Here is a 104,091-nt window from a genome sequence, read left to right as displayed (position 1 = left end):
ATGAGCTTTTAAGCTGCATTAAGGGGTAGATAGGTGGCATAGTGGATAGAGTACCAGGCCTGGTACTCTATCCAGGCCTGGAGTCAGAAAACATTCCTCTTCCTGAGTTCAAATCTGGCCTTTTCCTTCCTATCCCTGTAACCCTGAGCAAATCACTTAACCCTGTTTGCCTCAGTCTCCTCATCTGTAAAATGATCTGGAGAAGGAAATAGCAAATCACCCCAGTATCTTTGCCAAGAAAAGCCCAAATGGGATCATGAAGATCATGACTAAATAATATGAACAAAAGCTTCATTAATGGAGGCAGAGTGCCCAAAAGAGGAGAAGCGATGAGTCTCCTGTCCTCTGCCCTGGTCAGACCACATCTACAATATTGTATTCTGCTCCAGATGCTACACTTTAGGAAGAAAATTAGTGAACTGAAATGTGTCTATTTAATAGGTAACCAGGAAGGATGATGAAGGGACTAGAAACCATGGATATTAGATTCAGACTAACTTGAAAAAACTAGTGATATTTATTCTGTAGAATAGGAAACATGATCCATATCTAGCAAGAGAAGCAGCTCAATAAATGTTTGTTAAGTTAAATAAATTGACATCATGCTGTCTTTAAGTTTTTGAAAAGCTGTTATATGGAAGAAGGATTAGATTTGTTTTATTTGGCAGTAAAGATGAACTAGGGCAGAATTTGAATAATGAGGGGATGTTCCCAAAGCATATATTAAATGTGATGTAAAGGAAAATTTCCTTAATATAGTAACAATCTGAAAGTGAAATGGGCTGCCTTGAGAGACAATATGGTCCTCCTATTCCTTAAAAACCTTCCAGTAAAAAACAAGGACTATCAGTTGGGAGTGATATTGAGGGGGTTCTTATTTAGGTACAGTAGGGTTTGATTACACTAGAATCTAGCATTCTAGATTTTAGATAGGAAATGGTTTGTTTGAATTTTTGATCATGTTACTTAGAACATTTCTAAATGAATAATGTTGATCTGCATCTTTAAGGACTTAGAAATCTCAGAATTATAGAAAATTAGAGGTGTAAGTTTTCTTAGTCCAGAACTTGTTTTACAGATGAAATAGAGCCCAAGAGTGTTCAAGTCCCTTGCTCAAGTTAGTAAGTGGCCTACTCAGAACTCTGAGTTCAAATTCAAAATTTGTAATCTTTTGTTAGTATTTAATTCATATAAAATGAAAAAGAAATGCCTGAAAATTAAAGAAAGAGTTGAAACTCTAGAAGAGTTTCTTGAAGCATAAAATGTCAATCTTAAAACTCAGCAGCATAATTTTGTGTAGTTTAAAGGATTAATAGAAACTAAGTGATGGTCCCTTTGGAACTGAAAAATCCTGTGCATTTAAAAGAAAAAGAAAGAGAAAATTTTCTCTCTCACACACAAACAACACTTCTGTAATTATAATATGTTTTGAAGACAAAATAATTTACTAGAAGTTAGTTATTAAAGGTCTAGATCAAATTGTTCTTAAAATGTTGACCCTTGGGATTTAGGAGGTCAAACAATTTTCATAATTATAGTAAGATGTATTAACCTAATAAAATACTCCCCTCTTTCTAATTACATATCTGTGTAAGAATATACTCTTCTTATTTTTTAATTATCTGCATAATGATCTGTGAGGATTCAGTTATCTTCTATTAATGCAGATATTAAAGAGATTTGCAAAAATACATAAAAACATTGTCACTCTTTTTTTATTTTGGAAAATAATTATTCTTCCTTAAATATGTTATTTATATTAATGAATGTTATTGTTTTTTAATTAATTAATATTTTAGAATTTCATCAGTTTTAATTTTTAATGACAATTATTGATAGATATAAATCTACCTTAACAAAGGCCATAAAGATATTAAGGGGTCTTGAGACCAAAAAGTATGAAAACTTCTGGCCTAGATGGCTAAAGTACAAATTCCTTTTAGATAAGAATAATTTCCTTTTTTCTTTGTGTGCTCAATGCTCCTAGTTCAGAATTTTGGATGTAGTGCTATTGAATAAATGTTTGCTGAATTGTAGAGTCATTATTAATTGCTAAGGAGAAGAAGACTGATAGAGTTGGGTAGCTGAGAGACTGTAGAAAGATCTGACAGTTTGAAGCAGCACATGGTTTGGGAGAAGAAATAACAATGTTGTGGTATAGCAACAATAGTTAGCATTTGTATCAATTATGTGACAGAGAAGATCCAGGCACAGGACCACCTAATATCATATGCCCACATCAAATAGGCATTGTGCTCTATGAGCAAAGCACAATCATAGCAGCTCAAAAAAAAATGTGAGGCACAAATTTAAAGACAATTCCTTCATAAAGGTTCATACAATTTGTGCCTAACCTGAGTTTTTACTGGTTTGATCAGTCATGATCAGATTTATAGTACATTGATCTTGATACCATTATGTCATTTTAGTCTTCTTTAGTTATGATGGCCAACATCAAATAAATAGCTAGTGTTTATATATTTCCTATTATATGCCAGGAACTCTTCTAAGCATTTTATTTTTCATTTGATCCTCACAAAATCTCTGGGATGTAGGTATTATTATTATTATTATTATTATTATTATTATTATTATTATTATCCCCATTTTATAGTTGAAGAAACTGAGGAAAACATAAATTTGGCTACTTGTCCAAAGTCACACAACTACTAAGTGTCTAGGGCTAATTTTGAACTCAGGTCTTCTTGCTTTCCAGTCCAATTGCATCACCTAACTGCCTCAAGGGGTAAAAGCACACTTATCCAGAAAAGCATGTAAGTGGGTCCACTCAGTTTAGGTCTTGAAGGATCTGTCAACAATGCTCTAACCTCCATTAATACAGATAGAGGAAGATGTTGATCTGTATCTATAAAAGATTTGAATATTAAGAAAAAAGCACAGTACCGGGTCAAAAGGAATACTAGTAAGCTGTTTTTAAATTGATTTTCTGTGGAGTGTAGCAGAGAAAAAAGCAGTAAGGAAAGGTAGAATTATAGTGGGTAGAAATGAGAATCTGAAAGTATATATGGATCTATAATGTCAATTTTTTGTTACTTCCTTTGCCCAAGCAGATTTCAGACTTTCCATGCTATATAAGTATGTATGTGTTTGTATTTGTATAATACACACACGCACACATATATATGCATACATATATACATAGGTATGTATTACATCAGACTTTTAAATACATTGCTTAGTTTTGCTGAACCATTTTTTCTTTCTCTTTTTAAATTCTTTACCATAAAAATGGGAAGTAGAGAAGCAAATATGTAAGAACAAAAGATAGTAATGTGCATATGTTATATAGACCAAACTAAAACAGCAATAGATGTGAGTACACACACACAGATATATTGCTGTCTTTTGTTTTTACACCATATCTATTTCTCTACTTCTTCAAATGAGGAGAGATAACTTCTCATATCTCTTCTTTGGGATAACCTTGGTCATTCTAATTTTATGTCATTGAATTTTGATTATCTATTGCTGTTGCTCTACACTTACATTGTTCCAGTAACTGGTTGTACTGTTTTCCTGATTCTATTTATTTTGCTTTGCATCAATGCTATGAAATTTGTGTTTGTCCTTTGGTATAAATCCTTCATATAGAATCCATCCTCACACAATAGAGACCTGTCTCCTTTTCTTTTAATATTTCAGAAATTACAATGTATTTTTCATGTTATGGAATAGGCCACCTCATTTCCCTGTCATCCTTGAAATAACATGGAATAGATAAAGAAGGCTCCATGAAACTGGTATGATAAGAAAGGGTGGGTTGGAAAAGAACAAGTAAGTATATGATGTGTTCTATTGGTGATATCAGAGAGGCATGGCATCTTGCAACAATTACATTCAAGGTGTGTCTCATTTGATAAGTAAATGATGTAGGCTGGATTAAAAATGCATCAGAGTCCAGGAATGAGAGGAATTCTGTGGCCCTATAAATATTAATATTGGAAGTTCTGAATAAGGTAGCTAGAAGACTTGATAGATAAGGAAAAAAATGAATGAAATTCCCAAGTAATTAGGAAAGCAGACTTAGTAGACAATAGCAAGATTATGTTAACTATTTGAGAATGTGTAAATGACATAGTTTTGAAAGTAGACTTTTGTAATCAAGGAATAGAATTCCAGTATAAAAGTCTGTTGAATCTAGTTTCCATAGAGATTCACTCCCATACTGCCAGAATACACTTCCTAGATAGATGGATAACCTGATCTACATATATTGACCTCTCTATTCTACCCACTCCCCCGCCCCTTTTCCCAGCATCATTAGAGACATGGATTCTTTGATCCAGATTTTCAATCCTGATAGGAGTTGAAGGGTCTGACACACATGTACCTGCCCTATCATCCCTAAATTATTTGCAATAGCAGTAAACTTCTAGGTGCCCTGTGAAGTATATAAAAGGACCAATTCACTGATATTATGTTGTTACTAAATGAAATCCAAATTTTTTATGAGGAATACGATGATAGTAATTTTGCCCAAAGTCCATGAGACTAAGGAGAAGGAAGGAGAAAGAATAAAGGAGAGGATAGATAGGAACAGAAGGCTATATGGGTAGGTTTCTCAGTTGAGGCAGGAAGCTAGGATGAGTTGGATTGAGTGCTACAGAAAACATGAAGTTGGCATAAGTGTGTTGAGTTCAGGATGATAGAAGGAAAGTTAGGGCAGAAATGAATAATGAGACAGATAGGTTGTTAGGTTTCTGCAAGAAGTATATTGAAGGGAAAATACAGTAAACTGGACTAGAAGTCAGATGATTTGGGCTTTGCCACCAGCTAGCTATGTGAGCTTGGATGAATCATTTTATTCTCCAGGCTCCAGTTTGCTGATCTGTAAAATGAGAGAATTGGATTAGATAGCTGCAAGACTCCCTTCTACTGTAACATTCTTATATATATATAGCTGGATAAAAGAATCAATCTATAAAAGCTAGTGGTTAGCATTTCAGCACCAAAATTATGTGTTTGTGTGTGAGGAGGTAGGGAGTATTAAATATGTCCCATAAAGAACATTGTTGAGGCCACAGAAATACTTTTTGTGGATGAATTTTGGTTTTGTGTTATAGTCATTTCTGGAAATAAATTCCATTCTCTCTCATTCTAAATGGAAACAGCTAAGCAATAATGATGAATTCAATGACCATGTCTACAATGTATACAATATTCCACTCCAGTAGTCACAGTCTTCATTATGAAATGAGGAAGATATGTTTCATTGTCTGTTCTCTAGGACTATTACTGGTATTTCAGTTACTCAGAGTTCAACTTCCTTGTAGCTATTTTTTTATTTACTGTCCTACATTGTATAAACGAGTCTTCTACTAACAGAGTACTGTTATGTAGTTAAAATCTTTCAGTCTTTGCACAGTGAATAAATAGTCAAAGAAACCATAGTCCAAAGAAACTCTGGAGCCATTCACAAACTTTTTTTCCTTTGTCCTCACATCATCATACTCCATTGACCAAATGGATAAGGCAAAGGAAGAAGAGAGTAAGGCCCTCCCATACATGTCTTTCATCCGTAGGTTCTCATTTTACCTCCTTGATCTATTGGGATCCTACATTGTACTGTTACTAGGCAACCTGTATTTGTGCTTTAGATGGAAGCAATTTCTCTTCTCAACCTCCAGCCAAAGTTGGTGATGTGGGTGGAGAGGAGGATCCATATTACTTCAATTGTAAGAAGGTTCATTCTGGGACCAGTGTTACTGTTCTAATTAATTACTTGGGTAAAGTAGATCATTCAGATTAATCTAGGGGAATGACAAAATTGTAAGGGGTGCTTGTTGCCATCATAAAATAATACAAAGAGAATTATTCCTAGTGTATTTTTGCGAAATTTGATTTATTAAAGAAGAAACAAAATTCAAGTGAAGAGACAAAGAAAAACAACACATCACATGGGTTTCAGCAAACACCACAATGCAAAAAAAGACTTGAGGGTCAGTGTGATAAATAAATTAAATAAACGAACAAGGTAACTCTTTTTTTGTGGGGTTTTTTTGTTTTTTTTTGGTTTTTTTTACAAATTTAGAATGATCCTGGGACATATTGAAGTGATATTGTAGCACTCAAAGCTTGGTCAGACATTGAAGATGCCAAGGTTATCCACTGAATCCTGGACCATCACCAGTCATCCTGACTTTTGTCTTGCCACTGGACTTCTATGACCCTGGAAGAGAGAATGAGGCTGATGACTATTCAACCGTATCTCACTTCAATCTAATTCTCATGCACATCAAGACATCACCCTATCATATCATTGCTCCTCTTCAAAACAAAGAACAAATTACAATATGATTCGTTATTTAAACATATCTTATTTCATGGTTTTAAACGTCCAGTTGTTTTCAATCACAAGAACAAAGATATTTAACTAATGATAAGATACTTTTAAGAAAGATTTCAGAGCTGATATAGAGACACAGAAATAATCCAAGCTCATATTTTTATTTTGTGGATGAAGAAACAGAGACCTAGAGGATAAATGACTTGCCTGAAGTTATGGGTATTTAGAAAATCTTATCTGTCAATGTGAATAAGGTGATAAAGGCAAGCCAGGGGAATTTTTATTGATGAAAGCTTCTTGGCCAGAATGATAGGATCTCATCTTAGAATAATAGAACAGGAGCTTAAAGGTATCCTTGAAAACCATCAAATCCACTTCTTCATCATACAGTTGAGGAAAATATTGTTGAAGGAAGTTAAAATTCTAAGGTCTCCATGTGAGAGGTGAGATTTGAACCCAAATCTATCTATAGTCCAAATCTTCATATGATAAGTGAGGAAACAGTGAGATTAAATCACTTTTGTTAGTTTCAGGGCATATATACCATACAAAAGGTACCCAGGTAGTCTGCTTTGAGAAGTTCAGAAAGACTGAACGTTTCCCTCCCAGTCCTTCCCAATATCATTCCCACTGATCTTCTACTAATGATGAAATCTCTCGGAGTTATTTTGGAGGTTAAGAAATTAGTTCCTAGGCCAATGTACAATATACTAACCCTTTTCTCTACTTACTCATTAAGGGAAAGAAGACCTTCAAGTAATATGACAAGGGCATATAGGTTGTCATGCTCTTGTTCAGTCATGTTCAACTCATCCTGACCCCATTTGGAGTTTTCTTTTCAAAGATACTGGAGTGGTTTGCAATTTCCTTCTCCAGCTCATTTTACAGATGAAGCAACTGAGGCAGAGTTAAGTGATTTGCCCAGGAAGTGTCAAAGACCAGATTTGAGCTCAGGAAGTTGAGTCTTCCCTATTCCAACCCCAGTCTTCTCTCATCCATTGCGCCACCTATCTGTCCCAAGTTTTCATAAGAGATCAGAACAATTCTGAGCAAAGGTTACTGCCAAGAAAGGCATGCCCAGGTAAGGTGTTCCAATAATTTTTCCCCTTCTGTCCAAGGAACTAGAGGAATGGTAGCAAAAGAGAAGTAGGCAGTAGGGGTGGTCTAGAGTTTTTGCTCAGAGTAGTTTTGATGATTCCAAGGTAATTTGCCAAAAGACATTCCAATGGTCTCACTAAGTGATGGCCCCAAAGTCAGACCCACCTACCATAACACAGTCCATTTCTTTGGGGTGGAGGTAATACAAAAAAGAGACACAAATCAAGATTGGCCTGAGCAGTAGTATTTTCTTCCTATTATCTTGACCTTTTTGCCGGTTAATATCTCTGAGGTCCCCTTTACACTGCCTATCTCACTTCCTATTTGGAGCATCTTGCACCCTCATTGACTCTACCCTACACAGACTGGGCATGCTCAGTAGCTGGGTAGGCTTTGGTCGCCCAGTGGGAAGCCTTTGCACTCGCCGTGCCTGTGTCGGCTCCCTCCCCGCCAGGAGCCACCCAGGTTGCAGCCCTGCTCTGCTCTCCTCAGACTGACCCAGATTCTCGCCCCCGCCCAGCCTGCCTAGATCCAGTGCGGCATCTGAAGCGGCAGCTCTTCCCGTGCCTCGGGCACCCGGTGACAGAGTTGTTCTCTGCCGCTGCCGCCGCGCAAAGCGAGCCAGCTGCTTAGAGAAGGCAGCGGGAGAGTGTGCAGTCTGGGGAGGCTCGGGAAGGAGGGATGGAGACAGGGCGGCCGCCCTATGGGACCAGTTTAACCTGCAGCAGCCTCCAGAACACAGGTGAGTGCCGGACCTCTGGGGCCCAGAGCTGGGGAGAAGGGAAGAAGGAAGGGCAAGGAGGCAAATGCCCGAGAAAGAGAGGAGACGAGGAGGGGGGCGGGGAGAAGAAAGGAGCTGCAGTAGAACTGGGACGCAGCACAAATCGCAAACTGAGTGCTGGAGAAAACATAATAGGGTGAGAACCGGGTTTCTGAATGGGATGGGTGAGGTAATAATGCATTGGGTTTATCCGCTCCGCAGACTGCCCTAGCAGGCAATGGCTAGCACCCTGACACTTCCAAAGAGCACGCACTCGGTTCCCCCAAATGTCTGCAGGTTGCGGTGCCAGGTTGTTTCCAGTTCAGCCAGAGTGCAAGTCGCCTAGCGACAGGACACTAAAGGATCCTGAAGGGGAAGGCGGGGTGTGGAGACAAGAAGAGATAACAGGGTGAAAGGAGGGCAAGGGGGCGTGGCCGGACCCAGGGTCCCTCAGCACCCCCTCTTCCCTAATCAGAGGTTTGTCAGGCTGCTGAGTTCACCGGCAGTTGGTGAAGGAAATCGGGAAGCTAGTTGGCTTCTAACCCTCAAGACTGTGGTTTCTGAGGTTACCTGCTTAAAGAGTTTCAAGGCTAAAACTACCTGCTGGAAATGACATCTCTTCTTTCCTAGGGCAGATAGAATTGGAAGAAGCTTGTGAGTAGGGCTGGATGACTGGTCCTTGAAGCAGGGGTGTGTGTTTGGGAGGGATTGTGTTTTATTATTGGGTGTACGTGTTTTTAAAGTATAGGTGTCGGCTTTGCTTTACTCACAGAGGAATTGCTAATCCTCTCTGTGTTGCACCCTGAAAGACACCTTATAAATATTGCAGGAATGCCCTCTCTACCTTTCTGGAAGAGTTTAGTCAATAGATTTATGCCCATTTTTCTGCACTGAATAGTCAGGGTCAACTTCTCCCCAGAGCTTTCAGCTCTCTGAATTCGGAGAAACTCCTAGGTTAAGAAGAGGGGGCTACTACTTACCAGTAACCCTCTCCTCTGAATCCCAGCCTAATAGGCAAATTAAAAGGAGGCAAGTCCTGGGCTGATCTCCAGGCTCTGCTCCGCAGCTCCGCAGTGTGTGCGTGTTTGTTTTACTAGCTTGACAACCGTCCTTAACAGGACCAACATGGTGGAAAGCAGGTAGTGTGTGGTTGATGTTGCTGACTAGACGAACATCTTTCTTATACATGTTTCTCTTTTGATATCATATGGTTACAATGTGTCTAAGTCATATTAAGCTCAGAAGTTGCTCCACAGTCAACCAGACAGGAACCTTCTTCAGTACAATCTTTTTTTACTTTGGTTACAAAGTCTAAATATATTGGACAGGAATGAGAAATGCCATCCTTCTCAGTAATTGCATGGATTGTTCTGTCTAAATAGTGCAGGAAAGGCCAATTAATGCCAAGCACTTTCATGTTAGAAACAAAGGGCTGTAAGGCATATTTTCTTCTATTTGCCTTAATTTCCGTTGCACCATTGCTATGAATTAATTAGCAAACAGACAAATGCGGATGCTCTTTTTTTCTTAATGGTGGCCCTACCGTGGAAGAATTTGGTTTTTCCTTTCAAAAAGGCAGGTACACAACCCCCCAGAAGACTTGTGCAGAATTTTTCTGTTGTGTTTGATGTTCAGTCTCTGATTAAATATGATAATAAAGCAATAGCTGCTCCGTCTTGACTATCAGCCCATGAATAGTTCAACTGAAATGCTTCAGTTTACAGATGCCCTTGTTAAAAGACCCATCTCCCAACAAAGATCATTGTAAATAAATGATGTGATGTTTCCTTGGCAGTTTTTTTCCCTGCCAATATGTGTATATGTATAACATAGAGCTTCAGTCTTGATAAATGAAGATATCCTGCACACCTCTTATTAGAAAGACAATTATTGAAATAATTTTCTGAGGAAAATACTTGAGGTAGTCTTAGAATTATTTTTAAAACAAGAATCTTCCAAGTTATTAATAAATGTTGAATAATGTAACCTTGATGAATAGCTGCTATCTAAATGTAGAATTAACAGAAAAGAGACTATACATTTTAATCATTTCATAAAATATTTGGTTTTCAAAATAAGGTTTATAAAAAAACAAAAAACGTAATCCTGTTTCTGCTTCTGAAGCCAGGAGAGTATTATTAAATAGGAACTCTGTGGAATTAGAAGTGCATGTATAAAGAGGCCACATTCTAAACAGTGTTAACCAAAGACCTTTTTCTTAATGTATTTTCCACACAACTTTGTACAGCAAGCATTATTATCCCGTTTTATAGAAGAGGAAACAGATTCACAAAGGATAAAAGAATCACACAACTAGAGCTGGTCATTGAACCTAGGCCACCTAGTTCAGAGTCTAATATTTTCGTCACCAAGCCACACTCTCCAAAAATACATTAAAAAATAAAATAGTTCAATTCAATAATTCAACTCAAGAACCAACTTACTTGGAGTCCTTGTGATTAGAGCCTCATATGGTCAATAACCCATAGTTAGTCTTTTTCTCCAAGTTTTGAACTTACAAGAATTGGTTTAAATGTCAGGGCCTCCTTCCTATCACATTTCTTTCTATGGCTTGTACAGCCTCATTTGAAGTTGCCTATGGAAAATCTCAGAATGTATCTGGGAGCATAGTTTGTGCCTATGGGTTTACAGATGTAGGTAAAAGAATCTCCAGTCCCTATACAAGCATTCAAGGTAACAATTCATATATTGGACACAGGATAGAGTTTTTTCCACTCCATAGAAAATGTAGAAAACACATAGAGGACTCTCAAAAACCCACAAACTATGGAGGAAAGATAGGTGAATCCTATTTTTCCTCAAATTCTTAAAGTCTTTATATCCAGAATATAAAATCCTCTTAGAAAACAAATTACCCCACGGTAACATTCCATTTTATTCTGTGGTCTAAACTCGTTCCAGAAAGAAAATGATTTGTTGTTGCCAATCTTTTCCTCATTGCACCTGTGTAACAGGATAATGTAGTCTGGACCAAGGGCAAAATCCAGAACTTCTCTTCATATAGTAACTTTTCTAGCCACAAAGATCTTGTGTGATCCTTTTTTTTTTTTTCTTTCTGGTGATTCTTAGGAACTCTCCAGAAAACTAAAATTCTGAACTGCACACCTTGGGATTATTAAGAAACAACCTGTTGGTTGATACTGTCTGGGAATTCTCTCTCTCTCTCTCTCTCTCTCTCTCTCTCTCTCTCTCTCTCTCTCTCTCTCTCTCTCCCCCAAGATTATACTTCTCAGGAATTGTTTCTTCTTCTCTTAAAAGTCTGGAGTTTAGGAACTCTTGCCATTTGACCATGGAATTCTCCTCTCTTTGACTGCCACTTCTTGGGCTGAAGGATTATACTACTTCCTTTCCAAGTCTAGAGCTAAGAATTTGAGATCAAGAACTCCTTTTGAACCTGTGCCCATGCAGCTTTCATGTGCCTATGTTTCAAAGGAGCCATCAATGGCTCTTAGATAGAAAACAACTAATGCCAATCATCACCATTCTAAGAATATTGACCTAAGATCTAAGATTAAGCTAAGAAGGCTCATTCTTTTGTGTTCCAGTCCTGCTTTAAAAAAGGAGAAAAGTCCCTAAGTTTATGACTGAAATCTTCCATTTTACAGACCAGAACAAAGGAGATAGCTTCTCCTATAAATGTCTTTCCCATAATGGTTTGAGTCACAAAATTCATCTGTAATCTCTTAGTTCCATTATTAACAATACCCAACAGAAGTCATTGATATAAGATCAGATTGATCAGGGAACTACTTGAGTTACCCCCAAGATTTATCCATATCCTTTTCAAAAAATGTAACCATGAGAATGTACACACCTCTCAAAATCCCCAAGATCCCCTCAGTTATATCTTGTCAAGGTAACAAGGATCTCCCCAATCAACCTTCTACCTATTACTAGCAATCATTCATTTGAAGGCACTGCCATATAAGCAACCAGCTATCTCAACATTCCTCTATCACATTCCATTTAAATCTTTACCAGCTCACCAGAAATATTTCCTTCCTCCTTTGAAGGTCATGGTTAGGTATAGAGACTTGGCTAGAGCATAAATCTTTGCTAATCTGGAATTAATTTGGGCAGTTCAAACCATTACAATTGTGTTTGAATTGATTAATTTCATTACTTAAAAATAGGCAAATTAAATATTGATCTATGTTAGCTGCTCTCTATTTCTTTAAGGAAAATAGTTTCTATATTGTGAGTAAGTTTAATAAGTACATATGAAACATCACACACAATATGTATATAAAGCATTTTGATCTTCAATTTTGGGAGCACAAGTCAATCAAATATAATATTATAGCTATTTATTTGAAAAAGTGATCAGAATATATTAAGTCCAGAGATAATATGGACTGGCATGTTTAATGCTCAAATGATGATAGCAATGATGATGATGATAGCAAACATTTATATATTATCCACTGTGTGCCAGACACTGTGTTAAATATTTTTCAAATATTATCTCATTTGATCTTCACCACAATCCTGAGAGGTAAGTGCTAATATTACACCATTTTAGAGAGAGGAAATTGAAACAAATGGAGTTAAATGACTTGCCCAGAATCACACATCTAGTAAGTGCTTGGATCAGCATTCCAACTCAGATTTTTCTGATGCTAGTTCAGATCTCTATCCAGTAAACCACCTGAATGCCCCCAAATCAATACAAATCTATTAATATGTTCAAGACACTGGGTCAAATTCTGGGTTGGGGGATTGGAGGAATGACAATTCCTACCTTCAAGGATTCTAAAGTTTAATTATGGGTTAGAGAATAGCACAAAGGAGAAGTCCAAAAAAGCAATTAAGAAGTTTTCAGGAGGGTCATTTTTAGCTGTTGTGTATTAAAGAAGTCTTCTTGGACGAAAGGAAATTTGAACTGTGCCTTGAAGGTAGAAAGGGATTTCAACGGGTAAAAAAAATGTGGTGATTATTTCCAGACATGGAGATGGTATGTTTAATTTTGGGAATATCTGGCAGTCCTTTGGCAAGTATGCAGAATGTGTGTAGGGAAGTAATATGAAATTTTAAGTTAGCTATTTAAAATTGCTTACCATCTCATGGGAGAGAAGGAGGAAAAGGAGAAAGAGAGAAAATTTGGAACTCAAAAGAATTTTTAAAATGAATGATAAAAAGTGTCTTTACATGTAATTGAGAAAGATAAAATTTTTTTTTTTTAAAGAAAGGGAAAATTGGGGTTAGAATTTTCAGGGCCTTAAATACCGATTTAGGAGATGATATTTTTTCTTATATGCAGTGATTAGCAATTGAAGGATTTTGAGCAGGAAAGTGTCAAGGTCAGCCCTGTACTTTAGAAAGATTATTTTGCATCTGTCGAAAAGGCTGAAGAGGGGAGATACAGTAAGCAGTAAAAAAAAAAAAAAAAAAAAAAAGAGTAAAGCAGTAAAGTAGGCAGGAGGCTATTAGAGTAGACCAGATGGGTGGTAACGAAGGCCCAAAGTTAAGTAGTGACAATATAAGTGGAAGGAGATGATAGATATACAAGAGACTGCAGATATATATATATATATATATATATATATATATATATATATATATATTTAATGGATGAGACTTGGCAACTGATTAGATATGGGGAATGCGGGGGAGAAGAGTGAAAAAGAGAGTTGGAGATTGAGAGCCTGTGTGACTGAGATGGTGGTACCATCAACAGAGATAGTGGGTGTGTTTTTTTTTCAGTAGCAAATGAGGCACTGGTTTAGTCCAAATTTCCAGTTTGGTCCTGCTCCCTATAAAGAAGATACTGATGATAAGAAAGGGGATGCAACGTAGGATTTGCAGAAATAGTGATTTGTGGAAAATGAGCAGATGCTTATAGTACCAGAGAGTACCCATTCAGAATGAGTAAACACAGTTAGTTCTAAACATATATATATATATATATGAAGATATAAATGTATGTATGTATGTCACATGCTATACTTCAGAACTACAGCACTATGTTAATAAGAGAAGGAAAATTCCTTTTTTTAAAATTTTATTTATAATTTTTTGACAATATATATGCATGAGTAATTTTTTATAACATTATCCCTTATATTCATTTTTCCAGATTATCCCCTCCCTCCCTCTACTCCCTCCCCTTGATGACAGGCAATCCCATATATTTTACATGTGTTACAATATAACCTAGATACAATATATGTGTGTAAATACCATTTTCTTGTTGCACATTAAGTATTAGATTCCGAAGGCATAAGTAACCTGGGTAGATAGACAGTAGTGCTAACAATTTACATTCACTTCCCAGTGTTCCTAGAGAAGGAAAATTTCAAAAAAAAAAAAAAAAAAAAAAGCTGAATTTTAGTGGCTGTCCAGACAGGAATGAACAATTAGCAAATTCATCAGCCATCCACTTTCATTTCTGGCTTCAACTCTGATAAGCTATATGGATCTCAATTCTTCTAACTCTCAGCAATTTTGATTTTATTAGTGTCCATCAGTAAATTATAATGTATTTGATTTTCAACAAATTGTTTTTTTCACTGTAAGGACTTAGGCTCATTCAGTATTTTAAGTATCACATGTTGAAATTCTAAGGAATATTAAGCTAAGATTTATCTTAAGTATATTAAGTTAAAAGCAAAGCCTTGAGTTAATTAATAACTTTCCCTAAAAATAGAAATAGAATCTTAATTCATGATTATATTAGTTGTCTTTCCTACATGACAATTTATTTTTTATCACTGGGATTAGACAATTTAAATAATTTTTTCATTCCTTATCACTTGATTATTAAAAACAATTTAGTTATACCTAGATGAAAAAAAGAAGCAACCAAGACTTAATTTACTACTTTGTTCAATTTATTGATTGTATTAAAAAACATTGAAGAAATTTTTTCAAAATAAATTCATGTTCTAGATTTTACAAAAACAAAATTTAACATGGTAATATCTCTAAGGTTAACTTAAGTAGACAAATACACTCTAATGAAGCTTATATCCGTTTTTAAGGAATAGTAAAATAGGTCCAAAAAAAGAAACTTTAGAATTAAGGATAAATAAATATTTGTTGAGCTGAATTAAATAATATTTTAAAATGTTCTGTTCCTCCCTCCCCCCTCTCCAACTCAGAAAGCTAATGGGAATCAGAAAGCTAATAAGGTCTATATTTTTTGTGTCACTTTGGGTGAGCCATTTATTTCTAGATCCTTTTTTTTTAATTCAGAAAATGGAAGGTAAATATTTTTCCTTAAAACACTATTTTACATGCACATCTGTCTCTATGAAATAAACTGTAAATCCTGATGTTTTGTGATACAACCAACATCATTCTTAATAGGATTGGAGTAAGTTTGAATGACATCTTCTCCAGAGTCTTTAGACAAAATTTTTTTTCATATAATTTCATGGTGTTTTGTCACATTTCCCTTTTTAATTCTCTCAGTGCTGAAGAAGGTAAATGCTTAAGGATTCTTATTTCTTTATTAAAAAAAAAAGTTTCAACAGGCCTATATGCCAAAATTTCAAGGTCATTTGATTGTAATTTTCAATATAATTTGAAAATAATTTCTATTAGTACCAATTCTCAGAGTGGGTGCTTGGTTAGACTGTTTGATATAGGAATTTATACAAATTGGGTAACCCTTAAGAGATATTCTTTTGTATAAATAATGAAAAAAATGTTGTGATTTCGTCCCTGTTGATACATTTTCTTTTTCTCCCCATAGATGTTGTTTAATTTTTATAAATATTTCCAATGATGCTGCCCTCTGCTCCAAAATTTACCTTATTTCACTACCCAATTAACATAAACATTAGACTATATCTTCAGAATTAATTAAAATGTAGGCTTATTATCTTTTCAAGTGAAAAAGAATAATTCAAAAATTCTTTTCAGAATTTAGGAGCCAAATTTATAGGATTTTATTTTTCAAGATAGATTTTAATCTCAAACCTTTTTCATCCAGAATATAAGGTGGCAGAATATATCAGATACTTTTTTCTGAAACAAATTTTTAAAATACTTTTAAGAAGTTATATCAAAGTAATTTGAAAAGAAATACATGTTATCTATAATCATTATTCAGAATTGGAAAATAATCATCAGCAATTTCACCTAGTAATCATTTTTTATATAAGATCAAAATTTTAACTCTGATTCTATATGCTTCAATTTACTACTTCATGTATTTATAATCAATTCAGAATACTGTAGAACTTCATAAATGGGATATATAATCATTCAGAAAAGACCTAACTAATCACACAGGAAAAGCCAAGTGGATAAATAATGCCTAAGTGAAGTTATGATATGTATTTATATGGGCAATCTATAGAGCTCATATGTACAAGTAGCTTGAACATCTATCCTGGATGGAAAATGAACTGTTCTCTAAAACAAAAGCCTATCTTTTTGGGTATATATATATATGCATACTTCTTTTTGTAGCTTTCAGTGTTTAGCACAGTACTTAACACAGATTAAAGACTTAATAGTATTTGTTGACTGACTGGATGAGGTAGTTTACAGACTCTTTTGTTGTTATTATGGCAATTGCTCTGTATCAATTAAACTTTTTTAGGAAATTATTATAATTTATGTCTATGTTTATTTCTCCATGTATTACCCCCATATTTTCCTCTCCTTTTTTTGAATTCTCAGTTTGAATACCTTAAGCTGGATCTATCATTATTCACTGTCTTTTTTCTCATTTTGATATTCTAGTTTTGTGATCTTTGCTCTTAATATGTTGGTGGTCTGACTACATAGATAGCTAATTTAAACATATTCCCTATCAGTAAGGGCAGGCAGGCATGTTTTGAAGTCAGGAAGACTCATTTAAAGTTCAAATCTGGCCTCAAACACTGATTAGCTGTGTGATCTTGGGCAAGTCACTTAATCTTTTCTGTCTCAATTCTCATGTGTAAAATGAGCTGGGAAAGGACATGGCAAATCATTCTAGTATCTTTGCCAAGAAAATCCCAATTGGAGTCACAAATGGTCAGACACAACTGAAATGACTCAACAACAACCTATATCAGTAATGAGTATTTTTCTCTCCATTAAAATGTAATCTGTTTCACTTTTTGTTATTTTGTGCTCACTTTGTCCAGTACCTCCCAATTTGTTTCTTGAAGAAAGTATTCATCATGTATTGTTATTAAATTTCTACTTTAAAATAGTCTTTTGATTTCCTTCATTTCTTACTTCTGAACCAAATTTTCTCTTTCCTTTATTATGCCCACCTTCACATTCAAATCACAAGTTCCAAAGAATATATTTATTTTATCTGGAGGATGTTTATCAAATTCTTCATATAACTTCACTGTCTTATCTTTTTTAAGAGAAATTGATATTTAAGGAACAATTATCTTCATGGTAATATGTTTGGAGATGTTTATCAAGAACTCTGAACTAAGCTGGGGATGTTTTAGTGTTTTTTCTTTATTTCATGGATTATAGTGGCATGAATTCCAATAGTCTTTGGGAATCTAGAACCAGAATAATACTATGAAGAGGAATCAGAGGTAGACTTTTATGTTCCATGTATTGCCTATACTTAAGAATCAAGGAAATGTGTCTAGTACATTTTAGAAGTAATTCCATTTAAAAAAAGAAAATAGAAATAAAATCATTCTAGTTCATATAGAGTGTAAGGAAGTCATTTCTATATTATATTTGTTGATAATTATGTGCTAATATAATGTTTATGCAAAATATTTTTGATATTGCAAAGCAATAGAAATGTGATTCTGGAAAACTTTCTTCCTGCGGTTTGTATAGAGAAGAGTTATCATATAGATAAGTGGATAAGGCTGTTCAGCTGAGCCAGAAAAGACTTGTTCACTCATTTATGGATCCTCAGAATTTCTCAATCATCAGTGCTCTTCAAATTAACTGAGAGTTGGGGATCCACAAAGTTTCATTTTATTTTAATATACAATATATGCATTGAAAAAGAAGAGATGATTTTATGCTAGCAATTGGAGGAAATACCTAGGATTTCACAACTTTTACTGAACATATCAGTCACAATTGATGTTTATACATATATATATATATATATATTGTGTCACTGTTTGAAATTCACTTCCTTTTCTGCATTATAATATAGTGGGAAGAGCACTGAGTCAAAAGAAAGGGGTTAAAATGTGGGCTCGGACATTACCTTTGTGACTTGTGCAAGTCACTTAACTGTTCTAGATTCCCATTTCCTCAATTGTAAAATGAAGTGATTGGTCTAGATAATAGCAAAGTTCCCTTCCCTCTTTAAGTTTCTGATTCTTTAATTTTAAAACTAGAGTCATATGGATTCAAGGAAAGTTTCAGTGAAATGTTGGGTGATCCATTCTTCATGACTGCATATATTCATAATTTCATTAATATGAGTACTAATGAGTACACATGTATACTGACACAGATAGGAACTCCTCTCTGTCCCTCAACAACTTACATCTTAAGTGTAGATTATATAGTCCAGCTCCTTTATGTTATAGGCTCAGAAAATTGAAGCTTTATCGGAGGCGATTACTGTTAGAGCTAGGTTTTGAATTCTAGTCCTCTGACTCCATATTTATTGCTTCTCCATTCTCCCATTGTTTCATTTTAATATGTTAGACTAAGAAATGTTAGAAGCAATATAACCTACAACCCAGGGGTTACTAGAAATGAGAGCCATTGTAACCTGAGTCAATATGACCTAAATGAGATAACCTTTACCTATTGAAGTAGAACACAGTGAGTAATCCTGTACAATTCTGGTTGTCCAGGAACCAGCAGGCTTTTTCAGTGTCATCAAGGTAGTTTCTACCTCTCTCAAAAAGGAGAAATTTTCTTTTAAAATATTTTAAATTTTTTCATTCATCCCTACAATAAGAAAATGAGTTACTTATTATTTGTATTTCCCATTAATTGTATTTATTAAGAATATCTTGGCTTTGTGGCTTTCTTTCTTATCTGCTTCCTGAATTCTCATGATTCCTTCAAGACTCCATTTAAATCCTACATTTGCTAGTACCTTTGCTCTGATATTATCTCCAATTATATATCTTGTACCTTTGCATGTCATGTCCTCCTTTAGAATGTGATCTCAACAACAGTTATTACATTTTTACCTATTTATGTACCCTGAGGACAGTATAATGCTTGGCATGCAGTAATCACTTAGTAGATGCTTGTTGATTAGTTGAGTGTCATGATAGACAAAATAAAAGTCAGAAAAACCTGGTTTCAAATACCATATCTGACATCCATTATGTGACCTTAGCATGTCATTTAAACACTCTAAATCTATTACCTCATCTATAAAATAAAGATAATAATACCCGACTAGCAAAATTCTTGAGGGTTTTTAATGAACTAATGTATAGAAACACTTCACAAATTTAAAAACCTTTGTAAATGTCAACTATTATGGGGTTTTATTCCTCTTTTTAACCTTGAAGCAAGGAATACTTTGTGTCCCAAAGCAAGGAATCACTGTCTTACTTTGGGATATCTAAAGGGGAAATAGACTTTTTTTTTTTCCTAGTTTCCCTCCAGATTTTCCTCCCATGTTCTTCTCAAGTCTGTACCTTCATAGCCAGCTCAAGGGTATAAGGACATTTTCCCAAGCCCCACATTTTGGGGTTTCCTCACAGTGAGAAGAAAAGCCTGGAAGTGTTCAGGCAGGTAATCAGTGGGTGAAAATGAGGTGGCTTCCTAAGAGCCAAGAAAGACCTCAAGCTCACAGGACATGAATAAATGCATAATGGCTTTGTTCTATCCTGATTTCACCCATATAAAGAATTAAGGATCTACTAGGTAGTTTACCCTGGACTAAAATAACACTCTTTTAACAAATATTTATTGAGAACAGTGTGCACAGTGCTTGCCCTAATGTGAGCTTTTTTGTTACTTTTTTTTTTTTTTTTACTATTCTCTATAGCATAGGCCTAAAGAAAATAATGACATCTGAAAGATGCTTTGAAATTTGTAAATATTTTATGTGTTATTCCATTTGAACCTCATAGCAACCCTGTCAGATACATATTTATATGTATTATTACCTACGTTTTACAAATGTCAGATGACTTTTAGGGACACAAGTGATAAATGTCAAAGGCAGGATTTGAACCTTGGTCTTCTTGATGTCAAATCCATTATCCTAATGTCTACCCATTATATTCACAACTGCCTAATTCTTAATGGCTTGAAACTCTTCATTATCAAACCGGTCATATACTCCCTAATCATTGATGGACAATCAGAATTAGCACCTATTTTTGGAATAATATTCTCTTTTCACACTCAGTTCTTGTTCCTGAACATTATAATAATTTTCTTAGATTTTTCCTGTCAGAGTTTTTCTGATAGAGATCATAGTCATAAATGATATGAAGTTCTGTCAAAATAAAACCACCTCTGAATGATTTAACTTTTGCCCCCAAAGAAATAGGCTATTGCAATTTTTATGTTAAAAAATCCTCAAGATTAAGTTCAAAACATTAAAGCATAACTGAATTCACTTCAAACACACAGCAATGTGTTTTAGTGCCAATAAAGACAATCTTTTCTTAATTCTCTTTTTGCTAGGTGAGCTATTTTTAGCATTGCTTCGGAGAGATAATTTACTCTTCTCTTCTTTCTCCCATGAGAGTAAGGTACAGGATGGAGGGGGAAAGCCTCCAGAAAACCCAGAAAGCCAATATACTTTTACCGTAGAGCTGAACTAAGCTTCCAACTTATTTCTTGACCTCTGTTGACACCAACCTAAATTCTCAAGACTGCTAATGCTATACATTTCAAAGAGGATCGTATTGTCTACAATTGGGAGAAGCTTTTTATTTGTGCTTTCAGTGTCTATATAATGTCTTTCTTAATTAATAATTAATAAATAAATAATAATTAAACTCTTAATTAGCAAAACCAGCTATATTCTCCCTAATCATTGATGGACAATCAAGATTAGCATCTATTTTTGGAGCAATATTCCCTTTTCATCCTCACTTCTTGTTCCTGGCCATTATGACAATTTTCTTAGACTTTTTCTGCTACATATTTTTATGATAGAAATCATAGACATAAACAAGATGAAGTCCTATCAAAAATAAAGCAACATAAAAAAAAACCCTGGTTAATTTAATCTTCCTTCCCCCCCTTCAAAAAAAAAAAGGCTATTGCCTGGAAGGTAAGAAAGAGAGAGTATCAAAATTTAGCCCTGGGGACTTCTTTATGAATGAATGTGTATGTTATTGAGTGGGCTGGATAACAGGTGCAAAATTTGCATAGGTTATTAGTGTATTCATTATTGAAGATTTTTACAATATTGCTTGCTTTCCCTCTTTGCAAGTAAGATGACTGTAGTTAGATAAATCCAATACTTTTACATATGGTTGTTTCTAAGAAAGCTAGGTGGCACAGTGAATATAGGATTGGACCTGGATTCAGGTCAAATCCTGCCTTACTCATATCTTGAGTAAGACTTAACTTTGGTTTACCTTAATATCCTCATCTGTAAAATGGGATAATAGTAACACTTTCCTATGAGAGTTCTTATAGAGAGAAAATGAGGTAATATTTGCACAGCACTTTGCAAACTTTAAAGTGCTATATAAATGATGTTGTTACTCTTATGGTCAAATACTGGTAATTCACCCAAGTTCTCCTGTTCATTCAAAATAGCTCAATGAATAGGATCTACCTTTTTTGAAATGGATACTGTGCTGCCCTGAGTTTTGCAGTCATTGCCCCCATTTTATTACCGTCCAGATCTCCTGTATTTGAGCAGGCTTACTTATTTCTTCTTTAGTCCTGCTTCCTGCTTAATTAAAAAGAAAAAAAAAAAATCTCTGCATGGGAGCAGTGGTTCACAGCAGGGGAAGGGGATGATTCTTATTAAAAAAACAAAACAAAACAAACAAAAAAAAAAAAACCCAACAGTTTCTTGCTAGAGCCATCCTCTATTTAACCACCAAAGGGATTTTCCTCAAGCATAGGTCCAGCCAGATCACCTCTCCTGCTCAATAAACTCCATAACTCCCTCCCTATTTCCAGCTATTAAGAACAACTCCTCTGCTTGACATTCAACCTCTCTGCAACCTCATTCTTCCTACTTTTCCAGTCTACTTATACCTTATTCCTTGACATACTCTTCTATTCAGTGACATTGGTCTCCTTACTCCTCCAAGAACAAAACAACTCATCAGCCTATCTCAGGCCTGAAATGCTCTCCTTCTTAGTTGTTACTTCCTGGCTTCCCTGACTTCAAGTATTCTCTTTTACAGGAAGCTTTTCCCAATCTCTCTTAATTTTAGTGTCTTCCTTCTAGTTTATTTTCTTTTTGTTTTGTATACAGTTTTTTGTATATATTTATTTCTTTGTTTTCTTTCCTTCCATTAGATTATGATATCCTTCCTTCCATTAGATTAGAGGGCAGGGTTTGTCTTTTGCTTCTTTTTGAACCTTAGCACTTAATCCAATACCTGGAACATAATAGGCACTTAATACCTGTTTACAGACCAACTAGAGTGATATATTTTTTGTTGAAACTGTCAGCAACTAGTACCTTGAAAATCCCTGTAAACTTCCACTATTATTATTATTATAGTTATTATTATTTTTATTTATTATTATTATTATAGTTATATCCTCTGGGGCTAATCAATATAAATCTAATCCTTTTTTCCATATGACATTTTAGCTACTTGAAGGATCTTTTGAGGTCATTATTTTCCAAGATAATTTGTCTTTTTTTCAACTCTCTGCTATAAAAGAATAGGACTATATCAAAAACAAAGTGATCCTTATCACTCTTTTGCACTCCTACATTTCTGCTTTACAGAAATATATATATATATATATGCATATATATCTACCTATTAATATATAGATATATTTCAATTTTTTCAGATCCTAAAAGAGAAAGATTGCATATTGTAGATTGGAATGCTAATAACACTGTAATATACAATATATGTGATCTAATGATATTACTAGAAAGTTATCACTTGGTATCATGACAAAATATTAAAATTGTGTCTCATAAACTAAAGATCACATAGACACCAAAAACTGTATTCCCAATGTCTGTGAAACTATAAATTACAAATATAGATTGTGAGCTAATATTTTATGCCTAAAGTGGGGAAAGGCTTTTCATTTGTTTTTTGTCAGCAAAGTAAATATATATGCCAGTTAGTATGTCTTATATGGAATAGATTAACATTAATTGATAGTAGTAATAGCTAGCATTAATATAGTACTTTCTAGTTGACTAAGTATTTTTCATAGGATATCTCATTTGAGTCTTACAATAGCCCTGTGAAGTAAGTACTATATTACAATCACTTTCCAATAACTTCAAACTTGTATTTTAGGAGGCTTCCTTTCTAAAATTTATTACTGACACAAGGATGCTTCAGTATTGTACTTACAAGGATTCACAACATTCTGAACACATGTTCACTATGACCACAGTAAAGGAAAACATAAAACTCATAGCCTTTGTTTTCATCATGCCTAGGAATTTCCCAAGATGCTGTGCACCAAATGTTAGCCTATTTATTCTAGTGAAAGGTAGAAATGTATTCCACTGACATATCAGCTCTTAATCTGTGGGTCCTGCAACAAATTCACAGGTATAAATTAGACATATGTGCAGTTCCACATTTAAGATTTGCTTCCAACAATCTCTGCTCTTTTAAAATTCATTGAATATATCTTTTGCAAGTTTTTCCTGGATTGTTCTAATTGTTTGTCTGCCAATTCAAAACTTCTTTTTAATAGTTCCCACTCCTGTTTTCTGATATCTAAGTGTGGGTCTATATCTAGGATAAGAGGAAATGTCTCAAATTATTAAAAAAATTAATTTTAAAATCAAAACATATTAACAGTAGTTTAAAAACCAACACATGCTACATAGCAGGACTTCCTAAACTTTTCTACTTGTGATCCCTTTTCAACCAAGTAATTTTTACATGACCCCAACTCAAATCTGAGCCAAAGTGTTTCTGGCTTTCACACTTGCTGTATGTTCAGAATCAAGGCTGCAATGAGGTCACATGATGCAAGAGAGGCAAGTGCTGCCAGAAGTACCTTGGATTCATTACTCATTTGATTTTGAATTAATTTTTGGTTGTTGTGTTCAGAAACCTTTCACCATTGCCAAATTTTTTGACACCCACATTTAGTTACATGACTTCATATATGAGCTTGCAACCTGCAGTTTAAGAAGTTTTGCTATTTAGTACTTGTTTAAAAGATTGAAGTATTATAACATAAAAGAAACAAAAGTTCAAATCAGAATTACTCACTGGGGATATTTAGTTTATAATCAATTTTATCTTTGTGTGCAGATATTAGTCATGATTAGATTGTGCCATGTCAAAAAAAACTAGGAGCATAAATCAATGACAAAATCATGTAGGAGCCCCAAATCTCAGTATTAGGAAAATGCAAGCCTGTACCTCAGAATGAATAATGTCTATATCATATCTGACAAGTTATTATCCAGTCCTTGATTATAAATGAAGTTCCCTCCAAAATGGGGAAAACCATTACCATCCAGGGAAGCCCGATCTAACATCCAGAGAGCTGTTAAGACATTTTCCTGTACATCAAACCCTAAACTGTCTTTTTATCAGCTTCCTAAATCTGTCATCTGCCAATTTCATAAATATGTTGTCTAGACTTTTCTCAAGGCATTAATAAAAAAATGTTCAGCAGCACTGAACTAAACACAGATCCCAGAGATACTCTACTGGAGAATACTTTAAAGCTGACATTGAATTATTAACAACTACTCTTTGGACCTAGCTGCTCACCTGATTCCATATCCACCTAATGGCCTTATCAAATCCAGTAATTTCAAACTCAAATAAAAATAGGATTCAGAAATCAAACATAAGAAACCTTGTAGGCCACTTATTGACTTAAAAATCAGCACATTTTTTATGTTTATAAAGCCATATATTAAAACAAAATAGGAGATACATTTTCATCTGGTTTGGGCTGCACTTAGGAATGTTGTGAGCAACATGTGACTTGTGGGTTAATATGTTTAATTTCTTTGATCTAGGTCATACCAATCCAGCTTTCACATCCATCAATCCAGAATCACATCAACAGATGTACTAGGCATTATGGACACAAGTACAATAAATAAAGCAATCCCTTCTCAGAAGGAGCTTACATTCTAAAGAGGGAGACCACAAAATCATATAAAATATAAATACAAACAAAATAAGTATTTGTTGTTGTTCAATGATTTCAATTCTGTCTGACTCTTCCTGACCCCATTTGGGGGCTTTCAAGGCAAAGACACAGATTGGTATGCCATTTCCTTCTCCAGCTCATTTTTTAGATGAGGAAACAGGGTTGAATGACTTGCCCAGGGTCATACAGCTAGGATGTGTCTGAGTCCGGATTTAAACTTATATCTTCCTAACTTCAGCCTGGTGCTCTGTCCACCGTACCATCTATCTGTATAAAAACAAATAAAAAGTAATTCAATACAAGATAAAAGATATTTTGTCAAAGCCTTTGTTAAACTCTAAACAATAACAGTATAATGATAATGATAACTATCATTTATATAGTGCTTTAAGTTTTTGCAGAATACTTTTCAAAAATTCACTCATTTTATCCTCATAACAACTCTGGGAGATAGGTGCTAATATTTTACAATTGATAGAGGTTAAATGACTACATAAAGTCACACAGCTAAATGAGAGTCTGAGGTCACAATTTGAACTCAGGATTTCCTGACTCTTGTCCCAGCATTCTAAACTGTATTGACAGTATAGAAGTCTTCTGATGTACCTTTCTATTAATGTTGACCAAATAAATAAATAAAAGTAATGATCTGACTTATTCTGGACAAAGGCTTTCTAACTCTCCTGTGATCAATACTTCTTTTACCTGACAGGAATTCTAAATAAAGCACAATAATTAAAAAAAATATTTTAGTATAGGAATTTAAACTAGAAAGGTATTTATTCTTGATCTAGCTTTCATTCTGTGATGTATAAAATAACCAAGAGGTTCTTTAATTCTATCAAGACACTGAATTTCAATGCTATATTATCAAGGATTGAAGGAATTACAACCTCCATCATACCACAAGGATAAATTCCCATGTTGCCTTATATTCCCATCCCAATTAAAATGTGGCTCCAAGATGTAAGTATCACCTTATCAGTCTTACTAACCCATGACACTGTATGAATCTTATAAAAATAACCTTATTGTTCTCTATGCCTTTTTAATATGGTTAAGCTTTACTGATTTTTTATCTGAGCTCAAAGCACTTTTTCACAGTCTCCTATCATCTTTATGAAGTATTCATCAGGAAGAAAATCAGGGTTTTACAGAGTGAAATGTAATAAACAAATTACACAAAGTCACCAAGTTCATAGGATCTGCATGTTTCAAGTGACCTTAAGAACAGAGCAATAGGGGCTGCTAGATGATGCAGTGAATTTAGAGCACTGGTCCTAAAATCAGGAGGACCTGAGTTCAAATCAGACCTCAGATACTTAACTCTTACTAGCTGTGTGACCCTGGGCAAGTGGCTTATCCCCAATTGCCTTGCACCCCCCCCCCAAATGCATACCAATGTTTGAGGCAGTTAGCCCTTTTGTTCAGACCAATAAGCCAATGAGACTAATGTCATGGATTTGATTCCCTTATGGGACAATTAGGTCATCTGTTATGTGACCTCAGATTGTACCCCTGAGCAGATCTAGACATTTTGCTGTCAATCATAACAAGTTCAATAAAAGATTATACTAGGATTATTGGAAAAAAACAACTCAATGTTTATATTCTATCAAACTTGAATCAGAAACACAAGTTGTCCTGGAATTTTTTCAAAGATTCTATAGTTTATGGAAATTGTCAGGAAATAGCAAATAGTTATTTTCCATATAAAATATTCTGAGAGAGAATCTGGCATAATGGAGATGAGGTCTGACCTTAGAATACAGAAAGTTTTGGTTCAAGACATTTTCTGCAACAAATATGAGCTTCGTGAACATGGACAAGGGGGTTGGTTAAATTCTCAGTGTTCAAGGCTACTCTTGAAGACTACAAATTATGGAAGAAGTTGCTTGCAAGTTCCCCATACCTGATGTTACTCTTACATTAGCCCCAAAAAGCCCTTCCCATTCTTCATCCAGTCTATTTTTTGAAAACAGAATTCAAGTTACTCTCCTTTACAGAATCTCTCTTCTAGCCAAACAAGTCAATTTGCTGTTTTCCAGTACCTATTTCATTTCTTTCCTACATGCCTTTCCAGAGGCTATTCTGACACCTAGAAAGTTTTCCTTCATTTCCACTTCTTAGACCACTTTGCTCCACTCAAACCTCTGCTCTACCCAACTCCTTTCTAGATTCCCCAGCTGTTAGCACTCTTCCCTGTAGCCAGTTATTTTTTATTTACTTTGCAAATGATATACTTTGAATATTATCTGTTTATACCCTTCACCCACCCACTTAAGAGAATGTGACTTCCTTAAAGACAAGAAGTATTTTGCTTTTTTTTGTTTGTTTTCCTAGGAGTAACAGTAACTAGAATATAGTATGCACTTATATTAAATTGGCTTGAAATAGAGGAATTGGGGAGGGAGGTGAAGCACTCATTTTAAAAGAATCTCAAGAATTCTTCATTTTATAAAAGTAATCTTTACTTCATTGAAGAATTCATTAAATATTCCTTTAAAATTATGAGCATTCCTGGTCCATTTAAAATATGGCATATTGCTTAGAGAATGCTGTGAATTATGACATTCAATACTTATTTTTATTGGTTGTTGATTGGCAAAAGTTCTGTTTCCCAGAAAATAAAAACATGTTAGAACAGAAAGAATTCTGGATTGGAAATTAGGAGACTTGGTTTAAATCCCAGTTCTAGTAATTGTTTCTGCCAATGTCAATCTTCCTCCTATAAAATGAGAGCCTTATACTCTAAGGGTTTCTAAAGCCTATGAATCCTGTGATTACTGAAGAAATGTAAATGAACTTTGAATAGCATAGAGAGAGTAAACATACAGCTTTCTGTAGCCTATAACTCTCCTAAGTGCAGCCTGAAACCGGATTGAAATGTAATTGGAGAATCTTTAACAAAATAAATAAAAATAAAATAAAGTATAGATAATATTAGCACGTGGTTTTGTGAGTCAATATGAGACTTGCAGAGATACTTATGTATGCCCTTTTTCTATTTGTTTGGCAGGGCTGGACTAGCAAAACTGGAAACTCACTATTCTGCAGGGATCTATAGTATGGTTGAAGAGGTTCTGGGGCTAGAAGTCAGGAAACTAGTGTTATAGTCAGGATTTCATAACTAATTCACTCAAACAATGCCGCAATTTCATTAAATGCCTACTATATGCCAAGTGTTAACTAGTTATGTGATTTGGGGGCAAGTCTTTTAACTTCCTTGAGACTTTTGTTTGTTTACTCATAAGAAGAGTAGAATGAAATAGTGATGCTCTATAAGGTCCCTTTCAGAGTTTAAAGAAATAAAAAATCCAAGATAATTTCCAGGATAGAATTAGGAATAGATATCAGACCTGTGGTTTAACTGGAAATTACATTTTAAAAGTTTATTTTAATCATTCCAAAAGAAAAAAATTAAAATAATTCCTTTTATCCACTCTAATAAATGGAGAATTTTGAATGTCATTTATCCTTTAATGAATCTGAATATTGTAAATATCAGTTATTGTTCTATATAGTGATTTCTCAAAGACTAGTGAAATATATAAAGCATAATATTGGTCCTTTACTTAAATTCTTGGCATCACTGAAATAACTATATTTTTTTTAATTTTACCTCTTCTTAGCAATTTTCCTTCAGAGGTAGGCACTTTTTGTCATTTTATTAATGACCCCAGATTTCTTTACTGACCCCTGTATTTTATCCAGCATTAGCATTTTGGCCTTCATTACCATATCATTCCATGAGGAATGAGTTCTTTTCTGCCCATTTCATCGGAAACTCTAACTTTTTTACTTCGGCTGTTCACTTTTTTCATCTTTGATGGTAAGAGCCTTAGACTTCCCCCTGACCAGTAATAAAATATCTGTTTAAAATTAAATCAGATATCTTCTTAAGAAGATATGCTTGACAAATCTCTCTATACTTTCTACATTGACTAAATTGCTGATCTTTATAAGAGTTACTTTTGTTGCTTTTAGATGCTTTATTGCTTGCTTTTAGACTGCTTTTCATCTCATTTGCAAGATTGGTGTTACCTGGATGCTTATGGCTAAATAATAATAACAGCTCACACTTACGTAGTGATTTGCAGTTATAATAGTACATTCTAGTGTTATGATGGGGCTTCTGAGCCTCAGTAAGTGATTAGTCTAGGGCCATACAACTAGTAAGTGCCAAAATAGTAGCTTGAACACAGATCCTCTGATTTCTATTCCAGTGCCTCAGTTCCATTGCTTCATGTATAGAATCATTGAATCTTAGAATTAGGAAACATTAGAAATTACTTTGTTCAATTCTTCTTTTCACAAAGGAACTGTATTCTAGGGTTTAATAGATTTTTATTTTGGCGTTTTATTTGTCTTACCTTTCTTGTTCTTCAGGTTGTAGTGAAGACACTCCAAATATAATAATGTTACAGTCTATAGAGGATAGCAGTCATTCCCTAAACATGTGCCACAAAGTCACTTAGTGTAAACGAAGAAACAAGAAGCTTCAATATTTTCATATAGATGAAAGTACATTGAGTTGTATTAGCATCATGAGTATATCATATAATCTACTCTGTATATGTGTGGAAGTGAACACATAGGTGCATCCATGCACACATGTATTCAGAGCTCCTACAGTTGGGTTTTTCCCCTTTTGCTAAACTTATCTCATTTATTTCTACAGCCTAAATAAACTTCTGCCCAAATAATTGGCAAGTGATTATTTGAAGAAGATTCTGTATAGCATTTGGGAAATCATTAACGACACAATGAAGCACTTCCTGAGGTAAGATTTTTTTAGATTAATGGCACATACTGGTATGCACTAGTTACTATTATCATCTTTCCAGATCACTCAATATTTAAGTTAATGAGATTGTGGTTTTGGAGAAACAGTATTTTTATCACAGTTGTATAGTACTGCAGCTTAATTCTACTTTAACTCTCATGGGGAGTCTTTTAAAATGAAAAGAGAAGCAGAAGGACCAGCAACCACAAACATGAAGGAATAAGAAAATAAAACTTCAGCCTTGTACATGTCTTCAATTTTATGGAAGAGGACACTCTGCAAATTAGTTGTGGAAAGATTTTGTTTTGTTAAAAGCAGTGAAGTTTTATGTTGAATGCCTTTCCTGAATTAAACAATTTAAAATATCACAAATTTTAGGACTTGTGCTTGCTTGATAAATAAACCATTTGAGGCTTCTCTTGTTTTTTGGTTACAAGATTTTCTTGGTGTCTTCTTATTCTGTCACTATTTCTGCTCAATTCTGCAAATATTCCCTAATCAACCAACATTTATAGAAAACTACCTCATTCAGAGCAAAAAGTTGTGCAGTGGAGGCAATGATTGATGGATCCCTGCCCAATGGAGCTTATACAAATATTTATAATATACAATATTATGTACAATGTCCCAAAAGTCTTCGTGAAATTTTAAGTTTTAATAGCTAAAAACTACATTTTATTAAGCTTAATATTATATCAAAATTGCATTGAAACTGTGGGGACATCTTGTATAATAGATACAGCAGAAATGCAACAAAGTGCTATGTTAGGTTTAAAGAGGTAGGTTGTTATCTACAGAGAGGCTTAGGGAAGGTTTTCTATAGTAGCTTGGGAAATATTCAGGAGATAATTATATATTTGATTTGGGAACACAATGCTTTTACTCTATTGAAAGGAATACTATGAAATAGGGCTGGAAAGATATTTTGGTTCCAAATTGTGGAAGCCTTTGAATTCCAGGCAACCTGGAGATCAGTAGCAGCCCCCTGAAAGTTTTTGAGAAGAGGAATAACATTCTAGCAGTGATTTGTATTGGAAAGGGAAGACAAAGGAAACATGAAGATCTAAGAGGACACTATCACATTATTATTCCAGGAAGAAAATAATGAGGTATATTAGATTGTTGACTTTGGGAAATGAAAAGAGGGGATGGATGAGAGAAGTATGAAAGCAGAATTGACAAGATGCATTGAACTGATTGGATATGAAGGATAAGAAGAAAGATTCAAAGATAAATTAGGACTATAGAATAATAAGTAAATGGTAGTGACACAGTAGTAAAATCAGAAGAAAAAAATTAGTTTAGGGGGAAAGAAAAGAAGTTTGATTTGTTAAGTTCAGTACTTTTAAAATTCTGTTAAGTTTATATTATTAAAATTCTGAACTTAAGCAACAGTAATGATCATTTTCATGCATGTAACAAAATACAAAAAGAGGATGTTCTATGAAACCATGTTACTTTTTTAAAAGTATATCATAAATTCTACATACAATGTTATTTTCAAAACATTTGTTTGCTTTTTAAAATTTTCTGTTCTGTTCTTTTTTGTGCATTTTAGAAAATATTTCAGTGTCCCTTTTTCTTTTTGGTATTACTATTACCAAACTCTGTCTCTGCTCCCAATTAAAAACTTAGAAAAAAATTTAAGTCCTTATAAAAAAAAAAATAAACAGGGGAAATAATAGCCACACAAAGGCACTGTCCAAAACTATGTCACTTTTTGCACCTTATTTCTATCTTTTCTCTGTGAGAAAGTAGATAATAGGCTTCATCAGAAGTCTTCTGAAGACATAATTGGTCATTGCTTTGATCAGAGCTCTTAAGTCTTTCAAAGTTGCTTTTCTTTACAGCATTGTTGTCTTTTTCTGATCCTTTCATTTTGTATCCATTTTTAATATCCAAAATTCTCTGAAATGCTTCTGTTATATCTTATGATACAATAATAACCTCTTACATTCATATACCACAATTTTTATAGCCAACTCACAAATGTCTAAGAGTCAATCTGAGATAGCTCCTTAGATTCTATTTCTTTTCTTTTATCTTATTCAATATTCATTCAACAGAATGGTTGATGTTTCTATACCAAATTGTGAATAGATACACATGTTTATTCAATATTCCTTTGTCTTTTTCGGATAAGAATAAAGTTTAATCTGTTGCCCATATCTTATTTCTCCATTTTTGTATACATTTCTTCTCATGTACCACACTAATAGAAAATATCAAATTCCATTCACTTCTTGCTCTTTTCTATGCTTGTGCATTTCCTTTACCATTCATTTTTTTAATCTCTTCAAACCCTCAAAATAGAACCAATCTATTCTTCAGGACCTCTGTTTTTACATTTACTATGCATTAAAGTTATTTAAGTTCTGAAGAGCCATTTGGTTCCTTTCCCTCGTTGGAATGTTAGCATACCTCATCATATAGTGCCTTCCTATTGCTCAAACAACTTTACCTTTCTAGGTTCTCTAGATGTTTGCGTGTGTATTTAAAAGTTTTTATTCAGGGCTGACCTTTTCAACAGAAATTCTTAGAGGGAACTTTAAAGGTCCATTTTTCTCCTGTAGGATTATATTTAGCTTTTTGTAAATCTATTTTTTTTTTTGCTTTTTAGAATATTGTATTCCAAGATCTCTTGATCTTTAATAAAAGTTGATGTTTTACATGACACTGAATCCTTGGTACATGAACTTATTTCTGGCTTCCAATATGTTTTCTTTGATATATGCTATGAATTTTTATGACATTTTTGGGATTTTTATCATTTAACGTTCCTTTCAGAAAGTGATGGGTGATTTTGTCTTCATTTTGTCTTCTAGTTATATTAGATCTGTTCAGTTTTTAGTCATGATTTCTTGAAATATAATGTCAAAGTCTTTTTAAAAACATTGTGATTTCCAGGGAGTCCAGTGATTTTTAAACTATTCCTCCTTGACCTGCTTTCCAGTTTGGTTGTTTTTTTATATCAGATATCTTACTTTTTCTTTTACTGTTTTCCATTTTTTGGCTTTGTTCTAATATGTTTTGTTATCTCACGATGTCATTGAATTCTGATTGGTTTCTTCAAGTTTTCGAGGACTCCCTTTTCAAGTGAGATTTGACATTTTTTCCTTTCAATTCTTTTCTCTAGTGCTTTTATTTCATCTTTTACATTTTGCTTCATTTCTTCTAGGAATTTATATAGTACTTGTGTAAAGTCCATCTTCCCCTGCGTTTCTGTACTAATCCTATACCTCCTAAGATAAGGCCTCCATGTATCCTTAAGGCCCAGAGTGTTCAATCTTCAAGGCTCTCTTTGGAGTTTCAGGGTAGAGTCTTAGGGACCCAAAAACCAGTTTTACTTAGTGTGAGTGCTGCATAATATAGTAGCCACTAGCATATCCCAAATTTTCTAAGGTCCCCACCCTGGGACTTTCTTAGGGGAGCTCTCTGATCTTTCTGCTCTAGACTCAGGGTCTTTATAAGTTACATGTGCCCCTAGATTGTCTCTGATTATGGTGAAAGGTTATCCTGTCCTGATGGGAATACCTTTGCTACACTTTTGCTGGTGGGAATTACCATCAAGTTTCTGGATGGTTTTTTGCACTATTCTGGATGGGTTTTTTGCACCATTCTGGAACAAAAAAAAATTACTATAATGGATACCTTATTATTTTTTAGTCTATTGCAAACTGGAGTTTTGCTAGAATAGATGTATGAGAGATGAGTGATCTGGCTTGTCTTCCACTAAACTGTACTGTGTCTAATATTATACTATCATCAGTGCTTATGTAGATTGCCCCTACTTTGCTTTCTTTGCAAATTTAATCAAATTTGAGCTGAACATGGTAGCACACTCCCATAACCTCTGCTACTGGGAGAGGATGAGGTTGGGGAATCATTTTAAGCATGGGGATTCTGAGCTACAGTACTAAGACTCACACCAATAGGGGAGCCCCATCTTCCAGAGCAAGAAAATGGTGGGCACCTAAAAAGTGGCAAACCCACCCAGATTGGAGCAGGTCAAAGCTGATTAATAGTGGGATTAGAACATAAATAGACTTACATTTTCAGCCTGGGTAAGATAGGCAGACCCACATTCAAATATAAATAATTAAATCATCATTTAATATACCTCATATTTTCATATCACAAACCCTAAAAGAAACTTAATTTCATTCATGGAGTAGAAAGGATTATGTTCTAGTAGAGGAGTGGGTGGAACCAATTGACCTCTGAATGAGGACCTTCCAACTTTTAGTTTTTATTGCTGAAATGAAAAAATTCACCACTATTCCTTAGCAGGAGTATATTTGAATCAATTAGAATGCAATGATTTAGTCTTGGCACAGTGAATGGAAATCCATCATTGTGATACTCTATGTTCCAGTGAAAAGAATGATGAGCTCATTTCATCCTAAATCATTTATTTTCCTTTTATCTCAAAAGTGTTTATTTGTTTAAAAATACAGAACAAGAAAAACAGGTTAGCACAATAAGCAAGATATTTTGGCATTTGCAAAAAGGACCTAAATGTATTGTTCAGTACCAAACTAAAAGCACATTCAGTATATTCAATATCAGAACTTTGATGCTCACAGAGAAGCAATACTGCATACTGGAAAATATGCTGAACTTCAGGTCCAGGGACAATTGGTTTCAACTCCTACTTTTCACATTAACTAGGTAAATGACCATTCCCCCCATCCCAAGTCTGTTTCCTAACCTGTAAAATGTCAATGATGTCTAAATGTACTCCAGACTAAAATATCTACCTCATTGTGGGGGGGGTTTGACCCTCAAATGAAGTTATATAAAACCCTTTGCAAACCTCAAAGTGACACATAAATGATATTTATTATTATAGATAGTGACTAGTATTGCTGATTAGTATGAAGCTTGTAGTTAATCATTCAACAATCAACAAGAATTTATTAAGCACTTACTATGCCAGGAACTATGAAAAGAACTAGAAACAAAAAGAAAAAGCAAAAATATTCCCTTATATTCTAATGAGAGAGATTATATAAAGTAAAATATATAAGAAAAACACAGGATAGATGGGAGGTCACCTTAAATGGGATATCACCAGCAGATGGAGGAAGTAGCATTTGAGATCCCTAAAAGAAACAGGGATTCTAAAAGCCAGAAACTGGAAGAGAGAGCAGGCATGAACAATTAAAACTTCCGGTCTTTCCTTTGGATTCCTTACTCTTTCATCTTTTCCTTGTGCATTTGATTCTTTTTAAACTAAATGCAGGATTCTCTGTTTCATCCTGATTATATTTCATCATGTTAGATTAGATCCCTGTGGCATGTTCCCTAGAAACATGCCATGATGCTGAATTCAATTCATTAATGAACATTTTTGGGGGCCAATCATCCAACTGTTTTTTAATTCATCTCACTCTTCTATAATTTAGCTCACATTTGCCCATAAGGGTGTTCTAAAACTTTGTCACAAGCTTTGCTGAAATCCCAATATAGTATGGCTGTAATATTCCCCAATTTTCTGATAATCCTGCCAAAAAAAAAAAAAAAAAAAGAAATAAGGTTCATCTGGCCTGTTCTTAGAAAAACCATTCTTACTCCTAATGATCATTCCTTTCTAAGCATTTAAAAGTGCTTCATTAAACAATCCATTGTAGAATTGTTCTATATAGAAATATCAAGCTTACTAATCTGTGATTTATGGAATCCCTTTTATTACCCCACTCAACCACAACAATCAGTAAGATAAGAAAGATTAGTAAATTTTTATTTTTATGACCTATATCTGGATACTTTGAAAAATATATTAACTATAAAGATCATGATTGAAGTGGCCATTACATAGACTTCTTTGCCTTATCTAATACAAAATTAGTTTTCATTAACCCTTCCTATATTTCCCAGCATCATAGTAATAAAACTTCTGAGGGAAGATGATGGCTCTCATAAACTATAGACCAGTGACTTCCAGAAATCCTGAAATTTATATCAAGCAAAATGTCTCCCATGGTACCAATTATATTGACTGACTGAAAAGGTATTCCCTTTTTTTAAAAAAGTACCCTATGTCTCCGTAAGGAAAAGGAAGAAATGCCCATATTTAATAAAAAATATGTTGAATGCATTTATTGGAATTGAAGTCAAGGTTTCTTTAATATATTCTGATTTAATACAAATAGAAAAATGTTAATTATTAAAATTATAATTTGGGAAGCACATTTGGTAAGTATACTCTGATCACACAAGTTAACATTTGTCATGGTGCCATACTTTGGCAATCAATGATGGAAAAGGGAATAAATGGAATGGAAAAGAGAAAATGCATTTAGAAAAAAAAAGCATGTTTTTAATCTTCACAAAAGTATGGGTCTTTCATCTTTGTGTTTTGAAAAAAGTCATAGAATGAGTTTATAAGAGCTCCATTCATGTGTGATATATCTCTTTGCTACAGTTTCGGGATTTTAAAAGTATTAGACAAAAATTCCATAAAAGATTATTACATCCTCAAATAGCAATAGTAACAAAATCAATTTCGCACTGTCCTCAGATAAACAGTTCTGGAATACATAACCTGATTTTCCCCAGGCCCAAATCTAAATTATTCCTTTTGTCTTCGGAGCTTATTGCTGATATTCCTTCTCCATAGTAAGTAACTTGTTCATGTTTACACAAATCACTAATGTCTGAGTTGGAACCTGAACTTCTGACTTTTCCATGCTAATTCTCTGATTCCTAAATTTTATTAGATGTTTTTCACACTTAAAGTTTGATGAAACAGGTTCTTCTTTCTTGTCCTTGTGAGAAGATACAAGCCTTTGCCATGAAACACTGCCAGGGGCTCTGTGTAGAGACTCCTGCACAGTCTTCTCCCAGCGCCTTTCTTCACAAGGAAACCTCAGGCAATGAACTAGAGTCACATTGGAGAAGGATTCCATGCTGAGTTGCCAGTATCACCTAACAAAGAGCTTAAATGGACAGCAGCTTCCCTGTAACTAAAATAATGTGGTGGTTTCAGAACACTGTATGAAACAATGAAGGCCCTGAGGAGTATGATATTTCCTCTTACTTCCTATACACAGAGTGGTTTTGTTGTGTAACTCTCATGGTTATGGAAACAAAATAAAAATTTCTCATTGTCATCTGTGTCTTACCATATTGTTTGTTGTTTCTATAGCATTAACCCTTCTCTTCACTGGTTTACTTTTTTTATTGCAGGATTTCTTCAAGCAAGAGTTAATTTCCATTAGTTCATTTATTGAAACTGTTCAAAATAAGCCATTTTTCTTTCTATGTCGCTAAAGGCAATGTCACTCACCCACACATAAGGTGGAGGCGTAGTATAACATTACAAGGTACCAGCCCCTCTCTTTCATCTCCTGACTTCCCCCTCCACTTCTCTACCCCCCCCCCATCCCCGCACTTGCTATTAGCTCTGGCTTTTGCTCTCTTTTCCTTTTCAACAGACTCATTCCTGCACAAACTGCTATCTTAGCAAGTGCTTCATAGAAAATTAGCCTCTCTCTTATTTGTAGCAGCCATGTGATCCATTTTGAATAATTTGCTTTGGGTAGCTATTCTAGGTACAAGCAAGAGGATGAATGTTAAATAATAAAAAATGAACATAATGACGGCCAAAGAACCCTGCTGGGAGCTCCTGATAGAGCCATAAGTCATCTTCTTAACTGAGCTATACCTTCTGAGAATATATAGCAGGAACAAAGCATGCCAGTAGAGTTTGTCCTGGATTTATGGGAAAAAATACATCAAATCAAATTCTGCTAATGCAAAATTAAGGTCAACCCTTTTGGGATAGACAGTTTTTTTTTTTTGAAATAACATCATCATCATAGCATTTGGAGCAGTAGTTTTCAAAATTATTTTGTTTCTATGTAAGCCATACGGAAAGGGGACCAGTTTAGAATCAGGGAGAGCTGGATTCAAATCTGTCTCTGATACTGCCTGTATGATTTTGGGAAAAGTCACTTAACTGCTCATTGCCTCAGGTACCTCTCAAGCCTTTTAAGGTAAAACAGTTGCTGATCTCTGTTGCTAACAGGAGTTTCTTCACTAACAGTGAAATTACAAGTCTAGACTTACATATGTATAACATGGCTTGTAACTGAGAATGCTGGGCTTGCAGTCAAGAGGATCTGAGTTCAAATCAACCAAGACACTTAATCTCTACCTCAGGCAAATTGCTGGAACTCATATACTAAATCACAGATTGCATGAGCAGTCTCAAAATATCAAAACTTTCTTATATTTTGACATATATTTAGCCTGACATATATAACCGGATGCAATGTTTTTCGTTTACAATGCACTTTGTATTCACTACCTTGTGAATGTAACCCTAAATATAAGTTGTTTTATTCCCATTTTACAGATGAGGAAGCTGAACTTTAAAAAGCATAAATGACTTACCCAAAGTCACACAGCTAGCAAAGAGGAGGGTTAGTTCAATCTCAGGCTTTCACATTCAAAAAAATCATTGTCCTTTCTACTCTAACATAGCAGTCTTCCCATATGCATTTTTATATGGAGATAGAAGATAACTAAGCATATTTTTTTTCTTCCTTGGACATTGAACACTTATTTATAATCCTGGGATCACACAGAATATTTTAGTGAGTTAAGTGAGAATTTTCCCATAGAACTAAGAAGCTTAAACCTAGAATTGAGAAATGGAAAACAACTAAACCCCAAAATTATACATATATACTTGTTTATATAACATATACACATATACATGTCTATATATAAGCATAATCATGTACACACATGTGCATATACACATGTACATACATGATATTATGCATGCATATGCATGCATGTGGGTTCACATTTGTGTACACACACACACATTTATACAGTGTCTATTTTGTGCAAGGCACTTTTACAGTGCCTCATCTGATCCTCACAATAACTCTGGGAAGTAGGTGTTGTTACTATACTTTTATAGTTGGGGAAACTGAGGCAAACAAATGTTAGTTGACTTGCCCAGGATTACATCACTCATAAGTATCTGAGATCAAATTTGAACTTAAGTCATTCTGACCCAAGGCTTAGAACTCTGTCCACTGAATTACCAGCAAAAGACAGCCAGTTATCTCATGTTTATGCTTAGAAAGTATAATCAGTATGAAGAGTTAGAGGGAGAAGAAGGGTGGGAAGGTGAATGAATAAAATTAACATTTATTGAGGATCTCTTACTAGAAGTACAAGGCACATAGTTTATGGCTATATATGTGATCTAAAGGATATATGACCACAATTTAAAATAATTTTTTTCTTTCTAATAGTGCTAGATAAGTCAGCTGATTTGCTTTGCACAAAGTGGGTATCTTTATCAAGATTAATTCATCAATCCAAATGAAAAGAACATAATTAAGCATCTACTATTAAGCCAAGAAATGTTCTAGATTCTAGGAGAAAGGAAGCAGAAATGAAATAGTACTTGTCCTCAGGAAGCCCACCCTGTGCTAGTTGAATATAAGACACTTACAGAACAATAATATTCCATTACATTCATATAACATAATTATCCTTTTTTTTGATAACTTTTTTTTGACAGTGCATATGCATGGGTAATTTTTTTTTACAACATTATCCCTTGCACTCACTTCTGTTATGACTTTTCTTTTCCCTCCCTCCACCCTGTCTCCTAGATGGCAGGCAGTTTTATATATGTTAAATATACCATAACTATTCTTTTCCTAAACTGAGGGACATCCAATCAATTTCCAGTTCCTTGTCATTGCAGAAAGGGATGTTATAAACATTTTTGCACATGTGGATCCTTTTCCCTTTTTAATTATTTTTGGGGGATATAGATTCAGTAGAGACCTTGCTGGACTGTTAATCATTTCTTATAGCACAATTCCACTATAATCACACATTTGTCATTCCCCAATTGATGGGTATTCCCTCAATTTCCAATTCTTTGCTATCAGGGGAAAAAAGCTGCTATAAACATTTTTATATATAGGTACTTTTTCTTTCTGTTGTCTTTTTAAAAATTCTTTTTTGGAATACAGACTTAAAAATGGTTACTTCTAATCATAGGGTATGCACAGCTTTAGAAGCCTTTGGACATAGCTCCAAACTGTTCCATAGAATGACTGAATTAGTTCACAACCCCACCAGCAATGTATAAGAGACCTTAGAGTATCAAGTCACTAGGAAGAGAACCAAGTAAGAGAAAATCTCAGAAGCTAAGGAAGAAGGTAATATCTCAAAAGAGACAAAGACTAATAGTGCTAAAATCTGTTAAAAAAAATCAAGTTGAGGCAGCTAGATGGTGCAGTGAAAAGAACACCAGCTATGAAGTCAGGAGGACCTGAGTTCAAATGTGATCTCAGGTACTTAACACTTCCTGGCTGTGTAACCCTGGGCAGGTCACTTAACCCCAATTGCCTCAGGGAAAAAAAATCAAGTAGAATAAAGACTAAGAAAATTCCATTTGATTTTGTAATTATAGGATCATTAATGATCTTGGGGAGAGATGTTTTATTGAAGTATTGAGGTCAGAATCCAATTGAAGTCAATGGGAGGCATGGGAATAGAGCTAATGAATACAGATGTCTTTTTCTCAGAGTTTGACTATGACAAAAAGGAAAATTGAGAAGAAGAAAAAAATTAAGTGAAGGAGTTTTTTATTGGTTTGCTTTTTAAAGATGATAGAGAACAGAATATATTGTAGCAAAAGGGAAGAAGACAATAGATAAAGACAGATTGAAAATGAAAGGGAAGGAATTAAGAGTAGGGAAAGTTTTCAGGAAAGATAGGATTAAGAATATAAGTAGAAGTTGGTTTGGGCAAGGATAAAGACCATTTTTGGAGACTGGAGGAAAGGAGAAGAGAATGGGGAATAATGCGTGGCATTTTAAAATCTGGATTAAGGAAGGAGTTAATGACAAATAATATCGATATACTCAATATTCTAGGAGGAAAGGTCCAATTCTGACCTTTATTGAGTTATTGATGGGGTAGATGATGTAAGGAGAAAAGAAAAGGTTTGGAATAGCTGGTGTGGACAGTATGATGGTCATCATCAAAGAATATAAGTGCAGATTTTCTATTAAATACCTTCCTTATTCCCAGAGAATGGTCTCCCAGAATCCTATTTTTGAAATTTTGCCATTTCTTAGATAGTGATAATATAGATATTAATAGTAAGGAGGTCATTTTGTCACAATCCCAAAAGGGACCCATGATCAACCTTAGTGGGGTATAGAGCATTAATAAATCATACTAAGCTTATTCTGTAACAAAAAAGTGAAATTAGGTTAAGTGAATCACAAAGGCAGCTTGAGAGATCTGTAGAAGTAGGAAAGGACAGTCATTTCCTTTTATATGTAGAATGTGAACTCTTTGAGGGCAAAGAGTAGTGCATCTTTCAATCCCTACTTCCCTAGCAAAAACCCTTGCACAAAGTTAGTGCTTCATCAGCATTTATTGAAATGCTTTAGTGATAGGAGGTTTTTATGGGCAGTACAATAAATATGGATAGGTAAGACTAGGCATTTTTGTTGTTGTTTGGCATTGGTTTTGTTTTGTTTAAACAATAGCAACTTATAAAATCATTATTTCCTTCTTCCTCACAAGTTTCCTTCTTGAGAAATTGCTCTGGCCCTAGCAACATAAAAGACCTCCCAAAGAACAAGAGTCTAGTGTAGTTTATCCTAATTTGCCATTCCCTAACGTCATTAACCTATTCAAAAGATATATTACCTAATTTAAACCACTAGATTTAAGCATTCTTCTCTTGGATGTTGAAAATTATCTGTGCATATGTTTTGAAAAAAAGAAGCTTCAATAAAAAACAACAACAAAGAAATGTCATCTTTTGGGCAGCTATGTGGCACAATGGACAGAATATTGACCTTGGGATCAGGAGGGCCTAAGTTCAAATCCAACCTCAGAGTAGCTGTGTGACCTTGGGCGATTGCCTCCAAAAAAAAAAAAATGTCATCTTTCATAGCCTTCTTTATTTGTAAAATTGGAGGTTGGATTAATCAGACACTTCTAAATCTAAATCTGATCCTGTGTAAGAAAAGGGAAGAAGAAAAGTCTGGAATAATTTATTCTCAAGGAACTCAAACTTTACTAAAGAGCAAATGTTTGCTTTTCTAAATGTTGCCAAACCATCCTTTTAGAATTTTTCAGAAATAAGGGTTCAAACTTATAAAGCATTTTAAAGTTTGCAAAATATTTTACATCCGTTGTGTCATTTGATTCTCATAAAAATTCTGTTGCATAGAAGGTACAATTGAATTTATTTTGTGGACAAGAAAACTGAGGTTCTAAGGTATTAAATGATTTGCCTGTGTTTATATAATTAATAAAATTTCAGAGGCAAGATTTGAACCCATATTATTTTGACCCCAATACCATACATTGTGTTCATTATATTAAGCTACATTAGTATTTTGTTTGAAGAAAACATTTTCTTCTTTTTTGAAAATTGGTTTCATTTACTTTTCTTACAATTCATTGGGACCTCTTTTAGTAGCTCAGTTTTAAAAGATTACACTTGACAACCAAAAAATAGTAGCTATTAAATTCTTTTGAGTCCTTTGGTCTGATGATTTAAACTTTTATAGAAGTCAGGCTAGGTATATTTTCTTATCATCTCTTCACTTATCTCGAGTCAATTTCCTGTGAACTATTTTTTTCTACTTTTTCCAGTCTGAAGATCGTTATTTTTGTTAAGTAAAATAGATCTAAAAATGGGAGTTGAGTAGCTCTTTCCCTCCATTGCACATTTTCATTGTCCTATTCCTTCCTTGAATTTCTTCTCCCCTTCCCTCCAATCCATAACTTAAATTGTCCTTTATTCCCCTAGATCACTAGTAATTGAATCTTAGGCACTGGTATGAATAGTGTACCCATGAAGATTTTAAAGCCTTGCTGTTGGTAAGATTCTAGTTGTATGAATTAGTTTGTAATTGAAGAGAAAGATCAGAATGGAAACTTGATGTTAATATTGCGTCTTTTCCATTGTGTCTGTCTCTTTTTGGAGTTTTCCTGGCAAAAATACTGCACTACTTTATCATTTCCTGTTCCAGCACATTACAGATGAGGAAAATGAGCCAAAGAAGGTCAAGTGATTTTCCCAGGGTCTCACAGCTACTAAGTGTCCAAGGCCAGATTTGATCTTAGGAAGATGAATCTTCCTTCTTTCAGGCTTAGCACTCTATCCAATGTGCCACCTGGCTTCTCTAAGCCAGTGACCCTCTGTCAAAGAGTAGCAAAAAGGATTTGTGACTAGGATGGATTTTAAAGGTCCCTTCCAACTCAAGGTATCATCTCAGGTAAATGTGCAATTTGTTCTTGAAGAAATTTAGTTGTGTGCCTGGAGAAGAGAAGACTTAGAGTGAATGGAAACATGGTATCAGTCTTCAGCATTTGATGCAATTGAATTTATTCTGCTTGGCCCCATAGGACAGAGTTATGATCAAAAAATGGACATTAAGAAAGATTTAGGAATGATGGGAAAAAATTTCATGATAATTAGAGCTATCCAAAAGTATGTTGAGCTGCACCTTTGAGCTGAAGCTGAAGCTGACAACTTGCTGTATTTGAGATTCTTGTTAAGCTAAGGGGAGAGCCAGGTAACTTCTCAGGTACTTTCCTCCCTTTTAATATCTATAATTCTGTTGTTTTTTTTTAACATGCTTAGAAATCCTAATGTGTGATGTTTGGCCTTCCTAGTGATAGCAGCTTATTTTCCTCTTGGTGGTGGTACTTTTCAAAGCAATCATTATGGTCCCACTATTTCATTTGAAATCTTGTTTTTTTTTTTCCCCTCTTTCAAGGATGCTGATCCAGGTTTGTGTGTATTTTTACTGCAAGTGCCTGTGGCGCTGTATGAAATTTGTGGTGAGGAAACTGACAGGACGATGTGAACTACAAAGAATCTGTTACAATAATAAGCCAGGAGCTGGCAGAACCATGAAAATAGGTAAATAAAATTTAAAATAAATGACAAAATAGACAAAGCACAACAGAGTTGGGAAAGTTGGGAAGTTATATGAGGTCATGGCCAAGTAAAGTAATTTTATATCTAATGTGTACAAAACAAAATGTCTAGAAAGAAGAACTATTGAGTGACATTTTCATTTATTTCTTTAACAGAATCATCATTGAAGGACTCAAAAAGTAAGGTGAGTTAAGTTCTACATTTTTTCATGGAGTTCCAGGTAACTTTCATTTGATGCTCATTTTCCACCTTCAAAATAGGATGTGACTAAGAAACATTCAGAGCTATGTGATCACCAAAACTCAATGAGAATGTTTACTTGCTTCAAACCATGGCATTGTGTCCAGTTGCAGACCCTTTGCATGGTTTTTTTTCCCTAAAAATACACAAAATATATGGCACAACCAAATAGGGAAGCTTATATTTCTGATATCTATTTCTCTAAATTGGCAAAGTACTTCATGGAAATTATCCTCTTACATTTTTACAAAGGACAAAATTAATATTACTGGACAGTGCTTTTTTTTATATTTTCTTTACAACAGAAGTAATGGACTAAGAGTAAACGTCCCCTATATTCATTCATTCCTCTTCACAGAAAAGTGGTAGGCAATGGGTGTGGAATGAGATATAGATTTATAGAAATGGATAATATGTTTATTTGTTTTGTTTGATTATGCTTCATTAAGGCAAGGGAGGGTTCCATAAACAACAGGGAGAGGATCATTGGGAAATAACAACAATGTTTTTTTTTTTTTAAAAGAGTGAATTGTTTTTAAAGAACAAATGAAGAGAAAATGAGAAATACAATTGATTTTTTTTTTTTTTTGCTGAGGCAATTGGGGTTAAGTGGCTTGCACAGGGTCACACACCTAGGAAGTAGAATTTTCTTTACATCTAAATCAATTCACTACATAGTCAAAATTTCCCAGTAATAAAGCCTGTACTTTGAACATGCCACTAGCTTTTTAATACATAGAGTTTAGCACTCCTTGTGAAGCAAGAAATCAATAATTGCTTTTTAAAAGATGACTTCTCAGTCTCTTATGTTTTTCTTTTATTGTGAATTTTGATTTTTAAAATTTCATTCTCTAATCATCTATCAAATGGATTTTCCCATATGCCCCCTTTTAAACAATATGTATTATATTATAGTTCTATTAGAAGCCATTTTTGTTTAAAAGATAAAACATTAGTTTTGGAAAGTTTGATTGGGTATATATGTACATAAGGATTTAAAGCTAGAAGGAATATTAGAAATAATCTGGTCCTACCCTCAGAACATCTAGGTGGCAGAGTGAATTGAGTGCCAGACTTGGAGTCAGGCAAACCTGAGTACCCATACTATGTGTGATCCTGGCAAATAACTTAACCCTGTTTGCCTCAGTTTACTTATCTATAAAAGGAGCTCAATACGGAAATGGCAAACCACTCAAGTATCTTTGCCAAGAAAACCTCAAAAGGGGTCACAAAAAATCAGATGCAACTGAAAAATAACTAAACAATAAGCCCAATCCTCTCATTCTACTGATGAGGTAAACTAAGGCCTGGAGAAAAGAAGTGACTTACTCAAGAAAACAAGTGCTTAGTTGTAATATTTGGATTAAAACCCAGATTCTGTAGTTCCAAATTGAGAGCCCTTCCCATGGGTGTCATGCTGCTTTTTACTATTTAGAAAAAATTACAAAAATTTTACAAATTTTAATTTAAATTTTTTTAAAGAAGAAAAATATTCATCAACAAAAGAGTCTATTCATTGAAACAAAATTAGAAAAAAATAGGGTTGGGAATTCTCAAAAAGCAATCCATAAAAGCCATTTCTACTATTTATGTCATTATATATACTTTTGATAAGAAATTTTTCTAGATAATTCAGATAAATTTTCTTTAGAGGAAATACCATTATCATTTATGTAGATATTAATTTCTTAAGCATTTATGTGGATTATTTGTAGTAATTTTTTGCTATTAAATTTTATAATTTCATATGCAACAGAAATATGGACATCTTAGCCACCAGGGTGGTATAGTGGATAGAACACTGGATTTAGACTTGGAAAAGCTGGAAGCAAATCCTGAGTTTCCTGTGACCTTGGGACAAGTTATTTCACTGATGGTCACACAGTTTGCTCATCTGTCAAATGAGGAGGTTGGACTAGACTCCTCATTTCTTCCTTCTGATTCAAAGTTCTATAAACATAGATATTGTTTAAAATTACCATTGCTTGAGCTCTTAAAGGAAAGCAAATGACCAAAGAAGTAATTGCTTTCAACATGCTTTGCAGCTGTTGCAGACTTCAATAAGTGTTCACCCTGATGCAATTGAAAAGACTGTTGATGACATCATGGAACTGAAAAAAATCAATCCTGACATAAATCCACAGTAAGCATTTCTTGAATCAAAAATATAAAAGATGGTTACTATATTCATTTGCATAAATGATGTCAAGTAGTACTTGGCAATAATAAGCTCTTAAATATGTTTCATTTATTTCATTCATGCTCATAATAATAGCTCATGTACATGTGGCTCCTTTAGGTTTTCAAAGTGTTTATGTGTTATAACTAGTGTCTATATAGTGCTTTAAAATTTGAACGTGCTTTACAAATATTATCTCAAATATCTCAAATATTGATTCTCACAACAATACTGGGAGATGGGTCCTGCTATCGTCCCTATTTTACAAATGAAAAAGCAGACATTGGGTGATTCTCTACGATCACATCAGTAAGTGCTTCAGGTCCTATTTGTACACAGATCTTCCTGACACCAGGTTCAGGGCCCTATTCATTTTGCCATCTAAATTCACTATAAAAGCTATAGCTTTTATCATCTTTATTTTATAGAAAAGGAAACAGACTCAGCCAAGATAAGGGACTTGTTCATAATCACACAGTTGTTGTCACAGACAGGCTGAAAAACCAAATCTTTCAAGTTCCGTATCTACCATTTTATGTCCTACAAGAGATGTGTCAAATACCTGACTACATTAACTCCAGATTACTTGCAGATTAAATTGGGAATTTATTTAATTGGGAAATATTTAATAAATAAATAAAAATACAATAGTATCTAGACCATGTTAATATGTGGTTTTCCTAAGTCAATATTTACCTTATGTCATCCTTATGTCATCTCTGAGTTCAACACTACTCCCTAACATTATGCCAGCTCTCAAGATAGAAAGCTGACCTATTAATTTTCCTTTTGTTTTCTTAGAATACAATGATGAGCCATGGTTCTCTTATTTTCAAATCAAACAGTCCCAACTGACTACTGAAAATTAATACATATCACTGATGTGGTTTCATAAATGGGACGGGGAATAGTTGATGAAGTCAGGAAAACTTAGTTTCTAGTCTTGTTTCTAACACACACAAACATGTCATTTAAAATCTTAGTGCTCTGGGAAACTGTCTAAAACTAAAAGTTGAAGACAGATCAGTGATTTCATGTTCATCCTTTCTGGGTTGAGCACTAGTGCTTCTGACACAGAAAGATGTCACAAAAGATGCTTCATATACAACCAGGAGGATAAGAACACTTGCATGGCTTCTTTATCTGGTGTCTGCTTCATATTAACACAGAATTCTCCCACTGTCACTGAACCTGTCTGTCCTCGGCTCTATCAAGGAATGAGCTTTTATAGTTCAGGAGAAGCTGATAATCTGGTGGACAGCTCCTCATGCTTCAGGGATATTTGCCTAGAAAGCTGCTCCACTCTCAGCTTTAGTTAGTTCATATTGACCCTTCACTTTCCATGATTTTTAAGTCAGATTTTGGCAAAGATCTTTAGCAAAGGGAGTTTCAAAAAGAATCCAAGATTGATGAGCTGGAAACACTTTAATTTGCTGATGGAGTGAATGTAGTTGGGAACCAGGTATTTGACACATCTCTTGAAGGGGAGAAAATGGCAGATGTGGAAATTGAAAGATCTGAGTTATAATCTCCTCTGTGACAATAGCTCTGTGATCATGGACAAATCATTTAACCTAGGTGAGCTTCAGAAACTTCATCTGTAAAATGAAGATAATAAAAGCTCTTCATCAGAAACTTTCTGATGTATAGACAGTACTATTTTAAGTATTTGCAAATGGGGAACATGGCAAGCACCAACATCCAAGAATTGTAGCCAACAGGAATCTAAAAGAACATTTAAATTTTTTTAATAAATGTAATCAATTAATTAATAATAAGTTAATTTTTAAAAAATTTTAAAGTTATTGATTTTGGAGTCATTCACTGTTCTAGAGCACTTTTGTTTTTAAACAGAATTCTAATTCTGGAATTGGTTATATTCCATCCTTTTACTTCCTTCATTTCCTTTTCCTTTTTTGCCTTTTCTGATCCAAATTTATTATTTCATCTGAACAGGGAACTCCTTGTGGAAGCTCCTGCTACCAATGCAGACAATATCTATGCACCTTGCAGTCTCAAAGTGGTACTTGCGAAGTTAAATGCTTGTCCTTATATAGCTATCTAGTATGTGTCAGAGACAGGACTTGAATTCAGGTCTCCCTGATTCTAGTCTTTTGTATACACCTTCATGCTGCCTTTCTTACTTTTTACTTACGTATATTTACAGAGAGTGAATTAATGTTATAGTAGAGAGAATACCAAGACATCTAGGTAATACAGTGGATAGAGCATTGGGTCTGAAATCAAGAAGACTTGAATTCAAATCCAGCCTCAGACATTTACTAACTCTGTGACCCTGGGCAAGTCACTCAACAATTTCTTCATCTGTCAAATGAAATGGCAAATTACTCCCATATCTTTGCCAAGAAAACCCCAAATTGGGCCATGAAGAATCAGGCATGACTGAAATGATTAAACAACAAAAGCAACAGAGAACACTTGATCTAGAATCAAAAAGTTGAGTTCAAATCTGACCTCAGACACTTACTAGCTGTGTGACCCTGGGCGAGTCACTTAATCCTGTTTGCTTCAGTTTTCTCTACTGTGAAAAGTGACAAAAATAATACCTACTTCCCAGGGTTATTGTGAGTATCAAATAAGATAACATTTGTAAGGCATTTAGGACGATGTTTAGTAGATAGTTGGTACTTAATAAATGCCTATTTCCTTCCTTCATTATTATCATGTGATAAATGCCATATTAAAACGACATGGTTGATATTTTTTCTGAAGAAATTTGGGAAGATCTCAATTTATTTTCTATCAAATTAAACTAAGAATTTAAGACATAAGATAATAATTGGGCCTGAATGTGCATGATGGCCCAATAAGTACTGAGAAAGATTTAATTAGATTGAGTTTATCCTGACTATATTTCATCTATGAAATTATGGTATGAATCAGTTAGCAAATATTATTATGTGCTAAACTTCTGTGCTAAGCAGTAAGAATAAAAATGTAATAAAAGAAATAATCCATACATGTATATGTGAGTGTGTATACTCAGGAGCTCTTGCTAGCCCTTTCATTGAAAGAATTGGGAGGATACTTTATGGGATACTTTGTTGTTTTCTCCTGCCTCTTCCACTTTTCCTCCCTTTTGCAGAAAAATCATATGTCAAGTACAAAGAACCCTGGATATGGAATTTGGAGGCCTAGGTTTAAATCCTAGTCAGCCCATTTATTGATTGTTGTCTTTGCGCATGTCATGTTATTTCCCTGAACTTCAGTTTCATCATATGCAAAATGAGAATGATATTTATATTGCTTTCCCCATAGCTATGTTTTGAGGATTTAAAGAAACAAGGTATTGAGGCAGCTAGGTGGTGCAATGAATAGAGCACCAGCCCTAAAATCAGGAGGACCTGAGTTCAAACCTGACCTCAGACACTTAACACTTCTTAGCTTTATGACCCTGGGCAAATTACTTGACCTCAATTGCCTCAGCCAAAAAAAAAAAAAAAGTATTGTAAAAGTATTATATAAGTGGAAATGTAAAGTTGTATTTTAATCATAGATGCCACACACCTAAGCATTCTTTTTATTATCTTCATTTCTTGAGTAAAGTGTCACTCTGTTATTATCCATAATTTGGAAATTGATACAATATGCCAATGTCATGCAAATGAACATGAATATCATTCAATTAAATCTTTTTTTCATTTAATTAAATATTAATGGACTTACAAAGAAATAACAATAGTAAGTACAACTGATATTTGTATATTGATTTTTGAACACATATGGTCTTTGATGCTCACAAAATCTCTGGAAGATAGGTGATGTCCCCATTTTACAAATGACAAACTCAAGAAGCTGATGTGATTTATCCAAGTTCACAGAGCTCATAAGTAGAATAGTTAAGATTCAAACCCAAGTCTTTTGACTCTGCCTTTTGTTCCACATGGCACTACCTAGGAACTCTGGGTAGTATAATAGTTCAACAGCTTAGGAATGTACAAACAACATGAGGAGTTCATTTAATTCCATTTTTACCCTCAAATTAGGACATCACTTAATCTTTCTGCCCATTTACCTGGTCTGTAAAGTTAAAGATTAACATACTATATTTGCTCTATTCTGTTACTCTCATCACCACAAATGTTCAGTGCCTTGAAGTAGGTGAGATGCTGAGCAGCATGAAGAGAGTTCTATTTAAAATCAGGAAAATCTGTATTCAAATCCTGCCATACATACTGAATAAGTTATATGATCATAAGCAAGTCACTTAACTTTTCCACTTCCTAATCTATAAAATGAGGATAATAATACCAGACTCTCAAAGCCATTGTAAGACTCAAATGAGATGTCTTTGAAGCACATTGTAAGCTTCAAATGTTCATGTAAATGTCAAATATTACCATTATGATTAATAGTAATAACTTAAATGAGATCATGAATTAAAGAATTTTCAGGAATAAAATGTTTGAGAGCTACACAGAATTGTTACATGATATTGACATCTATCTTCTTTTTTATGTAAGCTTATTTAATACTCATAAATACACCATCTGAATAAATAAGTGAATTGTAGCATCAAAATGGACCTTTTATGTCAGAAATCTTACCTGATAATATCAATCTGCATCTATAGGATAACCAAAATTTGTCATGCAGAATCCACTTAAGGTTCTTAAGTGATGGGTAATGCATGCTCTTCCAAGGAAAGCTCTTCCATTTTTTAAAACTCTTGATTTGTTTGAAAATTATTTTTATATCAAACTGAAATCTAATTTCTTGAAACTTTTACTCACTGAAACCACAAGGAATGTCCAGGTTTTCTTCCTGATGATAACCCTTCAGATTATTGAAGATGATAACTATATCACCCCTAAATCTTACCCTCTCCAAGCTGAACATCCCAAATTCTTTCAATAAATCTTTGTATAATATGGCAATATTTCAAGTTTCTTAAACATTTCATAAATCAGTTTCCTTTAGATGACAGACAGCTTGTCAGTGTCACTCATTAGATATCATCCTGAGGCTGCTCAAGTGACTTTCTATATAATTAGCCAGAGCAGAATTGAGTAAGAACCATTATTGTCCTTGCTATAGACATCATACTTTAATCATTGTGGGATAAGATAAAAACTTTTTAAAATGGATATATCACATGATTTACTCACATGGAATTTGAAATCCATTAAAACTCCTTTGTGTTTCTATGTGAACTGCTGTCTTGCCACATCTTTCTTATTCTGTTATAGTATAGTTGGATTTCAACCCTAAATGCTAAACTTAAGATTTATCTCTATTTCGTTTCACCTTATTAATGGTAGAATATTAAATCTGTGTTATCTATTAATGGTTCCATACCATGCCGAATGGAGATTTCTAGTGTAGTACCATAGGTTTCTGTCCTTTGTCCTGTCATGTTCAACAATTTTATCAGTAACTTGGAAAAGATAAAAAGGAACTGCCACTATTGTGAATAAATAGAGCCAATAGTCTCAGTGGAATACAATATGAACTTGAAACCAAAATGGTAAAATTGAGCATGGATGAATATAAAGTCCTATGTTTAGACTTTGTTTTTTTTTTAATGTCCCAAATTAATTCAAAGTTCTGTGAACAGAACTAGGAAAACAAAGGATGTGATGACCTCAGGAAAATAAGGGGAAAGACAACCACAGAAAAAAAAAACTAAAATGATTTTTTTGAAACTGGAAAGAGCAAGATTTTCCCCAAAGAAGAGATACAAAAGAAACAACTTCTTGCCTCTTTTGCAGAGGATGAGGTCTATAGTGAGGAGCAATTCATATAACCAGATTTTCTTATTGTATTGATCACTTTTAATGAATATTTTCTCTTCTTTTTTTCTTTAAAAAAATCTTTGTTTTAAGGTATGGCTTTTTTTAAAAAAAGAATAAAGAGATATTGACATGGACAAAACTAAGCAAAGTACAAATGAAGTTATCACCACAATTTACTTTTTAAAAAAAGAAAGTGTAAATATATGGTGAAAAAGATCTAACTGATTTGGCAGTTGTTCGTATGAAAAATATAGAGGAGTTTTACTTGAACATAAGCTTAAATGATGTAAACAAAACAACATTTAAAAAGCTTACAAAATCTTGGGTTGCTTTAATAAAAATCTCAGGAAGTAATTGTCTCACTTTCTGCTTGCCGTATCTTGAGTCTTGTGTTTAATTTTGCAAGTCACATTTTCAAAAGAAAACTGACAAACTACAGTGAGCAGTAAAGGGAACTGAGTAGGAAGATGAAGAGAATTGAAATCATGAAATATGAGGAATAGAGAATGAAACTGAGCATGTTTAATCTGAAGAGGAGAAGACTGAGAAGAGTACTTACAGGACTGTCAAATAGAATGTGGCAACATTTCTAATACTCCAGAGGGCAGAAATACAATGCAACCAAACGATAGAAATTATAAAAGCCAATTTTTGCTCAGTGTAAGAAGGACCTTTCTTTTGACAACAGTTGTCTACCACAGTAGTAGGCTATCTTTTTGGGTTGTTTGGTTGATTGGTGTCCTTTATTCTCAAAGAGGACCAAAATGACATCACTATACTAGACTCGAATTATAATGTTTCCAGCTGTGGCTGATAAGACCAATATGAGCTCAAAATGCTCTACCACTGTCTGGGCACAAATTCCATGTTTACATTTGGGGTGAATTCTCCAACTATGCTCATCTCATATATCTGTGCTCTCTTTAGTAGAGTTGGAATGCTCAGCAGTTTAGTTTGAGAAAGGACCTCAGTATTTTATCCTGTCAGGTGATCTTCAGAATCTTCCTAAGACAATTTAAATTGAAGTGATTCCATCTCCTGAGATGGTACTAGTATACTGTCCAGGTTTCACAGGCATACAACAATGAGGTCAGCCCAACATCTCTGTAGAACTTCTTATTGGATAGTAAACTCTCCATTGGATAAATGTCTGCCATATTTACTATATGAAAATTTCTATATCAGGTAGGTGGTTGAACTACATAGCTAATACAGAATTTTCTACCTCTAAGATTTTCTGATCCTATCATTAGTGTAACATCTCAAGGACATTGTAGAATCTATCAAAAAAAAAAACAGCAAACAAAACTCTTCTATAAAATTAATCATTTGAGACATCTTGGCTTAAGTGAAAATCAAAATAAGATGTACTTTTTAATCAATTTTCATATTCCTGTAGTAGTTACAATAACAAATTTCAAAATATGTGAAAATTCTTCTGATAGTTTTTTTTCATGAAAATGATCCTATTGAAGATGAATTTAATGAACAGATGTCATCAAAATACCAGCCTCCGTTGTAATTTATTGTTCCTTTTTTCCTTGTGAATGCTTTAGGTTGGGGATCTCTCTCCAGGCTTGTCTTCTGCAAATTGTAGGTTATCGAAACCTCATTGCAGAGGTTGAAAAGCTGCGTAGAGAGCCATACGATTCAGATAATCCCCAGCATGAAGAAATGCTTTTGAAGGTTAGTATGTGGACAGTATTTGGAACATAATAAGCCTTTTATGATTTCCTGTCATTTTCCTGCTGGCTTAACTGTTGGAAAAATAATTTCCATTTCTTTCTCTACTTTCTTTTACCATGAATTTTCTTAAAAATAGGGCCCAATTTTGAATAGTTAAACCTACTGAGAAAACAGCCAGGCTTATTTCCCTGAGTGTTGGACATTTGATTGAAATTCAGGCTGGTTAAATGGTTTTAAATTCTAAAACAAGAAATACTGTTTGCCAAGTAATGACCTGGGGTTTTCATTTATCACTCTTCATACACATCAAAGAAGATGAAGTTGGTTTCTGCTTTAAGCAATAGCTCCCTTGGGAAATTACCCAAGATCTTAATGGTGATTATTTATTCATGCAACTAGAAGGATATTAAAAGAAGAAGTCACAATTTGTATCTGATATATCTGAACTGTTGGAGAAAGAAGTATAAAATAGCATTGGATAGTGTTTGAGCAGTACATGATTTGAAAGTGTAACAAGAACATTAATAATTATTTAAAATATTAAATTTTGTATTAAAACCAGTGATTTCCTAGACGAAGATAAAGTGTGGCTTCTGAAAATTGCTTATGTGCAATACAAATTAATTTTTTAAAAATAAATGGAGTGTTTTGGGATTCTAGTGATCTATCCTAAAATAAATAGTGAAAAGAGAAGGCTAGAAAACATTAGTTTATCTACTTTAAATTTATCTATTTGAAAAAAATAGGAATGAAAATTTTAAAAATATTTATCCAGTTGCAATTTTCTTTGTCATTACATGAGTATGTAGACATACAACTGATTTAGTTATCCATGATAATGCATATTGGGTATGATGTAGATTATTAGATACTATATAAGAAACTAGGATTCAGAAACTCTTATCAGGCTTTTGTAAAAGAGCATAGAAAGTCCCATTTTCTCTGTTCTAGAAAATTCTTTAAAGTGTTCTGAATGGGATGACATGGTTATCTGCATGTGCAGATTTTCCTACCTTGGAAGTGGGTCTATTCTTCCCCTGGACTTAGGTCTATTCTTCTGATTTCTGCTGCTAGTTTCTATTTAGCCCTAGAGGATTCTCCCAGAAGGCTGTCTCTTCACCTGAAACCCTTTTATATGTTCATCTTAAAAGAGTGACTCAAAACCCTAAGAATGTGAGCCCATCATTCAATCCCCAAATGTTTTTGTAATGTCCCAAGTTAGTCACTACATTCCTAATCACTGAGATTTAATCACTCATCTTCAGTGAAGCATAAGTGATTTTACAAGTGTCAATTTAGACAGATTTAGACAGTGCCTGTAGTCAGATAAATCAAAGTTCTACCATTAATCTTAAATTCTTTAAATTATTCAGTGCATTTTTGACTATTTATTTTATGTTTCCATAAAGTATTAGATATAAAACAACATGTAGGATACCAAAAAAAAAGCATGATATGATTCATTTCCTCAAAGCTTGCAATAGTTGAAACAATAATACTAATTGAAACAATAATACTTACACATAGGAAGCATTTCAAACTGTCATGGTCACAAAAAAGTGCAGTAGAATTTGAAGGAATTTTTAAAAACTAGCATTAATTGGAGTGCTCATAGAACCTTCATTTACCTATATGCTGTCATGAACATTTTAATTATTGCTTACCATCATAATTCAGGATAGCCAAGGATAGGCCAGTTACATCATGGGAATCAAAATGAAGGGGGCTCTCTCTTCTGCTGCTGGTATTGCAAAAGTAAATCTTGAAAAGGTATCTACTACAACAAGGATAAAAGACAGACGACCAAAATATTTATAATGGGTCACATCCATTTGCCAAATTTCATTGGGTCTCAAACCACGAGGGTTCTTCCCTGGAGGGAGTGTAGGAGCGTGGAAAGGAAGGCAAGCTGTACAGGCTTTTACTATGCTCCTAGTTTCCTCTCTTGTTATTCCAAATTGTAAACGTAAAGCTCAAACAGCTTGATGATATTTAGAATGAGATTCTTGGGCTTCCTGAAATAAAGGAGTACTGGCTAACATAGTTAAAAGGCTATCTGCCTTTGAATGTCCACAAAAAATAGGACCTGGAAGTCCACTATGAGAATGGATATACATGATATAAATCTTACCTGAATGCTTTCTCACTTGCTCTTGAAGTTCCTTAAAGAGCTGATCTATATTGGAAGCTACAAATTTTATTTGGGCTGAGTAGGCTGAATCAGATATTATATTATATGTCTCCTGAATGATAAGTAAGAGCTAGAATGATTGCATACAATTCATTCTGCTGAGTGGACTAAAAAGGAGTTCTGACTACTCTCTTTATGGTTAAAACATGAGAGTATACAGCACAAATGTTATGTTTGAATGCATCTGTAAAGATAGTTGATCCCTTAAGAGAAACTTTAGAAACATTTTCTTCAAAAAGCCATCACCAATTATGAATAGCCAGGTTATCTTTAATGGAGACCCCTGTGTATAATTTGAAGCTGTGGCCAATAAAATTTGCCACTCTGGGATGGCTTCATAGCATACATTAATTTGTGCATTGGTATAAAAGGTGTATATCTTGTCAGGTCTTATCCCAGATAATTGGCTGCTAGCTTAATAGCCTTTAACAAAATTTTAGTCATAAGCACTGGGTAAGGAGTAAGGCTTTATTCCTTTTGGTGTTTTCACCTCCCTTCCTAAGAAGTCAGGGAGGGCATGATCACTTGTGTTCTTAAACAAAAGAAAGCAGGAGATATAGCAGCTGGAACTGTGAAAGGGTGTACACAGGGTGTTTGTGGTTAAGTACCTACTTGGTCTGAGATAATGGTTCTCTAAGCATTTGCTTGATATAATATAATGATGTGGTCAATCTAGTTGGCGCATACTTAGGGTTATGTGGTAGGTGATGTGATGTTCTACAGCTGCACATTCCCAGTGTGGTGTGATGATGTAGTAGTGCTGGGGTATTTAAGGGGAGTCCCAGGGACAGAGAGCTCTCTCTCAACTGCAGCTCTTAGAAGCAGTTCTCAGCCACAGAAGACTTCAGGCTCCAGACACCAGACTCCAGACTCCAACTTGGACCAGCTGCATGGCAACTCTCCTGTCTCCTTCACTTTTCTACCCTAAGACCAAGGACTTTACCTGATCCTGAGGACCTCTAGAGAGCTAGCCCAGACATTACAAGTAAATGTTCCAGGAACTAAGCATTATTAAGAATTGTCAGTTTATGGATAATTTCTAAAAACCAGAAAAATATGTTTGGATTTGATATGCAGGACAATAACTTCCTATTTTGGGTTTTTTTAACTTGATATAGGAGTAAAACAATGAAAGTAATGAACTAGGAAAAAATTAATCTTTAAAGTAAAGCAATTTACAATAATTTATAATAATGGCCTAGACATTAGGAAGAATTAGCAAATTTAAGAGGGATATTGAAGGAAGAATAGGTAGGATTTGGGAACAGATTGGATATAAGGAATAAAGGAAAAGTAAAAACTACTCTAGAATTATGACACTCACTAGTATTCCTTTATGAAGTTTCATTATAAAGTCAAAATGGTTCTTGCCTTCAAAATTTAGGACATCTCACAGTAGGCCAGACTTTCTAGTCACATAACTTGTCAATGGAGAATTTCAAAAAGTTCAAAATAATGAATATCATGTTTCATGTGAGATAAAATTATTAATATAATAGCTGATACTGAAAGGTCATAGATCTAGAACTAGAAAGGGCTTTAATCTCTAATTTTCTAGATGAGAAAACTGGGACCTGGAGAGGTTATGACAGGCTCTGCAAGTGGCAGAGCCTGGATTCAAACCTAAAGTCTCTAGTGACAAATCTAGCACTCTTTCTGCTGAACCTTGAATTGGTAGTGGCAAGAAGACAAGGGTTCAAATCCCAAATCTTCTACTTTTTATTTGTATAAACTTAAATATGTTAGTAAGCCTCTTTAGGCTTCAGCTTCCTGATTTGTGAATTAGAAATTTGTTGTATCTACAAAGTCCCTTCCAGTCACAATTCTTTTTTTAAATTTTTAATAATATTTTAAAATTAATTTTAATTTTCAAAATACATGCAAAAATAGTTTTCAAAATTCAAGCTACATGCAGAAAAGAAATTCCTGCATTTGATTCATTGGGAAAAGATCATTTTAATATTGGTTAGACTATTAGTACATTTCATATAACTGAGAAAATTGAATACAAGAAGCTTGTTTATTTTCTTCACTCCTGTTTGAATTTGTTTTTCCAGTGAAAATGTTCAATTAGTTAGTTCTCTTAGTTTCTTATAGATGAGAAATTAAGAATACTTTTACTGAAGCAAAAGTTGCTGACTATTCAATAATGGCAAATCACTTCAACATCTTTGCCAAGAAAACCCCAAATGGGGTCAGAGTGAGACACAAATGAAATGACTGAGCAACAAAAACAACATTCAATAATTATCTACACTGAGGGTTTTACTGAAATGAGATCTAATTTCTGTTTTGATAAATGTAAAAAACTATGTAAGATTGTAATTGAGAAACTAAGGTCCAAAAATATTTTCTCATGAAAATTTGCTTTGAACATATTTTTTTCAAATACCTTTTATTTCTGCCATTTTTCTGGGAACATTATATTTACCATATATGGCAGAAAGATAAAATATCATATTAGATTAATTCTTTGGATTAGATCCCAGAATAACTGGGACAACTTACAAGTTTTTATTTGAATTTTTATTAGTTGAAAACCATATTTTAATTCACAGAAATGTCATGTACAGGATTTTGTAGCACTTAACTCTTGATCAAGATATTGGTATTTGAATTACTTGGGCTTCCTCCATGTAAAGTCCATCTCTTATGTTATCTTGTGACAGTGATTTTAGCCCTCAATAGATACACTAGTGGAACACAAGTCCTGGATAAAGCAGATGTCTTGTCAAAGTGTCATATCTGTCATCACTCAAAAATTAAAGTAACTAACTTCAAAGAGGCTCATAACCAGATTGGATTCAAGGGAATGAATTACTCTCAATTAAGGAAATCATAGAGCATAGAGGGACTTGCCACATACAGATCCTTGAAGTTTTCAAATATAGTTTGTGTTTGAAATTGTACTTTAACGTGAAAATGGATAATTATTTCTAAGGAGGAGGTATAGGAATGAGGCAGACAGAAATATTTGTGAACTAATAAACGGTAGAAGGGAAAATGTTTCTTTGATAAACATATATTAAGCACATATTATGCACCAAGCACTTGGGATAGAAAGGCCAAAGTAAATAGAGTTTATGCTTTATCATAGAAGTAATGAGAAATTAGTGAAATGAATTGAATAGGTGAGTAGTATGATGAAACACTCACTATTTACCTTAGGAGCAGTGTGGAATATGAAATAGCATAGGAAAAGACTTAAGGAGAGGAGACCAATTAGGAAGCCATTGCAATGATCTAGTTGACAAGTGATGGTGATCTGAATTAAGGCAAAGAACTTGGATAGGAGAGAAGTTATGTAGATTGAGATAATAATATTTGAAAATTAATTGGATATAGGCACTTAATATTGATTGATTGATTGATATATGGGGTGAAGAATAATGAATCCAGAATAACATCAATGTAACAAAGCTAAGAGACTATAAAATGGCAATGTCTTCTACAGTAATAAGGAAGGCTGGAAAAGAAGGGTTTTAGGGAAAGATGATGAGTTCTGTTTAAGGTATATCTAAGATATTCAGTTTGAAATGTACGGTAAACAGTTGGTGATGCTAGGCTGAATCTCAAAGGAGAGGCAAAGACTAGATCAGAGAATCATCACCATGGAGCTCATTAAACACATGGGAACTGATGAGATCAATGAAAGACAGTATATCAGAGAAAAGGACCTAGGATGGAACCTTGGGGAACAGTCACACTGAGATAGTTGGAGTGTGATCTAGATGATTTATCAGCAAAGAAGAAGAAAAAGAAAAGTTAGAAAAATTGGAGCACCAGATAGAGTAATGCTTTGAAAGAGTTTCATTTGTATTAGTGAACAAATTTTAAAATGTTATCACTTCAGCTTTGAGTGATAGGCAACTGTGCCTGTGTCTATTATGTTGGCAACTAATAATATGTTAAAAGTATTATATTGCTTGATTTCATTGATTGACAAGATAATTTGGATAATCAAGACCCTCAAAGTAATGATCACTGACTTTTCCTGTTTTTTTTTTTGACCTTTTGTATGTGGTTATAATTATTTCATTGTAAATGTGATACCATTTTCAAATTTAAAAGAAAGGGGGAAAAAGCAGAAATTAGGAACTAGTCTATAAAACTATGAAAAGAATCATATTTTAAGTGGTATTTCCTCTTAGAGTTTATTTTTATTAACATAAATATGAGTATCACTGTTTTTCTTTACAGCACTTGACTATGTGAGGGAGCAAGTGTATAATTTGAGGATTATTCATTATACATACCTCTCTTTTCTTTGTCCTCTAGCTCTCTGACTTTCCCAAATTACTAAAAATCAAGTTATTTCTTTTTCTCATTTTATTAACAGCTCTACTAACAGATTTAGTTTAAGAGTTTTAACTACTGACTAAAGAAAGTTTTAAAGATGATCTATTGATTATCCATACTTACGAGTCTCCTACCTTAACCTGCTTTCTCAGTAATATAAATAACTAAAAGTAATTCTTCTCAAGAAGAATATAATCAGCTACTCTTCTTAATACAGTTTTTTAATCTCAATAAACCTTTGAAAATTTTTCTCAGAGTATATGTTACATATATTCATTAACAAGTTATATTGGTCTCTCATCTCCAGTTATGGAAATTCTTAAAGCCTGATACTCCTCTGGAAGCTCGGATTTCTAAGCAGTGGTGTGAAATTGGTTTCCAAGGTGATGATCCCAAAACAGATTTTCGAGGGATGGGACTTCTGGGACTGTATAATTTGGAGTAAGTATAAAGAAGGTCAGCTGTATTTAAAAGTAAAATGACAGAACCATTATTCTATTTTTTAAAATGTTTATTTGAGCAAACATGAGTAGTTCAAATTCTCTTTAATACAATTTCAAAGTGTTTCTTGGCTAATACAAGGGGAAACATTTAGGTCTTTGTTTAATTATAAAATTCACTTATCTTCTTTATCTTTATTGTTGCATATCCTATATGATTCTTTTAAATTCACTGAATCTTAGTGGGAATCTTAGAAATTATTTGGGCCAATCTTTTAATTTTTCAAAAAACTAAAATCATTAGAAATCAATTGATCTACCCAGGTTCCTACAGTTAATTATTGACAAACTGAGACTAGAACACAAGGTTCCTGATTTCCAGACTAGTGTTCAATTCCCTATATGATGAGTAAATACCTGTGAGACTCAACTCCCAAAGTGTTTCTGAGTTTTAAAATGGACTTGCATTTTATTATTATTATTATTATTATTATTATTATTTTGCTGAGGCAATTGGGGTTGTGATTTGCCCAGGATCACACAGCTAGGAAGTGTTAAGTGTCTAAGACCAGATTTGAACTCAGATCCTCCTGACTTCACTGCATATCCACTGCATCACCAAACTTCCCCCTGCATTTTTTATTTTTAATAAAATCTTTTTCATTCTGAGATTTTTTATAATGTATATTTGAAAGATTTTAAATCATGTTGTAAATTGATTACAACAGATTATACTATAATAAGAAAAGCAAACAAGAAAGGAGTTAGAAAAGTGAAATAAAAAAATATATTTTACCAAGGTAATAATTCGGGTTTTTTTTTAATGCTTTGAGATTCAAAAATCAAAGCATAAGCCAAACAGCAACCAAATCTTAGCACCAACTATAAATCACACTCAGATTGTGCCTGCATGTCTGCAGCCCCATAAGCCAAAATTGCAAAATAATCAGATCTACTTATTAAGGTTAATTTCCCAGGAAAGTTGCAAAATGGAGACCTAGACATAACAATACCATTATTCATTTAGATCACTGGCAAATGAGGCCAATTCATTTTTAGCTATGGTGCTATTTCTGTACATGCTCTTTCATAACTAGTTGTGTGGCCAGAACAAATTATTTCACTTCTCTGAGGATCACCTGTTTCCTTCTCTATTTTGCCATCTGTAGAATTCATTTAATTGGCATAAAATGGTGGTTGTGGGAATCTAATGTGAGATAATATATTTAAAGCAATATAAGGTACAAGTTGACATTGTTTATTATTATGGTTGTATAAAGCTAACATTAATTGCTGGGACTCAGGAGAGAAATGTCTGGCCCAAGGGACAAGGTGGGGAGCCCTGGCTAACACCTAAATTGGGAAGAAAGAGTCCTTTTACCCATTCTCTCATCTTACCACTGTCCCCAGATTGTGGTCTACTAAAACCCAGATATGTAGATTGTGATCCTCCCTAAAATATGGCCCTTTTAGGAATCCAGTGGAATGAGATTGCCTAAAGTTACATATACAGCCTTCTTTCCTCCTACATGTAAACATCAGTTGCTAAGAGACAATTGCTGGTATTCTGCATGTCATCCCCTGGTGGTCAGGACTATGATTACTATACTGCTCCCCAAGAACGTCAAAAACAAACAAAAAAATTCAGTCTACTGGCCAGAGGTGGGAGAAGGGAGAAAACATTTAGTGCTACTTGATGACTATCTTCTAAGCCTGAGTTGTAACCAGTTATATTTCATAATTTTCTGTCACCAGCCCCTTTTCTTCATTACCTGAGAGGAAAGCAATATAGCATTTGGCTATATCTTTTTTTTTCTTTAATTAAGGCAATATTCTTCTATTTTCAATTCTGAATTCTTTCCTTTCCTGCTCATCCTCCTCCTTCCTTTAAGGCAAGAAAAAACCATTACAAATATGTATAGATATGCAAAACAAACTCCCTCATTCTGGCTAAGTCTCTGAATCAAACCCTCTGAACTCTAATGTTGAAATAATTTCCAGCTGCTAGAAAACTCAAAAATATTTTTTACATTTTTCATTTGGCTAAATATGCACATTATTAAATTAAATATTAAATAGACACAAAATCTCTCTGTCAGAAAGGAATAATATAAATCTCTATAGTGAGAGAGATATATCCATATATAAAATATTAAAATATTCATCTCTTTCCCACCCTAATTAAATAAAGGCACAGTTATGGAGCACACAGAATTAAATATTACATAATATTTTATTTTTAAAATCTGTTTATGAAACATTTATTTTGAATATTTAGAAGTGTGAAAGCATTTCACTTATTTGTGTGAACTAAATGATAAAGTGGTAAAACAATACCATTCATCACAAAGTATATTATATTTTTAAATGTTTGTAGTTCTCCAATTTTGTTCCAAAGTTCAAATAATCAGTGTGTTTTCTTCAAGAAAAGATCCCAGGACTTTTCAAATCTAAGATTCAAAAGAGAAGATTACTTGGTGATTCAGTCACAGAATGAAATTTGAATATAGAATATGGATCACATGAAACCCAACTTAGTCCTTCCTCTCTTGGTCTAATTCATAAACCTGAGAAGAATGCATTACTTTTCACTTCTAAGGAATAACATATTGTTCAAGATATTGGAAACATTGCTAAATCTACAGAGCCCAGCTGGCATACCTATTCTAATACTGTATTTAAAGGTAATTATCATTGTTTTCCTGAAAAACTACTTTTAAAGAAGCTAAAGTAGGTGAAGCCCTTCTGCCAATATCAAACACTAAAATTGTCCTTAAAATATATGAAGTGCACATTCATTCAATTTTTCTTCAACAACAGGTATTTTGCTGAATGGGACGTGGTTACAGCTCAACAGGTGCTCTCTGATTCCCTTCATCCAAAATACAGGTGATTCTTAAGGTCTAAGATTCCTAGAATTGATGTCATTGTTTGGCCACAAACTTCTGTTCTTGTGTGGCTTGTACATTTGACTAAATTGGTTAAGAAATATTTCATAGATTGAAATTGCAAATTTGTCTAGAGCTAGAAGTAGATGCTGTATGTAGATGCCTGTGGCTCATCCACATCCACAAAAAAAAAACATAGAAGTTACTGGCACTATGAGTAGGATTGGGATAGGACTATAACTAGACAGAAATAACATTGAAGACCAATTTCAAATAAGCTAGGTAAGCTGTAGACATTTTTTGTAATAATCTAGAGCTTCTATAGCACCTTCTGAAAGAGGGAAGGAATTAGAAATGCTCATAGTATTCCAATTGTCACGGAAGATAACTAGAGGTTGACAAGAAAAACAATAGAGACAGCAAAAAGAGTAGAATGGCTGGGACAGTAGTGATAATGAAAAGAGGGGCAGAGATTCTTAAGTGTGCTTGCTTTCCTTTTATTTAATATTCTTGTTTTCAGTTCATTTGTACTTTTTTTAATTTACCCTTTAAAAATTTTCTTTTCTTGTACACATAAAGGGAGGTCACTAAAGAAGAAATAAGGTATTTTTCTTTAAATTTTAAGTTATATTTATTTTATCTCATTTCTAGAAATTTTATCTAAAGCAAGATTTTTTTAAAATTGTCTGAGTTAAAATCTTAACAAAAGCAAGCAGTTCCAAATTGCTTGTCTAACATATTATTTATCTTGAGCTTCATCTTAGCATATTTGGCAAGCTTTCTTAGGATGAAATTCAAGGGGCTGGCAGAAAATATGTCATAGATATTTTACAGAATCTTAATTCAAAATGAAAGATAACATTTTTAAAAATCTTCTCTGGAACAATGAAAATTCCACCATTTGTTGCCATGATCAAATCCAAAATGATGAATAAATTCTGAAAGTTATGTGTGGTTGGGGGGCAGGGTAAGAGAGATTGGAGAGATGAGAAAAATGTAACTCTTTACATGTATCTGCCTTCCCTAGGGAATTCTCCTATTCAAGCACTCGCCAAACTGAATCTGTTTCATATTCATCAAAAGAACTATCAGTAATAATAATCTGTCAGTAATCTTTATAGAGACTAGATAGTGGTTATAGATACTGGTCACTGCATTTAAAAGAAGCTCCATTGTTTTATGACCACAAAATTACCCATTTTTTTCCTGCTCTACCTCTTAAAGAAGTTAGCAATATGTGTTTGTTAAACAAAGTCAAATTACACCATAGCATTTTCCCCCAAAGTGCATGGATAGAGTATTTTTATTTTCTCAGTATGATACTCATTTTAGTTTGAGTCTGACTAATGGATCTAACTGGCTAGGGTTTGTTAAATTATATGGCATTTCGCAAGTAAATGCTTTCTTTTGTTTCTACTCTCTTTTGAAAATAAAACACTATAAAAAATATAGCTATCTCTTAACCTCATGTGACCAATATCTAGTCACTTCTATAGAATATATTCTATATTGCATGTTATTGGTACATAAGAATTCTAAATCACCCAATGATAAAAACTAATTAGGGATGTGCTTTGTGAGCACATGGCTGGCATTGCCAAAGGGAGCATCTGACAGAAAATGAAGGACCTCTTATGGTTTGTTCTGGAGGGGGGATAATGGAAAATGCATTATTCATGTTTTTAAACAACCTCTTTGGTTTTTTTCTTTTATGTAAGTTATTCCCAAAGCAAGGCATCCTAAATTGTGTTACCTAAGGCTGCAATAGGCTATAGCTATACCCATACATATACTTTAGTCAAAATCTCTTTCCTCTGACCCTCAATTGTTAGAGAAATCTTAAAAGTGAAGTAATATATGGATTGTGAAAACATATTGCTAAATATGACCTGATTCAAAAATAGAAGATAGCCCTTTAAGAGTCACTATTCTTTTGTTAACAATGGGAGTAAGGGTATCTAAACTGTCAACATAATTAGTGTCAAGTCCCAAACTGTGAGGGTTCTGGACAAAGACAACAGTCTAGCCATGAAAAAAAAAAAAATTCTGCTTTGAATGCATGCCGTCTTTAGTAAGTAGGCATAGTGCAAGCCTGCTGTATTCTCAGATGCAAAAAAATTTGAGAAACAAGAATAATAGATTTATGTCCTTCAAGAGGAAATTTTCCTCCTAGCCATTGTTTCACTAGTGTCTGAATAGAATGAAAGGAATCAAAAGATGTTCTTCTTGTCTGACCCTCATGTTTGATTTATGGCATCTTAAAGTCATACAATGGATTTTCTCTGTTTGGTAAATGATCCTTTTTTGTTTTCCTAGTGTTAACACAACGTCAGTTTGATAAGTGTGGTAGGGGCCACATTGCTTATCTTTATGATTTTGCCACAAAGGAAGGAAATCACATATACAAACCTTCACCCAAGTTGCGTTTCTAAATTTCAGCCAAATTTTATCTTATTTTTTATTTAACTTAGAAGAGCTTCCTTTGCTCATTTTCTGTTTACGATGTAGTTGCTTATGCCCTGAAAAGCTATAGCATGTTTTGACACATGTTATAAATTTATTTTAAATTGTAGTTAGCAGTTCGCTCACAGGAATAGAAAGTGAATACATTAAGGTAGAGTGACAAAATATTGCTTTACTCACTAGTTGAGAGTATGATGGTACTGGTTTGTGTTTGCAATACTTTATGTGTGAGTGTGTAGTTTACGTGAGTATATTATCTATGTGGGTGTGTATATGGGGAGGGCATTTGTGTGTGTGTGTGTGTGTGTGTGTGTGTGTGTGTGTGTGTGTGTGTATGAATGTGTTCTGAAAAAAAATACAAGATGTTTAAGAGACTCTGCTAACACCTTCTAATGTCTCATTGTGGTAGAGAAGATCGTGGGGTCACAAAGCCAGAAGAATGCAGACTGAGGCAGACCTTACACAGAAAGCTTTACAATAACTACAAAAAAAGACTGAATTTGGAATAAACAGGCCTGGGATCAAATATAAATCTTGGACTTAGTAATTTGCAATCTTGAATGAATCACTTAAAACTCTTTAATCCTCAGTTTCCTTATTTATAAAACCATAAGTTTGTGCTAGATCATTTCTAGTGGCCCTTCCAGCTCTAATCAATGATTGCATTATTCTTGAGAGTATATTCCCAGTGTTTGGCTACATGCATATCATCCAAACAGTCAAGTAAAGTCCAAAAAAGACTCATTATCAGCTGAAGGAAAGTTGATAGGTAATGAATTATTTTGGATAAAGCAATTCATGAACACGTCGATTAAGGCATAAGGGAGTATTAGTTGAAGGAATGCCCACATCAGTGAAATAATAGTTCTTTGAATCATTTCAGGAAACAGTACCAACTCCATGCTCTCAATGTTAAGTGAAAGCTATGAACATTGTTTTGTTCATGTACAATACTTCAATTCAAATCACCAAGCATTTGTTAAGTGCCTGCCTACTGTGTGCCAAGCACACTACTAACTGCTATGGAACAAATTGTTATCTGAGAGAATACCTAATAATAGGTAAACATCAGTATTGGGGTTTTTTTAATCCCACACTAGAATGAATTCAGTGTCTGTGTTGGAAGTGTGAAAAGTATTGCATTGCATAGATTTCCATAGAAATTAATCATGAATTTTAAAGTATATTCAATTACAAAGGGAAAATGAAATATTTCAAAGTTGGGTTACAGATATCATAAAAGTATTCTGATTAACATTTTAATGTGAAGAACAATAGAAAATGGCATATATCAATTAGAGACAATTTAATTTTTCAGCAAATTCAGCAAAGCAGAATGGGAAAAGAAAAGGTTGGATAAAGCAATTGGGTAAGTTTGTAATTTTGTACAAAAAATGAAAATTTAAGGGACTGGAACCATGTAGCAATTTTTTGAGAATCTATTATGTATAAGTCCCTAGGGACTATAGAAAGTAAAAAAAGAAGTTCATAATCAGATCCTAGTCCCTAAAAGCTAAGTAAAGTACAAAAGTCCATTTAAAGGTTTTGAAAACATTTTAATTGCATATTATACTTATCCTTTACCTAAGTAGAAAAATATAGAAAGTTGTAAATGTATATTAATTATTTTTAAATGCCCCTTTTTAATTTTCATAAATTAAATGCTAGGTTAATAGTAGATAACATAGTGGGCTACTTTTAAAATTCATTTCAAGAGTTTGCCAGGGTATAAGACTTTGATTACAATGACTTTGGAGTGATTCTTAACTCTAAAGTTATTCCTGAAGGGGAAGTTTTTAGTCTTGTGTAGCACTGATATAGCCATGGAATATTTGAGAGTCTCAAAGATAGTTTCCTTTCAGCTTCATTGATTAGAGGCCAAACAGCAATAACATTTCCTCAGCAGGCATGTTGGAACAAGATCTATTTGTTAAACTGTTGTGTTTGCAAAAGGAGAGATCTGTCCATCTGAGAAATAAATTTAACTATATTGCCTTTAAAAGGAAAAAAATCTTGCTACCCATTTCTGATGTGCTAAACCCCAATATTTAATGTAAAGTAAATAGTGTGACTGGCTTTTTACAGGTACTCTTTTGCCATTGTGGGCATTAATATTACTGACCTGGCCTATAACCTACTGGTAAGCGGTGCTCTGAAAACCCATTTCTACAATGTTGCACCTGAAGCCCCAACCTTGTCTCACTTCCAGCAAACTTTCTGTAAGTTGATTTTTGTAATATTGTTTATTTATGTTAGCTGCTATTTTATTTGAGCTTATTGCTTAAATTGTCAAGGACTAATCACCAAGACATTTAGTACTATGGACTTCCAAAGAGAGAATAGCATCTAAATAGGAATATTAGCCTTTTTCAATTGTCTCTGGTTTTTAATTTTCTTTTCTTATTCTTAAATAGAAAGAGAAAAAATTTAAGAACTTCTATTTTGTATCTGTTTGGGAGTTTGGTGAAGAATATGAACCCCTTCTCATATTACTGTTTTTAAATGAATAAATTTCACATACATAGGATTTCAAATGAAAGCAATTACATTGAAGTAGTTATTAAAATACTTTAAAAACTAATTCCATGGACCCCATGTTAAGAACTTTTGGTCTAAAGGCATTTTTTTAAAATACCAGTTCCAGATAGTCACTTAACTTCATTTGCCTCAATTTCTTCAGGTACAAAATAAGCTGGAGAAGAAAATGGCAAATCACTTTAGTATCTTTGCCAAGAAAACCCCAAATGGGTTCAGGAAAAGTCAGGCTTGATTGAAAAATGATTAAACAATAACCAAAAGATCCAGTTTTTCTTTATTAGTCTTCACGCTCATTTTTTGGGAGGAAATCTTACTTTTAGATCACTGAAAGTTTGAGATTCTGCCTTCCTAAGATTAGTGACCTACCTATATTTTGTGCTTTACCCAGACTAGAGATCTGTGTGGTCACAGCATCGCAGAATCTTAAAGTTGGAAGGTATTTCAGCAATCTTTGATTTCACCCCATATATTAATAAGAATCTCTTACAATTCATCCTCTACAAGTTCCTATTCAGTTTGCTTGAAGACCTTTAGTTTGGGGCATCCCACCTATCTCCCTAAATAGAGCATTCTGATTTTAGAAACTCTAATTGCTAGAAAAAAAATTTTTATATTCAGCTCCATTCTGCTTCTCTACTACCTCTACCCAATGTTCTCAGTTCTGCCTTTACAGCAAGAACAAACAAAACAAGAAATCCTCCTTTTGTATAATACCCTTTCAAAACCTTGGACACATGTTACGTCCCCCAAAGTTCTTTCAGTTGAGTCTTTATCTTAAGGACATTCTCTTTTCTGATTGCCATTCTCCACTTCTTGGAGTACTCTGCAGTTTATCAAAGTCCTTACTAAAATCATGGCAAGAGTTTAGAAACATTATATATAACTTAATAACTATTTTAGTAAAATTAGTGCCTTTATTCAAACATTTTTCTCTCCTGCCCAACTAGTATATAATTAGCTCACTTTGTTTTCATTCATATGTTCCATAGATATCTTTTACTCTTTCTCTCACAGACAAATAATCAGTTGTTATACGGCATGGCTTTCTTATACTTACTATGCATCTCTCCAGTGCCATTCAAATCACCCCAAATTTTTATTCTTTAGAGATTATGGCATCTCTAATTCACAGCTTCATAGAATTACTGGAATATTATTGGTATTAAACATTTCCTCAGTTAACATTGGTCATCACAAGATCATCACTCTGCATATATCAGGGAACCTCATATGATCTTAATATACATGGGATGTTCTTTTTTGGAGAAGAACTTTTAAGGCTATGTTTTGTGCTGCTGAGTCTAATTTTAAAAAACATCATGTTTTTGCTGTACTCCCCTTATAATCATTCAGTTGTGTGGCTGAAAAAATGTATACAGAGATCTACTATAGATTATATGTGAATTTCTACTTCTTCTATTCTCATGTTTCAACTATGGATAGCATCAAGATTTGTGCAGATAATTCTTACAAAGGTTTGACATTGATGAGAAGGTAGACATAAAGATCAATACTTATTTATGCCTTCATGCCTTTTTGGTGGCAGATGATAATGTCATCTATGCATTTTTCCAATTATTTACGTTCTTATTTTGTTTTTAATATATTGAAAATTAATCCCTCAATGTTGTCAAAATTGTGCAATCACTAACATGAAATTCTTCTGTCTTTACTTAGTGGAGCCCTTTACTTTTTCCATCTTCAACTTTTTTGGTGACATTTCTCCATATTTATTTAGTACATCAGAGATTGAGATGTTAGGGCTTCAATATTGTTGTTATCAGTAATGAAAATAGTTTGTTATAGCATGCTTATAAACCTGCTCAATTTTTCACCTGTTGTCACCCACCTTTATCTATAAATGCCTTTTTGATGGTCTAGCTTAGTTTTTCTGCAGATTTGTTTTCCCCTCCTATCCTCTTCATTTCCATGTCCATAATGTTTAAAAATGTTTACTAAATTGTCTAAAATCCATTAGCCTATTGCATTTCTTAATCTTAAAATTTATTTCCTCTCTGTGTCTACTTGTTCACCAAAGTAAGGAAGCTATGTGGCACAGTTAATAACAGTTGATTAGGTCTGCAGTCAGAATGACCTGAATTCAAATCTGGCCTCAGACATTTATTAGCAGTGTGCTAATGTCATTAAACCACTTTTGCCTCAATTTCCTTCAATATAAAATGGGAGTAATAATATTACCTACTTCCCAGGGTTCCTGTGAGAATCAAGTGAGATAATGAATAAAGAGTTTAGCTCATTCACTGGTTTGTGGTAACCTCTTTATGAATGATGGTATTATTATTATATCAATGTATATACATTGGCTTAATTTAAAGGATCTTTTCTTCATATAACTTTTGACCTCTTTATAATCAATAAACATTGTTGCATGACCTGTAATTACTTCATGTAGACATCTCACTTCATGTGGACTTCTCATTTGGACTCATCTTATACTTTATAAACATTGTGTGAAATGATGTATGTTAAAATGGAAAGAGTTTTGAGTCTAGAGGCTTAAGACCTGAGTTCAGATGCTAATGCCTCCCACCTCCTACTTCTGTCTACCTACAACTTGCCTCTCCCTCCTATGTGACATTGGGAAAGTCACTGTCTGGAAGCCTCAGTTTCCTTCTCTGTAAAATGGGTGGATTAAGCTAGCTGGATTCTGAGGCTTGTTCCAGCCTTGAATCTATGATTTAATGATTCTGTATGATCTTGGACCAGTCACTTAACCTAAGTCTTAGTTCCCGCCTCTATAAAATGAAGGTGATCAGATTAGATTGACCTTTAACAGCCCTTCTATCTATAAATCCTATGCTGTTGTTGAGAGACTGTATGACATAATGGAAGCCTCAATATCAAGAAGATGTGAGTTCAAATTCTATCTCTGATGCATATTGACTATATGACCCCAGACAGGTCATTCACAACCTCTCAGTGCTTTAGGTTATCTAAGACTATAAATTATTGAGTACAGATTTACTTTAGAAGATGAAATCAATATTTTTCACTATGCTAATTTAGTTCATGAGTCCAGCTCCCTTGCCCAATTTAAAAAAATTTTTTTTGCCTTTGGGCACATGATAAACCCAACTTTTTTGTCTCTTCAAAGAAGACTTGTGAATTATCACTGCCTTTAGCTACAAATTCCTTAAGTGTTCTGGTTTTTTGGTGATGGTGTCCATAATGGTATGGTTCACTTCATATATCACATTCAGTAATATATGCATATACTCTTGTGTGTATATTTAAGTTTTGTTTCATGGATCTCTACAGACAAAGAATTCATCACTTTCCTGATTTTTAAGGCTTATCATTGGACAGCAAACAGGCAGTCTCAGTAACTATAATGGAAGACTTTCCAGCATGGTAAAAGTTGTATGAGCTAGGATTTCACTAGAGAGAACCACTAAAGCAGTAGTTCTCATACTTTTTTATTTTTTTATTTTAAGACCACTTTACACACATTAAAATTATGAAGAACTTCTCCAAAGAACTTTTATGTTGGCAATTTCTATCAATATTATACAAGTTAGAAATTAAAGCATCATTATTTTAAAAATAATTTTGACCTCAGAGACCCTCCTGAAAGGGATCCCTAAAGATCCACAGACAAACCTTAAGAACAAATTCATTAGAATATAGTCTTTATGTCTTGATGGCTTCTTGGAAGCACTAGCTAGGATCATTTCTTAAAATGAAAATTTCTGGAATGGTTAAAATTAGCTCAATATTCTGTAAATTTACTAAGTAATATGCCTTTACCTTTATTTTAACTATCCATATATGAGTTTTAAATTTAAAAAGGAATAAAATGAAAGGACTTTTTATTATTAAGTATTTATAATGTATTCTTCTAAGAAGTTTTTCTATTTATTTTCTATTTTCTATCTAGATCATGATTTTATAAGTAAATTTTTTGGATCAAAAGGGTAATTGACAATAAACAAATGATGCTTTATCATGGATGTCTTGCTAACAATTATATGTTTCTTAAGGATTATTCTGAACTGTTAATAATGGAAGTAACTTTCTTATCTTTTAATATATTATCAGATTGAAATTTTAAATTATTCTTGGAACAATAAAAATTCAATCAAGCTGATGCCGATATCAAGAAAGAAACTGAATAATTTTGAAAAATTAGACTATTATGTTAATTTAATTAGAATAAAAAAAGCAAAATAGAGTTGTTGGTCCTTCAAAAGTTATTCTAAATATAATCCATAATCCAAAGCTAACAAAATTTATGTCTCCTATTATAAAAGAAATCATAATAATTTTACAACCTCTCATAAATGCAACATTCAGTTATTTTTTTTAGAAAACCTACATTTTAAATAATTGTGTTTAAAGGTCTTCATTAAATCATGCTTTACTGACTCCTGTCAAGAAGTTTACTCTGAGTTCTCATTGACTATGCCAATGGAACACAGATACCACTGAGAAGGCTTTGAACATGATCTTAACAACATGGCAGAATATCAGTAAAGGGAATTGACAATGCTAAGAATCACAGTTTTTAAATCATCTATAAATAGATGACAAATGAAAAATTCAAGAGATATAATTTCTGGGTAATTGATCATTTTATTAATTATGTCTAGTGAGTAATAAAAGGAGTGGTCATTTGGCAATCTCTCATAAATCAAAGATGAATTATGGTGGCATCTTGTTGACTTTTGGAGGAAATACCTCCACTGTCCATGTGACATCACAAATCTATTTAAGGGTTCATAAAATTGGATTTGATATCCATGAAATAGATTTAGTAGAATATTTTTAGAGAACTTATGAGAAACCTATAGATAAGACTTATATAATATAGGCAGGCATGATAGAAAGGGAATAATCATACCAAGGAATTCATGGATCTATTATCTGTCTTCCAACAATAACTTTATTTCTTGGGATATTCCTTGGTATCCCTTGTACAAATAAGTTCTGTTCTAGGAAAAAAAATAGTGTGTCATTGTAGTTTTATCCCTCTTCTCTGCCAAACAAGATGATTTTAAATTAGAGATCAGTGAGGAGATTTTTTTTCCTATTTTCTTAACATTGTTTTCTCTCTCTCAGGTTATTTGATGCATGAATTTCATAAGTTTTGGATTGAAGAGGACCCTATGGACATAATGGAGTTTAATCGTGTGCGGGAAAAATTCCGCAAGAGAATCTTAAAACAACTGCAGAATCCAAACATGGCATTATGCCCCCATTTTGCTGCCTCAGAAGGTTTAATCAATATGTAATCAATCACTATTATTCTACTGGAAAATACTGGAACACTGCCTCACTTATTTGTTAGAGCTCTGCTTAAGTCACAACTCCCATACTGAATGAACATGGCAATTGTTTGCATGCTATTTGGTGCAGTATTTTTTATCTATTTTAGTTATTATATGTATCAGATCCCCAGATACTATTTCTGGGGGATCTGCCATCAAATTGTGCTCATATTGTGGCAATTTGCAGTGTTACATCTTGACATCCAGGTATGAAGAGAGTTTTTTCTATTTTTTTAGATTATTCCCCCCCCTCATCATAATTCATTATCAAAGAATTGTATTTCTCTATAGCTGTGTTTTGTATATGTGAAATAATTAGCTGAATCTTGTACTGTGAAAGACTCTTAACTTATTGATATTTTTTTTTGACTGCTGCTATTGGCATTTCAAGCCAAGTCAGTGCTTGGGCCTCATTCCAATGAAGTATATCACTTTAATGTAATGCAGGCAGACACATGATAAGCCAAACTTTTCCTTGCAAGCTTAGTTGTGCTTCATGAATATGTAATGAGGCTTACCAGATGCAAGCTTTTGTAGGGGCTACTCATTCAAAAGAAGGCAGAATTCCTTTGTGATGTCTCCTAGTCATGATCCATGTCGTAGCCATCTAAATATCAAATTATCTTACTCCCATTACTGAATTGGCTGAGGGGCCTAAATCCATCTGTGATGCCTGAACACTAACAAAAGATGTATCCCTTCCAAAGGATTTTTCCACTGCTTGACTCCTATTGACACTTAGGCTTAGTCTACAGCCTGGTTCTGATCCAAACTCTTGTGTTTGGGGAATTGAGTGCTGAATGGGACAGCTTACTGTGTGTGTTGGGAGCAAGCACACATGAATATTGTGTGTGGAAACTGGTGGCAAAGGAGAAATCTAAAAGATTCCCTTCTGCAATTTTTGCTTTAAATTAAAAGTTTAATCCTCTAACATGGGATGTTACTTAAAAGAGGGAAAAAACAAATCCTGAAATGGTAACAATTAAAAAGGGGAGGAGGGAAATAAAATCATTTTTAAAAATACCCCGCCTCTCTCCCTTCCCCATTTAGTTTGGAATGATGAATGTAGTCTGTCAATTGGTGTTTACCATGGCATTTAATACCCATGGTATTTTATACCTTCTATTAATTTTAGTATTATTAGAAGTTTGTGTTATCACTGGCATATGAAAATGACTTTTGAGTACTGACCAAGTAATTGTCAGTTATATAAATAAATTACATGTCATTCTAAAAGAGAGCTTAGTGGATTTGTTTTTTATTCATTTGTTCACACAGAATTTCTATATCTGGGCAAGTGGGTGAGGGTTTCATAGGAAGAAAACTTGGAGCTGACTATATATCTATAGTTATTCTCAGGGGTAAAATTTATTTGTTCCAGAGGAAAAATGTCTTTTTTTTAAAGAGAGAATTCTTTGTTCTAACTACAACCCAAGCCAGTTGATGTTTTAATAAAAGAATGGAATTCAATCTATTTTTCTTAATACCTGATAAGATTGTCTCACATAGAGGAGAAAGTGGATGAGGAGGCAGGATAAAAACTTTGTTCTCTTTTATAGCTGTCACATGGAACTTAGTGAGCATTTTTACCTGCTTTTTGGATGCTTTGCCTTTTCTAGGTACCTTAGATCTTTTTCTTAGTATCATTTAAACCACCAGGTGGATTTATTTTTCATCACATCTATTATTGCCCTATGACCTTCTGAGTCTGGGCAAGGGAAGGAGGCAGTAATGTGCACTGATATCAGCACAGATGGGAAATAAATGGAAAAGCTGGTGAACATGGAGACACTCCATCGTGGGAGCTCGCTTCCTCAGTATCTCTAGTTCCCATAACCTCCCTCTGACAACTAAGGTATCGCTTCATACACACAATCGGTTCTTGACAGTCACATGTGTCTGTTGTCCTTTCCAATTTCTTGCTTACTTGTTTCAATGTGAAATGGTTCTTATCTTGTTTGTCACTTTAACAAGCTCTTGTCTCTCTGTTCAGATTTCTGTAACTGATGACATGAAAGACTCAAGTTCATTCCTAATTTTTTCCTCTATTTGAATATGGTCTTTCTATTGTTCCTTAATAGGACTGTGCATATTTTGAAATGGAGACTAGTTAATTTTTGATGTATAATTAGAATTACTAGAATCCTCACTCACATCTCATTGGGGAATATGCATTTTCACCAACATCCCTGAAGGAGAAGTGGGAGGAGGCAGGAATATAAAAGGTAAAAAGAGTGAAAATGTATAACTTTATTCCTTTCTAAACATCCTGAATGAGTTGCTCTGTTTCCATGGCCATATTTTCTTATTGGAGAATATTCACTCAAAATTTTAATTATGGGGAAAAAGAAGAAAAGAATTCTATCCAAACATCCCTAGCTAAATGGTAAGCACATCCCATCTCCCTCTATGGAAGATGAACACGTTTGTTCTTATACTAAAGAAGGTGGTCTTGCACTGCAGATCTCCCATGTGCACAGAAAGACATATAACCAGAGAGGCACTCCTCCCTCTTAGACATAGTCACTTTCAATCATGTGATTCATTTGGACACAGAACATTAAGACAATGTAGAGCCATCAAATATCAAAATGAGCAACATTTTATGCTTTCCAGATAACCCATCAATAGTTTTTGTTTGCTTGTTTGCGTGCTCACTTGTTTTGGAAAGGAGTTGAAATTGGGTCTCCCTGTTTCACCCAAGCTGTAAGTGCAATGACCATTCACAGGTCTGATCTCATTGCTGATCAATGCAGAAGCTTTTACCTGCACTATTCCTGACACTTCCTTGGGCAGCCTGGTAGCCTTGCTGTAGTGCAGATGCTCAGTCAGCTTTGGAATTACTCCAGCTCAGAACTTTCAGGTATAAGTGATTCACCAGCTTCAACTTCCTTGTTATCAGGATTTACATTATACCACAACACCTATGGCCTGATCATCATGTATTGTATTTGGTTTCTCAGTGACTAATTTTGCAGCAGATCATTCAGTTTTTATTATTTATGCCATTGGAGACAAGCAAATAAAATCTTTCTCAATGGATTTCAGAGTAAACTCATCCAGTTAAGCAAAGGTCATTCAATTCCTCTACCCTCTGGCAAGGAAACAGCTAGACTGGGTTGAATATTGGACTAAACACCCTGGACACAAGAAGGAGAGGGTCTTCATTTCTATAAAGCATACTTTCACTCCCTAAACCCTAATAGGACTGGTGGGAGGAGGAGCACTACAGGGCTCAAGTTTTGTCTTAATGGCTGGAAAAGGCAATTATTTGAGAGTTTATAAAACCATCAAAATGTGGGCTTAGCCTGGATAGAAATTTTTAGGTGAATCTCAGACTCTTCAGGAAGTATCCATTGTCTGATAGATACTACTTTAACCTCCATCCCTATCCATATACAATATTGCTAGGGCAAGAGGGAACTGAGAAGAGTTAACTTCAGAATTAGTCCTTAATCTTAACTTTTTTATACATTTCAAGACCTGAGGTAAAAAACTTGCATAATTATTACACTTCAGACACAAATACATAAATATTATGACATTTCAACCAGTCACTTATTAGATGTCTGCAGTATTCCTAGTTGGCCCTATCCTTGCTTCTGGGTTGAGGCAAGAGTGGACCTGTGCTTTTCCTTTGTGAGAGTTAAAACAGGCTCCAAATAAAGGTCAATTTCTATTAGCACAGTTGGCCAGCCCAACTTCTTTGACTTTTTTGAAAGTCCTTTTTGCAATAGCCTCCTAATTGTCCCACTTTCCTCTGGCCTGCTCACTTCCCAAAATTTCCTTCATACATCTACAAAAATAGTTTCCCTATAATTTTCCAGCAGCTATGTAGTACAGTAAATAGAACACCAGATCTAAAGACAGGAAGATCTATGTTCATATCTTAACACAAATTATGTGATCATGGGAAAGTCAATTAATTTCTGTTTGTTATTTTAACTGTAGAATTGGGATAATAACAGCCTTTATCTCCAAGGATTGTCAGAAGGATAAAATGAGATCATATTTGTAAAAAGCTTAACCCAGTACCTGGCACATAATGGGTATTTAATAAATGCTTGTTTCCTGCCTACCTACTTACCTAATGTATAAGTCTAATTATATCATTCCTTCACTCAAATATCTTTAGTGGTTCCCTCCTGTATGGAATAAAATACAAACCTCTTAGATTGGCATCTAAGGTCCTCCACAGTATGATTCTCACTTACCTTTTCAGCCTTAAACTAGGCTTTTCTCCTAAACCATGGCATGTGGTAGGCAAAAAGGCTACTAGCTCTTCCTTGATCTTGTTCTGTCCATTCCCATCTTGATGCATTCTTATAGAAAGCATTTCATATGCTGGAATGTCCCTCTTCCTTACCTCTGTCTGCTGAAATCCTTACCTTCAAGTCCTAGCTTTCTCTTCCATGAAGCCTTCCTAATTATACTAGCTCAAGTGATAAATCATCTCCTCAAGTTAATAATAAAGGGCATTTATGACACAGACTTTTACATACACTATCTTATTTGAATTTTGGAACAATCCAGTAAGACAAGTACTACAGGTTTTTTAACTATCATCCCCATTGCAGATAAGAAATTTGAGCTTAAGAGACAGGAAGTGATTTTTGTCACGGTCATAGCTCTAGTTTATATCAAAGGCAGAAATGGAACTCTGCATTTCTTGACTCCAAATTTATTGTACTATTATGCTTCCCAAATTTCCTTAGATCATTTTGTCTTAAGCTGTTATTTTCTTCTATCACTTATCAAATATCAGAGGATATTTTGTATCTATTTCCATTAAGATATAAGCTTTTTGAAAGATTAGACTGTTTCCTTTTCTATCTCTATGTAAACATGGTAGCTTCTAACCTTACCCCAATCAAAGAAAATATAGAAGGCCCAGACTTCTTCATTGAATCAATAAAGATACAAATTAGGTGCAAACAAGTTCTTAATCAATTTGGGAAGATCAAAGTAGTTTTATCATGGGATAAAGAGAGATGACACTACATGGGAAATTTCTTATGATTACTTGAAGAAAAAAAATCAGACTTTCTTAGGTCAATTTTAATTCAATAATATAGTTCATAAGGAAATATTCCAACACTGGGCTAGTCTACTGATAGAAAAGTTCTAGCCAAGCCCCTGAGGATAAAGAAGGTGATTCTTTGGAGTCATCATTAGGAACCATTATTAATGGGAGTTGGTAACATTGTTCTCAGCAGGAGTACCTGTTAGCTGTTCCTATATCTGAAGCTGAGAGATATACTGCAGATATATTAAATACAACAAGAAAGGCAGCTAAAGAATTATTCAACCCTCAGAGCTCAACAGAAAACTAAAAGGAAACTTCATGAGGATCCCATGAAGGGAGAAAAAGATGCTCAGTTACTAGGAGATGTGAGTTTACCTTTTGGTCAGATGTGCTTTCTAAGTTTGGATCCACACTCCTTAGGAAAAGGGAATATATTTATAGAATAAGTGGGCCTTGTTATGTCTTCTTACTAAATACCTTTTCCTAAAAGGTAGTTACCTCTGAGATAATAATCAATGGAGAATACACTAAATGGGGTTCATGAACAATAACAGCCTGAACCATCTTCGGACTACCTCTAGAAACCTTAGGGCAGAAGTAATACATCATCCTCTGAGAGCTTGTCCTACTAAAAATAGTGCAATTTGGAGAAAAGTAGACCTGGAATTGTTCTAAATTTATATCTCCAACAACTATCACTTAATAAGTGGGAATTAAGTTGAATTGAATTCCATTTTTTTCCAGGGAAACTTAAGATAGATTTATTTCCCTCTAACTATAGTACAAAATGACAGCAAAGAAAAATGTGCTCACAACAAAATTGACTAAACTTTAAGAGCAAGTTGAAAAGGTGTCTAGCAGATTTAGTTCAAGTGAAAATGGGATTTCCAAGTCTAAGATTCACTTCTTGGAGATTAATGTGGTCACTGAGTATAGATATGCTGGTGAGTCTGAGAGGGCACAAGAGAGCAACACTAACAGACCAATGAAGTGACTATATGAAGTGCAAGTATTTTTTTCTCCTTGACACAAAGCCCAAGATATGAAGTTATTAATAATGACCAATGTAATTATTATCCTTTAAGGCAGTGGTCCTCAAAGTTTTTAAATAGGGGCCAGTTCACTGTCCCTCAGACTGTTGGGGGCTGGACTATAATAAAAACAAAAACTCACGCTCTGTCTCTGCCCCTTAGCCCATTTACCATAACCGGACGGCCTCATAAACTTCCTCAGTGGGCCACATCTGGCCCGCAGGCTGTAGTTTAAGAACCCCTGCGTTTAAGGGCATAGAAAAGTCAAATATCCCTCACAATTATCTGCTCAAATAATTTGGAAGGTGTTTTGTAACAACGTGCTAAAAAAAACTGGGGTGGAACTGCCTTGAAGTTTTCATTCTATGATATTATGATTCCACCCTACTCAAAAATCCAGGTTAGAATGAGAATTTTAATAAAAGATGAGAAGGAAATTAATTTCTCATGTGGATTTATGAGTTGAAGGACCATAGTATTCTAGTCATAGGAAAGAGAAAAACATAATCAACAAGAGTAAGGAATGACAGGGAAGAACTTAATTATAATATCAATATTCTCAGGAAGCCAGAATTTGAAAATTTGTTGGTTTTCCATCAGCCCCTTCAATACTTGCCAAACTCAGAACTGGCAATGAGGAGACCAATAATCCAAAATAATAAAAGCTTTGTGTTATATATTTACTTCAATATTTCAACTACTTGTTATTCACTATAGTGGGAGTTTGTTCTACCACTAGAGATCACAACCCACAGTTCCTTCCTCAAATCTAAAAAACAATAAGATCAGACTTCAAAGAATTCCTCCTTTTCTTACTCATTATGTGGTTTCTCTCCACTTGGAAGAAGAGCTGACAGCTGAACAGGTAACTTCATTGAGAAGCTTAAAAATCATGTTCCAGAATCTCCCCAGCACTCAAATTTTATTTCTGAGAGCCATTCATGAAGTATCCTCCTGTGAGATCCACAACCAGAAGGGAGAAGTAGTGAGTCATCTTCTGGGAACTTGGCCCACTACTGAGGGAGTTCTGAGACAATGTACAACCTCCATAGCCCAATAGATATGAAATCTGCTATTCCCAAGGAAAAGTTCTAGATAGCATATAGAATCAGTGAGAGCTCTTTGAGAACAGGGATCATATTTTAACAGTTTTTTTTGCATCCCCAACATTTAGCTCAGTGCCTGGCAATTAATACATACTTAACAAATATATATTAACTGAATGAATGAATTAGGTAAAGTGTTGGGAGTATGTGACAGATATAGAAGTATGAATGTGTGGGGATTTCCTTTGACTCTAAAGAAAAAAAATTAATCTGCATTATTACCATTTTTTCATCACTTGCTTTTAAGTTTAGATGAAGAAAATAATAAATTAAATTCTGATTTATAGAATTCCTATTTGGAATTCCTTCCTATATAGGAATCAAATTCAGAATACTCCTAGTTAGGATACAAAACCAAACTTTCTGCTTCAGGATCAGGAATTGAGCCTAAGTAAAGAACTCTGAGCACTACCTATTTCTCCTTGTCTAAAAGAACCAATAACATCAGGAAGGAGATGTCTTGACTTGGAAGTGAATTGGATTTAAGAGAGGCGGGGCTATGCAGAGTCACCAGCCTTATTCTGCTCCAGAATTATGAGAGCCAATATTAAGACAAAGCCCAAGATGGCTAAAGATGGTGTACCAGGTGCAGTGGAAGACCTTGCCCTTTTTTAGCTAAAATCCTTCCCAGGTTTCAATTTATCTGAGGCAACACCTATTGAGTTATTTAAGGGTAAGTAAGAAATGAGGGGGTGGGGGAATGGCCTCTTTTACTTACTCAAAAAAATAATAATTTTCTAAGAGGGAGACTCTCAGGGTTTCTGACCAAAAGAAAAACAATTGTTACTTACGCTCACTATGAGCCATCAGTACCAAAACAAGGACTCAGCTTGTTCAATCATTTCAGTCATATCTAACTCTCTGTGACTTATAATCAATTTGAATAATGATAACATCTCATATCTGTATAATTACTTATACTTGTAAAGTCATTATACAAATTATTTCTGCTGTGGTCTTCACTGTAATGCTTTAAAGTAGGTAGTACAGAAATTATTAGATATATTTCACAGATTAGGAATAGAAGCTTAGAAGTAAGTGGCAGTATGAATACTTGAGTCCACATCTCTTAAATGGAAATCTGGGGCCCCATATCATTAATGCTCTCAAAACTACCACCCCTTGAAGAAATCTTCAAAATGGCATGTCTGAACTGAGCTGCAAACCTGAAGGAATGGGATTTCCTGTGTCCTTCTGGCCATTCTGGAAAGAGCTCTTTTTTAATATTTTTAAATGGAAGACTATATATTAAGAGTTGTGTCTTTAATTATTCTAATATGTACAATTACAATCCCATCCCTTGTAGGCCTTTTATCAATTTTGATCAAGAAAGGGATGCCATTGGAAAACTCATCATAAAGCTATCATGTGCAATGTGTTACAAATGGTAGTCATGCAATAAATATTGGAGGATTTAATTATATGATATTTTTATTCTGACAATAGGACTACATAAAAAGGACTACATTTCTGTGACCTTCCCCAGAGATGTCCTGTTTAAAATCTGGAGATCTCTTTAAGTGGCTAAGGTTTGGAATTGATAGTTGTGTGATCTCATACTCTTCCTCCAAGGCCATGCCCAAAAGATCAGTGGAACCAAATCCCCATGGCAATCCAACAATATAAATGACAGGGAAGCTCATATGAAAATAATAGAGTAAGCTATCTTGCTATGATTCTTTTACATCTGATGTTGTATGGGCTATTGTTCAGATAGATAAAATAAACTCTTCTGTAGAGCTAAATAAAAGTATTCAGATATAAGCTCCTTCTCTATAGGCTCATTCAAAGCATCCTTAGTACAATTTTGATTAACAGACAGATGATATGCCCCTTATTTTGTTTCCTCATAAATTTGTGATGTCCTCAAGCAAGTCTCCATGTTTCAGAAGTTTTTCATTCCATGTAGCTTAGAGATTATGAGTATTTGGGAGATGGCATCTACTAAAACATTGGACTTAACATTTTATGAATCAATGTTATATGTAGTCAACTATGAGGAAGATTTTGTCCAGTGTGTCCAGTGCAGTTTATTGGCTGATTTCTTCCAGATACTAGGGAGGTCTCTATGTATAATATTATTTTCTTTTTTTCAGGCCATTAAAGATGGTGATTTCTAATGCCTAATTCTACCCTAAATTAGATCCTGTCTTAGGTGTTAAGTAGTACTAAATTTTGGTAGACTGCAGTTTTTATATATATATGTATATATATATATATATATATATATATTTCACTGTTCCAATCACTATTTTGCATAATCTACATTGATCACTAAGCCTGGGTTCCTTAAAGATAGATAACCTTATTGTAATTTCTGGTAGCAATGACCTGATCTTAAATTGTTATTATAAACCCCTCTATTCCACAAATAAACCCACATAATTCAACCATTTATTCAATACTTCAATTGTCAACATGTTGTTCTACCAATCTGTTTCTCTTTGATATCATTATTCTCAATGTCTTGCCTGGAGGAGATCAAACTACTTGTATCACTTTTATTTATTGGTTCATTATGACCTCAATGTGAATTCAAGATTAAGACCTTCAATCTCTCTCTTTCTATGGCATACATTAAGAACTGTATCCTTTTTTGAGTCCAAATAATATTTTGATAGAAAAGGAGAAAAATTCCCTAAGATGGACTTTTACAATTTTTCTTTTAGTGGAACTATATAGCTTGATGACATCCATACTCATCAACCGGTTAATGATATCACAGGATAACAGACTTGGAGATCATTGAATACAATCATCACATTTTATAGATGAGGAAACCAAGGAATAGAGAGCTTAAATGACTCACTTAGAATGGATTTGAACCAGGTCTTTTTAAATTCAGGCCAGTATACTACATATTACACAATTCTGACTCTCAGTATTGGTTTAACTACTTCATATTCAGAAGCCATTCTCAGTTTAATCTAGGAGAGATGATAATAGGTTTAAGACTAGCCCATAATGCACTTAAAGTGTCTCCCTGAAAAATGCTACATTTTATAAGAATTGTCCTTGACATTATTATATTGGTGGCAAGTTTTATATATGTAACAATTTTCTATGTGGATTAAAATAAATACTCAGCACCCTATGCCTGAATTTATTTTATATACTTGCATTTTGTGATTAAGCCATGAGAGTGGAACTGTATCAAAGGCTTTGTGATAATCAACAAAGGTAGTACATATGTCATGAGGTTTGGGACTAGCTTGTTCAATAATTATGGAATCAACAATAAGGTTTTCTTTACACTCCAGGGACTTCTTGGCATACCCTTTTTGCTCTTCAACCAATATGTTGTTTTCTTTTAAGTAGTTGTACATTTTTTTCATTATACAGATCATGAATTCTTACTATGTTCTCACCCTTTGTCAGAGATTATATAATGCTTTTTTAAAGAAAGATGTGATTTGGCTGTGTCTGAAAGGAGGCTGGTAAAGTATTCTTATTGCCTCTGTTCCTAGCTTTGTGGTTCCAGGAGGAAAACAATAATAGCTAGCATTATGTAATGCTTTAAAGTTTGCAAAGTGTTTTAAATGTATTAAATCCATTGATCCTCACAAAAGCCTTATGAGGTAAGTGTTATTACTCTCCCCACTTTACAGATGCAGAAACAGACACAGAGAAGTAAAGGGACTTGCCCAATATCACACAGCTAATAAGTGTCAAAGGGAGGATTTGAACTTAGATTGCACAGACTATGGTATACTGCACCACTTAGCTAAAATTGACTAAAACTAATTGTGAGGAATAGGAAACAGGAGAGAATTGACTAAGAATCTAGACTTTATTTATGTTCTTTGACAAGAGTGAGCAATTTGATTTAAATAAACAGATCCAGTCACTAAGAAGGTATGAGAAAGCCTAATTATACTCCCAGTGAGTAATGCCTTCATAGGTCATGTTGATATACTAGAGGCACCAGCCCAAACATGCTTTACATGTAATTCCTTCCTTTCAACTAGTCACTCACTGAAAAATCATAAAAAACTGAAGTTTTTCTTATAATCTGTTATATTTTTCCAGAAACAGCTAGGTTTTTCTGAAACAAATGCCAACAAAAAATAGATGGCAAGCTCCTTGAGAGTAGATGGCACATTGGATTGAGAACTTGGACTTGAAATCTTGAAATTTGAATTCAAAACCAACCTATGATACTAAGTAGTTATATGATCTTAGGAAAGTCCCTTACCTTCAGTCTGTATCAGTTTTCTCATCTATAAATCAAATGAGAATAGTTATAGAATCTTCATCCCAATGATATTGTGAGAAATCAAATGAGATGGTATTTGTAAAGTGCTATGGAAATTCTTGATTTGGAATAAGATAACCTGGGTAATAATCTTGCCTCTGCCACTTAGTACCTATGTAAATATAGAAAGTCATTCAAATTCTCTGAGCCTTATTTTCCCCGTCTGCAAAATGAAAGCCACTGAAGTTCCTTCTAGCTCTGAATTTAGGATTCAATTAAGAATGGCGTATCTAGAGAAGAGTTGTTCATGGCATCAAGGTGACGTGTTGTGTAGAGATATGGGTCTGGAATCAGGGAGATCCAAGTTCAAATACAGCCACGGACACAGCTAGTAAGCTAGCTGTATGAACCTGGATGAGTCACATAACTTCTGTTTACTTCTTCTGTAAAAATGAAGATAATAGCAGCACCCACTTTCCAGTGTTGTTGTGAGGATTGTTTATTTGAAAAAACTCTTAGTTTTTGAGCGTCTGGCACCATTAATACTATACACTATATAAATGTATATTTCCTGATTAAAGCTATTCAGAAAATAGAAAAATATCCATGTGAGGTTTAAAAATGAAGATAACTAAAATAATAAATACCACAGTACTTTGAAGTGTGTAAAGCCCATAGTATGGGTTATTTCATTTGCTCCTCACAACAACTCTAAGAAGCAGCTGCTGTTGCTATCATTATTTCATTGTTGAGGGGTCTGAGGTTTTTGAATTACTATGTGATTTGACCTATTGACTTGAATTATTATGTGACTGCTCAGAGTTAGAGGTAGATTTCTAACTCATATTTCCTAAATATAAGGCTAGCATTATATCTACTATAAAAATTCATGTGTGACTCAAAATAATAATGATAAATATAAGACCCAGGAGTCTTGTATAGACAGTAGACCATTCCTAGATTTTCATCTATTAGAGGGATTATATCCATAGGAAAAGTGCAGGAACTATGTATTTAATCATACCACAATGACATTTTCATGCAGCAATTAAAAAAAGAAAACAACATTGTGGGAGGATGAAGATAAGGAAGAGAGACAATATTTGGAGAAATAGGGAAGATGAAGATATGTATCTAGAGCATATTATAGAGACATTTAACCTTTATCTAATCTATTGTCCACCCCTAAGTTATTGTCATAATCATCATCATCTCCCATAGATTTTAGGTAGGTCTTTCTGGGTGTCTCTGAATAACTACATATGTAAACATAAAGAAAAAAATCTTCACAAATATGCCATCCAGTGGGTAACTGTCAGATACTATTTTATAAAGGGTTATAAGGGAAATGAATACAGTCACTGCTACAATATCTATAAATTTGCTTTAATAAATTTTGATCACCCAATCATAATGCTTCTTAACCAATTCCTAGGTTCCTAAGATCTTATACTGACTGCTAGATGCTCAAAGTCCTAGTTGAAGTATCTGACTCCCCAAACCCTACTCCATGTTTAACTTGCATTATAGTGCTCCCATGCCAAAGACTTCTTTCATAATGGAACTTCTCTGCCTTGTGCTTCATTTGTCATAAAGACTAAAAAGAGGTCAATCCATTAGCACATGCAAAAACATTGACATGGAACCATTTAACAGATTGCTTAATAATGTACATGAGCATTGAGCACTGCCTAAGATTATATAGTTGCAGGGGGAGAGCATGTGAAGGAGACAGAGGCATCATTATTAGAAGCTATGAGCAACTAAGGAACAAAACAAAGGACATAGAGTTAGACACTGGAAAAAAGATCCTAAGAAAAGGAGTAATAAAAGAACAAGGAATGAAGTAGAAAAGTCAGAACTTCAAAATTGGAAGGAACTGCTGAGGTCATATAGTTTCATCCTTTTCCGTTTAGTCAGAAATTATTCCTCAGCATCTCAGCAATTTTCACAAACAATTTTAGAGATGAGGAACCCATTATTTTAAATTATTCTATTTCATTTTGGATCAATTAGCCAATAAATATTTATAGTACATATAAGTTGCTTAGTACTTGACAGAAAAAAGAAGGAAAGGAAGATACAAAAGAATAAGGCAAAAAAAATTACAATGCCAATATAAAGATAATCAGATGACATACGAAGCAATTGGAAACAAGTTAAAAACTGTACAATCAAGTGTTCAGCAGTATGATAAGAGCACTGGAAATACCACAAGATAGAGTTCTGGATTGGGAGACAGCAGGTCTGGATTCTAGACCCTGTTCACTCTGTGTCCCTTACAAGTCACTTCACCTTGTGGGCTTTACTGAACTTGTATTTAAAATGAGAAGGCTGAAGTCTTCCTCACCACAATAATTCAGTAAGATGTCAAATTTAGTAAAATTTCACTAACTTTTGTTTCAGCACTGTGGTTAGCTCTCTAACTGGATGATAAGGAGTTGGCAAACAATCTTCACCGAATTGAAAGGCAAAAGAATCCACATTGGATTTCAAATGTCATAAAAAGAATGATCTTTATGTATTGACTTTTTCAGGAGATATTTCACATTGACTTATAAGAATAATAAGGAAAATTCCATTTTCCCCCAGAGTAAAAATGGTCAAACCACCCTTAAAGTGGTGTCATAAAAGAAAAACAAAAGGAATAAAGTGGATACTTGTAGTCAAAGGTATCTGGTCTCAGCTTATGCCTCCAATACTTGCTGTGTGACCCTGGATGAGGAGAAACAAGAGAAAATAGTGTATCAAAAATCTAGAGAAAAGGAAGTATAAAGGAGGAGAGTGTGATCAACAGCATCAAAATCTCCAGGGAGATCAAGGAGAACAACAATTAGGAGGAAAATAGCACTGGATTTGACAATTAAGAGACTATTGGTAACTTTGGAGAGAGAAGTTTTAGTAAAATGTTGAGGTCAGTGAGGTCAAAAGTCACATTTTAAGAGAATAATGAATGAATAATAGGAGAGAAAGTAGAGGGGTCTATTGTAGATAATCTTTTCAAGGAGCTTAGTCAGATAAGGAAGAAGATATGTAGGACAAAAGTTAGCTGGAATGAAAAGAACAAATAAGGTTTTTAATTTTCTTTGGAGAGAAAATTAAAAATTGAACAATTCTACCTTCTCTCTACTTTCAGTTGTCATTATCTCATCTACACAAAGTTCCATTTCCTTTTTTTATTTTCTTCTTATCTCAATATAGTTAAAACCTTAACTTAGCTTTGCCCTTAAATTCCTTCAACAGCATCAGGTAAGATTTAACATTTTAACACTATTTTTAAAAGATTGCATCATGTCATGCTCCTATGCTTATTTTCTGTTACCTAGCTTTGTGTCCTCTGTTTATTTCTTTTTTAAAACTGGATTTATTGTCAAATTCCTCAGACATTCACATCAGTTTCTTCTCAAGACATCCAGTTTTTCCTCTTCATTGAAACTGCTTCTCTTTGTGGTATTCAGCATTTCATTTCTCATCCTTCTTGAGGTAACTTCCCATGGAACATTTAGACTGTGGGATTCAATCAACTATTTTTCCTTTGAACCCCTTAATATCTTTGGGGAAGGGGAATATATATATATATTTCTAATTATAGCTAAAAAGCAATTCTTAACATTTGTTGTTGCTGTTGTTGTTAATTTGGGGTTCCAAATTCTCTTCCTCCCTTTTTCCTCTCAGTCTTCATTGGAAAAGTGAGCAATTTTACATGATTACAGATTATACATGTGCATTCATAAAAAGCATTTTCATATTAGTCATGTTTATGCCCAGATTTTTTTCTAGTTTTTTTTTTAATTACAGAATCCAATAATGGAGAAGTCACTTCCTTCTAATGTTTTCATTATTTCCACCCCAATAATCAGTTGTTTCATGTTAGTTAAAATTATATTGAGAATAGAATTCTTCCACCTTTAAAAAGGACTAAATTCTTACTAATGCAAGTCAAGAAGTTATTAAATGCTCTATTTTTGACAGAGCTGGATGTCTGGACAATAGAAGTTTCCCTATCATTAATACTTAATGTTTTTGTGTCATTCTTTGTGTGATTTGTTTCCCAAACTCAACTTTTTAAATTGTCATTGTCATAATAGACTCCAATAATAAAATTACATGTCTTTCCCCATTTTAACCTTCACCTCAGTATTCTCCATCATGTTTCTCCTCTCTGGACCTTTGAGAGCAAGCTTTAATGAGGAATGGACAAGAATGTGGAGGAAAGTGAGAAATATTAGGTCACTGAATGATAATGGGCTAAAAATCAGAGAAAGGGAGCTTTTAAAAATGGGAGATTGTAGAAACTAAGGAAAATTTCACTGATTACAATTTTCTCTGGACTAGGTCTCATTCCTGTTCATGCATAATAATATGAAGAAAAATATATTATTGACCAACTTGTCAAATTCATCCATGTATTTCCATCTAAAATATATACTTTGTGGGCATCATTAGCCATGCTGCTGATCTATAGTTTCCTCTCTCTCCACATTCACTCCACCACTAAATACAGTCAGCTCTACATCCAGGATACCTCTCCTCCTTTCCATTGCTATAAATTCCAACTTCCTCTTCAGACTTGGTATCTACTTCAATAGCTTTGCAACTTACCTCTCTTCCTTTAGTCTCTTTTCCTACAAACCATTCATGATTGCCAAGTGAATGTTCTTAATATATAATTAGGATTCCATCACTCTTTTACTTAAAAATCTTCAATTACCTTGTATAATCTATGAATACAGCCAAAATTCTTCCTATAGCCTTCTAACATCTGTCCTCAGTCTACCCCATAAGCCTTATTTCTTATGATTCCCCTGTAAGTTTTTATATTCTATACTAATATGCCATAGTCTGGATGTGAAATCAGAAGATTTAGATTCAAAATCCATTTCACATTCACACTAGCTATATGAAGTCAAGCAAATCACTTAACCCCTCTAATCACCTTTCTTATCTATAAAATGGGAATAATAATCTCTTACCTCAGTTCAAAGGAAGTTCCATGAAGTTCAAAGGAAATCATGTTTGCTTGTATTTTGCAAACTTAATAGGGCTAATATTAGTTATTATTGGGGGGAAGCTGAGGCAATTGGGGTCAAATGAGTTGCTAGGAAGTGTTACCTTCTGAGACCAGATTTGAACGCAGGTCCTCCTGACTTCAGAGCTGATACTCTATCCACTACACTATCTAGCTGCCCCTAATTACTATTATTAAATTTGCTATTCATCTTGTACTTTCCTATCTTTATTTCTACTCTCAGGATTCTCTTTACCTAACGTTTCCCTTCCCTATAAATATCATCAACCCAATTCTTATTCACACATAGGATAGCACTTAGACCTGGAAAGGATTTCAGAAAGGCAAAGTAACTTGTCTAAAACCACTCAGATAATGCAGAATTCAAACATAGGACTTCTGATTCCAAACTAGCAATAAGACATATTGAATGCTGATTTCTCTAAATTTAGAGGGAGGCAAGAAAATTAAATGCAGAGATATGTTCATGCCCTTTTTAAAATGTGTAGTTTGATTTAAAATAAAATAAGAATTTTGATGCAACTAGGAAACAAACTATAAGTATACTAATAATAATAGCTAACATTTATGTAAATACTTAAAATATTCCAGTCACTATACTAAGCACTTTACAATTATTATTTCAGTTGATCCCCACCACAGTTCTGAAAGGTAGGTACTATTATTATCCTCATTTTAGAGGTAAAATGACTAAGGCATATAAGAGTTATTCAAGTTGCCTGATTCACACAGCTGGTAAATACCCCAGACTGGATTTGAACTTAGGTCTTTCAGACTCCAGAGCCAATGTTCTACATATTGTGCCACCTAAATGCCAGCTATCTACTGGCTGGTTAAAAATAAGCAAAACCCTTGGCAGCCTTTTTAAAAAGACAGAAACACAGAACTTCATAGGTGGATATTCGATTCAGGGACTGGGAGAAAATAACTGACTTTAGATTCAAGAGATATTTCCCTGGCAGTGAAGAGTAGAGCCATGGAGAAAAGCAGACCCAGGGAGCTCAGCCTATTGATCCACCCAGCAAAAATATTGCTCCTAGCAGGGAGCAGTATGAGGACAGAATGAGAAAGGAAAAGAAACCAGAGCTCCTTCAGTGCCAGAAGAGTGAGTTGTCTCAACCACTTGTGTTCTCTACACATTTGCCTCTCTACCAGTATACTTTAAGTTTGTGCACTTTGGGCCAATTGATAAATATTTGTGGGAAATTTAGGGGGGAAAATACTGTTTGCCTAATGTTCTTACTAGAACATCTTAGAAAAGGTCTTTGCTTTGAACTAATTAGGTCTATTGGCTACCTATAACATAAACATACTACTGAGGGGTATATTAACTAAGTTATAGGTAGGTAGACCCACAGAGTTCCTCTAAAACATAGAATTTGAAAGAGTAGTTACCTTCCTGAGGATCCAAGCTGAAAACTTGGGACTGTCTTAAAGATGAGGTAGTCTAGGACTACTACATATCATCTTCCCCTCCCCACATATATACACACAGATACTTCATTAGCTTCTGAACTCCATGAGGATAGGATCAAATGAACTTTGTATCTCCCTAAAGAACTTAAATAGTGTTTTGTAAACACTACTTCACAAATGTTGTGTTCACGTCTTTGCAACAAAGTTTTAGTGGAAATGATATGCTATATCTTTAAGAAGAAAAAGTAGAAGTTGAGATGACCCAGTTACAGACTTTTGCAATTTCTGCAGGAATAAGTCCTTTTTTCTTCTCTGTTCCTGTTAGAGTTGTAAGACAGATTCCCTGCAGTTGTTTTGACAAGAATTGACAGCTTGTGCCAGCTAGGAAGTAGTGGAAGGTTAATAACTGCAGTAGCAGATTGGAGTTCTTTTGTTTTTATGTTTGGGTTTTTTTTAATCATTCTCTGAGCTGAGTGACAGTACTTTGAGAAGGATTATTTTCAAACCCAGCAGGACAAGTGAAAGAGAGGCAAACTAGATGAAAGAAAACCACAAAGAAGAGAGTTAAACAGTCCAAAGCAAACTACTTAAGGGTAGGTAGGTGGTGCAGTGGCTAAAGTGCCAAGTCTGGAATCAGGAAGACCCAAGTTCAAATGTGATTCAGATACTAACTGTGTAATACTAGACAAATCACTTAACCCAATTTGTCTATTTCCTCATCTGCAAAATAAACTGGAGAAGACAAAAGCAAACTAGTTCAGTATCTTTGCCAAGAAGACCCCAAATGTACTCACAAAGAGTTGGATACAACTCAAACAGCAAAACCCCATTACAAAACAAATGACTAAGAAAGTAAGGTAAGAAAATTACATTCCAGTAGAATTGGACCTCCTTAAGGATGGGAATTGTTAGAATTGTATGAGAATTACTTTTCATTTTGTCTTTTTATCCTTAATACTTCCCCTGTTTTAGAGATAGATCTGTTATTTTATTGATATAAGAAACTCCCTCTCTCAGTGCAAATCATCAATTACTTTATAACTTAAGACAAATGTGGGTCATGTAACCAGTTGAGATTGTTAAGAGTTTAAGGGACTTGTGCAGGGTCACAAAAACCAACATGGGGCTGAAGTAGGGCTTTTGAATCAAAGTCTTCCTGACTCTGAAGCCTACTTCTGCTTCACTACAATATCCTGCTTCTAATTCCTCAGACGTACTAGATTCTTACTGGATTGCTTTGGAGGAAAGATGAATAGAATAAAGTTGACTTCTAGAGATTAAATTCAAGCTACCTATAAATCAACAAAGATTTTTCTAGTGTGTAAATCAAAAGATATGTCAATGTTCAAAGGCAAATTGCCCTATCAAACCTATGCCAAAAGAGTTTGTCTTTAATTAACAATAAATAATAATAATAACAGGTAACATTTATATAGTGCCTATCAGGCAGCAGACATTGTGCTAAGCATTTTACAAATGTTATTTTATTTGATCCCCACAACAACCCTGGGAGGTAAGAGCTATTATTAAACTCATTTTATAGACAAGAAAACTGAGGGAAACAGAAGTTGTGTCTAGCTCAAATTGCACATCTAGTAGATGACTGAAGTCACATTTGAACTTGGGTCTTCCTGTCTCTAAATCTAGTGCCACTTTGATCCAAACTACTTGTTTATCTTTCTACTTAGGTTAACTTTATAGGTTAGGGTCAGGATTGATTGAGTCCAGGGATTTCTGCATGGTGAAATGAAAGGATGTGTCAGCAGCGAGGTTAGGCTTCTTTCTGGCAGTCAAGTCCATTTTCCACTCTCCAGTAAGGGGAAGCAGTGGAAAGAATTCCTTTGGATCCTTAAGAGAGAAAGATACTGTTTCACTGGGAAGCATGTTTGGCCAAGGCTACAGAGCTCCAAATGGCTCATATTTAGATCATATTCCTTGAGAGCAAGGAGAGAAAACCAGCTACTAGCTTCACAATTTTAACACCTGCAATTTATGAAGACAGATCCTTCTCTCTCCTCTTACACCCCCTCCAAAATAATGCAATTTTCTAATGTCCTGTGCTGTTGTTAAACAAACAAATGAAAAAAATTGTGGCATTGGAAAGGAAAGTCTAACATCCTGTCCCAACTCCTGCTAAGATGGGACTTGAAGCAAGTCTCTTGGTCTCCATTTCTTCATATGAAAAATAAGGGAGTTTGGTTAGATGATCTCCAGGTCCCTTCTAGAGCCTTTTTTCATGTTACCCTTTCATCTAGGAACATGCTCTTTTAATAATTTAATCTAAGAGCTCTGAATCAGAAGAGCTGGGTCTTGATTCAAATTCTGCCACTAAGTAGTTGTGTTAAACAAATTAGGTCAACAGTTGCCTTTCTCCAATCTTGCAGTAAATTTTCCATTTTTTCATAATTTTTCTAAGATCTCTAATGATGATTTATGAATCAAATCTGATAATTCTATGCATTACAGTGGCTACAGCAGTAGACTTCTGGACCACAAAGACCTCAGCTCAAATCTTGCCTCGGACACTTAATGGCTATGAATCTAAACAAATGACAACCCATTCTGAGCATCAAGTTCATAGTTTCTAAAATAGAAATAATAATAGTACCTACCTTACATGGGTGTATTATGGATCAAATGAAGTAATATAGTAAAGTGATTCATAAAACTTCTCTTTCTATAAAAGTTCTATTTAAATTCTATTCTATAAAAGTTCTATTTAAACATAAATTGTTTAATAGTATTATTATCACCATTATTATTGTTATTGCTATTACCCAAGAATGTAGTTCATCTAGGCCAGGTGGCTTAATCTATTCTTGGGCAGCTTTTCATACAAATAGAGGCAATAATTGAAACCACAGAATAGAAAAGATCAAAGGATTCTCAATAAGCAAGCATTTTAAATGCCCACTATGTACTGAGCACTGTGCACACTGGGAATAGGAAGGAAGGGAGGGAGGAAGGGAAGAAAAGAAGAGGGAAGAATAGAGGGAGGGAGGAAGGAAGAGCTAAATGATAATCTAAAGGTCTAGTTTATTTCCCTGATTTTACAGATAAGGAAATTGAAGTGTAACAAGTTAAAATGGCTTATCCAAGATCATATAATGTCAAAGAGAGGATCTGAAGCCAGATCTTCTGACTCCAGAAATCTCTGTAATTCTCTGCTGAGCCTTAACTTCCTCACTGAAAGAGAGTATGATAAGATTAAGGTTCCCAAGACAGCATCTTGGGGAAAATCCATAATTAGAAAGAATGATAAAGAAGATATAAAAGAAATAGACAAGTAGATAGGAAGGGAATTTACAGAAGTTTTAAAGGAGTTTTAAGATCAGGGTTCATCAATACTAGCAAATAGTGAAGAAAGGTCAAATAGAATGGATACTGGAAAATTTGGTCTGGAAGTCACAAGGATAGTAGTGACTTTGTAGACAATAGCTATATAAAATCTTTCACTAAAGAGTTTAGCAGGTTAGAATACCAGTTAAGAAGTGAGAGGGTGGTGAAGGAGAGGAAGCAGAAAACCTAGACTATAAAGAAGTTTGGCACTGGGAAAAGAAATTTAAGATAGTAGCTGATGGGGGAGGCAGTTCTTTTTAAATTAAGGGAAGCCTTAGCAAGTTTGTAGATAATAGGAAGAAGCCAGAAAAGTTAATTAAATTCAATTTAACAGTCATTCAAGTACTTATTTTGTGAAAGACTCCAAATAATTCTACAAGTCAAGGACACAAATATTAATTAAGGTCTTACTAAGTGCCAGGCTCTAGGCTAAGTGCTGGGTTAGGGTTTAAAGTTAGGGTTGGAGTTAGGGCTAGGGTTAGGACACATTTTATGGTTAGGATTAGGATTAGAGTGTATTTTAGGGCTAGGGGTTATAGCTAGGGTTGAAGAAAGGCAAAAATTGCTCCTGTTATGTAATCAAGGGATTAACCTGTATGAAATGCAAACAGCTCCAGGTCAGCTCTGCAGAAACACCAAGTAGGAACTAGCTCCAGGGAGCTAATTGGGTTTGGCTAGAACCTCAGCAGGAGAGACTTTTACCTTCTGGACAATGTGAATAGTGGGGGGAGGGGCAGAACAGAATGAACTGTGTTGATTAGGAATTCCAGGCCCAGCTGTGCTACAGAGATTTAGATTTGGGTGGGAAGGAACCATGCAATTGCAGGAGGGAACTCTTGGTTGGGGTTCCAGATTAGAGGGAAGAGCTGAAGTGAAGGTAGAAACACCATCTTTCCCACCCCACAATTAGAGGTGCTTACACTAATTATTCTCATTTAAAATAATAACAGGCAAAAAAAGAAAGAATTCAACTATAGAAATTTACTATGATAACAGGAAAGATCAAGGTTCATCTTCAGAGAACACTGAAGCAAAAAAATCTTCATCTACCCCAAAGAGAAATGGTAAATGGCTCTCTGCCTAGAGAGTTTATGGAAGAACTCCAAAAAAAGACTTTAAAAATCAAATGAGAAAGATTGAGGAAAAACTAAAATTTAAATTTAAAAAAAAACTATCCAAGAAAAACAAGAAGATTATGGGGAAAAACAAGTTAACCAACTTGAAAAGAAGATTCAGAGTCTTAAAGAAGAAAACTGGAATTGGGCACGGTGAAGTCTCAGTGAAGCTGAGACTAAGAAATAACAAAACAGATTCTAAAGAATGAAAAAAATAGACCAGAATAAGAAATAGAAGAAAAACAACAGATGTGGAGAACATATCAAGAAGAGAAAATATAAGAATAATTGTTACCAAAGCTGTGACCAGAAAAAAGAATCTGGACACAACAATCCAAGAAAATTGTCCCAGAGTGATAGAACATGAGGGGAAAGTAGAAGTAGAAAAAGTCTACCAATCACCACTTTAAAGAGATACTTTGTGGAAAACACATAGGAATATTATTGCCAAATTTCAAAACCTCCAGATCAAAGAGAAAATTTTGCCAAAAAAAAAAAATAATAAGAAAAAAAATTCAAATGTGCTAGAGTTACAATTTGAATTATACAGGACTTAGCAGAAGCCACAATAAAAGACTGCAAGTACTGGAATCATATATCCTGTCAGTCAAAAGAATTAGATCTACAGCCAAAAATATAATTTCCAGAAAAGTTATGCACGATATTGAATTTTAAAATGGACATTCAATGAACTTTCAGATTTTCAGAACTTTCAACCAAACCCAAACTTAATAGAAAATTTAACATATAAAAGCTAATATCAAAAATTAATTTCAAAGAATTTAACATTGGATGTACGTGGAAATGTGTACCATATATTTAAGATTATATCAGTAATTAGGTAGCCCAAAAAGAAAGATTGGAGCAGAGTTGAGTATGATCTCACTCTAAAAAGCAAAGAGAAAGCTAAATATATATATATATATATATATATATATATATATTAATTGTGTTATACAAATAGAGTGCAGAGGAAGAATAACACAGAGGCATGAAAGGGGGAGGAGGACTCATAGTTCTGAAAACCTAATCACATCAGAAATGGGTTAAATAGGTAATACTCCATACATACCATGAAGGGTATAGCACCCTCTCAAAATCTATAAAGAAATAATGGGGGAGGTATAGGGGAAAGCGGAAGCAAAGGGTAGGGGAAGAAGATAAGGGATCTATGAGTGGGGAAACGTTAAGTAATAGCAAGGCAAGTTAAGGAATAGAATTAATGTAGAAGAGTTAGCAGGGATAGGAAAGAAAATATATACATAAACACTACAACAAGGACTAGAAGTAGAATTTATTAGAAAAAAAAAGTAAGTCTAGTAATGATTGCTCTTAGATAAAGTTAACTTAACAAGTCAATCAAGAGAAAAATCTATATAATCTACTAATTTTGTTTTAGATACATGTTGACACATGGGTAAATGTATGTATATATGTGATACATGTGTGTGTGTGTATATATATATATGTTTTATATATATATTGCTCTGTGTATATTTATATATATATGTGTATATATAGATATAGATATATGTACACACACACACACACACACACAGATAGGTATGTGTATGTGTATATGTGTATGTGTTATGTATAACTGTATATATAAATATATCTAGACTTAACTGTAGCCTACTTGGGGCAGGTGGAGGGATGAAAGGAGAAAAAAAGAATAAAGTAAAAAAGTACACAGAAAAGAACAAAAAACCTACAAGGAAGCAAAGAAAAGGTAGACAGTCATGAATATGATTTCTTTCATTATAACATATGCTTTCTTGGAATGGAAATTTATTGTTATATATTTCAAATTCTCCCTGATATTCTACTACGCATTGACAATGTTCTGTTTTATTTTTATTTTTATTTTTTCTATTCATTTTTTCTTATCTTGTATTTAATTTAATAAAAACATAAGAAAAAAATATATAAAACAATAAAAAAGAAAAAGAAAGAAAAAGAAAAAACAAACGATAGGGACAAATATGACAGGATATAAAATAGCAATCTCAGATATAACCAGCATTTAGAGTAATGAAGAAAAGATTCTTACAGACAGTGGGGTTTTAATAGCTGAGCATTAAAGGACCCAGGGAAGCCAGGAGGCAGAAATGAAAAGAGAGATTATTCTAGCATGGGAAATAGCTAATAAAATGCAGAATTGAGAAATGGAGTGTCTTATGTGAGAAACAGCAAGCAGGACTGTGTTACTTTCTCATAGAGCATGTGCAGGGGAATAAGGTAATAAAGTATAAGAAGACTAGAAAAGTAGGAAGGGACCAGATGAAAATTGACATTTAAAACAAAGCAGGAGATTTTAAATGTGACTTCAGAAGTTAATAGGGAACTACAAGAATTTACTGAATGATGAGGTGACATGGTCAGATCTGTCTCTTAGAAAAAAAGCAGTATGACAACTGAGTGACAGATAAACTAGAATGGGGAGAAACAACTTAGGAAGATCAACCAGTAGAAGGGGAGAGGGTACATATATAAGAGATATTGTAAATGTAGATGCAACAGGATTTAGCAATTGATTAGCCAGAGGATGGGGGCAGTGACAAAGAATAAAAATTCAAGGACAATGTCAAGGTCACATACCAGGATACCTGAAAGAATGGTGCTTTTAATATTAATAGGGAAGAAGAAACAGGAGAGGGTTTGAGAGAGGAGAAATATCTATACAGATATACTCCACCTTTTCCTGGTCTCCTTGACATTCCCTTAACCTAACAGGATATATCTGACTTCTAGGTCTTTGACAGGCTGCCTTGCTCACCTGAAATCCACTAACATAAGCACCATGTGGAAAGGGAATAAACTTTAAATATCATTTCTAGGTTCTTAACCTTTTTTTGTATTATGGGTCCCTTTGGCAGTATGGTGAAGCATATGGACCTCTTCTCAAAATAATATTTTTAATTAAATGCATAAAATAAAATTGATTATGTTAAAATATAGTTATCAATTTTTTAATCAAATTCTAAGGAGCTAGCATTTACATAGTGTTTTGAGGTTTGCACAGAGCTTTACAAATATCATTTCATTTTATCCTTGCAACAGTTCTGGAAAGGAAGTGCTATTTTATCCTCATTTTACAGATGAGAAAATTAAAGCAAAAAAAGACATTAAACGACTTTCCCAGTTTGTGTCTGAGGCCACATTTAAACTCAGCATTTCATTCATTGCACCACCTAACTACTTCAAAGATCAAAGTTTAAGAATCCTTTAACTAGTTCAACCTCTTTATTTTGCAGATGAGAAAACTGAGAATAAGTGACTTGATCAAGGCCACACAGGTAGCAAATAGTAGAGCTGAGATTGAACATGTATCTTCTGACTCCAAGTTAGGGCTCTGTCTACTATTCCATGAAACTTCGAAGATTTTAAGAAGCTGTGCCAATTAAGAGTAAGTTCTGAAATTTTCTAATAAGCTAGAAAGACTTTGAGTATAGGTCTGAAAACAGATTATATTTCCTATCCCCTGTCCTTAAGAAATTTTCACTTGGCTTTACCATCTCCTCAAACTATTATTCTAGATCTCCCTTTTTTTATCCCAAACTCCTAGAAAAGACTATTTATATCCCTTATCTTTATATTACTTCTCCATTCCTTTAAAAAAAATTTATTTGGCCCTGTCATTCCTAGCATTCCCTTAAGAAATTGTTCTTCTCCCTATCACAATAAAATTTCTAGGAAAGACTAACTCTTTACCTCCACATTTTCTTTTTTTCATCCTCTTCCAAATCCTCTGGTTTCCAACCTCATGACTCAACTGAAATCACTCTCTCCAAGGGAACCAAATGACTTTTAAAATGCCAAATCTAATGGCCAGTAAATTTATCCAAATACCAATAATTCACTTTTTCCCATTAGTATTCCATCATGTTGGATCCCAAGTTCCTTTTTACTTTCACCAAATTCTATTGCGTTTTAATTTTTTTTATTCTCTAATTTATTTTATTTTTTATTAATTATATCTAATTATATTTTATTTTTATCTTATTTTACTATTATAAAATATTGATACATTTTTTTCTTTTCTCTCTCTTCCCACCTCATCTTTTGAAGGCAGCAAGCAATCTGATACAAGCCAAAATCCTACTGTTTTTTGATAGAAGTGCTTTATTCTAGAATCTCATAGGTCAGTGCCCATGTATTTGTATATCTCAGACTAGAAGACTTGTACTCTTATTTTTTACAGTAGCTTAAGAAGTTGGAAAGAATGCTTATTTATTTTGGAGAGCCAATTGGCTGAAGATAAAAGAGCCTTAGCTTGAAAGGACAGCCAGTTGAAGGCAGTTTTAATCCCCATGGTATTAAAAGAAACATATTTAGGGCAACTGAAATGTCAGGGTGATGAAGGAAAAGAGTGAAAAGGAAATATATTTCAATGTGCAAATTTTATTTCAGAAGTGTGCTGTTATATCCAACAAATCATATATAGTAAGCTACTTCAAAAATAAAAAGTCATTCCCCAATAGATAAATAATTTTTTAAAATCAACACTTTTCAAAGGACAAAATTCAAGCTATCAAAAACCAAATTTTTTAATGCTCCAAACTTAAGTAACTAAAGAAATGTGAATTAAAGCCACTCTGAGTCTCTACCTCATACACCTCAATTTTGCAAAGATGACATAAAAAGAAAATGACAAAAGTTGAAAGGGTTGCAAAAAATATAGATATACTACTGTGAATTAGTCCAACTATTATAGAAAACAAATTGCAATTATACCCCAAATTCACTAAATTGTGCAAAGTCTTTGACCTTGAAATACTACTTCTATATCTATATACCAAGATCAAAGAAAGAAGAAATTCTGCTACATACATTCAAAAGAAAACTGTGCTGGCTGATACATATTTTAAAGACTCAAATCAAAAGCAATATTTCAAGATACCTTCAAGAGGAAAAAAATTTTAAAAGAATAGGAAAAGTCATGAATGGTACTATCACCATCCAAAAAAGGGGATGACTAAAAGGACATCAGCAATTACCAATTCATCTATTTATTTTTGTCTACAAAATCTTATGAGAATGACCTATTCATTTTGTTTATATTCTCCTGAATTTTTGAAATTTCACAACTATCTTAGAGGTATAGAGATTAAAAACCTCATTTTATTTTACTATTCATTTTAAAATAACCTCTAACTTGGTTAAACAAGATTTTAAAGCATTAACATCATGCAAGCATCTATGAGAGGTGCAACCATGGAAATAATCTTAACAAGTCACCAAATATGGACATCAATCAAGATATAAAGCAGGGAGTTATAAAATATTCATCAATGTCATGAAAGTCAACATAGTATAGTGAAAAGAACAGGGTCTTAAGAATCAGAAAATCTAAGTTCCAGGTCTTGATTCAATCTTTGCTAACAGTATGAGTCCAGGTAAGTCATTTAATTTCTTTGCTCCTCAGACTCTTTATATATAAAATGGCATAATAATAACAATATTAATACCTGCCTCATAGGGTCATTGTGGGGAAAAACCATTTTGTAAACCCTAAAGTTATGGTGATAATAATAATGTGAGCAACATTATTATTATTATTATTATTAATCATTATATCTGCTTAAAAATAATAGCATGGTAATTTCATTAAACTCTAGAAAACTGGAATGCCTCCAGTGAAATCCAGAGTCAGTCAAAATACATCAGTTTAGTCATCCACATTAGAAAAATAAACCAAATTTAAAACTATGTTGCCTGGACTATGGTATCCTCTTAGATGATTAGGCCAGTGATTTAGTCCATCTTTTTCAGATACTGCAGAGCTAATAAACAGAACCCATAATTAAATGAGAGAAATAGATCAGGCTGGCTTGTCCAATGAGTACGTTCAATGAGTCTATTATGAAATGTTATAAATGACAATTTTTAGCATGAACTTGGGTTTGTAGGGGAAAAATAGGAATGAGAATTATTTTGATGTACTACTACATGTCAGCCTAATACAAAAAAGAGAAAAAAAACATCAACAAATTATTCAAGGATATGTTAAAGCAGACAATCCTACCTCCTTGGATAAAATGTCTTGAAGTTTTTTCTTAAAGGATTTCTTTGATAATGATTAAAATACTTTTGATCACTTTGCCTAATCTTCTACCCTTGAGCAAGGACTATTTCCTTATTCTGATAGTAAATTCCACCAACTGAATTCTAAATACTTTCTTTTTTTCCTCCTTAGCTTATCCCTGTATTTCTCTACTCTCCCATCTCCTGTGAAATACTTTACTTGCCCATCTTAAGTTGCTGCACCATGCTGCTGATTTGCCATTTTCTCTAAGGGGGTCTGAAAGGTTATAAAAATCAGATCTGTATCATAAGAAACTGAAATGCTATTCAAAATTAATAGCTTTTCTTAGCATGCTAATATATTTATTTATTTTCAGTTTGGTCTTCTACCTTTGATCTATAGTCACTGGATCCCACAACTAACAGTTAAACCTCTTTCAAGTAATCTCTTTTTTCTCAATCAAGAGAATTCCCCAATAGATCTAAGTCCCAGTTTTGATAAGCAGTGTCACCCTGATCCAGCAATATACTTCACCTATCAGTGTCTCCAGGCACTTCTCTGAGACAATAATTTGAAGAGCAGATTGATCGAAGCAGCTTCCTTACTGAGCATCCCTTTACACGGAGGAAATTACAGTAGTAGTTTTAAAAATATTCTCTCAGGGCTATCACCCTAATTCAGGTACTGATTACTTCTTGCCTAGCTTACTGCCCAAGTCTCCCATTTATCATCTTTGTCTCTACTCCCAACTCTACTCTTCCAATGATCTTTCAGCTTGCTACCAAAGTGATATTCCTAATGAACAAGTTTGACTATGTCACTCCCCTATTCAATTAAATACCAATGATTCCCTATTGCCTGTATGAATTAAAGACACTCTTCCACTTGGCATTTAAACCCATGGTCAACTTAACCTTTCCATCTTCATTACAAATAACTCAGTAGAGAAGAGCAATGCTTATCAATTGAGGAATAATGAAATACTATTATACCATAAAAAACAATAAATAAAATATTTTCAGAAAAACCTGGGAACACTTTTATGAGCAGATGAAAAATAAAGTGAGCAGAACTAAGGAAACAATTTATACAACAGCAGTTTTTTGTAAAGATTTTATAAAGTTTTGAGACAGCAACTGATCAATACAATGACCAACCATAATTTCAGAATATTATGAAAAGACCTTAGGAAACATACTATCCACCTTGAGCTAGGAAGCTGATACATTCAGATTAAAAACTGAAGCACATTTCCCCCTCTTGCTTTATTTCTTTCCTGCATTCTTTCTCTCTCTCTTTCTTTCTTTTTTTCTTTATGTTTATTTCTTTTTTTTTCTTGATGTGGCTAATGTGGGAATTTATTTCACATTCTATATGTATTTGTAATGGATTTTATTTTTCTTGCCTTCTCAATTTGTGAGGAAGGAAAAGGAAAGGGAGATAATTCAGGGCTAAAAATAAAATAAAATTTTCTTAAAAATACTTTGAATTTATTTTATATATAACTATTTTATGTATAATTGAAAGTACATAAAATATGTATGTATTGTCCCCATTACTGGATATAGAACAGTGTTTTGGAACAGAGACCTTTCATTTTTGATTCTATAATTTCTGCACAACCTAGTGTCTAGTCCAAGAATGCTTGCTGATAAATTAACTGATACTCAATGCCTATGAATTGTGGATTGCTGTGACCTCAATCAAAATTGCTAGCAACTGTCGTGGGAAATTTGGCAACTA

General features: G+C 34.0%; 1 protein-coding gene across 5 annotated transcripts; it reads left to right on the top strand.

Moving 5' to 3' along the window:
* Nucleotides 1-7,787: 7,787 nt before the first annotated feature.
* Nucleotides 7,788-75,299, top strand: ELMOD1 (ELMO domain containing 1). Of its 5 annotated transcripts, XM_074304346.1 has the most exons (13): nt 7,788-8,147; nt 30,031-30,132; nt 37,327-37,463; nt 43,932-44,077; nt 44,251-44,279; nt 46,381-46,478; nt 53,827-53,956; nt 60,754-60,887; nt 63,707-63,775; nt 64,354-64,377; nt 67,556-67,606; nt 68,323-68,456; nt 73,855-75,299. In XM_074304346.1, the coding sequence occupies exons 4-13, from the start codon at nt 43,933-43,935 to the stop codon at nt 74,025-74,027; spliced, it is 987 nt and encodes a 328-aa protein (XP_074160447.1). In that variant the 5' UTR covers nt 7,788-8,147; nt 30,031-30,132; nt 37,327-37,463; nt 43,932; the 3' UTR covers nt 74,028-75,299. The 5 variants fall into 5 exon arrangements, with proteins under 5 accessions (XP_074160447.1, XP_074160444.1, XP_074160448.1 ...); XM_074304343.1 differs by lacking the exon at nt 37,327-37,463 and having other exon boundaries at nt 7,790-8,147; XM_074304344.1 differs by lacking the exons at nt 7,788-8,147; nt 37,327-37,463 and adding an exon at nt 8,235-8,819.
* The last annotated feature ends 28,792 nt before the right edge of the window (nt 75,300-104,091 follow it).

Source organism: Sminthopsis crassicaudata, chromosome 3 (assembly GCF_048593235.1).
Source record: "Sminthopsis crassicaudata isolate SCR6 chromosome 3, ASM4859323v1, whole genome shotgun sequence".
Taxonomy (NCBI): Eukaryota; Metazoa; Chordata; class Mammalia; order Dasyuromorphia; family Dasyuridae; genus Sminthopsis; species Sminthopsis crassicaudata.
The sequence above is the reverse complement of the archived record's forward strand: the minus strand, read 5'-3'. Positions and strand labels throughout refer to the sequence as shown.

Bases quoted from the DNA above. Each gene is read 5' to 3' on its own strand.
- ELMOD1 (XM_074304343.1), top strand. The intron at 60,888-63,706 runs GTAAGTATAAAG...CTTCAACAACAG, and splicing joins CTGGGACTGTATAATTTGGA to GTATTTTGCTGAATGGGACG. The intron at 68,457-73,854 runs GTAAGTTGATTT...TCTCTCTCTCAG, and splicing joins TCACTTCCAGCAAACTTTCT to GTTATTTGATGCATGAATTT.